Raw genomic sequence first — 139046 nt, forward strand, 5'->3', positions numbered from 1 at the left:
TAGCTACAGGTTACAAGGGTGCTCCCAAGAGTATGATCCAAATTCTTTATCTCATCCCCAAACAGATTTTGTAAAGGACTTGGACCCTTATGCTTACGGCACTGTGTGAGGGGTCAGGAGTAAATTCAGAAGCAATTTGAAGACATGAGAGCTATAGCCATATACTTTACAGCTTGAAAATAGCGAACAGTGATATGGATATAAATGCAGTAAGAGTGGTAAATATTGTGTCAAGAAATTATCTAGGTTCTCTTGAAAAATAAGTTTCAAAACAATACATCGAACATGAACCATTTAAACTGTGTGTTTCATTAAATCTAAGAACCTATCAAGTGTAAGTCAGCTCGGTTTCAGAAATGTTAATATGTGAGCACATACACATTTTAAAGTCAATAAAGGTTTTTATAAGTGCTTTTTATAATTGTTTTTAAATACATGTTTTTAAAGGCAGAAAGAGTGTCAGAACAATATATTCTAAAATGTTAACGGAGAAATATTATACTTTAAAATGTTCAAAATATACCTCTGAGGGAGGGGAGTGGGATGGGATAAAGGACCCTATATATTATTCTATACACTTTTACATTATTTGAACTTTTTATAATGAGTATGTATTGAGAGAATGTGTGTGTGTGTATAAATGACACTGATTCATATGGGTAAAGCTACATGTAAATTTGCCGGTCAAAAAATTTTGTGTGTGGAGCAAATAGGCTAATAGATCCTGATTTTATTAAGCATGGCAAATGCTCACATAATTCAGGGAAGGTCAAAGAAATTTTCTGTTTGTGCTGCAACTGCACATTCCTACCTGCTGTGAAATAAACCCAGCCTTCCTGCCAGGGTCTGTTGATTCAGCTTTGCCGTCTGGAGCAGTCTAGCATTCACAGCCTGAATGGAATAATGCTGCTTTGGTCAGAGGCTCTGCCGGGAGCAAAGTTTGCGGTAGGTGGTGTTAATTACATTCTTTCCATAAAATAGCAGGACTCTAAGCATGGAGCTGGGTAGACACTGTGGAGCACATGTGGCAGCCGAGATTTAGGATATAGGCAAAGGTTTGTGGGCGAGAACAGCAGGCAGGCAAGGCCATAAAGTCAGGGAAGTGGCTGCCTCATTATTCATGAGTCCTGTTGCTTCTGAGAACATTCTGTACCATGTGCACCGTAGGCTTAGGGCACATTCCAAAGCCATTTTTTATTATCGTTTAGAATCTCATTTTCAGAGTAGGTAGATAAATAAGCTGATAGTTAAACATTTGTAAAGCAATACATTCCAACAGAATCTACCCGTTGACCATGGGACCAAAGGACATCACAGTGCTTTAGAGTCAGTGCAGAAAGCAACCTTCTCAGGTCTACTGGAAAAGAATATTCATTCATTCATTCATTCATTCAAGAAATGACTTATTGAGTGCCTTCCATGTGCTGGAAATACACACTGATGAAAACAGAGAAGCTCTTGCCCTTGTAGAGTTTACATTCCGGTGAAGGTGACAGATAATGAACAAACAAGACAGAAATAATTACAGACAGAGGTGACAGTGCTATGAGGAGCATGAACAGAGTGACATGACAGAGAGTAAGTGGCAGTGAGAGTGGGTGAGGGGTTCTTCACACGGTTTAGGGTGCAAACGAGGCCCTGCTGGGGAGGCATCACTGGAATGTATTGCTGAAGGCTGCAAAGGCAGCAGCAGAAGCTTCAAGAAGAATCCCTCCCTGAGCATCAGGAGACCTGAGTCTAGGTGGGCAATATGTTCCTCCAGGAGCCGCCTGGCAGTGAATCTAAAAAATCACAAATCTGTTAACTGAAGAAGAAGAATTTTTATGTGAAAATACTTTATAAACTGTAAAGAATTTTATAGCATTACTTCCATTCAGTGTTCATAACAGCTCTTCTAAGTAGGTCAGATAAGGATTAAAATTATTTGGATGCTGGCAAGTCCAGCTACATAATTTGCAGTGCCTGGTGCAAAATAAAAAAGCAGGACCTCCTGTTCAAAAATGATTAAGAATTTCAAGGTGGCAACGGCAGAGCTTTAAACCATGAAACTTCTGAGCACAGGGCCCTGTGTGACTGAACAGGTTGCCTGCTAGTGAAGGGTTGCCCTGGACACTCTGCTATCATCAGATTTGGTGGTGGAGGGGAGGGGAGGGGGTAATTTTTTGCTACATTTATATCCAGGGTACATATGTTTGCAAAATACTAAATTGTCAAATACTAGTTTTTATTAATGTAACTGTACCATTGAGCTTATGCCAAGAAATCTGGTCTGTTTCTTCATTTGATATTTTCTACCCTTTTCTTTCAATAATTTAAATGTCTGAGAGAATGCTCAGAGAGCCAATATCTTTTCCAAAAATCTGTAGCAGCTGAGTTGTTTAGATGTAAGTTGTCTTGAGAAAAACGACTTTTGTGCCGTAAAGAGATCTTGGTTTGCAATAAGAATTCCTGACTGTGAGTCCTGCTTCTGCCATTTAATGTTTATGTGATCCTGAGTAAACTGCCTAGTCTCACTGAACTTTAGTTTCTTCTGCAAAATGGAAGAAATTTCCCTTTACAAATGAGTCCAAATTGCTGGTAAGGAGTCAGTGAGATCATGCTTGCTGACCTGCAATGCGTGGCTCATAGAGAAAATGATCCTTCAGTGGTTTTCTGCTTGAAGGCCAAAAAGGGCTGACAGTCAGCTGGCTAATTGTTAATGGGAGGTGTCATTTCTTTTTTTTTTCCTTCCTTTTTTTTTTTTTTTTTTTTTGCGGTACGCAGGCCTCTCACTGTCGTGGCCTCTCCCGTTGCGGAGCACAGCCTCCGGATATGCAGGCTCAGCGGCGATGGCTCACGGGCCTAGCCGCTCCGCGGCATGTGGGATCTTCCCGGACCGGGGCACGAACCCGTGTTCCTGCATCGGCAGGCGGACTCTCAACCACTGCGCCACCAGGGAAGCCCCATGGGAGGTGTCATTTCTGATTGGGGGCATGTGTTCCTTGCTGTTTATTAAATATTTTGAACATCATCCTTGTATGATAGGATGTGTGCCATACTGATTTGCAGAAGAATGGTAAGTTTATAATTTTATTTAGTGTATTAATAATATCTCAATGGGAAGACATGCAATTTTTGAAAATTGAGGTCAAATTCACATGACATAAAGTTAACTATTTTAAAGTGAACAACTCAGTGGCTGTTAGTACATTTATAATCTCATCTAATCGTCATCTTTATCTAGTTCCCAAGCATCTTCATCACCTTCAAAGGAAACCTGGTACTCATTAGCAGTCACTCCCCCATTTCTCCTTCCCCTTAGCCCCTGGCTACCATTAATATGTTTTCTGTTTCTATGGACTTACCTATTCTGGACGTTTTGTATAAATGGAGCCACACAGTATGTGGCCTTTTGTGTCTAGTTTCTTTCACTTAGCGTGTGTTTTCAAGGTTCACCGTATTGTAGTGTGTATCAGTATTCACTTCTTTTTATGACTGAATAACATTCGACTCTGCATATATGCCACGGTTTGCTTATCCATTTATCTGTTGTTGGACATTGGGCTTTTTCCATGTTTTAGTTACTGGGAATAGTGCTGCTATGAAAATGCAAGTGCATGTATTGATTTCAATACCTGTTTTCAGTTCTTTAGGTACCTACCTAGGAGTGAAAGTGCTGGGTCATATGGTAATTCTATGTTTAACTTTTTGAGGAACAAATCATGCAATTTAAAGCCAAATAGGTAATCAAACAGACTATTTATTATAAAATATAATAATAGAAAGAAAACACTTCCATTCCTTTTCTTGCTTTTCTATCCCAGATGCTGGTTCTTAAACTACTGCTACCATGAGACTGACCAAAATCGAGGACTTGGATTTCAGAGCCCCTGCTTTTGACCGAGAGACCTCCCAGCTAAGAGCTAGAATTCATAAGAATGTGTTAGATCTCAGTGCTAGAACATATGAGCCAAATTGCATTTCGTGTCTCCATCTTCCACTGTCTATTATGTAAGCCTGTTGCTTTTAACAACACCTGAGTCAGTCGAGTGACGAGAACTATTAGCCAAGGTTAATTATCTTCACTGAAATGTGAGTGAATGAAAGGAAGTGAGTCATATGCACTAAAGTGATTTTATGGCAGTCTACGAGAGAAGGGTAAATCAAATGTTCAAATCTAAACTACTGGGAACATGTGAGTGGGGCTCAATCATATGTCTGAGTGGATATGTATTTTATAGCACACGCCTGTAGATCCTTAAGGTGACTGTCCCACTGCTGTGGTCAGACTGTTCTCTTCCTGGAGACCTAGCGGTGACCTCTCCAAACCCATCAAGTGAAGCCCAGGACACCTCACATGGGGACCACCCATATTGGGCAAAAAGAAAACAGAAGGGGAAAAGAGAGAGCGGCAAAGTCACATTTCTTCTTCAGAGTTTCATCAAGAGCTAGCTCTCATCCTGCAATTGGTTATTTCCCCTAAAATTCATACATTTTAACAAATTTTAGCATAGCAGCCTAAGGAAAGTAGCACGCAGGGAGTACATGGGAATGAAATGATCAAAGAGAAAGGACGGTGTTTCTCCAGCCCCATCACCACCAATGTGTGTATCACAGATGCATTTTTGCTGTCTCAGCCTAGATGCTCTCATGCCTTCTTCACCTATTTGTTATTCATTTATTTAGTTAATGATTTGATTTCTAAGTCTGCCCCAGGCACTATTTTAAATGTTCTCTGCAATATATGCATGACTCAGAGTGAAATCTGCTCTCAGTAAGCTTGTGGGTAGAAGAAAATGTTGGGCGTGGAAGCCTCCAGCCTTAACATGGTAGAAGGGTTGTAGGGGAGGGGTTAGAACATGGACTGTGGTTCCAGCTCACCTTGATTTGAATCCTGTTCTACCTTGGCAGAGTGACCTCCTGTCTCTGTCCCTTAGATCCCCATCTATAAAGTGAGGATGATACTAAGACGTATCACACGGGCTTGTTTTGAGGAAAGCACTGGAACAGTGTTGGCACTAGGTAAATGCTACAAAAAAATAAGTGACAAATACACTAACAGAGAAATGACTGAAGTGCCCTGGGATTCAGAGGCAGACATGTGCTGGGAGACTAAGAAGGCTAAGGGCAGAGACTGCATTTGATCTGGGCCTTGAAGGCTCAGCTGAATTCTCTATCTGATGTTCTTGATTTACCTGTCTATCTGAGTCAGTGCTCTCAGCATTAGATAAGCAGAACTTTGCCCAAATTTCTCTGTGCATATCTATTAGCATGTAATATATACATGGCTCTTAAAACATGCTTTCTGAGGGCACTGAGAAAGCAAATTTTTTCTTACATAAGAGTTAGTTATTTGTCCTTCAAATAATCAGACCACTATTTGCTTGACTTTGAGTTAGTCATCTCACCTCTCTGGGACTCAGTTACCCCATTTGGAGTAGTAAAGGTCTAGACTCAGGAAGCACTATGGCTTTTAAAACAACTAACTCTAACTATTATGATTATTAACAATATTGTTGTGAGTTTTAGCCTTGTACCTCATTCGCATTTTTATGAAGAGTTCACTACAAATCTTGTAAGCCCTGGGCCTGAGTTTTTTAGTGATTGATTTCTCTATGAAGTTTTATATTACAGAATCTCCAAAGGAGCTTTCCAAAACCATAAGACTGCCAAAATTTTATTTGACCAACAAAATTGACAATGTTTATGCCCATATTTATAACTTCCATCCTTATCCACCCCACGCCTCTCTGTCTGTTTTCCCTCATTTTACCTAGTTAAGGAAAACCAGCTGCTTACTACTGCAACAAGGTCAGTGTTCTTCCTACAAATATGGAAATCTCTAGAAGGAATAGAGTTGTTTGTTTTTTGTTTAGTTTGTGATCTAATTTCAATTAGACCTACTACCTATTTTCACTCTGCTTTGGTTTATTCATACTTGTTATAGATCCACGTACTGTATTGCCCAAGAGAACATAGAATTTTGGTTTGTTTTCTGTGGGCTAGAATCTCTTTGGGGTGTAATGGTTTCCTATAGTCAAGATAGTTAACAGAATCCACTGAACCTAGTTTAAGAAAAAGGGACTTAATTCAAGAAATGGGAAGTCAGAAGCAGGTTCTAGACTGAACTTTCAGGAACCACCACTGAATTGGCCTACCTAAGTAGCTGCTGCCTTTAAAAGAAGAAGGAAGGAAATTTCAAAAACCTGAAGTTGTAACTGCTAGCTCTGGGAATAGTCCACTCTGCTGTAATGTGCATCATCAATATGGCTGCACCCCTCTCCCCATTCCCTGACTCTCAACACCCACAAAACTAGGAACCAGACCTGGGACCTGTACTAGTTTTCTACAGTTGCTGTAACAAAGTGTCACAAACTGTTTGGCTTGAGCAACAGAAAGGTATTGTGTCACAGTTCTGACAGCTAGGAGTCCAAGAGCAAGTTGTTAGCAGTGCTGGCTCCTCCTGAGAGCTGTGAGAGAGAATCTGTGCCACGTCTCTCTCCTAATTTTTGGTGATTCGCCAGCAACTTTTGACATTCCTTGGCTTGTAGATACATCAGTCTGATCTTTACTTTCATGTTCTCATGTGTCTGTCTCTGTGCCCAATTTCCCCCTTTTATAAGGGCACTAATCATATTGGATTGGATGCACCCTAATGACCTCATCTTAATTGATTATCTGCAAAAACCCTATTTCCATATAAAGGTCACATTCACAGGTACTGGCGGTTAGGATTTCCACATTTTTCAGGAACACAATTCAACCTATAACAAGACCTCTGCAACTATTGTTGTAGAAAAGACAAGAAAACCAAATGCCACCACTGCAATGATGCTACTAGAAGTAGCCCAGGTGGCAGAATGGCCTCTGCCTTCCAAATCCTGGGTGCTTAGGTTTGTTTGGTGGAAGTTCAACCTTGGAAGGAGCTAGAGCTGTAAGGGAATCTGGCAAATGACAAAAGGTCCGTAGCTCTTCAGCCTCTGGGATGCTAAGTGGGGTGAAATGGAGATGGATGGGCTACAGTAGAGTTGGATGAGCCGATCTGCATTACCTTCCACTTAGGGAAGTGGAGACCTGTAAGAGACGCTGTGTAGACTAATGAGGTAATGAGTGATGGAGCTAAACAATATCATCATTCGTTAGTAGTGAGTCACTACTTTCAGTCCCAGGACACGATTTATTAAATCTCTTTTTCAACTACTACAAGCTATTTATTCTTGGACTGGAAATTGTAAGTATTTAAAAAGGCAAGTGATTTATTTTCTTCTGACCAGCAGGATTATCTTTAGGCCCAATATCTTTGAAACCTGTCAGAGCCTAGGGGGCATGTAGTATATAAGTACAAAGGAAAGAACAAGGAACGAAGGAAAACTTTGACTTATGCTGGGCTGGTTAATGATGTCTACCCACCTGTTCTTCTCAGTTAGAAATCTTAGGGACATCTTCATGCTTCCCTTTCTCTCACATCCTAACCCAATTTTTTCACTGCCGAATCCTAGAAATTTTGCCCTAAAATGAATTTCAAATTTGACCGTCCCACTTCATTCCTGTGGCCACTCTCTGAATTGAGTCCCTCACCGCCTCCAGATGGATGTCTGCAGTAACCTAGTATTCCCACCTCTATATTCTTTTCCATTCCTTCTTTCATGGTATTGTCAGAGTTATTCTTCCTAAAAAGAATCTATGTCCAACCCATTTTTCAAGTCACTGCTCTCCTAATGATTGTTATTAATAACTATAGTAGAAGCAACAAACTTGTTCTTTTGATTTTGTAATTTTCTCAAACTTTTCCATGAGCTACTTTTTTTTTTTTTTGCGGTACGCGGGCCTCTCACTGTTGTGGCCTCTCCCATTGCGGAGCACAGGCTCCGGATGCGCAGGCTCAGCGGCCATGGCTCACGGGCCCAGCCGCTCTGCGGCATGTGGGATCTTCCCAGACCGGGGCATGAACCCGTGTCCCCTGCATCGGCAGGCAGACTCTCAACCACTGTGCCACCAGGGAAGCCCTACATTATATTTTTAACTGTTTGCTTGATAGCTCCTGCTGGATATCCTATGAGTGTCTCAAGCCCTGAAGTGACATGCTCTGAACTGAATTATCATCTACTAATCTCCTCCCTGGAGGTCAGGGTGCTAGCATGGTAGAGCTCTTGTGAAGGTCCTCTTCCGGGTTGCAGATGGCTGACTTCTCCCTTCTTCCTTCTTCCACCTAGCACATGGTGGAAGGTGCTAGGGAGCTCTGTGGGGTCTCTTTTATAAAAACACTGATCCCATTCATGAAAGCTCCACCCTTGTGACCTAATCACTTCCCAAATGCCCCACATCCTAATACCATAGTATTGGGCATAGGATTTCAATATGTGAGTTTTGGGGGGACACAAACATTCAGACCATAGCAATAACATTGTAAGCCTATCCCAAAGCCTGGAAGCTTGAGGAGACCACAGGAGCTCCAGTTCACCTTGACCTGGCATCCTGTCATCTAGCATCTTTTCTAAAATCTGTATTCTTGTGTGAATCTCAGTGTAACATGGCAAACACTCGTCCCCTTGTACTTGCTGGTCTAAATCTTTTTCTTCTTTTCTTCCAAAGCCCATACCCTCTCCCCCCTCTTCCAGATAACATTGTGAAAATTACCCCTTCAAACTAGACCAGCTTCTTTGCAATCTTGAGAGTTTCACTTTAGAATAAACTGATGACATTGGTCTGTGTTGATTATAAAAAAAAACACAGGTAGTAGATGCAGGGCCTTAAGTTTTATTTAGCCCAGAAGACCAAGGGAAGGATTCAGAATCTGCTTGTGTATATGTCCATAAGAATGCACATATCCTTGAGAAATGTGGAAAAACAAGCCCAGTTCCTATTAATTGCCCCTGGTTTGGTTTTATTGTTTGGAATAGCATCTATATGTAATTTTTCATAACGAAGAAATATGAATTATTTTATTACCTGGTTGCATAACATGCAGTAAAATAAGAAAAAAAAAAAAAAACTGCAGGCTAATCTCTTTGGTCTTTACTTTCAAGGCTTCATTATGCATGTATTCAAGGACTGAGTCCTCAAAGGATCATTATTCTGATCTCTTGCTCACAGCATGACCTTAAAAAGAAAAAGCTGAATTAAATTCTCTAGCTACTGAATGTGAGATGTCTTTTAAATTTTTTTTCCTTCCCTTTTCTTTTCTTTTCCCTCCCTCCCTCTCTTTCTCTCCCTCTCTCTCTCCCTCTTTTTTTTTTTTTTTTTTTTTTTTTTTTGCGGTACTCGGGCCTCTCACTGTTGTGGCCTCTCCTGTTGCGGAGCACAGGCTCCGGACACGCAGGCTCAGCGGCCATGGCTCACAGGCCCGGCCGCTCCGCGGCATGTGGGATCTTCCCGGACTGGGGCAGGAACCCGTGTCCCCTGCATCGGCAGGCGGACTCTCAACCACTGCGCCACTTTCTTTCTTTCTTCCTTTCTTTCTTCCTTCCTTCCTTCCTTCCTTTCTTTCTTTCTTTCCTTCCTTCCTTCCTTCTTTCTTTCTTTTTCTCTCTTTCTCTCTTTCTCTCTCTCTCTTTCTTTCTTCTTTTTTTCTTTTTTGTTTCTTTTCTTTTCTTTCCTTACTGGTGTCAGTGTCCAGACCACCATTCTTAAATTATAAGTCATGTGATATGAACTTAAAACCTTCCTTGTAATTCTAGTTCATTTTCTTTACATGGTATCAGTAAAGATGAAAAGCCTTTATACTCTCGTAAGATAATAAATCATAAGTTTAAAGAATGATAATAATTTTTATCTACCTAAAGTTAGAAGAAAGAACGGAATTTGCAGTCCAACATGCATTTCAGGCCATAGTTTAGAGGTTTTTATCATACTCCCCCCATCTCCACTTGCTGACATTCTACTTTTTTCAGCCTGTTTCAAATGCCACAGTCTTCACAAAGGCTTTCCTGGTCCCAGGTAACCAGCCACGATTGCTTTCTTTTCCCACCCTTTTCAGGTCTTTGTTTTGCTGTTATCACACTTTGATATTTTAGTCTGTATTGTAGTTACTGGGGGCACACATGGTATAAAAGGGACTCTGGAGGTGGGCAGATGGAAGCTCAACTCTGTTTATGTCTCCTGGGCTGTGTGGCTCAGATATGTTGCCTCCCTCGCCGAGTCTCAGTCTCCTCGTCTTTAAAATGAGGCTAAGAGTAGCTGTTTTGCAGAACTGCCGTGAGAGTTAGAGAGAATGCCCTGCTGGGAGCCCTCCCCGTGCCTGTGAGGGGTAGCGGTGGAGAGCCCGGCCTAACCTGAAGCGGCAGCACATTTGCCTCTCCTCTAAGGCACCGACTCTGTCCTCTTCTGTGGATACTTTGCAGAGGCTGGAAGCACCTGGAACACAGGTGCTGGAAGAATCTTTGTGGAACTGGGAAAAACTGGTCTTTTCTCCAAAAAAACATTATTCCAGCTTTTCCTAGAACTCCTTTTTTTCTTTTTTTAACTAGACATTTATTTATTATGGCTTTGTGTATTGAGCAGCATTGTTAATTATATTCTGAAATTTGGGATCATGAAATCAGATGATCAGTAGCTTTTATAAGACACTTAAAAGTAAATCAAATCTGCAGATAGTTAGAAGCAGAATGTGTATGGTATGGTATGTATGACTATGTGTGGGTAGTTACCCAGAATTGGGAGAAAGTTTGCTGTCCCTTAGTCCTCAGGGTCTGCGTCTGCAGGCCGATGGCCTCTGAAACAGCCATGCAGAAGAGAGTCTGTAAACAGACTCTCTGTAAACAAACTGTATAAAAGAATTTAAACTTTTCAGTGCTCGTCCTACATGAAGATGAAGCCTCATCTACATAAATATGGGTTTCCCTGACTGTATATTTTCCCTGGGTATCTTTTGGTCAAATTTCTCTATAGGAGAAAAAAACCCAAAAACATTTGCTATGCTATACTGTAAAGTATATGATTAGCTCTTTGTAAGTGGAAGGTCATGAATCCTCCCCTCATATACCTCCTTTCCTCTTGGGAACCTACAGGCTCACTCATGCTTCTCTTCTGCTGCTTGAGGTACAAAACTGTGACACGGGACAGAGCCTTGTTCCCACCCAGCCTTCCTGGGCTCCCGTGCTCAGCATCGGTGCTTCACGGGCTGCCCTTTTCTCCCACAAGCGTGTCAACAGAGAATAAGTACCAGCAGCAGATTTTTAGGAAGACACTGAGTACTATATTTAAGAATTCTTACTTGCCTTGAATTTTTCAAAACCAAAACCAGTAGAAATAAAAACAAAGACTATTTGGTCAAGGTCCTGAGGGCCAGAGTGCCAAAGGGCAGCATTAAGGGAGTTCAGAAATGGGGGGACCAGCCTTCTGAATAAAATCTAGGTCTCTGGAAGATTGTGGGTATTCTTTTATGAGCTCTGACTGTTACTAACACATTTTGGGGAAGGGGAATACGTCAGAAACCTGCACTGTGTCTTCAGCCGTTTGTTTGTTCGTTCATTCAGAACATCTTCCTTTTTCTCTGCTAAGAATGCGACATATTTTCTAACAAAGGCCACAGGCCGTTATAAAACATTCATCATGTGACAAAGACCCACTACTATCACAGTAGTTCTCCTTCCATCTCACTGTCAAAACCACATAGTGAGAATTTACTGCTGGCTCTCTCCTTGATCCTTTGTTTTGGGAGTGCAGTATTCGATCCGGCAGTCCCTCATAGAAGGTGGGACCTGTAGCTCTCATCACTAGTGCCCTTCTATGCAGACGCATGCAGTTATGCTTCATATAATCGAAGAATTTAGGACTGAAGGTCATGAGGTCCTTACCACCGAAGAAATTTTCAAATTTCTCAAAGCCACGAGGTCTAGGTTATTTCCTAGAACCTAAGTGTACCTTTTCACTGATCCCTATTAACATTTAAACCTATAATTTCAGCATTTCAAGATCTTTTTAAATCTTGATCTGTCTTTTGACATATTGTTTATTCTTCTTTGTCTCATGTGCAAATGTGATTAATCAATATCTATCAATTCTCTGTGAAGTATTCAATTTATTATGAATGCACTAACTGCACTATCATGTAGCTGATTCTATGAAGATATTAAAGAAAAAGTTGCCAAGTACCTTTAGGAATGAATATATACCACATTTATAGCATTTCTAAACTTATACTCTAATAAGTTCATCATGAAGCTAGTTGACCTTGACTTATTCTTGGTCAACCAGTGGGAGCTCTCTTTGGTTGGCGCTTCCTTTGGTAAGTCCTACGTATCGTCTGTTTAACCAACCTAACCTTTGTAGAACTTTGTTAAAGATTGATGTCAAACATTCATCAGTAATTCTTGGAAACCGCCTTTTAAAAAAGTTGGGACATTTGTCTATCTCTAGGTTTCCAGCATTTCTTTAGTTTCTATAAATGCTGAAATTATAGAAATAGGCCATTTGATCACGATATGGATCCTTTCAGAAACTTGAGGTAGTTCATCTGAGCCTGGGAACTTGACGCTGGATAAATAGGGCAGAGTTTTAAATGCATTTATTATTTCCTCCACTATTTTGATCTCAAAGCCTTACTATGTTCTATACTTTCCAGTTGAAAGATACTCTCTTTCTAAGGCAGAAAGAAAATAGGAGAGAATTCGTTCGTCCTTCCTTGTCTGTTAATTTTGTGCCATCTGTCAAGCAGCGGACCCACCTCTTCTTTGTTTTTAAAAAAAGTCTTTACTTGCCCTTGGCCATTTGTGAAAGTGCTTCTGGACTTTTAGCCTTTTATTTCAACCTGTGCTGTATTTTCTCCTCTCCAACCTCCCCACCACACCCCAACCCTTTCTATTTGACTTCCTTGCGCTTTTTTTCTTGTATATTACATACTTGTACTTTTAATACTAAACCTCTCAGCTCACTGTGAGGCTCGAGTGTGCGCAAAATTCCACTGCTAGCAAATCTTGTGACTGACTCGCTTGATCTCTCAGAGATTTAGTTCCTTCAACTGTAAAACTGCAGGATGAAAATATATGACTTACAAAGTAGTTGTGAAGGTCAAGTAGAATGGTAACTTCAAGAGCTTGCGGTAAACTCTAAAGCACTATCAAAAATGTAAGCTCTTATAATCTAGGGAGCCAAGTTGTATTATGTAGAAACATATGTACATAGACTAGTAGTACTGGAAAGGACCTGGGAGTTCATCTAGTCCAAACCTCTCAAGGAACAGATAAGGAAACAGATCAGGAGGGGCAAAGCTCCCAGCTGGAGGCATTATGGTAGAGAGTTTAGCACACTGTGGATGGTGACTCATGATCTCAGATGTTGCTGTCCAGATCTGATGACCCTGGTTCTAGTCCTGGCTCTGTTGCTAAACAGTTATGACTTCCTTAGAGCTGAACTTGAAATTACCCTGCCTTGTCCCCACTCCCCCTTGCATTCACTGTGCCCTCTTCCATCGCCTTACCTTCCATCTCAACACAGACAGTCAAGACCAACCTTCCCAAGACAGCCTTGCCTGCTTTAGATTCTTCTTTTATTTTCTGCTGAGGCTCATTTGTTGTTCTATGGTCAGAATGGTTTTTCTTGCTGTTTTGCTCTTTGCCATTTAGTGGCAAACTGCTTCCAAAGATGTCACTGAAATTAATAAATAAAGCAGGGGAAATGGAAGCTCTGGGGAAAAGCTGGCATAACTTCTTTGTTTTGAAGAAAATATATAATTAAACAAATTAACAAGTATTTATTTAGTGCCTGCTAGATATGAGGTCTGACAGTTTACACAAGACAGTATATTAGAACTCAAGCTCGAGGAGTTTAAAATATTCTAAAGGATATTTTATCTATCCATTATATAAATAATGCTGCTTTCCCCCAGGACTCCTGATAATAGCTACCACTTCTGGAGTATCTATAGGTTGTGTGTGGACTTGAGGACATATTTTGTCTTATTTAGCACTGCAAAGAAGCACTATTATTCCCATTTTATGGATGAGAAGACTGAGACTCTCAGAGAGTTTTAAGTTCCTTGCCCTGGGGCACATAGGCCAAATGACCTAATCAAAATTTGAACTTACATTGGCCTGACTTTGTTTGTGCTTTTTATGCAAGTTTCAGAGATGTACTTCCTGTTGTAAATTACATGTCTGACTACACCCAGTATTATGAAGTCTGAGATGACATGCTTATTTTCTCTCAAATTTGATTCATCCAAATAATTAGGGATAGAAGCAAGGAACACTTAATTTTAGAAAATCAGTCAATGGCCAGATGGAATTCTGCCAAGAACCATTTCTAGCCTGGCAGCTTCCTATCCCAGATCTGGGCCTTTCCGTCCTCAAAATACACAGATCAAACACTTGCTTTAAATTTACTTTTAAGGTACAAGAACAATAGAATAATTAACTAAATCAGAATCTATATAACTTTATTGAAAATTTACATATACAACTAGTTCCTACATTTCTTTTTTTTTCTTGCCAGTCAACAGATGGAATTTATTTTATATGGAATGCACTGACTTGGCCAGATTTTCTGAACTAGGCACTCTTTATTCTGTCCTGCTTTAGCTACTAGTTCTTTTTTGAATAAAGGCCTCTCCCCTTAGGCCTTTTCCAGAAGTATTCAGATTGCAGTATCATTGTAATTCTTTTAATGGGAACTGGAGCAGCAGTATAAACATTCATCCCAAAGCTTAGTCTTGAGGCTGTACTGTCCTGACTTGTGTCCTAAAGAGGAGAATGGGCCGGAAAACACTTAGAACATCCATCGTGTCCCTGAAGGCCAATAATGAAAGAAGATGTTAGTATGTGTGGGTGACCTGGGTTTAGTCTGAGAGGTTTGTTTGTTTACTTGGAGATAGTAGCATTCCATAGATGTTCTTTTACCATCAGAGGAATTAGCAGATTTCTTTTCTTTAAAGAACCAGTATCCATTCACTGTTTATAAAGATAAAATGATCTCTGATGCTGCTAAATCTAAACAGCTGCTCCGTAGGATCTCCTCCAGCATCACTGCCACTTAAATCCAACACGTGCAAATTCATATACCTTTGTTCAAACAAGTCAGGGGTTTTTAGCTGACTATGTCGATCGGGCAAGTGGTAATAAAACAAGACTGGGCATCCATTAGCCTCATCCTCTTTGTGGTTTTGTTCACAGACATACTGTGAGAATTTGACCTTTGGATCTATTTACCCGTCTGAAAAATAACAGTAATAGGCACTTTGGTACTACCTACTTGTCTCCTTTTTTGGTGTACTGAGGATTTAATAGTTAAGCTCCCTTAGTTATCCAAATGAAGGGTTTGGCATCATCACCAACTATGATTAAGGAAATGAGTAAAGTGACAAGCATTCTACCACCAGAAGGTATTTCTGGAGTCAACTAATCTTATCTCTTGGTTCTCCATCATCAAATCCATACTGGGATATGGTTAATATAAAGCAGGTGGAATAAATTGCTTACTGTTCAGGCTCTACTGACAAGCTTTACTTAAATAGGATTTAGTTTGGAACAAGGGGGTAAAGAGGTATTATCAGTGGTTACTCCTGACACTTTAAAATAGTTTTTAAGTTCTTAAAATGCACCTAATCCTGAATTTCAAGGGAGAGAAGGAATGATAGGGTAAAGGTAAATCAGAGGGGATTATGTTCTTCTTGTAATTGCAATGTATTGTGCTTGAACAAAACTCTTTACTCTTTCCCTGGCTCCTGAGTTAACTTTTCATCTTTTTATTGGAAAAAAAATGCAAGTAAGATTTGTTTAATTTTTTCCTACTTGTTCCTGGTATGTCAGAGGAGGGGTAATCCTAGGAAGTTTACACTAAAGTAAAACACAGTGGAAAATAAGGGGAAAAGATAGGGAGCACTTATAAATAAATGTTCCTTCACAACGTTTCCTATGGAAGAATTTTGCACTAAGATGTATATTTATGAAAAGCAACAATAATTGGTTCTTCAGCTCTAGTCCTCTGTAACTTTAATACAAGAAACATGCACCATCTACTTTGTGTAGACACTGAAAACACAGTGTAGACACTCAGGAAACACGGAAATGAATAAGCCATAGACATTGCCTTCAATGTTCCTTCTGTCTAATGGAGGAGACTGAGGTGTAAGCACTAAGTAGAAGATGGATTCAAGAGTCTGAACAGAAGTAGGACAAATGATACACATGGAGCAAATAGGGGAAGAAAATATTAAATGTGACCTGGGTGGTCAAGTCAGATTTCGAGACGGCTTTGCCTTTGGTTGGAGTTTTGGGCCGATTTGGGGAGACAGCATTTCATGCTGAGTACCAACAAAGAAATGGGGACACAGAAGAGCCTGTACGGGAAGTGATCAGAAGACTGATGGGCCTGGAGAGTAGGATGTAGTGGGAGAAGAATTTCGAATGGTAGTTTGGGGCTAGGTCCTGGGGGAAGATGAATGCTCTTCTCTGACTACCAATTCTTTTTGGAACAAAATCTCACATGAAACTGCAGAGACTCTTCTTCAATTGCCTTTCTTCAAAGGCACTTGCTGTTTTGAACAAGCAATACCTGTAAACTGTCTCGTCAAACAATGTTTTTATTAAAAAAAACAAACAAACACAAACAGAAAACAAGATCTGTTAAGGCACCCAAGTATTGCAACGTCTGGGTCACTTAGCAATGGGTCATAGCTATGAAGTAACAATTAAAGTTAGAAGCAGCCATAGAAGTCACCTAGTGCAACCTTGTATTCGTTTCTTATGGCTGCTGTAACAAATTACCACAAACTCAGTGGCTTCAAACAACACAAATTTACTCTCTTACAGCTCTGTAGGCCAGAAGTCCAAAATCAGTTTCACTGGGCTAAAGTCTAGGTGGCCGTAGAGTCGGTTCACTCTGGAGAACATGAGGGGAGATGTCATTTCCGCTTCTTTTCCAGCTTCTATTGGACACGTGTATTCATTGGCTTCTGACCACTTCCTTCATCTTCAAATCGCATCACTCCAATCCATGTTTCCATCGTCACCTTGGCTTCTCCTCTGACTGACTCCTTCTGGGTCCCTTTGATAAGGACAGTTGTGATTATGTCAGGTCCACTTGTATAATGCAAGATAATCTCCCCATCTCAAGTTCTTTAACCATCACATCTGCAAAGTCCCTTTTGCCATGTAAGGTAACACTCATAGGTTTCAGGGACTAAGATGTAGACATATTTTCAGGGGGGAGGGGGCATTATTTAGCCTGCCACAAACCTCCACAGTTTATAGATAAGAATGTTCAGACCCAGCTTGGTATAAGGCCATACAAGTAGCTGTTGACAGAGCTGGGCTTATAACTCATGGTGCCTGACTCCCAGTTCTTTCTATTGCACCATGATGTCAGTCTTTAATGCTCTCAGTGAGGAACTGGTGGTGCTTTTGGAAGGCAGAGACCCCAGCCAGCTGAGACTGGGACTGAACAGGAGTACCCAGAGTAGCCATTTAGGAGTGGAGAAGCCTCCTCATCCTGGGCAAGGACCAATTTGAGAAAAGAGTAAATGCTCTTTTTAGGACCAAAAAAGTCTGGGGAATTGTTCTTTCATTGAGTGGAGAAGAGATTGGGGGAAGGAAAAGAGAAATGTGCAAGGAAAGAGAAGGAAAGACAAGGCGGTATACAGAGAAAGAGAAGCTATAGTAGAAGTGGAGTCAAAAGGAAAAGAGAAGATGATCATGTGTATCCCATAATAAAGCCACCCTTCTGTGTATAGGGTCTCTGAAACCAAGGGTATCCTGCAACACTTTCTCTTCATTAATGCCTAGACTTTGTCTTCCATAACAACTGTATTATTTTGTTTGTGTATTTTTTGCTCACAAATTATATCCTTTACTGATTCATCCTCCTCAGTATTAGATTCTCTAGAGAATAGCAATAATTTCCATTTCTTTGTACACCACTGAGCACAAAAATGTGCTTTATAACAGTTTTAATCATATTAATGATGATATACAGAATGCATCACACTAGTGCTATCATAGCATTTTTCTTTGAAAAAGTTCTGGAAAAATTCCAAACTAATTTTGTACTTTAACTGAAAGAAGAGCTTGAGGCTAATATAAAGGGCTAATATAAATATTTGAAACTAATAAAGAAAGTGAAGATTACCAAGAAATAGCAAAGACATATTGCAATAAAATTGGAAAAGCAGTGCAAAGGATGAAATGGGACCTTTCAGAGGAAAGGGAAAGTTTAAAAATGATTTTTAACTATAAATGGGATAAGGAAAGGAGAGTATAAAATGTTTCCCTGTTATTACAAGAGGAAGCATTGCTGATTGATGATACTAAAATAAAAGCTTAAAAAATGTTCATCTTTATCCAAAAAGTGATCTACAAGAAGAGTCAGTCTACATGTTAATTAGCAGAGAAGTGCATCAAGTTGAAAGAATATGGAAGATTATCAATATATTTACTAATAAATATTGAGTATTTTTGAGTTAATGTTTCTATGTCTTATAATTTCCTAGCTTCCCCAAGGTAGACAACTTCTATGCTATTGTCGTAATTTGTCCTATATCAGTTAATAGATTTCAATAGACAATGGGTACTTAGTAAATATGTGATAATGATTACTAATATGAATTAAAGCTGTTGACAATATCCAAAAACTTAAATATTTGACTTGTAATATTTATTTATGCTCATCAACACAGAATATATAAAAATGAAAATAAATCTAGTATGACATAATTTTTATTTTGAGCACTTTTGGGAAAATGCCTGAAAAACCTACTCAAATGCTCTTCACTCCTGCCCATGGAAATCTCACCTATTCTTCAAAGCCCAACTGAGTGACCACCTCCTTACAAGATCTTCCCTGGTCCCCTCTAAGTCATTTATGACTCTTTCAAATGTCTACAATACTTTAGGTGATTCACATTGCCCTCATAATTGCACATTGACTTTAATTAAAATTCTTTCTGTTAAGTCTATATCATCTACTAAATAATAATTCTTCAAAGGCAAAGACTGTCTATTCATACTTATATGCCTAGTGCACTAGTTATCTGCAAATGAACAATATAGATAAGTATGAATAAATCAATGAAAGGACTGTTCTATAATAGTAACTCAGAATTACCTTCATGAAATCCTATGTACTCTACCTACTGAGTTGCTTCTTCCAGGCTTGGGGGTGGGATCTTCAATTTTATTATTTTTAACAGACTGCCAAAGTTATTCACATATAGCCAACTAGGCACCTGGCACCAGTAGCATTTAGGAATCATTCATCAATAATTCAGTCGGATAAAGTGCATCTTATTTTGTGCCTCTGAGGTATGGTCACCATGAGTATGGGTAATTACCAGAGAATGGGCAAACTTTTTTCGAGGGGAGATAAGAGTAATGGAAGGTATCCAAAAGCAAGTAATAGGGGGCTTCCCTGGTGGCTCAGTGGTTGAGAGTCCGCCTGCCGATGCAGCGGACACGGGTTCTTGCCCCAGTCCGGGAAGATCCCACATGCCGCGGAGCGGCTGGACCCGTGAGCCATGGCCGCTGAGCCTGCGCGTCCGGAGCCTGTGCTCCGCAATGGGAGAGGCCACAACAGTGAGAGGCCCGCGTACCGCCAAAAAAAATCAAAAACAAAACTTAATTTTTTATACTTCTTTCAGAAGTAAGCCTTCTATTTGATGAGCCTTTAAATACCCAATAAGAGAAATGCTCTTAAGGTGTAAATTGATATAGGGAAATCTTCTAAATTCACTTACATGTTTTCATTGTGCTTTCTTCCAAAGTCTTATTTAAGTGTAATTTGCTTTCTCATAAAATTGAGTTTCAGATTTTAGCTCCTGAATATTACCCACTTAGTCAAATATTATAAATCCTTCAAAAATGGTAAAGTATTGTCTTTAGCAAAATACTTTGTAATCATGCAAAACACATGATCATAAACCAGAAAACTTCTTTAAAAACTTTAATTTTAATCCACCAGTTAATTGTTTTAGTTATGGTTTTATTTCCCAAATGCAAGCTGGTGTCACTCATGGTATGGAGGTGATTTTCAGAGGGGCATAATAACAAGGAATAGTATTAAATGAATTATGTAGAGGGAAGGCTATGTATTCTTAAAATTCTTTTCAGTCCTTCTCCTTAGTCTGGCATTTTTTTTCAATTCTTTACTTTTGTTAATTGCCCATCTTTAAAAAAGAAAGCCTGCCTCGGGCACTGAGGCTTTCCTACATTCCAGGTAGAGTTACAATCACATTGTTATGTTTTATTGCTTTTTAAAGATAATTACCTCTTGTTTATGACAAATGATGTTGGTATTAAATTTATGATTGCTTTATTCCAAGAATTATTAATTTTACTGCAATGTAGGCAGTACACATATAAGGTACATGGGCAGTTGGTATGTGAACAATAGAATCTTAGGAAACATTGGTTTCTGGGAAGTTTGAGTGTTTCTCAAGCTTGATTAGTTGGTTGATTTTTTTTTCACTGAATCAACCAAGTCAGTTGGTTGTTTGATGTAAGACAGACATAATCACTGGTGACTACAAACTTGCCACATATTAATAAAATGCAACTGTGGTTACATCTAATGGTAGTTTTTAAAGGAGATCAATTCTTTCAACGCCCTCTGAAATAAACATCTGTTGGTAGCCCCGTCTACCTTTAACTTGAGAGAAGGCTCTGAAAATTGGAATAGATCTGTTGACCTCAACAAGATCGCAAACACAGTGCCATTGAGAGCAAGGAATCTTGTGATAAGACGTGGTTAAAAAAAAAAAAATCATAAACACCAAGGCTGTTTGTATATTTTCAAAAATTATTATCTAAAAAATATTTTCAAAAATTCTTATAGAACTTCTAGAGCTAACCACAGAATACATACAAGATCCCCCTTCACCTAGGATATTTGAGAAATATTTGGCTTCTCAAACACATTTGTTTAACTATTTTTTTCTAACTTCCTACTCTCTAAAGCTAAGAATCCACAAATAATATGACCCTAAAGCTGAAATGAAAGAGAAACAACTGATTATATATATATACGTACTAGCAAAGCACACTGGGAGTTGGTGCCACACTGTGAATTGGAACAGAGCCACAGAATATTGAAACACAGGCTTTACCAAAGGAGCTCACAGGCTAGTTGGGCAGAGAGGGGCGGGGAGGGCAACCGTAAGACAAGACAGGATATGAATGACTTAATTGCACAAATCAAAGTTACGGGGATTTGAATGAAGGAAACTTCTCATCAGTAGGGAATAACAACAAAGCCCTAGAAGAGATGGGTCCTGAAGAGTGAGCAGAATTCAGACAGAGTGGGTGTTCTAGATAGACCACCCTCCAACTTTTATTGAGAATATTCTCTGTACTAGGGGCTGAGGGCACAAAGAATAATATAATAATGATATTGATGATGATGATGATAATAATAATAATCTGTTATAGAAAAACACCTCAGTGGAAGACATGGGTGCAAATTTTTACCACGCAGTGTTTTAACTAATGTAATAGAACTCTTTAGAAGCAACCAGGGAGGAAGAAATTATTTCTACCTGGGGAATTGAGAAAGCATTTATAAAGGAAATGAACTTTGATCTGGGCTTTACCAGATGGAAAAAGATGAGAAATATATTCCAGACAATGAGCACAACCTATGATAAACCATGAAGGCATAAAAGAACATAATGTGTTTGGGAAGGGTGAGAACCTTCTATGTGGTTAGAGTGTCAGGGGAGGGGGTGAGGATGGACATAGTGATTAATAGAGAAAGTACCTGGAAAGACATGTAGAATCTAATTTGTGAAAGGTTATGTATGCCGTGCAATGGAATTTAAGCGTCATTAAGACACTGTTGTAAGTAAGACAGTGTAGTTCAGATCTCTGTTTTTAGAAGTATCATTTTGGGGACAGGATAGAGGTGATACAGGAGAAGTGGTGCAGGGGAGGTAAGAGGAGGTGCCCTGAACAGACAGAGTCTTGCATGGGAATATGGCCTAAGAGTAAGGGAGTTTGGAGTGAATTGTAGAGTGCCTTGGAGGTCATATTGAGGTGTTGGCATTGAGTTCTGCAACAACAGAAAACCACCAATGCTGTACTTTATGAAGACTGAGCTGGAAAGTGTCTATGGAACCTATTACCATGGAGAGACTTGAGGGCCCAGCTCGGGCATAAGATGTGGCACATACCACTGGTTGCTGATCCACCACCTGTTCTGTCCCTGCTTCTTCCTTCCTAACTGAATCCTGGTTTTGTTCCATTATCTTCTCTCCTCTTCCTAGCCATGGTCTTCAGAAGATGAGGCCCTATTCCCTGCCCAGAGGATGAATCTGTTCTAGGATAAGACTATGGAGTCCATTTCTAGCCAATGACATGTGAAGAAAATCCTCTAGGGGCCCCTAGGAAATGTCTTCTTTTTTCCAAAAAGGGAAACACAGGGAAAGACAGTCTCTTTTGCTGAAAGTTGTCTCCATGTGGCACTTGGAACTGCCAGGCCACCATTTTGCTGTGATAAGAGGATCTAGTCCAGGGACAAAGCAAATATTCAAGTAACCTGATTCCTTGATGATGTTAAAAGCCACTGATTTAAACAAACTTGGAACTGCCTTCCCTTCAGACATCTTAAAAGATGAGCTGGGGCTTCCCTGGTGGCACAGTGGTTGGAGTCCGCCTGCCGATGCAGGGGACACGGGTTCGTGCCCCGGTCCAGGAGGATCCCACATGCCGTGGAGCGGCTGGGCCCGTGAGCCATGGCCGCTGAGCCTGCACGTCCGGAGCCTGTGCTCCGCAACGGGAGAGGCCACAACAGCGAGTGGCCCACATACCGCAAAAAAAAAAAAAGATGAGCTGGTTTAAGAAAAAAGCTAATAAGCCAGATTTTATACATTCATATTGAGCGTGAGGTGAAGATGTCTACAGAGGAAGTTCAGGGTTGGCATGTCGGGGAATGAAACCAAAAGCCAAATACAGTTTTTTCCCTTGCCATAGGCCTGGAAGAATTACAAATACTTACTCCTTGCTACATTGTCTACTATTAATTATTTCTGTCTTCATAAGTATAATTAATGCAATTTATATCAATAGCAATAATGGATAACACATAATGTACTGAACAATTTCCTACTTGGGAAATTCCATTAGTGCTTTCACAACACTAATGTTGGTGAAAGGCTTCTGCTATTACTTCAGTTCACAGGAATATGTACGTGTGCAGTGTGGCAGAAAGGAAGGAACATGTATCTGGGCTCAAATAGCTGCCCCTCCACTAGGTTACCATTTGGCCCTGGCCAAATGGTTTAATTACCGTAAACCTCAATTTGATTTCATTTTAAATAGATTTCATAAAACTTACTTTGCAGGGTTCGTGCTTAGTAACGGTGATAGAGTATGCACCCACATTTTCAAAACAGCATTTTTAAAAACTTGAAGTACAGTTGTTTTAGAATGTTGTATTAAATTCTTCTATACAGCAAAGTGATTCAGTTATACATATAGATACGTTCTTTTTTAAATTGCATTTCCCTTTGTTCTTAAAGTTCTTAAAACTGTCAGTTATAGATTATGATCACCTTTTTTTTTTTTTGCGGTACACAGGCCTCACTGTTGTGGCCTCTCCCGTTGCGGAGCACAGGCTGCCGGACGCGCAGGCTCAGCGGACATGGCTCACGGGCCCAGCCGCTCCGCGGCATGTGTGATCTTCCCGGACCGGGGCACGAACCTGTGTTCCCTGCATCGGCAGGCGGACTCTCAACCACCGCGCCACCAGGGAAGCCCATATGATCACCCATTTTTGATTTCCATTTTAGTTTTCCCCCTATCAACGTCACTGCTAGCTCAAGAACCCTCAGGTCCCAGGAAGGAGGAGTTACATATCTGTTTGTGGAACTCAAGGACACGGATGCAGCCATGCCAGTTGCCTGGCAGGATCACTGCGTCAAAAGTGCAGGCTCAGTCATTTTGCTTCCTCTCTTATTGTAGCATGAACTTTCAGCACTCAGGAGAACTCATCCCCTTGGACTCCGCAGTCAGCCTGTGGAAATTAGACTGGGAATTAGAAGTGGAGCTGGGTTCATGGAGGGCTTGAGCCTACAACATGGGCTCCAGTTCAGCCGGACAGAGAGGCCATTAGTGGGATATGAGGATCTCTTGCAACTAATATTAAATATGTACTTTTATTGTTCACTTGTCCTTGTGCCTTGTACGCATAGCTTGCTCGGGAACCACAGTAAGAGTGGATCACGCCAACCCAGGATTTAGATATTTTTATTGTCGTCAGCCACTGGCAGGGTTTAATGCGTTTTGACTAAGCACCAATCTTGACAGTGTCCCTGGATAATCTGAACACTTGGGTTCATTCCTTTTTAATTTAATGACCAATTAGCCCTAGTTAGGACATGTTCTTCTGTAGCTTTTATTGTGTGTGTGAGAGTTACCTGATAACTATGGATGTCAGTTTCCCTTTGATAACTGGGAACAAAAATGTTTCCACTTCACTTGTGAAAGTCAAATGTTTGCTTTTATGGCAATGCGTTCATTATATAAACTCCAAAATCCCTCAGAAATATTTGGTCATTAAATGATTCACTACTTTTTTTTTAATAACCACTCCCCCAGGAGCAGGACTGGCGGAGGGGAGAACATAGTTTCTTTTCCTCTTCCTGGGAGTAGCCCAGCAGAAAAAATATACGTAGTGGACACACTCATGTATAATGAAGGAAAAAAAAACTTCAGTGTTTATCTCCCAACCTGCACTTTGTACTTTCTGGTGAAACTTGAGTTTGCCTGCCTTCCCTATTACACATTCAATCGGAGTTCTAACTTGAGTAAAGTAGAAGAAGGTGAAACTGAAATCAAATATTCATCTGATTTATATGAGTTCATTCTCTGTCCACCTGTGTTCCTCCTCCTCATAAAAAACCTATATATAAACACGGCAGCTACTATATGAAAGTAAACAAGCTTAATAAATGCATATCCCATTAGAACAGAGAGATTCTGAGCTGAGTGGGATTCTTTGCATTTTTTAAGCCAGGGTTTCATAATGAATGTTGATATTTTGGAGCAGGGCCTGGAAAACTGCACAGAAGCAAATCTGCTCCCACATTTTATAGAAAATTTGTATTTCTATAAAATCCTAACTTCTTCCTCTAGTCTACAAGGTCCTGTATGAGGCAGGCCTAGCATCTCCCACTCACTCTTCTCTCCAGGCACACTGGCTTTCTGCCTTTCTTTTCTAACTCACCAAACTGGTTTCCACCTCAGGTTCTCTGCATTCCCTTTGCCCCACCAGACCTTCACATGACCTGTCAACTGCTACGTGTATTATCACCTCCTCAGACAGCCTTCCCTGCCCACGCTGTTGACACGGGGCTGCCCAGTAGACACATCAGGTGAGATAAATGGGGGTCAGACGTGTAACTGTACAATTCCTAGTAGCTACATTAAACAAATTAAAAAGAGGTAAAATTAATTTTAATAATGTTTTTATTTAATCCAGCAGCTCTAACATATCATCATTTCAACATACAATTTGTATAAAAAGTTAATAAGATAGGGGCTTCCCTGGTGGCGCAGTGGTTGAGAGTCCGCCTGCCGATGCAGGGGACGCGGGTTCGTGCCCCGGTCCGGGAAGATCCCTATGTGCCGCGGAGCGGCAGGGCCCGTGAGCCATGGCCGCTGGGCCTGCACGTCCGGAGACTGTGCTCTGCAACGGGAGAGGCCACAACAGTGAGAGGCCCACGTACAGCAAAAAATAATAATAATAATAATAAAAAAATGAGATCTTTTATATTATTTTTCTCATACTAAGTCTTTGAAATCTGGCACGTTTCTTCAGGACATCTCAATTTGGACGAACTACATTGCGACCGGTGGCTACTGTATTGGACCACACAGACTTAAAATAACACCCCACCTCCAGCCACTCTCTATCACATTACTCTGATTTATCATTATTGGAAGATTTATTTGTGTTTGAAATCATCCTGTTTGTTTATTTACTTGTATATTATCTCTCCCTCCATCCCTTATGAACCCCCTGCCCTGAAATGAAAAGTCTAAAGGACGAGGGGCTTCTTTTTTTTCTTTGCTGTATCCACAGAGCTTAGTATATTGCCAGTTTTCAGTAACTATTTGTTGGAAGTTTGATGAATAAGAAACTGATGTGCTGTTAAAACAATGAGTCCGTGTGGCTTTTGCTTTTTGAGTCTTCCCTCCCTCGTGCTAGGTTTCAGGTCAGTGGAATAAATAATGACCACACTTTGCTGTCCCTTTTCCCCTTCCCCATCCATGTCCTCCTGTAACTATCCTGTGTTGTCTGTATCCTACCAATTTTCTGATACATGACTGTTTCCTTAAGAGAAAGCACTTTCCAGTCCACCGTTAAAGCTGCTCTCAAGTTAGCATTCAACTCATACTAAGCAGGAGAAAAAAAGAAAAAGCAAACATCTGGACTTTCTCCTCTTTCCCATACTAACCATTATAAGATTTTCTCAGAAGGTAGTCAGGCTGTAACTTGTATTTATTATAATTTTAGTCAATGGGAGGAAACCCTGGATCTGTGATTAGCTGTAGGCCTTGTGGAAACTGCCCTGAGCCCCGGAGTTCTGGAGGTTTCCTTCCACTGCTCCTCTAGATGTGACCAGTCTTGCCTGTGTGACAGTGGTCAAGGGCTCCAGGTTTGCCTGTGCTCATTTCCTCCATCTGTCAAAGGAAAGTCACAATCATTGCTTATTTCCAGTATAAGACCATGGAGAAAAATCAATTAAAAAATTTTTTTTAAAAAAAGGCTATAGAGAAAATAACCAGAAAGTATATTATGCCCAGTAATGAAAAGCACTGTTGCTGTTCATACAAAGCAATAGGCACTGACCTGGTACCTAGGATTCTGTTCTAAACTCAGGTATCACAATAAAAATGGTGAGAGTCTTAGAGACTGGGTCAGTATGTGAGGTAAATGGTAAAATGGAAGTGGGGTTTGAAAAGAATTCGTACCCTTTCTACAGTTAGAGAAGTTTGTGGAAAGAGAAAACTTTCTGCAAGCTTGTTTTGGCATTTAATTACCTTGGCATAAAACTACTCCTGGGTGAAACATAATGAAGAGAAAGTTGACCCAATTCAGCCCATCCTCTACATACCTTTTTCTCTCTCCCTCCTCTGACCTGTTGAAATTGTGCTCCAGAAAAAACTTGGCTATGGTTTAGTCACAAAACCTAAATAAGGGTTGTCACATTTAAGAATGTTGAGCTCTCAATTCAGAATTCACTCATTCATTTAAAAAAATATGTACCGTGCTCCTACTATGTATAAAAAGAGTTGAAATGCAAACATAAATAAGACCCTCAGGGGGCTTCCATTTTAGCAGAAAATACATTCATTAAACAGCAATTTCTGCGATTAATTATTCAATTACAATCATAATGAGTACCTTGAAGGTGGTGTGAGAAGATTTAATGGAGTCCTGATTTAGTCTTCCCCGCAAAGTGTCTGGTCGGATAAATCCTGAGAGGAGGGTTTAGTGGGCGAAGGGGGTTAGGGAGATTTTCAGGCGGAGGGAGCAGCAGGTGTCAATGTACTGAGGTAGGAGGAACCTGGCAGAGGCACCAGAATAAGCAATGGCCAGCTTATAAATAAGCAATGCTCCCCAAAGGGCTCCCCAATGGGAGCGAGCTAAGAGAGGAACAAGGGGCTAAGACAGCAACAAGGCCCAGAGCCCAGAGTCTCTTCTGTTCTCCCCAACAGGGCCAACTATAACCAATTGCGTGATCCTCTCTATTCATTGACTTAGCTTTTTAGCACCTACTTCTTATGTTAAGCCCTCAAAGGTTGTGGCTTTCCCATGCGCCATGAGCAGACGTACAAATCCCTCTATAGTCTTGTCTGGAGGATTCCTGTGCTGAGTCATCTGCTGCAGTAGCAGACGAGAAGAACCAGGGGACAGAAAGCCTTCTCCTCTGTTCGCTTTGGTAGAACACGACATGATGAAAATGTACGCTAATTTGATCTAAAGTGTGAATGAAGAATTAGCAAGTGTGGCTCCTACCGGGTTCTGAGCTCACTGCCTCTCTAATCCTGGCTGAGCACCACAAATACAAACAAGCAAAATGTTTAGTGAGTTTACTGAGTATGATTTAATGTGCTCAGAATTAAGCCAGGAAGCTTAACTAACATGTCTTAATGAAGCTGTGGCAGACACATGATGGTGGTGAGAAAAGCAATCAAGGGCCATTTGAGGGGACTTCTCCAAACCTGGTACCAGGAAGCAAAAAAGGTCAGTTTTCAGCTCTCTTTCAAGACTGCTTCTACATCGGAATTACGGTTGGCAGGAGACCTTAAAAGAGATGTAGAAGGTTTTAAATGTGCAATCGGTTGGGCCAATGCAATTCGAGAGCTGCTATGCTGTTAATAGGAAGACAATGCACCTTCCACTGGACGGAAGTTATATTCAGTCTCACCAGGTTTATGCTAAACTTCTGGCAGCTATGTTTCCAACACGTGATATCTATGGGGCAAACAGAAAAAAGACAAGGGTACTCATCACTACAAATAGGCCATGGACTGGGCAGCATTAGCCTCACACTGATCTCGTCTTCCTGATTGCTGCAGATGGAAGTCTCATGCCAGCCACGCATCAAACCAGATAATTAGCACATGTCACCAATGGTAATCTCCTGATGTTTAAAAATGGAACAAGTGGGGCTTCCCTGGTGGCGCAGTGGTTGAAAGTCCGCCTGCCAATGCAGGGGACACGGGTTCGTGCCCCGGTCCGGGAAGATCCCACATGCCGCGGAATGGCTAGGCCCGTGAGCTATGGCCGCTGAGCCTGCGCGTCCGGAGCCTGTGCTCTGCAACGGGAGAGGCCACAGCAGTGAGAGGCCCGCGTACCGCAAAAAAAAAAAAAAAGGAACAAGTGAATCAGCAAAATATTTAGGAAGGGAAGCCCAAGTCAACCATTCCATCATCAAAAGTCTTGTATACAGAGACAAAAGTCTCTGTATAATGAAGCCTCCTCACATGACCATGGAAAAGAAAATGGAAGCCTATAGCTCAAGCATAACTATAAACGCTGACTGTGTTATAAATAACATATTATGTAGATAGTAAAAAGAAAAACCCTCAAAACAATATTTAAAACTAATCACTAGGGCAATTCCTCCCTGTTATTAGTATCATTGCCAGTTATTCAAAAGCAAATGGCACTGTTGAAAGTGAGGCATGATCTCTTTTCTCTGGAAGAACACACTTTGATAATAGAATACTAATATACATGGATCTAAGAAACATACCACAAGTATGTTTATACATGCAACTAATATGGAAAAGCCTAACACCGGCACAATCGAAATTAGAAAGAATAGTACGATTTAGGGAAAGTTAATAGACATGCTTAGTATGTGACAGATATTGTCCTGGGCACCTGTTAAGCATTACAATATGTATACTTCAAACGAACCCTGTTGTGTCGGGTTTACTATTATCTCCATTCTTATAAGAGATTTGGGGGAGGGAAGAAGTTCTCTTCACAAGGAGCAGGGTCAGGTGTGGAAACAGCTCTGTCGACTCTGTGATGGACCTTTGATGATGGATTACCCAGCATCCATCCCCTCTTCCTATCAGCATCTCTGTTTCCTTTGGGGGATTTACTTCCCACCCATAGTGGGTCGTCTTGGTAGGTCAGAAAATGCAGATAAGCTCTTCTTTAATGGAAGCAAAGAGGTTCCAGAAATATCATTTGGCCACATTCTTCCTCTGGGAAGGATTTGAAGGGAAGGCCTTCTAAGATCTAAGCCTGGTCAGCTGGACTTCCTCTCTTTGATTTTTCTGTTAGCCTCACTTTGCGGCATGCAGAACTTCCCTGACCAGGGTTTGAACCCATGCCCCCTGCAGTGGAAGCACAAAGTCTTAAGCACTGGACCACCAGGGAAGTCCTCTCTCTTCGATTCTGATGCAAAGAGGGAAGAAACTGCCCCTGCCAGGATGCCCTCCTGACTTCTGTCCCATCTCTAAACCTGCTTCTTCAGACTTCCATCAACTTGGTACATCGTGCTCACCAGTATCCTTCTAATAAATTGAACCAGAGTTAGCGTTTGTTGCCTGTAACCAAAGAACCTAACTAATGCTTCAAGGAAAGTGCACTTGTATTTCCTCCAACCCCCAACTCTGTCAAGAAAACACAATTTTATCTTTATTTCAAGTACTGAAATAACTTCACAAATAAAAGATTAGGTAGAAGTTCTTATCATAAGTAGAATAATATGCAAATCAAAACAATGTTGACTTTTATTTTTATCTCAGTTGGTATTTATACATAAATTCAACATAGGGAACTCGCTATCTCTATGTAAACACAGCTCATCTTTTAGGTAGATTAGAATTATATTCTTTTTTAAAAAATTTATTTTATTTATTTATTTTTGGCTGCATTAGGTCTTCACTGCTGTGCGCGGGCTTTCTCTAGTTGCAGCGAGCGGGGGCTACTCTTCATTGTGGTGCTCAAGCTTCTCATTGCAGTGGCTTCTCTTGTTGTGGAGCACAGGCTCTAGGCACGCAGACTTCAGTAGTTGTGGCTCGTGGGCTCAGTAGTTGTGGCGTGCAGGCTTAGTTGCTCCGTGGTATGTGGGATCTTCCCGGACTAGGGCTCGAACCCGTGTCCCCTGCATTGGCAGGCGGATTCTTAACCACTGAGCCACCAGGGAAGCCCCTAGAGTTATATTCTTGCATTGCCATTTGAGCTCTTTTCTAGCAAGACCACTTCCCTTTGTCATATAAAAGTAAACTCCAGCTGATGTGCCCAGATCAGGTGAATTTTGAATTTGTGGATAATGCACAGTAATTATTCTTATTAACTGGATCCTTACCAAGTGCCGTGAACTCCGCTCAACTCTTTACAAAGAGTAATTGTGTGCCGTAAAGGTTATCATTCCCATCTCACACATGAAGAAGCCAAGGTGTAGAGAAATGAAGTTCAAACAGCAACATATGTAAGAAACCACAAAACCAGCCCTTAAACTTGGTCTGCCTGAGGCCAAAGCTTCACATCTTCCTGCTAGGGGAGCCTTCTCCACTGCTCAGCGGAGAGCCCGGGTTCCTCCTCCTCCCCCAAACCCTTCAAGGTGGCCTTCATTGTCACCAAGTCACAGAGGAGGAAACTGAGACTAAGAGAAATTAAGTGCCTGCCACAGTTCACAGAGAAGAGGGCTTTGTCATTCTAAAGCCATCACTGCCCTGAGCTACCCCACTGGGAGGCTTCATGGTGTATAACTTAAGGAAAAGCAGAGTCACCACATGTTTATAAAATGAGTACAATTCTCCCAGTGCACTGTGTGTTTCCAAGAATGCAAAGCACTTTTACCAACCACCTGGATTCTCTTAAACCAGTAGGACTTTAATAGCAGATAGTTTGAGGAATCCGTGCTGAGTCAGTGGAGCCAGCCTGTTAAAGCATTAGTCCTCATCCAGTGATTTTTGGCAAAACACAGAATCCTGGAGTGGAAAGGGAATTTAGAAGTGACTTAGTCTAATTTATTTTATCTCAGTGGGGAATCTGAGGGCTAAATAAGTTCGGAGACCTGCCCTCTGGCCAAAAGTTTCTGTGCCGCAAACTGGAAACTAGGGAGCTGGTCTCTAGGTGCCCAGGGGAGTGTTCTTTCCACCATGAGCTATTTCCTCCCCTGGGTACTATTTAAAGGTAAAGTACAAACTAGCTTAAGAGAACATCAAGAGCCTGATTAGATAGTCAAGTTTCCATTCTTTAAAAACCTTTTCCATGCCAGGGCATTTGCCTACAGAACAGATCCTAGCTAGATGGAACCAGATGCATTTTCGCTAGCCTAATTCGGAGCATGAATGCTTCACGGTGAAATAATGGACTTTTTGCAGGCAAGGAGATAGTGTGGTGGTAGGTGCAGAAGAAATGCAGGCTGCCCACTCACACTTCCGCCTCTCAACGTTCTCTAAAGCTGCAAGATATTCCCCTAGTGCTCAGCGCGCTAAGTGGTCGCCCCCTCTCCTCTCCCTCCCCCTGCTGAATCATCTGAAGGAGATTTCGATTGGCAGCTTGCTCCAGTCTTCCCACACAGTATGTGGGGCTCCCACTTCCAGCCCTAAAATACAGTCCCTCAGCTCTTGTGTTCAATATTTCTTATTTTTCATTGCTTGCTCCCATTGAGATAGTTTTGTCAATTCCGAAGACGCAATTCCGCGTCTTTGTTCTCTTCCTTGTACAACATCTAAACATTGTGACCATCAGAAGCTGAGGATGAAGGGAAAGCAGCAGGACACAGGCCCACACAACAGCCTAAGCATCAAAATTCAGTCTTCGCTTTTGAAAATGTGACTACCATTAAATATGTCAGGTAACATGGAAGGACTCCCTATTATTTTCTTTTTCCCTAGCATTTTTTTCCAAAGTGGGAGGCCCGTGAAATGAAGTCCATAACCCACTGCAGGATGGAGGGGGACTTGGACTGGCCAGGTACAGGCTGCGTGTGCCTTTAGACCTGGGACACGCACACAGCAGCTGGATGGGGAACTCCCTGGATGAGAGCCAGCTGGTTATTTCTGCTGATGCTGTCGGTAACACTGATCCTTGTGAGTGCCTGTCCTTGCGTTCTTCTGCCCTTTCTTCCCTGCCCATTTGGGAATTAAGATACAGTCTTTGGCTATTGTGGCTCTTCCTTCCTTCCTTTTCTCAACCATCACATAGGAGATAATGACAATCAGATGGCACTGGCTCGCCAGCTATGTAGAATTGCCTCTGGCTGTATGCCCAGACCAAAAGAACCTTAGAACTGGAATTTGGGGATGATGGCTTTTGTTCTGTGCTGCCCAATAGCACTCACTAGAGACTAGAGACAGATGGTTTGCAACTTAGCACTGCAAGCAAAAGTTGCCTGGTTTTGCATTTTGGCCATTGAATAGCAGGGCCTGGGTTGAGCCAAGAATTCTGAGCTGGCCGTTGGGGCTGATTTGGTTCTCAGAAGTCTCCTAATATCTGTGGAGCTATGGACTCAACTTCAAAGACTAAGTCCTGGAAAAGTGGTCCCCCAGTTCCCAAGTTCTGCAGTGGGAGAGGGGGAAATGCTTATCACACCAATCTTCGAGGCAATGTTAATTAATTGTTTTGTATCCAGATGTTTTCGTTCTCAATGCCAGAGGTGAAGAGTCTGAGAGACCGTGTTACAGATGTTAAGGAATTGTCCAAGTTCACATAGCAAGTGAGTAGCAGAGCGAGAGATTATTGCCACATCCAAGCTCTACTCACTATACCACTTTCATTCCACTCCTTTCAAAACCTAAATATCAATTAGCCAACTCTGTTCCCAGCATGAAAACACTAATCTCTTCATGTGATTAGATCTTATGTCCCCAGTTAGATTATTGGCCCTCTGGTAGGTAGTAAGCCTAATATTTTGTTCTTATTCTTGCAAACAATAAATACTGCAGGAATAATTGCTGATTAATAGTAGCAGTAAAGTGGTTTCAAAGATATGTTTTCAGCTCTGGCCACCTTGTAACTTTTTTCTTTATTTTTTTCTACTTAAAAAATGACTAAGGCAATACCTGCTCATGGTAAAAAGATACGGTATATAAAATAATCACTTCCCCATCTCAACTCCATTCCATTTATCTGAAATAATCAATATTGTTAGGTAGGTAGCTTTTCCCATCTATTTCCACGCACATATAAACACATGCAAACATATGGACAGACATACCGTTTTCCTCTTCCTTATTTTTAAAGCAAAATAGCATTGTTATCCTATATATTACTCTGCAGCCTTGTTTTTTTAATTAAGTGTATATCACAAATATCTTCCCAAATCAGTAAATATAAAGCTTACTCATTCATTCTAATAGCTCCACAATAGTCCCTCTAATGAGTGGATCATAATTTACTCAAACATCCCCACGTTCATGGTTATTCAAGTTCCCACTGTCTCCTAAATAGCTTCCAATCTGACCACTGTGCTGTGTGGCATCGCATGCACACACTCCTGATTTTATAGCTGAGGTCAATTCATGTCTAAAACTACGTCATTTACTGCTTGGGCAAATGCCTCCAAAGCTCTAGAGAATTGGTTTTCTATGAATTAAAATAACCATATTAAGGTATCCCTTCTGTTCCATAATTGAGGGGAGAGTATGCCTTTTCCATACACTATTATTTAGGTAATGTATATAGAGAATATATGATTCCCATTAGAAAATGGAATATTTTGAGTTTACAAAAGAATCTTACATCTTTTGTGATAGCTTCAAATATACAGGTGTTTGTAGCATGTAATTTCTACTCCACTTTAGTTGTAACAGCAACAACAAAAAGGCTTTGAGGCTGTTTTCTTGACTTGTAAAAATTGTTAGTCCATCGAAATGTAAGCTCCACAAGAAAGAAACTAAACAAAACATAGAGTCCAATGTAGCCGCAGTGTGTAGTGTGATGCCTGATGCACAGAGCAGGGACTGTTTCTGCACTAGTTGAATGAATGAAAATCTGTTTTAAATTTCATGCACTCTGAATCACACTCTGTTTGGTCAGAAAAAAAGTCATGTTCTAACTCATGCTTTAATTTTCCTTTTCCAAAGGACGACAGGGTACTTAGTTCCCTGAGCTCAATTAGTTTCTGACTCAATTAACTACCAGAAGTTGACTCCTGGAGACTGTGAGTTGGCCGGGGACAGAAGCACACATTCAGACACCAGCTGAGAATACAATTTCCAAGATGACTTAGAAGGAGAAAGGTGGTTTAAAAGCTCAAGCTCTAAAGGCATTATTTATCCTGTATATCCATACATATATGCCTCTATTGGTTAAATAAATCATAATACAGGGGAGTACTGTGCTGTCATTAGAAATAACGATGTAGGAGAACACTGAATGCCATGGGGAAATGGGATATATAACATCAAAGAGAGTATGATCCCATTTTAGCTAAAGAAAATATAGCCAGAAGGCACACAGCCACCCTGAGAGACCATTTCTGATAGCTGACATCCTGCTAGAGTGTCCCTAACTGCATCCTTTGGGCGTGGTATAAAGAACACTGGGGCCTGCACAGCCACACTGTGACGAACACCAGCACCAAGAAGAGAAAGAGTGACCACACGGACGCCAAGGTGACCACCAGAGGGCTATCGGTTACCAGGGTGTAGTAATTCTCTACAGATGACTTCAGGAGGAAGGGAGATCATCTTGGATGGAGCACATCACCTTTGCATTCTTCCCTGAATCTCTGTCTTGAATCCTAAAACAGCTTTGACTGTCTCAGATACATATAGATTTTTCCTTCTTCACTTTTTGTGAGTGTGTATGTGTATGCTTCTTTGTGTGATTTTTGCCTGTATAGCTTTGCTTTAACCATTTGTCCTAAGGTTCTGTGTGTCTGTTCTTTTTGTTTGTTTGTTTGTTTTTAGTATAGTTTTTAGCACTTGTTATCACTGGTGGATTTGTTTATTGGTTTGGTTGCTCTCTTCTTTCTTTCTTTTTTTATGACTTTTAAATTTTTTTATTTTTAATAATATATATATTTTACTTTAAAAACTTTATTTTATTATTTCTTTCTTTCTTTTTTTCCCTCCCTTTTCTTCTGAGCCATGTGACTGACAGGGTCTTGGTGCTCCGGCTGGTGTCAGGCCTGTGCCTCTGAGGTGGGAGAGCCGAGTTCAGGACACTGGTCCACCAGAGACCTCCCAGCTCTATATAATGTCATATAGCAAAAGCTCTCCCAGAGATCTCCATCTCAACACTAAGACCCAGCTCCACTCAACGACCAGCAAGCTACAGTGCTGGACACCCTATGCCAAACAACTAGCAAGACAGGAGCACAAACCCACCCATTAGCAGAGAGGCTGCCTAAAATCATAATAAGGTCACAGATACCCCAGAACACACCACTGGATGCGGTCCTGCCCACCAGAAAGACAATATCCAGCCTCATCCACCAGAACACAGGCACCAGTCCCCTCCACCAGGAAGCCTACACAACACACTAAAACAACCTTAGCCACTGGGGGCAGACACCAAAAACAACGGGAACTACGACCTGCAGCCTGAGAAAGGAGACCGCAAAAACAGTAAGTTAAGCGAAGTGAGAAGACAGAAAAACACACAGAAGATGAAGGAGCAAGGTAAAAACCCACCAGACTAAACAAATGAAGAGGAAATAGGCAGTCTACCTGAAAAAGAATTCAGAGTAATGAGAGTAAAGATGATCCAAAATCTTGGAAATAGAATGGAGAAAATACAAGAAATGTTTAACAAGGACCTAGAAGAACTAAAGAGCAAACAGTGATGAACAACACAATAAATGAAATTAAAAATTCTCTAGAAGGAATCAATAGCAGAATAACTGAGGCAGAAGAATGGATAAATGACCTGGAAGATAAAATAGTGGAAATAACTACCACAGAGCAGAATAAAGAAAAAAGAATGAGAAGAATTGAGGACAGTCTCAGAGATGTCTGGGGCAACATTAAACACAGCAACATTCGAATTATAGGGGTCCCAGAAGAAGAAAAGAAAAACAAGGGGACTGAGAAAATATTTGAAGAGATTACAATTGAAAACTTCCCTAATATGGGAAAGGAAATAGTCAATCAAGTACATGAAGCACAGAGAGTCCCATACAGGATAAATCCAAGGAGAAACACGCCAAGACATGTATTAATCAAACTATCAAAAATTAAATACAATGAAAAAATATTAAAAGCAGCAAGGGAAAAACAGCAAATAATATACAAGGGGATCCCCATGAGGTTAACAGCTGATCTTTCAGCAGAAACTCTGCAAGCCAGAAGGGAATGGCAGGACATATTTAAAGTGATGAAAGGGAAAAACCTACAACCAAGGTTAATCTAGCCAGCAAGGATCTCATTCAGATTCCACGGAGAAATTAAAACCTTTACAGACAAGCTAAAGCTAAGAGAATTCAGCACCACCAAACCAGCTTTACAACAAATGCTAAAGGAACTTCTCTAGGTAGGAAACACAAGAAAAGGAAAAGACCTACAATAACAAACCCAAATCAATTAAGAAAATGGTAATAGGAACATACATATCAGTAACTACCTTAAATGTAAATGGATTAAATGTTCCAACCAAAAATATAGACTGGCTGAATGGATACAAAAACAAGACCCATATATATGCTGTCTACAAGAGACCCACTTCACACCTAGGGACATATACAGACTGAAAGTGAGGGGATGGAAAAAGATATTCCATGCAAATGGAAATCAAAAGAAAGCTGGAGTAGCAATTCTCATATCAGACAAAATAGACTTTAAAATAAAGACTATTACAAGAGAAAAAGGAGGACACTACATAATGATCAAGGGATCAATCCAAGAAGATGATATAACAATTGTAAGTATTTATGCACCCAACATAGGAACACCTCAATACATTAGGCAAATGTTAACAGCTATAAAAGGGGAAATCAACAGTAACACAATCATAATAGGGGACTTTAACACCCCAATTTCAACAATGGACAGATCATCCAAAATGAAAATAAATAAGGAAACACAAGCTTTAAATGATACATTAAACAAGATGGACTTAATTGATATTTATAGGACATTCCATCCAAAAACAACAGAATACACTTTCTTCTCAAGTGCTCATGGAACATTCTCCAGGATAGATTATATCTTGGGTCACAAATCAAGCCTTGGTAAATTTCAGAAAATTGAAATCGTATCAAGTATCTTGTCTAAACACAACACTATGAGACTAGATATCAATTACAGGAAAATATCTGTAAAAAATATAAACACATGGAGGCTAAACAATAAACTACTAAATAACTAAGAGATCACTGAAGAAATCAAAGAGGAAATCAAAAGATACCTAGAAACAAATGACAATGAAAACACTATGACCCAAAACCTATGGGATGCAGCAAAAGCAGTTCTAAGAGGGAAGTTTATAGCAATACAGTCCTACCTCAAGAAGCAAGAAACATCTCAAATAAACAACCTAAACTTACACCTAAAGCAATTAGAGAAAGAAGAACAAAAAATCCCCAAAGTTAGCAGAAGGAAAGAAATCATAAAGATCAGATCAGAAGTAAAGGAAAAAGATATGAAGCAAACAATAGCAAAGATCAATAAAACTAAAAGCCGGTTCTTTGAGAAGATAAACAAAATTGATAAACCATTAACCAGACTCATCAAGAAAATAAGGGAGAAGACTCAAATCAAAAGAATTAGAAATGAAAAAGGAGAAGTGACAACTGACACTGCAGAAATACAAAGGACCATGAGAAATTACTACAAGCAACTCTATGCCAATAAAATGGACAACCTGGTAGAAATGGACAAATACTTAGAAAAGCACAACCTTCTGAGACTGAACCAAGAAGAAATAGAAAATATAAACAGACCAATCACAAGCACTGAAATTGAGACTGTGATTAAAAATCTTCCAACAAACAAAAGCCCAGGACCAGATGGCTTCACAGAAGAATTCTATCAAACATTTAGAGAAGAGCTAACACCTATCCTCCTCAAACTCTTCCAAATATAGCAGAGGGAAAACACTCCCAAACTCATTCTATGTGGCCACCATCACCCTGATACCAAAACCAGACAAAGATGTCACAAAAAAAGAAAACTACAGGCCAATAACACTGATAAACATAGATGCAAAAATCCTGAACAAAATACTAGCAAACAGAATCGAACAGCACATTAAAAGGATCATACACCATGATCGAGTGGGGTCTATCCCAGGAATGCAAGGATTCTTCAATATATGCAGATCAATCAATGTGATAAGCCATATTAACAAATTGAAGGAGAAAAACCATATGATCATCTCTGGATCTTAGCTGCAGAAGAACTTTTGACAAAATTCATACCCATTTATGATAAACACCCTCCAGAAAGTAGGCATAGAGGGAACTTACCTCAACATAATAAAGGCCATATATGACAAACCCACAGCCAACATTGTTCTCAAAGGTGAAAAACTGAAACCGTTTCCTCTAAGATCAGGAACAAGATGAGGTTGTCCACTCTCACTATTATTATTCAACATAGTTTTGGAAGTTTTAGCCACAGCAATCAGAGAAGAAAAAGAAATAAAAGGAATCCAAATTGGAAAAGAAGAAATAAAGCTGTCACTGTTTGCAGATGACATGATACTATACATAGAAAATCCTAAAGATACTACCAGAAACCTACTAGAGCTAATCAATGAATTTGGTAAAGTAGCAGGACAAAAAAATTAATGCACAGGAATCTCTTGCATTCCTATACACTAATGACAAAAAATCTGAAAGAGAAATTAAGGAAACACTCCCATTTACCATTGCAACAAAAGGAATAAAATATCTAGGGATAAACCTACCTAAGGAGACAAAAGGCCTGTATGCAGAAAACTATAAGACACTGATGAAAGAAATTAAAGATGATACGAACAGATGGAGAGATATATACCATGTTCTTGGATTGGAAGAATCAACATTGTGAAAATGACTATACTACCCAATGCAATCTACAGATTCAATGCAATCCTTATCAAACTACCAATGGCATTTTTCACAGAACTGGAACAAAAAATTGCACAAATTGTATGGAAACACAAAAGACCCTGAATAGCAAAAGCAATCTTGAGAAAGAAAAACAGAGCTGGAGGAATCAGACTTCCAGACTTCAGACTATACTACAAAGCTATGGTAATCAAGACAGTATGGTACTGCACAAATACAGAAATATAGAACAGTGGAACAGGATAGAAAGCCTAGAGATAAACTCACACACATATGGTCACCTTCTTTTTGATAAAGGAGGCAAGAATATACAATGGAGAAAAGACAACCTCTTCAATAAGTGGTGCTGGGAAAACAGGACAGGTACATGTAAAAGAATGAAATTAAAACACTCCCTAACACCATACACAAAAATAAGCTCAAAATGTATTAAAGACCTAAATGTAAGACCAGACAGTATAAAACTCTTAGAGGAAAACATAGGCAGAACACTCTATGACATAAATCATAGCAAGATTCTTTTTGACCCACCTCCTAGAGAAATGCAAATAAAAACAAAAATAAACAAATGGGACCTAATGAAACTTAAATGCTTTTGCACAGCAAAGGAATCCATAAAGAAGATGAAAAGACAACCCTTGGAATGGGAGAAAATATTTGCAAATGAAGCAACTGATAAAGGATTAATCTCCAAAATTTACCAGCAGCTCAATATCAGAAAAACAAACAACCCAATCCAACAATGGGCAGAAGACCTAAACAGACATTTCTCCAAAGAAGATATACAGATTGCCAACAAAAACATGAAAGGATGCTCCACATCATTAATCATTAGAGAAATGCAAATCAAAAGTACAATGAGGTATCACCTCACACCAGTCAGAATGGCCATCATCAAAAAATCTACAAACAATAAATGCTGGAGAGGGTATAGAGGAAAGGGAACTCTCTTGCACTGTTAGTGGGAATGTAAATTGTTACAGCCACTATGGAGAACAGTATGGAGATTCCTTAAAAAACTAAAAATAGAGCTACCATACGACCCAGTAATCCCACTACTGGGCATATACCCTGAGAAAACCATAATTCAAAAAGAGTCATGTACCACCATGTTCATTGCAGCTCTATTTACAATAGGCAGGACATGGAAGCAACCTAAGTGTTCATTGGCAGATTAATGGATAAAGATGATGTGGTACATATATACAATGGAATATTACTCCGCCATAAAAAAGAAACAAAATTGAGTTATTTGTAGTGAGGTGGATGGACCTAGAGTCTGTCATACAGAGTGAAGTAAGTCAGAAAGAGAAAAACAAATTCCGTAAGCTAACACATATATATGGAATCTAAAACAAACAAACAAACAAACAAAACATGGTTCTGAAGAACCTAGGGGCAGGACAGGAATAAAGACGCAAATGTAGAGAATGGTCTTGAGGACACGGGGAGGGGGAAGGGTAAGCTGGGACGAAGTAAGAGAGTGGCGTGGACATATATACACTACCAAATGTAAAATAGATAGCTACTGGGAAGCAGCAGCATAGCACAGGGAGATCAGCTCAGAGCTTTGTGTCCACCTACAGGGCTGGGGTAGGGAGGGTGGGAGGGAGAAGCAAGAGAGAGGGGATATGGGGATATATTTATACAAGTAGCTGATTCACTTTTTTATGAAGCAAAAACTAACACACCATTGTAAAGCAATTATACTCCAGTAAAGATGTTAAAAAAAAAGAGAAAATATATAGATGTCTATTTGTACATGTACAGAACCAGAAGATATACACTAAAGTGCTAGCAGTATCTCTAGGTGAAGTGATTATGAATACATTTTAAAATTTTTTCTTCTCTTTGCTTATTTTTCTGTCAAAAAATATGTAAAAGATAAACAAGAATTGGAAGAATTGTTTCTGTGAATATTACGTAACTCTTATTTGCCATCTTATCAAATCAAAGCAGTTGTTTTCCTTTAACTAAAACTTTTTTTACAACACAATGCTTTAAAAAAAAAGAGGGAAGGGGTAATCTATGTTCCCAAAGCCAGAGAACTAGCAAACAAAATACTCATTACCAAAGGAACTAGAAAAATAAACCAGGTAGATTTTCTCTCCATGAAAGTGTTGAAAACTGTGACCTACCTGGCTATTATGCTGACAAGCTCTAGTTGCAGAGAAATAGGTGTAATTAGAAGAATTTTTGACAATTGTAGTTTCCTTCACAGAACTGACCAGTTTTGTGTAGAGATATTTTACTTTGCTTCGAAATCTCCGGCTGTTATAGAGGAGTAGCTGCATATTGCATGAGCATTTAGATCAGAGACAAGCAACATGGGAAAGAATTTTGCAGCATTGAAATCACACATGTCTTAAGCTGGTCACGCGTACTTTAAGTGGCTTTCCTAGGAGCAGCAAAATACAGTTTGCTGAAGTGCTTCATGGTCTGCCATTCCTACTGCTTTTGTAAAAGTAACTAAACTTTTAGTTGTTACTTCTGGCTCCTGATCATTACAAATTATGCAGGATTATAGTCTGGAACTTCTGGTTTGGTGTAAAGGGTCGGATTTGCCCCAAATGGTGACATTTAATTGGAAATAGGAGAGCAGCTAGAAGATGACTGGGCTGTTGCAGCTCTAGCTTAGGAGACCACGTGCAATTAGTGATTTGAGAAAAATCCACGTCCCTAGCACAGAATTGGCAGCTGGACATAGCACAATCCCAGCACAAAAAAGTTCCCAGTAAATATTTGTTAAAAAGTGAATTTGTTGTATAGATGTCCAGACAGAGGACCACACTGCAAACTCACACTTTCAATCTCCCCTAGCCCATTTGCTTCATGTAAATTAACTAAAATTAAGCCATCTTTCCAGGTAGTTTCTATATAGTTCTGCCGAAGATAAGTCTCAAGTTTCTGTGGATCTCTAGAAAAATGCCTAAGAATTTAGTCTCCAGATATAATTTCCTTAATTCTAGTAGCAAAATAAAAACGAATACGTAACAGTCAACACACATGCACACAATCTTTTGCAGTTAAACAGCTTAAGAGCATAATTCTTGTAAAAAGGTGCACACACACACACACACTCACACACACACGGCATCTGAGCATAAATAGCAAACCACTAGAGTCTGTAATAACCTGTCATGTCTTTGGGGATTTTTAAATTATGTCTGAACTTACTAAAATAATTTTCTTTGTTCTCCTCCTCCTCTGCTTTCTCACTATTTTTAAGCAACTCCTAAATAAAACTTATACCTAGAGAAGGTGGTAAAAGAGGGCAAGTAGAAAGAACCTATTATTAAACAGCTATTGTGTGCCAGGCATTACCTTAGGCATTTTACATATAATATTTCTTTTAATCCTCAAAAAGCCCTTGCCAAGTAGATATCATTAACACCATTTTATGCGACAGGAAACATATTCAGAGAGAATAAGAGACTTGCACAAACGCAAGCAACTAATAAATGATTGAGCCAGACTGGAACTCAAGTCTTTCTGTCTGACAGGCTTAGAGTTTTCAATAGAAATAGAGTTTGCACCACTGTAAATAGTGTGGAAATATTACTGCTCCCTAACAGAAGATTACTGATGACTTGGAAGGGCAAAGGTAATAGTCATTTAACCTGTGATGTCTTCCCCAGCCTCCTCCTATTTGACTGTGGTGTCTGATTTTGAGCAAGTGACCCCTGGAGCTTGAACAGGAAAAGGACTGTGGTGTGGAAACTACACTGGTTGACTCAACCCTTGTCTGGGGCAGCATTCTTATTTAGTTCCCTTCCTCTTCTCAGTTTCAGGTTCCAGCCTGTGTCTGTGTCCTTTGCACAGGAACAGGTGGCCTTCCACGCTTTCACGAGATGACAGTCCACGATATTTATGGTGATTCATCTCACGCTGTCCAGTGCATTTTTTATTGCACCAAAGATCAACAGGAACTTGAGTTTTATACACAGAGGTGAAAGATCTCTCTGACAAGAGCTGGGCACAGTCTCAGCATTTCCTTTTACCTGGTTGCTTTTTTATTTGTGTTCCTAACAGATGTCCTGGATTTAAATAACTTGATTATTTTTCAGTTAAACTTCGCAATAGTTAATATTGTTCCTATGGTACAGAATTAATTTTGATGAGATGATGATATCAGGAGGACATCGAGCTCTTCTTTTATTGACTCCCTTTTGTAAAGTTCATAAAAATGAAATTTGATTCACCTATTTACTCTGGGAGTTAAGAAGGTGACACTTACTGATATATTTTGATATCTGTAAAAAATATATAGCCTTTCTGATACTTACATTTCTGGTTTTCAGGGCTCACAGTGTCAGAAAATGGAAATGGGATGCCTCTAATGGTTCCTTTTCATTGCCACATTTGTCCAGTTTAGCCAAACAAACTGTCTACTTCAGGGCCCATCCTTCAGGGGTATGTAGGACATAATCATATTTTCTCTATCATATCCAGGTTTATATATGGATGTTACAAAATTTACATTATTCAGTGTACCATTCTATATCTCACATTATTCTCTTAAATGTATTACATAACTATTTTCCCCAAGTCAACAAATATTTTCCTGAAGCATAATTTTTCTAGGATGTGTTCTATTCCTTTTCAGTATGTGACATAATTTATTTAACTAATCCCCTGTCATTAATTTTTTTGTTTGTTTCCAATTTGTCTTTGCTATGAAAAATGTTTTAAAAAGATTTTTCTGTGTGGATTTTTGAACATAGCCCATATCTTATTGTAAATTTCTATGAATGTGGAATTACTGAGTAAAGGTACAAACTCATTCTGAAAAAGTGTGGTGATGCCAGTTTTTATGTTCTCCACCAGTTTTACTTCCTCTCTTTCTCTCTTGCTTCATCATTTCTGTGCTGACCTTAAATCTCAGCACATGATTTGGGTTCCTTTAGAAGCTGGGAGCGTGTTGTGTTCATTTTCCCCACTTTGCTTACTCTGCTGAACACCTACTTTTGTAAGTTCCTTAAAATAAGCATTTGTGGAGTCGTAAAATGACTGTGTGTCTTTCATTTGACATAAGAAGTATCTGTGTCAAAAGTTAGACAATCCCTTTTTGAATTATAGTTTTCTCTGGATATATGCTCCAGAGTGGGATTACAGGATCACATATGATAGTTCTATTTTTAGTTTTTTAAGTTTTTATCCCACTCCTGGTCATATATCCAGAGAAAACCATAATTTGAAAAGATACAACACCCCAATGTTCATTGCAGCACTATTTACAATAGCCAAGACATGGAAGCAACCTAATGTCTATCGACAGATGAATGGATAAAGAAGATGTGGTACATATATACAATGGAATATTACTGAGCCATAAAAAAGAATGAAATAATGCCATTTGAAGCAACATGGATGGACCTAGAGATTATCATACTAAGTGAAGTAAGTCAGACAAAGACAAACGTCATATAATATTGTTTATATGTGGAATCTAAAAAAAAATGATACAAATGAACTTATATAGAAAACAGAAATAGACCCACAGACATAGAACACAAACTTATGGTTACCAAAGTGGAAAGGTGGGGAGGGGGAGGCATAAATTAGGAGTTTGGGAGTAACATATACACACTACTATACATAAAACAGATAACCAACAAGGACCTACAGTGTAGCAAACTATACTCAATATTTTGTAATAACCCATAAGAAAAAGAATCTGAAAAAAAATATATATATATGTATGTATAATTGAATCACTTTGCTGTACACCTGAAGCTAACACAATATTTTAAATCAACTATAGCTCAATTTTAAAAATGTTAGACAATCCCACATGTGTCACATTAGTTATTTATAGCTCTTTGCAAAGCTCAGTAATGTGCCAGAAAGATTCTGTGGCTGATCACAGATAAAATTTCTCTTCCAAGGAAATTTCTCATTCTTCTATAACATGAATGTTGTACTTTTCTTCAGATAAAATTGATTAAACAAAACATACGGAAGTATAATTTTGGATACGTGTTCAAGATTCATTAGTAATAGTTTTAAACTTGTTTTTTCACCTGAAAATGTCTTGGTCTTATATCCATTTATCAGCTGGGATAGCTGTGCATTTAAACACAATACTAGTTCATTTCTTTGTCTTGGAATTTCTGTATTTCTTGGGCAAGTTAAAGGAGTTCAGAGAGTATTTGTATTGGAAATATACAAGTGTGCCAGCCACCAAGTTAACTATAAACACATAGGTCTTGGCATTGGACTAAGAAAATAAGTCCTTTCATTTGGTGTATACACAATGTTCTGAACAACTATTATGATTAATTAACTTTTCCATGCTTATGTGTGGAGTTCTACTAGCTCTTAGAAAACTAGCTCCGACTAGCTTGTCATCTGATCACATACAGAGAACAAGTCAGGTGAAAATGGAAAAAGCCAAGCAACTAATCCTTTAAGAGGCAATGATGATTTTTCAAAAAGTCACCTCAGTCTAGTTAATAAATTGTTACCTCTCTCCCTGAAAGGAATCTTATTTTACAGTAGAATTATAAATATACATTTGAATATTAACTTTTAATATGCTGTGTTTTGCTACTGTCTGTTCATATGTTGCAATCTTGGCCTCAGACAACTGCTCTTTACAGAGGGTCTGACTTGGGAGCTATTTGCTTCTAGCCATGCCATTGTGTGAGAGCAAAACCTAATTAAACAGAACTTGTTTTTTCACTCAGTTAAAAACCTTGATACCTATTCAGTGATGATTGATGCTAGCAGATTGAGTTGGAGTTTCATAACTATAAACACTTCCATTTTTCAAGCAATTATTATGAGCTAATACTTTACATTTGCTATTTAATTCTTATGACAGTCCTGCAAACTATTTGACAGATGGTAAAACAGGCTTAAAGTTCCCAAGTCTTTTAGTCAGCGTCCTACAACTAGTAGGTGGCAGTTGGGATATTCAAACTCAGCTCCTTTTTACTCCGGAGCTGTGTCTTTTCCATTGTCAGACACTTCTGAATGTTTTCATGCATCTGTGTGTGCTACTGGCATGTGAGACACAACAGAAGAAATCTCAGGGGAGGAAGGGAATTTGAGGTTCATGTAGCAGCCACCTCACGCCATGCTTCTGGAAACACGCTCGCCAAGAAATGTCAGCCTCTAATAGCATAACTGATCCTCCCCTTCTCAAACCAACATCGAAGAAGGAGCAGAGCCTGAACGTAGGGAAATTCTGCTTTTTATTCCACACAGGTACCTTTTTGTCAGCATTCCTGAGATATAGAAAACTGAGAAACTACAGGGAAATTAAAAATAGCACAAACGCTAATTCTCACACGTGCACGCCTCACAAGCACACATGGAAAACACATTTGTTTTGTGTGACACAGTTAATGGGAGTAGGGACAATAAATAAGAATGGTCTTTTAAAAAATTCAGACACTAAAATTTACCTGTGGTTTCTTCAGAATGTTGGGAATGTGACGTGGCCTCATAGGTTGAATAATGGCAAAAACATATGGGCCTCCAGAAGAACATTCTTTTTAGCCACTGACTTTCTTTAACATTCCAGGGGAATTGCTCATTTCTATATATTTTATAATAGTTTGGTGAAGCATTGCAAAGACTATTTTTAAGTTAAATATTTAATATCAGTCATAATTTTTTGGTAACTGCTGGTTCTCAGTTGCCTGTCCCCAGCAAGAGCTAGTTTAGATACAGTATTGCCTAAAGAAGTCAGGATGGGCTAGACTATTCCAAGTTTCCCTAAGATGATAGCACAGGGCTAAGTACTTCTATTTTCACCCTCTTGAGGTAGGTAACATTATTGCACCCAGTTTTCAGATGAGGAAACTGAGACCCAAAGGATATTAACTAACTTGCCCACTAACGTGGTAGACAAATAGTAGAGTTAGGATTCAAACCCTGGTGGTTTTGTGCCAGCATCCGGGTACTTCATCTCCAGGCTCTACAGCTCAGAGAGAGCCAGGCTAGTCGTTGGGAAGTTAATCTTTCAATGATTACTGCTCTGTGTTCATTCAAGGTTGGAGAAAGGGCTCTAACCAAAGCTTTATCAGATCACCTTGAGCAATACGTTGGATAATAAACCAAAGAAAGAAAAGTAAGGGAACTGCTTAGGATTCAAGGCTGGGGATCTATGAACTCCTAAAGACCTTAGGGGCTTGAGTGCCCCTCGGAGGGCATCATTTCTGGCACAGAGCCAAGGAAGAAGATGAAAAACACATCTCTGGGTGGAAAGTTTATTTAGATGTCATGAAAGGGTCATCCTGTCCTAAGGGATGACTGGTGCTCATTGCTTGGTCTGGAACACATGCCTAGGGTTGGAAATGATTCTTGACTTCGGGTCCTGGCATATGCAGAGCAAAGCAGCAAATGCTCGTTACCCCCAGCATGGATCTAACTCACACGCTGTGCTGCCCCTGTGGGCACATCCACGTGGAGCTCCAGAGGTTTTTCTTTTAAAAACATGTAGGCCTTCACAATTCCTTTGCCTTTCTTGGCCCATCCCCTGGGTGGGGCTGTTTGCTTCTCAAAGCAAAATGGCTTCTATCTTTGGGAGGTGCATCTAAAGGCAAAGCTACTTTATTTATAGGCTAATCATAAGGCCATAATTGGATTGGGTCTATCTGCCAGTCACCCTGAGATATTTATGGCATGTGCTTTCTCCAAGTCTGTCTCTTTCCATTGTCCAGATCAGAGGGAAAGTAAGAGAGGAAGGAGGTTAAGTTACTGGGTATTGCTTAGAGGTGATTCACCAAGGGTGTATTTTAGCCCTGGGTTAGACACATAGAGTGTTTGCAAAAAGAAAAAAGAGAAAAGAAAAGAGTAGCATTTTGTGATGGGAATCAGGTACAATTAATCCTTCCTACCTCGCTATTTCTTCTGAGTATATTCAGACTAATTTAAGGATTCTCTGGATTATGTATTGCAGTTTTATAAAAATTTTGTTCTGTTTTAATTGGGCCTTTATTTGCTTTAGTTTATGGTGATATTATTGTTTATTTCATAGGCTTGTTTTTACTTAGAGGAACCACCTCGGACAAAGAAAAAACTTTAGAATAAGTGTTGTGTGTTGGGATAAGATAAAAAGAGAAAAGGTAACCTAAATCCAAGTCTTGGCTGTCAAGCAGGAGCCATATAACTTTTCCATTTGTAAAAGGTTTTGGGTCACATCAGTGATTCCCAAGCATGACTGTCCATCACAGTCACCTAAAGAGTGTTTTAGAATGAGATGACTGCTATAAAGTATGCGGGGACTTTTTGGGGTGAGAGAATCTTTCTATATCTTGATTATAATGGTAGTTGCATGCCTGAATACATTTGTCAAAATCTGAGAATTGTACAGTAAAAAGGATGAATTTCACTGTATGCAAATTATCTTAATTTTAAAATTTAAAAATATGTTTTAAGTCTCCCGAATATTAATATATTGAAAAAAAAATGTCTGGGTCCCATTCCAAACCAACTATCTACTGAAGGGTATCTATTCTTTTAACCATCTCTGTACTTGTGAATCTGATGGGAATCAACTCAAACGTTCTAAATTTTCATGATCCCAGGTTCAGGTGTTGGTCAGCCATGGCCATGAAGTCAAGAGTAGCATAGGTGGCAAAGAACAGCATGATGACTACAGTCTCAGCGTGTCCGGACAGACCATTTAAACCACATGGGGAATGGAGGAAAGATGTGTGGCTAAGCTCTTGAGTCCCATACTCAGAGCAACCTTCATGATCAATGAGCCAAAAAGGTGGGAGCAGCCCGGTACTGACTGATATTAGAAACCAGTGTGAAGATGGAGGATGTTGAACTTAGAACTGTATATTAATAAAAGCTATTATTTTCCCCCTAGCATTACAAAGGAAAGAAACAGTGCTTTGGGATGAGTCTGACACCAGTCACATGATGATAGCATGTAAGTGTCCAGCAGAAACAGGCTCGTTGATTTGGACCATGTGGATTTTAAGAAGGAAGAGAATGCATCCTCAGGTCTGACAGATATTTTGGGCCCAGCATCAACCTCTGAGATTCCACAGTAACACTAAAAAAGATACACGAGACCCTCAAAATTAAACGTGTTTACTGATAGCATTAACAATACACTGGGCTCCTAATAGGAAAATAGAATGTTGAAAATAGCTTTGTTTAAAGTTCCTGAAAGAATGTAGTAGGTAGGTTATGGGGTGTGTCTCTTTCAAAGTACACTTCCTTAGGATCATCCCTCCCCAAAACCCTTCTGAAGCTGGAGGATTAGGTGACTACACATCTACAGTGTAGCCACGATCTCTGGCTATAGCTGATGGGAGAGTAGCGGGCGCCAACGGCACCGCGATTGGGGATACTGCATATAGCAAGACCGAGATAGTTCTCTCTCAACCAGAATGAAAGGTCACTGAGGAAGTGGGTTGCAGTTGTGCATGGGAAGCCAAAGCCACAGGCAAGCTAGCATGAGAGGGAAGCAGTAACTGCAAGTAGTAACAACAATTACAACAACAAGAATAGTAGCTCACACTTATGAAATGCTTCCGTGTGCCAAGCACTAGGTGAGAATCCTATCAGGTGGGTAACATCACCATCTTGATTATAAAACGAGGGAACCAAGATTTGGATGTGATGACTTTCCTAAGGTCACACAGCTGGTAAGAGACAGAGCTGGGAGGCAACCCAGGTAAGGCCATTCTTCAGCGAGTTTACACAATCTCTGTAAGCATTGTTCTGCCTCTTAGGAAGCCCAGGAGGCAGCTGCCGTGAGGCAAATGGAGGGGATGTGCAGGTGGAAAGGGCAGAGCAGCGGCCCCGTTCCTGAGGGCTTCTGTGGTCCCAGCTCCAGTCTGCACATGATCTTGCTGTGCTTGGTGGAAGGTGTTCTGTTTTAGGACCTTTGCCCTGATTTCTTTAATGGAATTACTTGTCCATTTTTTAAAGGTTTTACCCACCACTTGATTCCTCACCCCACTTGTCACCCTTCTCTGATGAAAGGCACCATTTATAAGGACGCCCACAATCCTGAAGAATAACGAGTTGGCATCCTAAACAATGGGCTGGGGTCCTCAGTATATTTTCATGAGGAAGCTGTCCTATTGTGGAAACAAAATGAGCTGACAAGCTCCCTCAGTCCCTTGGGTTTACCAGGGAGGATCAGATTGAGGGATCGTCTAGGAGCCCAGGAGCAGGTGTGCTAGGAGAGTTTTTCTCTCAAAAGGCTCTGATGGAGGTCAGCAGGGCAGACACAGAAACTCCCAGGAAGAGAGGATGCTCAAACTAAATGACAAACTGGCCACTGTGCAAATTTCAGAGCTGTGGACTCATGGGGACCAGTCTTTAGTTTTCAGCATCTGGAGAGATGGCTCCATTTTTTCCAATTACACTGAAACACACCAGCAACGGAAAGATCTCCTCTGGCTCACCTGTTTGTTTATTCTGCTCTCCTGTGACTTCTCAAAGGGTTTTCTTAATACTGGATGACTTCAGCTCTTTGACCCCCTGAAGAGAAGTTGGGGAACTGATGACCTTTCTCTCTAATCTTACCTTAGCGTTCTTTCTGAACTGAGCCACTGAGGACTTCCTGTTTGCTGCTGAAAAATAGTTGAACAAGCAGCTCCAGCCAGTTTGACACAACATCAGAGCGGTTGCTAGGCAGCGCTGTTGCTAGGCAGCACATTTTAATCTCACGAGCACCAGCCTGGGTTGCCAGGTTGGCACAAAGTCACAGGTGACCTCACCTGTCTTCCTAGTTAATCTTGTTATCCTAATGGGGATGATTTCCCCGCTGTGGAGACTTGATGCTCTTGGCACCTGGACAGCGCCCAAGGCTTGACTCAGAGATGAACAAGAACTTGTCGAGGACTCAGAGATGAACAAGAACTTGTTGAGGACTTGCTGCCAGCAGAGGCTGCAGGTGCTGCCTGACCAGCGAGTGATCCTAGACTCACAGGAACGTGCACACTAGTATATCGTGAAAGACTTGCTCCAGGAAAGCAGCCTTGGACGAAAGGAAAGGACTTGGAATCCTTTGGTCCTCAGAACATACTTCACATTCTTTATGGCATTGTGGCCTCTTTTCCTTTCCCAGGGGAAGCGTGCACTTTCACATTTGTGTGGTGCCCTGCATGTGGCATCCTAGCTGAAGCATCATTACGTTCCTGTGTGTCTGAAGAAGCTTGCTCTGTGACAGGAACTTGCTTCGTAAAACACTTAGGGAACTCCTAGTCTCAGCAGTGCGTTATGGGAGAGGGCTGGAGAGCTAGATTTAGGTCACCCCTCAATCATGTGGATGGAGCAGCCCCCAGTTATCCCAAAAGACATTTATTAATTTTCCTGCTGCCTGGTTGGGTCATCTGTATCTTTAAAGAGTGGTGGGCCTCACCTGGCAACTCCACATTGCCTGGAAAACCTGAGGATTTGCCATTACCTTTTTGTAGAGGTGTTCTACCAAGTACAGGAAGAATCCATTATTATTATTATTATTGGCTTCATTTTTAATCCACAGAGTACCTAGGAGACAACTCACCTGTTAATAAAGTTTCATTTTCTGATTTAGGAAAACAAAACGAATCAAGAAGCTTTGAAGCACATTTTTGAATTGTGTTGACAAAGTCATTTCTAAACCTTTGAAAAGAGATTCTGCTAGACCAAAAAATAAAATAGAATAAAATAAAATAAAGTAAGCTAAAAGAAGCAGAGTTCTTTTTGTAAACTAGCTAAAGGATTTATTCCTTGAGAGGTGGGTTAGAATCCGAACTCCATCTCTTTCTAGCTGAGAGACCTTGGGTAATTTACTCAGGCTCAAAAAAGCTTCTTCACAGGATTGGGTGCAGACTAAATGAGACACATCTGTACACTGGCCAGCCCAGTCTGGCACATAGGAGGCCTACATAGAGCATACGGATTCCTGTCCGGGCTTTTGTGTTAGAAGTCATTAGCCTTTCTTCCAAAAGAGGCATCACAGAATCAGAGTGTGGATTGCTTTTCCATAAGAGCCACTTCAAACCATAAGAGAATAAGAGAGAGTCAAGAGAAGGCCTTCCAACCCTTTACATTAAGGATACTTTAAAAAAGCCAGCATACTAAAACCTCTTGTCACTTACTTTGCCCATTATGGGCTCTAATATCCAAAGCTTTGGGGGCTATATCAGTATAAAGACACATACTCAAAGTCCTGGAATTTGTTGCTCCCCTAAAACGTCTTTGAGGAGGGAAATTGTGGGAAGCCTGCATGGATGGCCATGGTCACGGACTCATGATGTCACTGAACGAGAATCATTGTCATTCTGAGCCATGCTCAAGTTAGGGGGAAGCATCCCTCCTGTCATATTTCTGGTAACAGCCACTTAACTAGGGCACAAATGATTAATATATTCACACAGATGGAAATGTGTACTTCTATTATTATAAAATGTTTGGGCCCACCTATTTTTGTTTAAAAAAATATATATTTTAAATAAAAGCAGCTCTCATACAAATGAAGCAGATGCAAAACAGAAATAGACTCACAGACATAGAAAACACACTTATGGTTACCAAAGGGGATAGTGTGTATGGTGGGGGGGAGGTGAGATAAATTAGGAGTTTGGGTTTAATGTATACCCACTACTATATATAAAATAGGTAAACAACAAGGACCTACTCTATAGCACAGGGTACTATACTCAGTATCTTATAATAACCTATAATAGAAAATAATCTAAAAAAGAATATATGTATTGTAAATTAACTACACTTCAATAAATTAATTAATAAAATAAAATAAAAGCAACTCATATCTGTGTTCCCTGGGCTACCTGAGCATGCCCTCGAAGTACCATGACTCACCCAGGACTCTCACCCTGTTTCTAATGTGTTTCCGTGCTAGACTCTGAGCTGATCAAGAACCCTGCGTTCAACTCTTAGTTATTTCTATTACTAGATGTCTGAGCTTGGGCGTTATTTACCCACCTTAGCCTCTGTTTCATCTCTGAAATGGTAGTAATAATAGTATTGATAGTCTGTGGTCTTTTTTGTTTGTTTGTTTGTTTTTCTCTGGTGAAGATTAAATGAGAGCAAAGACCTTAACCCAGTGCTTGACACATATTAAGAGTTCTATAATTGTTATTATTATTGTTATTGTTACTATTGTGATGCCACTTCCAGCACTCACTCACATGAGACTAGAAGAGTTTTAAAAAATTGATTTATTGTAGCTAAACCATAGTCCTGCTCATCTAGCTTTGGGCTTTGACCTACAGGGGCGGATGTGGTTGGAGAGGAACGGCAACAGCGTTGACTGGCTTCACGTTAAATTCCTGACTGTTGATCTCAAGTGAGCACTTAACACTGCCCAGTAATCACACAGTATTTCTCTGATCTAATCATCTTTTCACTCTCTAAGGTGAGGAGTTCATACTCTCTTCAGTCTCAAACCTCCCATTCTTACTCTTAGCTAACGATCATGCTTCTATTTCAATGACAAAAGGAAAAAGATGCAATCAGAGGAGATAGCTCCCATCACCTCCACATCTTCTCACCACCCCGTCTAGAAGTCTGTGTAACATTCTATATTCTTCCTGTAACCACGGGTGGACTGCTGTGCCCTTGGCTAAACCACGCCCTCCTCCCAAGCACTACAATCCGTCCCCTCTTGCCCACTCAAGGTCATTGCTGTAGCATTCTCCCCTCTCCGCATCCTTGATTTTTCTCTTTCTACGGATCATCCCCATTAGCATGCAAACATTGAACTTTCTCTCCCACCTTTAAAAATCTGATTTTGACCTTTTTCCTCCTTCAGTGATACCCCCATTTCTCTCCTTCCCTTTAGCATTAAGTTCTTTGAAAGAGTTGACCATCATATCATCCATCTCCAATATCTCTTCTCCCGTTCTCCCTTGAGTCCATTCTAATCAAGTGTGGCCCCTGTCACTCCACTGCAGCTGCTCTTGCCAAGTCACCAGTGACTTAGGCACTGCTAATTCCAATGGTCAGCTCTCAGTCCTCATCTTATGTGACCTGTCAGAAGCATTGGAGGAGTTGTTCACTTCCTCTTTCTTCCAGGACCACACAAATACCTAGTTTGTATTAATTTTCTTTATTTTTTCTTTATTTTTAATTTTTAAATATGTTTAATTTTTTTTTTCATACCTAGTTTTTAACTTACCTTCTGGCTGTTTCTCCTCAGTCTCCTTTGCCCCAACCTCTAAATATTGGAGAGACCCAGGATTCAGAGCACATATCTCTTTTCTTCATCCCTTATGTCCTTCCTACTCAGTGTTGGGAACCAGCAACTTGACTTGGTAGAGTGTTAGAAATGCCCCACACCCACATCCCCAGACTTGCTGAATCAGAATCTGTATGTTAGCAAAATCCCTAGTAATCCATTTGCCCATTAATATTTATGATCACCGTAAGTGATCCTATCTAATTCCAGGGCTTTAAGGCTACCTATTTGCTGAGTCGACTACCAAATTTATATTTCTAGCCAAGAATCTCCAGTGAAATATAAACTCATTCATCCAACCGCTAGCAGCTTTCCTACGTGGATGTTTTAGAGTCATTCCCAACTTAACCATACAAAACTGAGCTCCTGATGTCCCCACTCAACCTGCTTCTCCAGTGCCCTTCCCTCTCCTCATTAATAACAACTCCATCCTTCCATTGCTCAGGCCAAACCCTTGGCATCATTCTTGCCTCTTTCCCATATTTAGTCTGTCAACAACCCTGTCAGTTCTACATTTGTGATGTAGTTAGAATTTAATTGTTTTCATCACCCCCACTATCTAGGACCAACTCTGCTTCTGTTCTTTCCCCTATTCCATTCTCTAAATATCAGCCAGAATAAATTTTGATAGATCTTACCACTCCTTTGTTCAAAGTCTCCCAGCATTCCCACCTTACTTAAGATGTGACCCACAAGATCTCACCTGGCCTGTTTCCTTCTTCCATTACCTCTTTGATTCTTCTGCTGTTTCTTTATTCTTTCATTACTGTGCTCCAATCTCACTTCCTTTCTCACTGTTCCACAAACTCCCCCCCCTTCCCTCCACTTCATAATCCCCTTTCCCTTATTTCCCTTATTTATTCATTTATTTATTAGAAAATCTAACATTCTCTCCTTTTTCTCTCTCTCTGTATTAGTCAGTGTTCCCCAGAGAAACAGAACCAAAAAGATATATAGAAAGTGACTTATTATGAGAGATTGGCTCATGCTATTATGAAGACTGAAAAAGCCTGCGATCTGCCATCTGCAAGCTGGAAGCCCAAGAAAGATGGTGGGCTTGAACGTGTGGGCCTGAACGTGTCCGTAGCTCCCCACATTGTCTACTCAAACACTTAGCAGTTGCACTGTAACAGTCTATTCACTTGCCTAGGATCACAACTAGATTAGAATCTTGTTCACTGTTTAACTCTATAGAACAGGTGATTTGCTTACTATCAAGGAGTTTGTATATGTGCCAAATATCAAGTGTATTATACTAAATTGCCAGGACCCCAAAGATCCGTTTATAATAATAAGTAACCACATGCATTATTTGGATTAAAACCAATTGTCCCACCATGCTGCCTAATGGGATCTTTTATATTATGCATTACTTTTTAAGGCAGCATTTCTCTAATTGTGTAATGAAAAAAGACACAAGGGATTAATACGTGTACATGATCAAATTGTCCTGATCCTGTACCCTCATACTTAGCTTATCGGATCTAGTCTCTTGGTATCTGGAAACTTTCTTGTCCAGGCCCTTTTTTAAAATTATCTTACACATTTAAGAGTGTGGTGTAGAGCTGGCCAATTACCTGGCCAATATGTTCTGTCTTAAACAATCTAATAATTCGGACAAAAAGGTCTTTTTCCTTAAGACCAAGTATTTTTTTACCTCAGTATCTACATATTAAATTCTTTACTTAACAATGCTTATGTTATGATTGTTCAAAAGGATGTTATATAATATTGTTATGAGCTGAGTGTTTGCCCTCCCCTGAAGTTCATATGTTGAAGACCTAAACCCCCAAATGTGATAGTATTTGGAGTTGGGGTTTTTAGAAGGAAATTAGGTTTAGATGAGGTCGAGGGTGGGACCTTCATGATGGGATTAGTGCCCTTATAAGAAGAGGAATACAGAGCGCGCGCTCTCTCTCTCTCTCTCTCTCTCTCTCCACTCACAAGTACAGAAGAAAGGCCATATGAGCACAGCTAGAAGGTGGATGTCTACAAGCCAGGAAGAGAGCTCTTCAGAGAACCCAACCATGCCAGTACCTTGATCTTGGCCTTCCCAGCCTCTAGAACTGTGAGAAATAAAATCTATTGTTTTTAAGCCACCCAGTCTGTACTATTTTGTTATAGTAGCCTGAGATGACTATGACACATATATTCTTCAAAATGCTTAAAAATTCTATGTAATGTGCCCCCTAATATTGCTAGAAAAATGTACCTAATGTAGCTATTTGAGAAATTATATGGACATACTAAAGATCTCATCTGAAGAAGGTTTTATTCACTTGAGTGTTCCAGTACTTCCCATTTTGGCCACAAACATAATTTCCTTATATGGCAATAGGTCAAAAGGTGAAGTGTTGTAGTGATACAGATTGAGACTGATCTTATAGGGCTTTTATTTAACATAATATACATGTAATATCAGATGGAAACTCTTAGAAAAACCCATTTTAACATGAATTACTAGCATTCTACAAGCTTTTCAGGACTAGTATTGCCCAAAGTTACCTTGAATAATAAAAAATTGACAACAGCAACTTGTCATAAAAGGATGATATTTAATAAATATAGAGAGATAATGAATAAATATATTAAAATTATTTTCTTATAACTTTTCTTATACCTACTCCTACCACCACCAAGGAACCAAATGTTTCCTTTATCCTTCAAGCAATCTTGTACATTTAGGTGGTGTCTTGAAGACTTTATGTCCTATTGATAGCCCAAAGGATATTCAAAAGAGGTTTCAAGTATCCTGTATATTTGGCTTAAGTATTATAATTGAAATTGAAATAATTTTAAACTGATGAATGATCTCGCCTTCATTGAATGTGACAACAGGAAGACGAAGTCTTCAGCTTCCACTTCTGAGACTGATATGTAAGACACTGGGAAGTATATACATCAGCAGTGTTTAGTCAACTTAAGTGTTTGAGATCGTTAACTTTCAGATATTACTTATTAGACACAAGGGGCCTCAGAATTAGAGGAGACATACTCTTACACTCTCTGGAATTTTGTTGCAGTTGCATCAGGATGGGCTTAGTAATATGATAACAAGAAAAAAAATTCAATGACTCTACATAGTGAACATTTATTTCTCCCCCATATTCATGTCTAATGCACATCAGCAGAGAGTTCTGCTCCCTATGGTAATCCAGGGACTAGAACCAAAGTAAAAGAAAGGAAACTTGGTAAATGATTGTTCTTAATACTTTCCTGAAGAAGCTACACATGTCACTTCTCTTCACATTTCATTGGCCAAAGGTAGAAAAATGACCATACTTTACTTTAGTTTAAAGGATAAAGAGACATGGAAGTTCAATTCTACAATGTGTCCAGAAGGGCATGACATATATTTGCAAAAGTTCACGTATAGAATTACAACAGTGTTTAAGAAAAACTCTCCTGTTTTCCTTCATTATGCTCACAGCACTATGTACTGCAACTGTGTGGGAGTGTTCCCCACACCAAGCAATTCTCAGGTTTTACAGACACCAGCTGGGTATTCTATAATTTAACTCAATTCTGACGCTATATACCTAGAGATAGTGTCAGATCTCACAGACCCTACAGGTTAAGGGCTCAGTCCCATAAGACTGGAAGACCCCCTCCACTCCCACCAATTGCAAGTCCAGGTTGTTACCTGTGTTTCTGACCAATTGCAAGTCCAGGTTGTTACCTGTGTTTCTGACTAATCAGCTCTCAATTGGAGGTTCCCATGACCCTCTCCTGGGGTTTGATTAATTTGCTAGAGGGCCTCACAGAACTCAGGAAAACACTTTACTCACTAGATTACTTATTTATTATAAAAGGATAATAATCAGGAACGGCCAGATGGAAAAAATACATAGGGCAAGGTATGTGGGATGGAGTGAAGAGCTTCCATGCCCTCTCTGGGCACACTATTGTTCCAACATCTCCACATATTCACCAACCTGGAAGCTCTTTGAACGTGCAGTTCAGGGATTTTTATGGAGGATTCATTATGTAAGCATAACTGATTCAATCATTGGCCATTGGTGACTGATTCAAACTCTAACCCCTTTCTTTTTCCTGGAGGTGGGGAGGTGGGACTGACAGTTCCAACCCTCTAATCAGACCATTGGTTGGTTCCTGTTGTCACATTCAATGAAGGCGAGATCATTCATCAGTTTAAAATTATTTCAATTTTGAAAAGCCCCCATCCTTAGGGGCTTTTCAAAAGTCTCCTCATTAACATAAACTCAGATGTGATTGAAAAAGACTTCTTATGAATAACAACAACAAAAAAAACACCTGTTTCACTTTTATCACTCTGGAGCTATTTCAGGAATTGAGGACAAAACCAAATATTATAACAAAATGTGCCCCTGTTGCTCTAATTACTTAGGAAATCACAAGGGTTTGGGGAGCTCTGAGCCAGAAACACAAAAACCAGATATATATTTCTTATCATAAATCATAACGTCACAAACAGCAACAGAAAGTTAGAACCGACGTACAGAATACAACTATGTCAATTAGAAATTTGAATATGTAGCCATAAAAAGAGCCATAAATCAGGTTATTTGTTTTTAAAGCTTCATTCTGCTGAATTTGTAGAGGTAAGTCTTAGATTCCAGGGGACCCACAGCAGAGCATTTGGAAGAAGTTGAGTAGTAGGTGGAGGTGGAATCCTGTGGAACACTGATGTTTGGATGAGCAAAGAAGGTGATGAGAAAGACTGAGGAGAAAATGTAAGTGCTTGAGAAGAACCAGAAGAGTCTTAAGCCAAGAAAGTAGAAAATTTGAGGAGATAAGTAGTTAACCGTGTCAAGTGCAGCAAAGCCCTCCAGTAACAAACTGAAAAGAGACCACGGAAGTGGGCAGTGTGGAGATGTTAATGGCATATCCACATAGAACCCCAGTGCACCTCAAATTCCAAGTCACAATTCCCAGTTCATCATCCTTCTCTCCAATCACACTCTTCCTCCTGCATTTTCTATTTTAATTTTTGGCATCTAGCCACCAAAGCTAGAAAGCTGAGAATAATTATATGCTCCTAGAACACCCACATCCACTCAATTTCATGCAGATTTCTATTCCGGAATATTTCTCAGATCCTCCTCTCCTATCCATCTGTACCCCAAAGCTGTAATTTGGGCCCTTGTTAGCATTTGCCTTGAGTGTTTTATGACCTCCTGACCAGTCTCCTTGCCTCTGGTCTTGTTTCTGTAAATCTGTACTAGTTATCTATGTCTGCATAACAAATTATCTTATACTTGTAACTTAAAACAACAATAAAAACATATTATCTCTCACTGTTCCTGTGGGCCAGGAATTCAGGGAAAGCTCAGCTGTGTGGTTCTGTTGTGAAGTTGTCGTCAAGACGTTGGCTGGAGCTGCAGTTGACTGAACCCTTGACCAGGGCTGGAGAATCCACTTCCAAGATGGCTCCCATGCATGGTTTGTAAATTGCTGTAGTTGTTGGTGGAAGACCTCAGTTCCTCCTTGGGGGTCCTGCTTGGTAGCCCTCCTCACAGAGTGGCTTGAATCACCTCATGGCCTGGTAACCTAGCTTCCACCACAGCAAATGATCCAAGATGCCAAGACAGAGGCTGCAATTCTTTTTATGACTTAGCCTCAGGACTCATCTGCACCATACCCTGTTGATTATGCAAAGTCTGTTGGAGAGAGGAGACCATATAAGTGCATGAATAGCAGAAGGTGTCAAGAGTTGAGCCAAGCTACTCCATGGTGTTGCTGCCTTAGCATCCATTTTGTTTAGCCAAGTGGCCTGCAGGAACCTTAAACTGACACTAGCCCCCTCATGCAAGCACATATCCCAGATAGCAGCCTGCAGAGTCACAAGCAAACGTAAGTTCCTGACATGACTTGCCTAACAGCCCTCATGATCAAAGTCTCCCTTGCCTTCCAGCACCTGTATACTTTATGCACCCCTTAATAAGACTCCCGTGGGGCTTACCTGTGCTGCAGGTCCTGCCCCTTTCTTTCTGTCTGCACTCTGCCTTGACCTTCCCATGTGATCCCTTGAGGTGTGCCCTGTACTTCTTCTAGGACCTGTGAGTAATAAACTTTTCTATTTCAATTTCTTCTGTCATCTGTGGTTGAACTTCAGCTTACCATCCAGCATTCTATGCTCCACTTAACAGATGTTTATTTAACAAAGTTATAACGGAAGGCAGGATCACCCAGATCATCTCGGAGGCTGGCTACCTGGACATTCTCTTCACTGCTATCAGAGTACCCTTTTAAACTTGTACGTACCAATTTGAAGTGCAAGTGGTGAATGTACAGTGTGTACAGTGTGGGTAGGGAGACTGCACAGAATGATAAAAGTTTGGCCCAGTTGCAGAGAATGGGAGAGGAAGCCATAGATTACAGTGGACAAGAAAAGAGATGTGTTGAATGGCATTGAAGATCATGAATCTGTAATGGCACCAACCAGATTGTTCAGAACATTTTCTTTGCAGTGCTAAATATTCTAACCATAGAAAAATAGAGCACAGATTTTGGCTGTGATGCAGTGTTGGGACTTTAACAGGAACATGGAGTGCAGGAAGGGGAGTGCCTGGGAATTGTGTTGCTGGTGAAGAATTCTAGTCATTAACCATGACACCCACATTGAGTAGGAAAGTAAATGGGTTTAGAAAGAAGCTGATAAGTTGAGAGAAAATGGGGTTATCAGGAGAAAATGGAGTAATGGGGGACGTGAAAGAGACATAGAACAGTACGGGTAGATTTAAAGGCATCAATGGATGTGAAAAACTTCAAAATTCAGGAGAAAGATCAGAGTGGGTATTGGAGTTCAGGGTGTCACAGGCGGGAGTATTCTGGCTTATAGCATGTCTATGATGTGGCCATGGGTGTAGGAAGCTGGAGTTCAGAAGTTCAAGAAACTGGAAAGCTAGAGTTTTGGAAAAGTCAGTCACTTGGACGTTGAAAGGTGTCAGTGTTATTCAACATAATAGAAGGATGTGGGATAGAAAAGTGAGCTACGAGTGAGGTACCAAGGTCTAGGATAAATGTCAAGTGGCTGGTAGGGGACAGCAATCTGGAGGGGAGAAGGCAGAATAGACAGATGCCATGGGGGTCTTTATGCAAAGATGAAGGAACAAGAGTTTGGAAGAGGCATTGAGGAGCTGTGAGAATACTGATACTGCCTTCTGGCCTCACACTTGGTGGATGGTACTGTTATTTGTCTCGGTTCTGCTGATGGGCAACAGGGAAGAATTAACATCTTCCACTAAAGGTTTTCTAGGGAGATGGTGACTTTGTAAAGAAGTCGTCTTTTTAAAATTTATTTATTTATTTATTTAATTTTTATGGCTGTGTTGGGTCTTAGTTGTGGCGCATGGGATCTTCATTGAGCACGTGGGATCTTTTGTTGTGGCACATAGGCTCTACGTTGTGGTGCGCCAGCTTCTCTCTAGTTGTGGCGTGAGGGTTTTTCTCTGCTGTAGTTGTGGCATGCAGGCTCCAGAACGCGTGTGCTCTGTACTTTGTGGCAGACAGCCTCTCTAGTTGAGGCCCTCGGGCTCAGCAGTTGTGGCAGTTGGGATTAGTTGCCCCACAGCATGTGGGATCTTAGTTCTCTGACCAGGGATCGAAACCAAGTCCCCTGCATTGGAAGGTGGATTCTTTACCACTGGACCACCAGGGAAGTCCCAAGAAGTCTACTCTTATTTAAGATAAGAAGGTGAAGTTATCATTCTGTGAAGGCATGTTTAGGATGTGTGTGTGTGTGCATGTAAGGGATTTTAATTACCATGAAACAGGAATTTCAGAGAGTATACTTGAAAAATTTGGAGAAAGGAAGGAGTGGAAAGGTGGGCAGGTGAAAATGACACAACACGGAGGTATCTGAGGATGAGAGTATGGAAAAACAGATGAGAAAAAGTGTGTGTTTCAGACGGTAACATGTGGCAAGGTGGAAATAAGTGTCCTTGTGGTTTCAAATGAAATCTGGCAGGAAGTTTTGGCAGAGACCCAGCAGAACTGGCTTTGAGATGGTGAGTCTGTAACAGCAACATTTGAGTAAAATCTCCTTGATCAGGGGTCTCTGAAATGTTCCAGGTGAGTCTTAGGGGCGTTAGCTTTACGTTTCCAAAGAAGGAAAACTCTTTTCTACCTAGAAAGGGCCTGGAAGTTTAGGGAGCTAAGAACAATTTCAATCAATGGGCAAAAAGTGTGGGTTTACATATAAAATAGATAAACAACAAGGATTTACTGTATAGCACAGGGAACTATATTCAATATCTTTTTTTTTTGATGTGGACTATTTTTAAAATCTTTATTGAATTTGTTATAATATTGCTTCTGCTTTATGTTTTGGTTTTTTGGCCCTGACACATGTGGGATCTTAGCTCCCTGACCAGGGATTGAACCTGCACACCCTGCACTGGAAGGCAAAGTCTTAACCACTGGACTGCCAGGGAAGTCCCTTCAATATCTTATAATAAAGTATAATGGAAAAGAATAGAACAAAATATATCGATATCTACATATATATGTATATGTATAATCAAATCACTTTGCTGTAGACCTGAAACTAACACAATATTGTAAATCAACTATACTTAAAAAAAATTTTTTTTGAACTTTTTAAATGTGGGTTTAAATTTGAATCTGGTCTGTGGTCTAGTTAATGATATTGTACAATTTTAACTTCCTGGCTTTGGTATTGTACTATATTACATAAGATTTTACCATTGAAGGAAGCTGAGTGAAGGGGACACAGGACTCACTGTATTATTTTTGTAATTTTCTGTGAGTTGATAATGATTTCAAAATAAAAATTAAACAAAAAGGAAGGATATAAGGCATAATCTGAAGGGATCTAAGTCCCAAGAGGGAGGAAATGAAGAGTAATGCACATTGTGAGACATAATGGGAGGGTGTGTGTGGTTCAGGGAGATGGTCCATGACTATTTCCAAGTGACTGGGGTCTTGAGGGCTGTCCTTCAGATCTCTGTGGATGTAATGCATAGGAAGCTTACTCTGTGAAGCTCATTAAATGTAGAACCAAAGCTCCTTGTGTACAGCAACTTTTTGCCTGCTTGAGTGACTGCTGAATCTTCAGCATTTAGGACAGTCAATATTTGGTGCATATAGGTTCTCTTTGGTTGAATAAATGAATGAATGATATCTCAGGGACTAATACCGTGGATAGGTTCTAAAGGGTTATTTATCTATTTATTCCTCAGTTTATTTTTCAGGAACTCAAACTTACCCAATATGACCATTATTCTCTAAAGAAAGATGAATAAATGACTTCTGGAGACCATCTTCAATGTTTTAGAGAAAGAATAGAAAATAATTTTTGTGGGGGATAAGAGTTTGCTTAGGAAGTAAAAGAGATGTCCTGTTTTTAATGGGGCTCTAGTGTTCCTAAAAAGCTCTCTAATAAAATTTTTTTAAAAAAATTATTTATGTTTTTAATTTATGGCTGCATTGGGTCTTCATTGCTGTGCACGGGCTTTCTCTAGTTGCAGTGAGTGGGGGTTACTCTTCGTTGCAGCACATGGGCTTCTCATTGCAGTGGCTTCTCTTGTTGTGGAGCATGGGCTCTAGGCACATGGGCTTCAGTAGTTGTGGCACATGGGCTCAGTAGTTGTGGCTCGTGGGCTCAGTAGTTGTGGCTCATGGGCTCTGGAGCAGAGGCTCAGTAGTTGTGGCGCACGGGCTTAGTGGCTCTGTGGCATGTGGGATCTTCCCAGACCAGGGCTCGAACCCATGTCCCCTGCATTGGCAGGCAGATACTTAACCACTGCACCACCAGGGAAGTCCCTCTAATAAAACTTTGATTTCCTATTTAAAAGAGAAAGCCACACAACTCTATTTAGAAACATCTTAGCTCTTTACTGGGGGGGAGAAAATAAAGCTACCATTTATTTAGCACTTGTGTGGCCTGGCATTGTGATAAACAATTACATACATCATTTTATTTAATTTTCCCAACAACCCTCTGCAGTTATTAGCTCTGTTTTACAAAGTAAGAAAATTAGACACAGAAAGGTTATGCAAACTCTGCTCACATGGCTGAAATGTTGAGGAACCAAGTTCAGGTGCAGTCTGATTCCAAAGCCTGGACTGTAAAAAAAAATTTTTTTTCTATTAAAGAGTAATTTACATGCAGAATAATTCATCACTTTTAGTGCCAAGTTCTGTGAATTTGGACTAATACATGCAGTAGAATAACTACCACCACAATCAAAATGTAGAATATTTCCCTCATTCCAGAAAGTTCTCTCATGCCCCTTTGTAGTCAACCTCTCCTCACACTCCTAGCCTCTGGCAACCACTGATTTTGCCTCTATAATTTTGCCTTTTCCCGAATGTCATATAACTGGAATCATAGAGTATTTACCTTCTGAAGCCTGGCTTCTTTTACTTACTATAATGCATCTGTGAGCTTCGTCCATGTTGTCTCATGTGTCATAGTTCCTTCTATTGATGAATAGTACCCATTGTATAGATGTATCAGAGTTTGTGTGTCCATTCACTAGTTAAAGGACATTCGGGTTATTTCTATATTTTAACACTTATAAACAAAGCTGCTAAAAACACTCACATTTAGGTTTTTGTGTGAACATAGTTTTCGTTTTTCTAGGTCAGGTTTAGGAGTAGATTGCTGGCTCAAATGGTAAATGTACGTTTTATTTTATAAGAAATCCTGCACTTACGACCACTGTAGTGGTTCAAGTCATTCTCCTATAACCGTTTTGGAAGGAGCTAATCAGACCAGTAATTGACAAGTTGGAGGCAGATAGATTAAATGCTGAATTCCAGAAACCTGGATATAAATCTTATATCTTATTATATTGTGCCTTCTTCAAAGGAGTGATAATAAAAGAATGAGTCCCTGTGGGTGCTTTGTAGATGAGATTGAAAAATATATTGATGAAGTTTCCTAAATGATGCATCTCTATTGACCCCCAGCCCCCCAGGGCTGTTTTTTCTTTTAGAAATAAACATTTAATATTCTATAGACTGGTTTACATTAGAGTACATCAGCATGGGGAGAAAAATCATGTAGTCAGTTTAAAAGATTATCATGAATACTATAGAAACACGGAAAAATGCTTTTGACATGTTAACTGAAAAACAGCAGAACCCAAAGCAAGATGTGTACCATTATCTAGAGCTTGTTGTGAGAGAGAGCACAGGCTTGGAACACACAGTACCCAGTTCTAGCGCTGCCTGCAACTTAGGAGCTGTGAGACCACAGGCAGGCTTTACCTCTGTTTTGGGTTTGGGGTTTTTTTTTGTTTGTTTATTTGTTTGTTTGTTTGTTTTTGCGGTACGCGGTCCTCTCTCTGTTGCAGGCTCTCCCGTTGCGGAGCACAGGCTCCGGACGCGCAGGCTCAGCGGCCATGGCTCACGGGCCCAGCCGCTCCGCGGCATGTGGGATCTTCCCGGACCGGGGCATGAACCCGTGTCCCCTGCATCGGCAGACGGACCCCCAACCACTGCGCCACCAGGGAAGCCCTGGTTATCTATTTTATATATACTAGTGTGTATATGTTAATCCTCCTAAATTATCCCTCCCCTCCCCTTTCCCTTTGGTAGCCATAAATTTGTTTTCTACCTCTGGGGTCTATTTCTGTTTTGTAATTAAGTTCATTTGTATCTTTTTCTTTAGTTTCCACATATAAGTGACATACTAAGTGAAGTAAGCCAGATAGAAAAAGACAAATATCACATGATAACGCCATATTTTTTTTCTCCTTTGTCAAGTGACCAGTGGTGAATCGACGTGTTGTCACTCTAAACAGCTAACGGAAGTGTCTGTCAACTCCCCATGCCAAACAACTCAAAACTAGTCAAGGGCTTAGAACAGGCTCTAAACGCAGAGGCCTATATTCACATTCCAACTTTGTCTCCTTTTCTTTTTCCAACTTATTCAACACTATATTTTTCCTCTTTATTCAACACTACTGAACTCATGTTACAGACAAAGATCTCAGTGAGGCCCTATGAGTAACACAAAGATGGAGAAAGTAGGTGCAGTGCCCTAGGAACTCACCAACTGATATTTCTGAAAAGTTAAATAAAAATGCATCTTTTTCCACATCACTAAACCTGCTTTGGAAGCTGATGTATTCGAATGGACTAGAGTTTGAGGTCAACTATGAATCAAGCAAGTTCTTGAACACCCAAATTGATTTTCTATGAAGAAAGGGAAATCTTGGCACTACAAGGCCAACTGAACTACACAAAATAAATTTTAAGTTGTCTGATTTTTATTCATCTAAACATAGCAAAATGTTACCAGAATTTTGAAAGGGTGGAATAACCTGGAAACAGGAAAATATGCAAAGGACAAAAAATTAAAAGGGGAAAAGGGGTGCATGGGATTTTCAGGACTTCAATTCTCCTGTGATAAAGGTCTATTGACAAACAAATGAATCCTACCTACGTAAGGTAGGATTAACAGCTTAACAACAAAAACAAAAAAGATAAGTACGATGTTTAACTATAAAAACCCCAGTATATTATAGGACCCCTCACCCTGAAATGTTTTCCGTTTCAGACCACAGGCAGCGCCAAGCAGTCTGCCCTTCCACATCACACGTATCCCTGCTGTGCGCAACTTGGCTCACAGTCACCAAGCTGGATCGGAGCTGACTGATGTGACATTATCTGCTTCATCTCAGATTTTAGGGCTCTTACATTCTCTCTTGGGATGAGCAATGCTCTCTATGTGTTGATTTCAGTTTGCAAAGAAAGGAACCGCCTGTGTCTCCATGCTGGGCCTGACCTCACAGATGTGTACTCATGAGTTTACTCAAGAGGTCAGCAGGCCTCCAGCCTCTTCCTACTGCTTGTTTGTATGGAACCGTCCAGAATGTCCTGTTTTATTTTTTTAATTTAATTTAATTTTTTTATACAGCAGGTTCTTATTAGTTATCCATTTTATACATATTAGTGTATATATGTCAATCCCAATCTCCCAATTCATCCTACCCCCCCCCCCCCCCCCCCGAATGTCCTTTTTTGACGAGAACATCACTCATCGTGTTTCATCTTCCCATCGTAAATTCTGCCAATTTAGTGATCATGTGTATGAGTTGGTGCGGAACACTCCTACGCATTTCGGCACCACTCCCATAGTCTCCTGCGCCTGTTGCCACAGAACAGTCTTTAAATTAATGATGTATCTGCTGCCCCTCCTTTCTTTACCTGTAGCAAGACGAAACTTGAGCTAGTACTTTCGAAGTAAAATTCGGAAGAATAACAGGTCTCATTTAATTGTGTTTGATTTAAACACACACACACACACACACATACGCAGAAGCCAGGTGTGTCTAGCATTTATCTCTCTGGAGTCGACGGGTTTCAGTAATGCTCTCAGTCTGAGGACATCTCACAAATAACACATTACCTCCACCTTCCGGATACCCTGCAGCTTTGTGATTTATTATCTAGCCTTGCCTTTCTCACCTGTTCCAATCCCTCTTTTGAGTCCTGTCCATGAAGAGATATCATTGTTAGGATATGTGATGCATAAAATTAAGAGCAGCAACTCTCATTTTCTCTGTTATGAGCAGGTTTGGTGGTACTTAAATGCCCAAGGCCAGATACCTTTGATTTTAGAGGGAGGCATAGTGATAACTAGAAAGGGAAAGAGGAGGCCTAGCGGAGTGCCTGGAGCTGCAGGGTTTCTGCTCTGCACCCTGAAGACTGCTGATCTGGGCTCTGTACACCTCCTCCCTGGGCCCCAGCAGGAGGCTCAGGTCAAGAGTTCAGACACTGCATGTTTTTCCCAAGGACTAAATACACCACAGTCATCATCTCAACTTTCAGCTGAAGGATAGGGGGAGTTGATTTTTCCATGGTGGAAATGGTTCTTTGAAATGTCAGCCGTGGGGAATTGATCGACTAAATATTGGTATATCCACCTGATGGACTACTATGCAGGCTTTGAAAATGAAAATTTTAAGACTATGAAGTCACCTGGGAAATGTTTATGATAAAACATTAGTATAAAAATCAGAATGCCCAATTTCATCAACACTGTGATTGCAGCAAGCAGGAAGGAATATGGAAAAGACATTTTTTTAATGGGCAATTTGTTATATGGGTGGAACTGGGGATTTGTTTCTTTTTTTTTTTTTTAAACATCTTTATTGGGGTATAATTGCTTTACAATGGTGTGTTAGTTTCTGCTTTATAACAAAGTGAATCAGTTATACATATACATATGTTCCCATATCTCTTCCCTCTTGTGTCTCCCTCCCTCCCACCCTCCCTATCCCACCCCTCTAGGTGGTCACAAAGCACTGAGCTGATCTCCCTGTGCTATGCAGCTGCTTCCCACTAGCTATCTACCTTACGTTTGGTAGTGTATATATGTCCATGCCTCTCTCTCGCTTTGTCACAGCTCACCCTTCCTCCTCCCTGTTTCTTTTAATATATTTGCAATTTTTGTTATAATACGATTGCATTGCTTTTAAAAATGGAACCTAGTCATGAATGATTTTGAGCCTAGTCTTTAATGATTATATCATTAAATACTTCTTTTTTCCAAAAATGTTGTGTATTGGATGGAAGGGTAAGATCCCTGAGTAATGTAACTCCTTTCCACTCCCTGTTTCTCTCTCTTCTTTTTAATCTCCAGAACCTTTAAGCAAGATGAGTTAATGTAGTATCACAACTCCAGAGAGTTTACAAGAGAATCTTTGAAGTGCAAGCATAGCGGATCAGAATTATCATATTAAAATTTCTTGTAAAAGTAAACAAAAAGAACTTTTTTGTGTTCTTTTAAGTAGTGTTGACTTTTTAAATAAATTTTATTTGTTTAGAACAGCATCAGATTTATAGAAAAATTGGAAAAATAGGATATAGAGTTCTAATATACTCTGTAACCAGTTTTCCCTGTTACTAACATCTTACATTAGCATGGTATATTTGAATTATTGAACCAATATTGATAGATTATTATTAACAAAAGTCCATACTTTATTCGTATTTCCTTAGTTTTTACCTGTTGTCCTTTTTCTGTTCCAGGATTCCATCCAGGACACCACATTACATTTAGTTATCATGTCTCCTTAGGCTCTCATGGCTGTGACAGTTTCTCAGACTTCCCTTGTTTTTGATGACCTTGGCTGTTTTGAGAAATATTGGTTAGGTATTTCCTAGAATGTTCCTCCATGGTGATGAATTGTCTGTTGTCTCTCTTGTCATTAGTCTAGGGTGATGAGTTTTGGGGAAAGACCACAAAGATAAAGTGTCATTTTCACCATATCATCATATCAAGGGTACAGACTATTAACATGACTTATTCTGTTGATGTTGACCTTGACCACCTGGCTGAGAAAGTGAAAGATGTTTTTAAAGCATTTACCAACTTGAGTATCTGCCAAGGAAAAGAGTTAAAGTAAACATGGCAAAAAAACCCAGAACAAAACCATAAACAACAAACAAACGTTTTGTTGACTACCAGGATTTATTAAGAAAACATCACTCTTCACATGAGCCTGTCTTCTCTTCCCCAACTGCTCCAGCCCTCCCTGCCTTGGCACCTATATGTGATTTTATTTATATCTTAGTGAGATATTCATATTTATATCATTTCAGAAATTAAAATGCCACAGACCCTACAGAAGGCTCTAGTGTAGAGCTTTGTGCCATGAAGACATAAGCCTACTTTTACGTAAAGGGGGAGATTGTACACATAAAGACATCTTTCTTTCATGCTGAAAAAATGACTACATTTCATAGAGTTGTCAAATCAAAAATGTGCTACTGTGTTGAGGGCCAACCTCCTGAACCTCTGTAGATCTGGGGCAGGCGAGGGGGGTAGGGGTAAGATTTGCAGTGAAGGGAGCTACTGGGGATCAAGGGCTTTTAAATAGCCTCACTTTCCACCTCACATTGCGATTTTCCCCTATAGCTGACTCACTGAAGTTACTTAATAAAGATGGTGAATGAATAACTGAATATTTGAATAAAGAGCTGAGAGGATGTAAAAAGTGAAGCGTCCTAGAGACATGGGTCACTGGCAGCACGACTGCAGCCCTTTCTAAGGAATGGATTCCATGCATGGCCTTTGCTCCATGGAGTCTTTGCTCATTCTGTCGACTGCACCCACGCCTCCACTCCAGCACACACACGCAGATTGGACAAGCCTGACCCAAGAGTCTTTTCCTTGGAAATTCGGAATAAGAGAAAAAGGAGTGGACTGCCAGCAAGAGATTCTCCTGGAGTTGTCAAATCGCCACAGGCTTGAGAAAGCCAAAGCCATGTGCAAGATGAAATTATGAAGTGGCCTGAAGAAGAGCAAATAAGCTGGTCGGGAAAGGATGACCTTGAGAGAATCTGAGTCAGAGAGAGGCCAGGAAAGGGGACATGAAAGGGACCAAGGGAAAAAGATCAGTGCTTAAAACCAGGTAACATCCAGGGCCTTGTGGCTGCGATCCATTTTAATTTGTGTGAAAACTTCAAATAATACCCACGTCTCTTCCCTAAAGTCAAGTGAGTCTCTGTTCCTTAGGGTTCAAAGAGCATTGATGAAAACAGTACGATTCTGTAGGCCCCTCGTCCAGTAACAACCTATTAGGAGAATTTTCAAATTTGTACAATTTTCCTTGCCAACCCCCCCGATTTTTAATGTCATAACTGTGTATCTTACAGACAAAATTCACAGTTTACTGTTTCCTAAAATGTTTATTTAGACATAGTGTAGGAAAGAGGAAGAAGATGGAAAGCAAACAATGGCCACACCCCACCTCTCCCAAAGCTAACCTAGAGCTCTTTTCCCAGGTCACACCCACATTCTTCCACCTCCTTCTGGATGCAGCCCATTGCAAAGCTTTGAAGTCCAATTTGCAAATACACCTGGGTGATGCAAAAATCTGCTTGCTCCGGGAAGTTACTGGGCTGCTACCTTTAGTCATAGTAAAGGCATGTATCTTTCCCATTGCTGATGATGTTTTTATGAGATTGGTTATGTTATGCATTTGTTGAGTAATAATAACACTGCATTTGTTATTTTATAACATGACCGAAGAGTGTATTAAAACATGCCACGAGTATTATGTACAGCAACAGATTCATGAAACATTAGTTAAAAGATGATTGTTATTTAGACCAACAAAATCTTTAAATAAAAATATTTGAATAATTATGTTTCCCTTGAACGTAGTCTCTGCTTCTTTTCCTTAGTAATTTATTTGTTCCCTTTAAAGTACATTTATTGATACTCTCTTGGAGTTCAACTTTCTAATTTAGGAACCATTTTTTAAAAAGCAACATTTAAAAGTATAATTGTGATGTCTTCAATTAACTTTTAAAAAACAACTGTTCTTTTTAGTAATGGACAAAATTTGATACTTTCTGTGCTTCATGAATTTGCTGCGTATGAAAATTTGAAAAGATTTTATTACTACAGTTGATCCTCGAAAAACAGGGGGGTTTAATCTGAATATAACTTATAGTCACCCTCCTTATGCAAGATTCTTTCACATACACAGATTCAATACTAAGTATTTACCATTGAAAAATAGCCATGTATAAGTGGAACCCCGCAGTTCAAATGCCTATTGTTCAAAGGTCAACTGTACATCTAAAAGAACAGAACATCTACATGTCTTATCAAGATGACTCCTGGAATGGTCCGTAGTGTTGAATAGGACATTCACTCAATATTGCATGTGGATTTGAAAATGTAGGGGGAGTAGGGTAATAGCAAAAGAAAATAGGGCCAGGTTTGTGAACTTTGCAAACCATCAAAGTCAACAGCCACTTTGGTTTTTTTTCTTTCTTTTTTTTTTAATTAATTTTTTAAATTGGAGTATACTTGATTTACAATGTTGTGTTAGTTTCTGCTGTACAACAAAGAGAGTCAGTTATACACATACATATATCCACTCTTTTTTGATTCTATTCCCATATAGGTCATTACAGAGTATTGAACAGAGTTCCCTGTGCTATACAGTAGGTTCTTATTAGCTATCTATTTTATATATAGTAGTGTGTATGAGTCAGTCCCAATCTCCCAGTTTATCCCCCCCTTTTTCCCCCTTGGTAACCATAAGTTTGTTTTCTACATCTGTGACTCAATTTCTGTTTTGTAAATAAGTTCATTTGTACCCTTTTTATAGATTCCACATATAAGCAAAATCATATGATATTTGTCTTTCTCGGTCTGACTTACTTCACTCAGTATGACAATCTCTAGATCCAACCATGTCACTGCAAATGGCATTATTTTGTTCTTTTTTATGGCTGAGTAATATTCCATTGTATATATGTACCACATCTTCTTTATCCATTCCTCCATCAATGGACATTTAGGTTGCTTCCATGTCCTGGTTATTGTAAATAGTGCTACAGTGAACATTGGGGTCCATGTAACCTTTTGAATTATGGTCTTCTCTGGATATATGACCAGGAGTGGGATTGCTGGATCATATGGTAGCTCTATTTTTAGTTTTTTAAGGAACCTCCATACTGTTCTCCATAGTGGTTGTACCAATTTACATTTCTACCAACAGTGTAGGAGGGTTCCCTATTCTCCACACCCTCTCCAGCATTTATTGTTTGTAGATTTTTTGATGATAACCATTCTGACCAGTGTGAGGTGATATCTCTTTGTAGTTTTGATTTGCATTTCTCTAATAATTGGTGATGTTGAGCATCTTTTCATGTGCCTCTTGGACATCTGTATGTCTTCTTTGGAGAAATGTCTATTTAGGTCTTCTATCCATTTTTTGATTGGGTTGTTTTTCTTTTTTTTTTTTGATATTGAGCTGCATGAACTATTTGTATATTTTGGAGATTAATGCCTTGTCGGTTGCTTCGTTTGCAAATTTTTTCTCCCATTCTGTAGATTTTCTTTTCATTTTTTGATGGTGTCCTTTGCTGTGCAACAGCTTTTAAGTTTAATTTGGTCCTATTTGTTTATTTTTGTTTTTATTTTCGTTACCCTCAGAGGTGGATCAAAAAAGATCTTGCTGCGATTTATGTCAGAAAATGTTCTGCCTATGTTTTCCCCTAAGAGTTTAATAGTGTCCAGTCTTACATTTAGGTCTTTAATCCATTTTGAGTTTATTTTTGTCTATAGTGTTAAAGGATGTCCTAATTTCATTTTTTTACGTGTAGCTGCCCAGTTTTCCCAGCACCACTTATTGAAGAGCCTGTCTTTTCTCCATTGTATATCCTTGCCTCCTTTGTCATGGATTAGGTGACCATAGGTGCGTGGGTTTATCTCTGGGTTTTCTATCCTCAACAGCCACTTTGTATTAAATACTTTGATTATGTATTCAATGGTTCCCTTACAGGGGGATTGTGAAAATTGAACTTGAGTTATTCCTGTGACCTATAACAGTAGTTCCAACTCCTTTCATCCAGAGAATGTCTTAGTCTGTACTTGCTTGGCTACACAAAGATTGACAGACTCTCTATCTACAGGGAGCATGCATAACCTACCTATTTGAATTGGTGAGGGTTACACATATTGGGCGAAGTCCTAAATGAATAGACCCAGACCCTATAGCTCCTTTCTTAGACACACACACATACACACACACACACACGTATGTGTATGTGTGTATATATATATATGTGAGAAAAAAATATACACACATTTTCTTGGAAGATGCTAATGGGTTAAAAGCATGTCTTCTCCTTTCCTTGGAAGCTACCCACAGTGCCCGAGATAATGTTGTATCTACAGGGATGCTTCAATGAACACTGTGGTCCCCAAGAGATGATTACACTATTTCTACCCCTATAAGAATATGGAAAGAATAACCAACTTTCTTTTATTTGTTTCAAATCAAGAGGTTGTGTGTTTGTTTCTGTTCCAACTTTTTATAAAATGCACATTTATGGCTCTCACATCAGCAGCTCCTTCTTTTATTTTCACCTTTTAATTCTTCTGACCATTGCCCTCAAATTACAAAAGTAATGAAGAGTGCTATGAATATTTCTGTGGAAAACAAGATTAAAAAGTCTTGTGGGGCTTCCCTGGTGGCACAGTGGTTGAGAGTCCGCCTGCCGATGCAGGGGACGCGGGTTCGTGCCCCAGTCCGGGAAGATCCCACATGCCGCGGAGCGGCTGGGCCCGTGAGCCATGGCCGCTGAGCCTGAGCGTCCGGAGCCTGTGCTCCGCAACGGGAGAGGCCACAACAGTGAGAGGCCCGCATACCACAAAAAAAAAAAAAAAGTCTTGTGAAGCTTTACTTTCACACAAATGGCACTTGTGTTTTCTTCTTTGTTGCTTCGTAGAATTTTCCACCAAAGTAGCTCCAAATGGCAGAAGGTCATGAACACAAACCCAGAAATCCCCAGTCTTCAGCTAGAACTTGAAGCAAGCACCTATAAACTCAATATTTCTTGGATGTCTCCTATTTTTTCTTATTCATTTTTCTTTTTGCCTTATAATAGATATTCACATTTGAGTTACTGTATCAATAATTTCCTCCAAATCTGTATATAAAAGTAGATAATCCCGAGAGATATATCTTGTACTTCCTGTGAGTTGGCTACACATTCACATTGGTGTGTACACTCAAGTTTAAGTATGTGCTAAGAATAGAAGATGAATTCTTTTGCTATGATTTAAAGAATAAGCTACCTCATTTATGATTTAAAGCATTAATTACATGTGATATAAATATACAAGCAGAATTATCAAGTTTATGGCATCCTATAATGAAAGATTATGACTGAATTTTTGTTAAGAAATATGTGATGATTTGTTTTTGTAAGCTTTGCCTAAAAGTTTATTGGAAATAATAATAATAAGGTTTTTTTTAAAGTAGCTGTCTTGATTTTCCTCCTTGACAGGAAAGAAACGGCTAACAACATTTTATAGGCCTCAACTGGCTGTCTGATAAAGTCACCTCTGGCAAGTCCAGCAGTATTTTGTGTATCTTTCAAAGGCTGCCTGGTGAACTTTGCTAAGTAACCTGGAAGTAGTAAATATATCCATTAACCACAAATGTCTCTAGTTGGCCACTCAGGGTTCTTCGCTTTTTCTGGAATCAAGGAATCCATCTCTGGAAAGATGCCCTCTTCACTTTATAAGAATGCAAATCCGATTTGTTCTCTGCGGAACCATGGTCCAAGCCTCCCTTTTCCAGGACCCAAACCAGAAATAATAATTTTTAAATCATCATAAAGGCAGTACTATGAGTAGTGAAGGGCAGTCTCTGGGGTCAGGTTTGAGTCCTGGCTTTACTCGCCTATCATGTGACCTGTGCATGTCACTTCACCTCCTGTGCTCAGTTTCCTCACCTATAAAATGGAAACATTACTACTTACAATGGCAGGTTGCAAGAATAATTAAATTAGTAAATATATGTAAAGCGCTGTGAACGTCAACTGGTGTTACAAAACAATTGGATAAAATTTATATACATAAATAAACTTGATCATATATTGAGATTTATTTTATTAAAGGAGTGGCATCAATGCAGGGTTAATTTTAGAGGGTGGAACTCAGACCCTGCACTCCTATGTGAGTTAGAACAGCAAACATTGACCTGTCATCTGCCACCCCCATCCCCATCTAACTGTGACAACAGTTCACAGCCTGCTATCTCCCCTAACTCTCTGTCCCAAAAGATAAGCCATGAAGCCATTGGAAAGTGGCCATCCATCATGACATCACTTGATATAATTATTCTTTAGAAACTCGGTTGTTGGCCTGAGGTGGAAGTGTGCTGGGCAGGGCTGTCAGGAAACAGCTGAACAGGCTTTGTCTTTCTGGTGCTGTCTTGTCTCTGCAGAGTATTGTTCCAGGGTATACATTCTTTTGTTTGTTCCCACATCTGGACTGGCAAACTTTAACCTTTATTAAAGACAATGATGAAGATGCTTATTGACATTGACCTCAGAGACCACCTCTTAATGGAACCACTGGCAATTAATTTTTTTTCCATCACCTTGGTCCCTTATTATCTTTTGGTGATAAACCCAATGTGGATATTTTTCTTTGTGCTGATAGCTTAGCAACCAGACTTTGGGAACCCATGTTTATATTGTTTACAATAAACCCAGTTTTCAGTTGAATCTACTCTCACTATGGCACTGAGATAATACTTCGGAATGAAAAGGGCCTCATTGTGGTTGTAAGAACATGCAACAGAAATAGGTTTCATAAACAAGAACAAAATATAGGTATTGTATATGTAAAAGAAGAATGAGAACAAAGCTCTCCTGATGATGTTTACACACATTGAACCTCTAAATAGTGAGAAGAATCAGGAACTTTCCGAGTTCAAAGAGCCTATCTGGCACAAGAATGGGATTCCCATCTGAGCAGGAGGTCACCATGTGACTGTTTCTGTCCACTGGCTGATTACCTGTCCAAGGTCTGGAAACTGTAAGCCTAGAGAGGTCTTCTCTTAGAGTACTTAAAGCACTTGTTCTTTTCCCTTTGAGCTCAGACAGGTAGAAGTGTAACAGAGAATTTAAGAAATGGTGGCTGAATGACCCATCTGTTAAAAAGAGAGATGAATGTGCAGTCTTTACAGCAAAGGATCAATGGTTATTAACATTATCAAACACAAATTTATATTGAGCTCCTTGAAGCGTTAGGTCTCTATTATCAAAAGTTAAAGCACATTGGGGGCAATGAGAGGGAAAGGAGTTGCTGAAATCTACATATTGGAACTTAGGGACTGAGGAGGCAGGTATTTCAAGAGTGTTCAAACCAGTATGTGGCAATGAGTGCAACTATGGGCTTCATTTCCAGACAGACCAGGGTTCAAATCCTAGCTCTGCTACTTCATGTGTAAGATTTTTCTAGCTTCTTCCAGTCTTGATGTTCTCCTGCATAAAATGAAAAACTTTAGACAGTTGTAATGTTTTAAAAAATAACGTATGCAAGGTTCTTGCATGATAGAGTTTGAATAAATGACGGTTATTATTTAACTGTTAATTGAAGAGGATGTAAGAATAATATACTTTGTGATTTGATTTAATAGCTGTAGATATAGGTTACATTTGGTACAACTCTCCTGAATCAATCAGTTAAGAAAGCACTTCTAAATCTTCTACTATGTGCCATATCCTTCGTGGGTATTGCAGCAGAGAAAGGAAGAAGCAACAACAAGCAAAGTTAAAACTTATTAGCCTGTGTTCTCATGGGGTTGTATCTGATTTATTTTCAAACTTAAAGATCCTAACATGTAGTGGATATTTATGAATATTTATGGATAAGTAAATGAGCCAATGAATTTATAATTTAAGATATGGTTTCTGCTCTGAAAGCAGCATACAGTTCAGGAGAAGGAGATACATGTACACGAGTAACAGTAGGGAGAAGGACAGGGAAGGCCATTGTACCCCATCTCCAAGATTTCAACCAAAATGTTGTTTTAAAAGCCTAACCCAGTGGAGTGATAATGCTTGTGAATCCTTCAGGGAAAGCCTGCTAAAATATCAAACCAACATACCTTTATTGATGCCTGCTACAGCCTAAGCCTAGAGCTAGGCTAAGAAGCACAGAAATGGATAATGCTTAATTGGGGCTCTTGAGAAACTCATAATGTACTAGAGCTGATACTGCTAAAGTCTTCATATTGTTACACTGAGCTAGGCCTAAGCTTTACTGGACAGAGGGCTTGCTTTGTATATTTCCAAGTGTAAACAAAATCATGTCATATACCAAAATATGCTTAATGAGTGTGGTTGATAAAAACTAATTTTAGGAAGGTACCATATCAGGATAATACCCAGATAAATATATGCTAATAAAGTTATATTTAATAACATTGAAATTGCATCTTTTCACATTTTTAATTATAATGAAGTCTATATGTTCGAGATTAAATAAAAAGAGACACTTTCAATCTTTTTCCCCCTGAAAATTCTTTTCTTTTCTAACTTGTTAGCTACTAACACAACCCATTCACCATGATTCAGAACTCATCCAGCTACCATCTTCCTTTTGGTTATTTTGTGGGGTTCCAGCATCTTAAGTACAAGTTTATAATAAAAGGAAGCAGAAGAAAAACTCAAATCAGTGATTTGTCATGTCAATTTTCTGTTATCCTGAAAGGTTATATACAGATAGAAAAATGAAATTGTTAATTATTTTGATTGTAGTTTGAATAATCAGAATTTTAACTTCCTTGACCATTTGGGGATCTACATATTCCCACTGTCGGCCATGTGACTCCACACTCCCCTTAAACAGTGACAGCAAGCCTAAACCAATCCATGCAGCTCAACCTCCCTGAACTCGGTTTTTATTTCAGGGATTGGCACATAACCCAGTTAAAGCCAATGAGATTTTTCTAGGTCTTCTGGGAAAGGTGTCCTAGACCTTCTTCGCTGAATGGATGTAAGAGGATAAAGCAAAAGATTCCACTGCTGCTGTTTTGTAATTTAGCTGAGACCACAGTAATACAGCTGAAGGCAGAGCTGAGGTTTCTCTGGTGTCATTTTGGGCCTGAATGCAGACATGCTGCAGCCATCCTCTAATCCTGAAAATCACAGTAATAAGAACAGTATCTTTTCTCCAAAGCCATTTTAGCTGGATTCTGTGTCACTTTCAAAGAAGAGTCTGCACACAATCTGATTTTCCAGAACAGTTCTAATTTTAGGTAACTTTCTTCTTTTCAATTAAGACAATTAGTTCTAATTTTAGGTAACTTTCTTCTTTTCAATTAAGACAATTAGTTCTAATTTTAGGTAACTTTCTTCTTTTCAATTAAGACAATTAGTTAAGTGTTAGTTAACTGTCAAACCCAGCATGCCTTCATTTTAATACTATTGTAAGAATTTTCATATAAAGGACTGCAACAAAGCCCCCTGCCTTTTTGCAAATTTTTGCTTTCTTTTTTTTTTTTTTCTTGCGGTACGCAGGGCTCTCATTGCTGTGGCCTCTCCCACTGAGGAGCACAGGCTCTGGATGCGCAGGCTCAGCGGCCATGGCTCACGGGCCCAGCCGCTCCGCGGCACGTGGGATCTTCCCGGACCGGGGCACGAACCCGTGTCCCCTGCATTGGCAGGCGGACTCTCAACCACTGCGCCACCAGGGAAGCCCATTTGGGTACAGAAAATATTTCTTTATCTGTGGCTATCAAAGACAATTGTTACAATCTTGTTATTTTCCGAAGTTGGAATTATCAAAGTAAGACATTCAAGAAAAACAGAACATCAGATAGGAATTCCCTGAATGTCTCCCTACCAAACCACCAATCCAATTACATCTGTATGCATCACCTCTGTTTTTCCTGTTGAGAAAAGACACAACCCTTTCTATGAAAGGCCAATTTCTCTGCCCATGCGTTGATTTTCAACCTTTCTTTCCTTCAACAAAAAGGCTTTCTCCTCTAAAAAAAGGAAACAGAAAAGAAAACCACCCTCCTATAACTGTATCTAATCAATAAATGAATGAATGAATGAGTGGATGGATGAATAAAACGTCTCTTTCAGTTCTACTTACCCTCATCATCCTGCTTTTCTTTCAAACTTCTCAAAGAAAAATATCTTTACTTATCTCCATGTCTTAATTTTTTCATTCATTATCCATTCCAAGCTGACTTCTACCCTCTTCCTTCCACCAAATTCCACTCATCAAGATTATTAAGATCTCATCATCAAGAAATCCTGTGGTCATTTTTCAGTTCTAGTCTTCCTTGTCTTTTCTGTAGCATTCACTTTTGGATACCCATTCTTTTTGCAATACCCTATGCCCTTAATCTTCACTACAGCACAAGTACTTGGGTTTTTTCTAACATATTTGATCACTTCTCCATTTTCCTTTCTCAGGCTGATCTTTCTCTACACAGACATCAAATGCCAGAATTCCTCAAAGCTCGAGCCTACAACTAAAATGTATCCTTGTCCAAAGCCATTACATAAATTTGCTCTTTCATTTTGAATACAGGAATAATTTGCTATGGCAGGGAGTAATATTATGATAGTTAATGAAAAAAAAGGAATATTTTGAGTTCCCAAGATAAATTTGTTTTCCAAAGAACTTGGAGTACTTTCCAGATATTTCTACCTTTCATGACTTATGTAGGGGGGAAAAAAGCTGATGGAGTTTGTATAAGGTCAAGGAATAAACTAGTAAGAAGGAAAAAAAGAAAAAGAGAAGAGAGAAGAGAGGTGGGAGAAGAGAAATGATGGAAATGAGAGTGAAAAAAATTTTTCTGATAAATGTCCAAATTTCTAAAACATTTGACCGGGTCTTACAAAACAGATCCAAATGAGTGAGCTTTTCATTTCTCTCCTTTTTCGATTAGGTAGTGGGTATACTGAGGACTTGAGAATGGTCATATTCTAAAAGGTTCCTGATAAGGAAGCTTCTGCTGAATGTGTAAATCAAACCCCTGCAACAATCCAGACAGTCTCTCTCCAGTGTCTCCCATTAATGCCATTTCTATAGGTCAATGCAGAAAACCTCAATGCTTGAATGAGAGGAAAAAAAATGATCTCAATCCCTTAATATATTCCTAGTAGATCACTATCATTATCTGCAAAAGTTTTATGTATAATTAGAGGGTTTATTTTTGCATTACAAAACTATCCCTGATTATGTGTTATTTGCAAATTGCTGCAGATCTGTATTCATCTTCATGATGAAATGAGGGTCTTGCTCCTCACTGTATTAATATCATTTCTACATTCTTTTTTCTCCTACCCCAAATCTTCTGATTTAGTGACAGGTCATGTTTAAAATCTTTTTTAAAAGCATTCACCTATCTTTCTATACGTGTGCTGTGTCAAAACATCTATTCATCACTTGTCTGTCCTCTAGCAGAAGCAGGTGGAGATAAGTCATGATAGACAAAAGCAGAAACTAGAACAGGCTTTTATACAAATGTTGTGTTTGCTATGTCGAAGTTCTGATACAGATGCTTACTCTAAGTATTTTCTTGTTTCTTTGTTTAAAAGTGTCCAGCAAAGTTATAGTAAGGGATATCCTTTTGGGGTGGGCCTCCTGCTAAGGAAAAGAGATTCTTTTTACACTAAACAAATTGGTCAAGGCTATCCTGTGACTGAGTAGAGACAGGATAATGGAAAAGAAGTTAATAGTTTCTTCAGACTTTTAGCACACCTAAGGATTCATGAACCCAGAAGGCGAAAGACAATTTTTTCAAACAAGAGAAAACAGTTTAGAAAGCCAAGGAATATGCAGTTAGAGCAAATGATTTCACAGTCTTCAAAATTTATTTCAATAATTGACTAAGTTATTGACAGAAAATTGTTCTATAGGCTAAGCTGAAGTCCTTTATTTTATATCTCCTAACATATAAATCTACAAAATTCTACCAGCACTGCTAGACTCTGCTCACTAGCAAATGAAAGGAAATTCAAGGGGTTAAAAATGTGTCCTTATGATTATACAAGGATTATGGACACCAAGAATTAGTAAGTTCCAAACATTTGAAAATAGTAAGAGAACCATTTTCATTTTCAACTTTAAGGTCAGTTTGAACATTGAGGATGAGTTGTGCAGAAAAGACCAGAATTTAAATTTCCATTCTGATGCTTATTTTCATTAGAAATAAATATCTCAATAGCAATAAAATCAGCTCTTCATGCTAGTCTCCATCATTTAACATTTACTTGTAAAATATGTTTATTAGAACAATAATGTAGATTATCTTGTCTCTAGATTATTTCTACCATCTTCAGCAATGTAAAAAATCCAGTGTAGTTGAAAATATTACAACGAAACATCACAGTATGACATTAAATGATGACTTAGTGAAGAAGTCCATCAGGATACCTGAGGACACAAGTTTGCATCCTCAATATTATTACCAAAAATATTTATTAAGGGCTTCTCTGCACTTCTACTCTCTGTGTTAGGAAATCTAGTACTCCTTAAAGAACACAAATATTTTTCAACCTCTTCTAATCCGTTACCTTAATCTGCCACTCATATTTGGGATTCTCCAGGATTTAGTATTTGGCCCATATACGTGACACCTTCTTAAGCAATCTCACTCCCTTTGTCACTATTAATTAGTCTCAACAAGTATTATAGTAATCTGAGAGCTAGAATAGCATAATGGTTAAGAACACATACTCTGGCCATGAACTTAGGCTGCCTAAGTTCAAATCTCATCTCTCACACTCACAAATCTATTTGAGTCTCAGTTTTTCAATCTGCAAAATGCAAGGAATAACAATACCTACTTGATAGAGGTGTGAAGTTCGTATGTGTTAATATTATCAAGTGCTTAGAACAGTTTTTCACATTGCAAATAGTTGGTGTTGGTTGTTATTATCTTTATGTCATTGATTCCCAAATCTCTATCTCTAACCAGTAACCAAAACTCTAGATCTAAACAAATTCCCTAAAAAAAGAAAGTCTTAATAGCCTGCGCTAGTATCACCTGGGATGCATATTCAAAATGCAGGTTCTCAGCTCTCATCCCGTATTTCATCAATTAGAATATCTGGGGATGAGACTCAGGAATCTGTATTTTAACAAATGTCCAGACATTCTGATACAAAATATCATTTGTAACCACTTTTTTAGGTTTATATTGATTGTATCTGAGTTATCTCTACTGGGCTGACCCTCAATCACCTAGAGCTGAACTCATCCCAAACTGGCTTCATCATCTCACCCTCAGAAGACATCCCTTCGTAGTCATTGACATCACCTGCCCAACACTCAACATGACATCCCGGAGGTATCCTTGACCTCTGACCCTGTCAGTGCCCATTTGATCCCTATGATTTCCATGTTTTCTAAATATATCCTCCCTCTCTCCATTCCTATTGTTACCGACTTTATTCATTCATTCAAAAATTAATTATTGTTTTGTTTTTTCCTTTTTTTTAACATCTTTATTGGAGTATAATTGCTTTACAATGGTGTGTTAGCTTCTACTTTATAACAAGGTGAATCAGTTATACATATACATATGTTCCCATATCTCTTCCCTCTTGCGTCTCCCTCCCTCCGACCCTCCCTATCCCACCCCTCTAGGTGGTCACAAAGCACTGATCTGATCTCCCTGTGCTATGCGGCTGCTTCCCACTAGCTCTTTATTTTATTGAACACCTACTGTGTGTCAAGCAAGGGATACAGACATGTATATGTTGACATTTCAATTTAGTGTAGCTCAGGCCCTTACCATCTCTCTCCTGGACTATAATAACTGCACACTGACTGGTTTTTTGTGTCTTTAGTCTTGAGTGCTTTTTGAATAAGCACTTCATTTTAGTTAGCAGTGCTTCACACTGCTAACTAAAATGAAGTCTAACCATGTCAGTCTCATGTTTAAAACTCTCACTTCTAAAATAAGGTTAATCTCCATGGTGTTGGAAACCACCTCTACCAAGATGTGCTGACAGCTCTACCGCTCTTCATGTTACTCTTTCCATCTAGGACCTTTGCTCCAAGAACACTAAGAAATTTGAAGGTCCCTCTCCTACACCACAACTGTGTCAATTAAACACACTTGTATTCAGCTGCTGCTCTTTCCCAGTTGTGTGTGCAGAACTTTTTTCGATATATGACAACAGAGATGGAGGGCCTTTAGCCCAGCCTCGCAGGGTAAGAAAGTTTCCTGTTTCATGTCTCAGTACCTTTCCTAGTAGTGTTCTTTCTCGAAACCTCTGCAATCCCCCTGTCACCCTCACCCTCATTCCCTCTTTTCTAGTTTACCTTATTCATCCTTCAAATTCATCCTTCCCAGTTAATCCCTACACTTAGGCCAGGCTGGCCTAAGTGACCCTCCTCTGGTATCTCAAAGAATTCTAAATATTATGTTCACCATGTTGGACTAACATTATTGATTTATGTATCCGTCTTTCTGACCAGACTGAAAACTCCTTGAGAGTAAAAATCTTTATCATCCTTGAATTCTTGGCAGCCCAGGGTTAAGGCAACCATAGGAATAGAAGCATGGTCCCAACCTGACCCTCTCCCCTTCTCTTCTTACCCCCAGTTCCCTCATTCTTTATGGCAAAATTCCTCCTCCTCTCCCTCTCACTCTGCAGTCACTCCTTGGCTGTCCTTTGGACCTAAGAGCCAGCATTTCCCGAGTGGCTTCCATTCTATGGAAGACAGACCTGGGAGAGTCTGCAGCATCTCTGGGAGGGGGGTCAGGTCATTAGGGCAGGTAATTCTGGGTCCCAAGTAATTGGAGCATGGTCTGGTTTGGATGTGGGACCGGGGCAGACATGTTCCCTTTATCTCATGGGGAGGGATGAGGCGGGAGGAGGGTGTCTCTAAGGCGAAGGACCCTGGCTATCTGGATCTAAAGGCAGGACCAACCTGGGTCTAAAAGCTGAACACAGAGTAATGCCAGGTACACAAGTGTGGCTCAAAATGGAACCTTGAATAATTGTCTGACTCAGCATTTCCCAATCTGCCAAACACAATGTCATGACAAACTCCCATGCTGCCATCAACTGTAACCTGGGTGCCAAGAAAATTTGGGAATTCTCTTCTTTAATAAACAAATGAACACAAATTTAGAGTTGTCACTCTCATGATATCACTCCCACTGGTAACCTGAGTTGCTTTATGGTAGGAGAGGAAACGGTGGTGTGAGGGTGGAGTGCTGCTGGGGTGCTGTTCAGCCCATGCAGCCTTTTCATAACTACTCAGGAGAGATTTCACTTGTAAGGGTTATAAATTGTACTTTTACTTTCCCACACTTTTATTTTGGTGGGGGGCTTATCCAAAATTTTACTTCTCACATGAACTAGACCCCCTAAAATATAAAAGCACTTAAAAATACTGATGGCTTCAAGTTTTAAACACTTTAAAGATAGCAGATGCAAACTAGTATGTATAGGAGGGATAAACAACAAGGTCCTACTGAATAGCACAGGGAACTATATTCAGTTCCTGTGATAAACCGTAACAGAAAAGAATACAACAAAGAATATATATATGTATAACTGAATCACTTTGCAGTACAGCAGAAATTAACACAACATTGTAAATCAACTACACTTCAATAAAATATTTTGAAAAACAGTTTCTAGAGAGATGAATTTCTCTTTTTATTTTAATTTAATTTTATTCTTTTATACAGCAGGTTCTTATTAGTCATCCATTTTATACACACCAGTGTATACATGTCAATCCCAATCTCCCAATTAAAGAGAGATGAATTGCTCTTAATTGGAGATATAAATAGTGAAATGTCATGGACGTTGAAGTTTCAGATGTCGATTCCAATCCGAACTCAAACACATAAGTGGTGTTTCCTTGAAAAAATAACTTCAGCTTTCTGGAATTTAGTCTTTCCACAAAATAAAGGGCTAGGGCTTCCCTGGTGGCACAGTGGTTGAGAGTCCACCAGCCAATGCAGGGGACACAGGTTCGAGTCCTGGTCCAGGAAGATCTCACATGCTGCAGAGAAACGAAGCCCATGTGCCACAACTACCGAGCCTGTGCTCTAGTGCCCACGAGCCACAACTCCTGAAGCCCATGCGCCTAGAGCCCGTGCTCTGCAACGAGAGAAGCCACCGCAGTGAGAAGCCCGTGCACCACAACGAAGAGTAGCCTCCACTTGCCACAACTAGAGAAAGCCCGCACGCAGCAACGAAGACCCAACACAGCCAATAAATAAATAAATAATTAATTAAATAAAGGGCTAATGATGCCTCCTCCACAAGTCTGTGGTGGCATATAAAAGAGCTGATATAGAACTTCCCTGGCGGCGCAGTGGTTAAGAATCCCCCTGCCAATGCAGGGGATATGGGTTCGAGCCCTGGTCTGGGAAGATCCCACATGCTGCGGAGCAACTAAGCCCATGTGCCACAACTACTGAGCTTGTGCTCTAGAGCCCACAAGCCACAACTACTGAGCCCATGTGTCACAACTACTGAAGCCTTGAGCGCCTAGAGCCCATGCTGCAACAGAGAAGCCACCGCAATGAGAAGCCTGCACACTGCAACTAAGAGTAGCCCTCACTGCCGTAACTAGAGAAAAGTCCACGTGCAGCAACGAAAACCCAATGCAGCCAAAAATAAATAAATAAATTTAAATAAAAATACTATTAAAAAAAAAGAGCTGATATGTAAATTGCTGGGGCTCTGCCTGACGTGGGCTCTGATCAGCATGGGAAGGGTGACATGTGATAGACTTTATTTTCATCTGGTGTATCTGTATCAGGATATGGGATGAAGAAGCAGTAAAACCGAACACAGACAGAACTAGGTGAAAAAAAGAGAAAGTTGGTCTGCAACAGAACCCAAATCAGAGACATTCTTTTGATCATTCCTGATAGATAAAACTAAACAGTTTTTATAAAAAGCCAAAACAACGAGTAAACTCTTCTTCTATCTGTCTTTTTCAGAATTCTTCAGTGAATCAGAGAAAAGGCAGAAGGAGAGCCATTACCTGCACCCAAGGGAAGGGGGTGGCCAGGTAAGGAGGAACAACTTGGGCATAATCGCTGGGACACAGCCAGGCCAGACATTCCCGGGTGAGGGAGGAGGTGTCATGGACCTCTGGGAGCCCAGTCACAAAGACAGAGCCAGGTCTCAGGAAGAAGGAGGGCTTGTCAGGAATTTGAGAAAGTAACTCCAAATGGACCCAGCCATATAAAGGTGCCTATAGGATGGGAGATCTGCTGTGAAGGAGCCCAGCGGTCAGCAGCGTCCCAGGTCAAGGTCAGCCTGGCAGATAGGGGAGCTGAGACTGCAAATAAGAGCTGAAATTCACTTCCGAGGTCTAAGGGAGTCATTTACGAGTAAGACCTAGGAGTGTAGGTGGAATGGAAGATTCTCCTGGGAGACTGAAGAGGCAGAGAAGCAAAGGAGTGAAGCAGAAGTGCCAGCTGGTAGCTGATGTGCGTATATTCTGATGTACATCAGTTTGCTGAATTATTTTCCCTTAACTAAGCTTACTAAACTCAGCCTCCTTCATTTCTTGTGGAGTTAGTTTTCCTAAACTCACTGTTTTGCTGTTCTTCCAGAATCCTTTGGAGATTGGTAAGTAAAAGTACCAGTCATCTCTGCAGACTCTTTCCTTCTGCCCTTATAGGTTAATATCTCCGTTACAATATGGTGTCCAAACAGAAACTGTTTCGATTCTGGTGGATAAATATCAGAACGGAAGTGCAGTTAAAGACCATCCTGTCCACTGATTTGGAAACTTTTGTTAGCCATAGACAAACACAGTTTATACAGAGGTACAATATATTAAAAAAAGACACAAGCAAGCTGCTTTGGGTGAAGAAAGAGGATGTTTGCTGGGCATGGGAGCTGAGAATCTGGAGCTCTGCTAGACTGCTTCTCTTCCTCACCAGCATCCATTCTCTGCTCAGAGAGCCGAGTTTGAAAAATGCCAATCTGGTCCAGGTACCAATTCCTTATCCTCTTCTTTCAGATTCATGTCACATAGCTGCTCACCTGCAAGGGGAAAAAAATGCTCACTCTCTGAAGCAGCACATTCTGCAATATCTTTGGTCAGTTCTTCGTTTTTTTTGTACCACCAAGTTTGGTCTTTCTGGAATGTCCATACATCAGCACGCTTTGGTACCATGTTAAGAAATTTTATCCTGAAATTTTGTGATTTAAATCAAAGGATTTCACAAAACTCCTAACTTATATCTTTAGAATATATCTATGCTTCCTTCCTTACTGCCAACAGCATCATACAGAAAACAGAAAAAAGAATACTATTTTTAGAAAAGGGAAGGTCTGCCAGGAAGCAATCTCAACAAGATTTGGGAAATAAAAAACATGTAAATTAACCATGTGTATATATAAACAAAAGCACAATCCCTAATATGAAGTATCTAATCAATGTTTCAATGTCAAAATGAAAACAACTGACTAATAAAATTGTCTTAGTAATAAAATCTTCTTGATTAGAGGGGGAAAAGCAAACCAAATTCAAGTCACAAAAGCACAATGAAGGCATATTTATAAAAAAAGAAGTAATACATTGCTGACCTACAAAATAGTGTAAACAGCAGGCAACATTTTGACTTATCATTTCAAGGTAATATGCATTATTTAACCTCAAAAATAAGGTAACAACTAAAGTGAATGGTGTGATTTTCCTTTGCATGTCGTGAATTATATGTAGCACAGTTTCTATATTCAGAATCTGTCAATATTTAACTTATTATTGAAAATAACTATATCAGGTTGGCAAGTTTCCTTGTTATAAACAAATGAACTTTCTGGTTGTAGCTGATAAGTTCATTAAGCACCACAGAGTGAATGTAGCCACCAAAAAGGTTAACATGATTTTAAACTGTAAATAGAAATATAGCTCTGGACAGCTAAATTGAGGTTTGATATTTAAGAGTAAGGATTGGAATCCCAATCACACAGCTGGGATATCTTAAAATGGTGTGTATTCTAAGACGAGTGGACAGAATAGAAACTATATCATACAAAGAATAAAGAATGTGGGAATATCCAATTTAGAGAAGAGATGACTCATGAGAGATTTGATAATCATTCCCAGGATCTAGAAGGCTGTCTTAGAAATAGCAGAAACACAGACCTACTTCCACACACAAAAATATTCGGAAATAAAATAGACACTTACAGAAGAATTTAGATTCCTATAATATGGGCCTTCAAGCAAGGACATTTGGTGGAGACGTTGTAGTTAAGTGTTTTTCAAATGTGATTCAAGACCTATTTGAGAGTTATAAAATGAAACCAGCTTAGTGGATCATTACAGTTTCTTGCGAATTGCAGTCCAAAAAAGTGTGAAAGGCAGTGTTCTAGTTATCATCTTCCTAATTCCCAGAAGAAAGTCAGGAGCCAGACTCATCTGAACTAGGATCTCAGTCACAAAACTTTGATTTAACCTCTTTGTGACTCAGTTCCCCATTTGAAAAGTGGAGAAAATCATGACAGCTACCTCTGGAGTTTCTTATACATATATTACATTTAAAAAAGATATATCTAAATGCTTAATGCTTTTTAAAGATTAAGTTATCATTTCTGCCCTTAACTTTTTCGAAATTACTTCAAAGAAAATCAGAGGTTCTTGTGTGTGTGTTTTTTTTTTAAACCTCATTCCTTATTTTCTTCCATCATTGACACTGACATGTACAGATACAGGTGGTTCTAATAAGATAAATCAATAGGGCAACATCCGTTGGAACAGGTTATAGGGGCGGAAAAGGGTAACAGAGCATGTGCCCAGCAATTCAATACAATAACATGATTCATTCCCAGACACCCAGATGTAGCTCTGTTGCTTTCTGCAAAGACTTTGGAGGGAAAGGGAACCCTTCCATTTTTTTTCAATGGCTCTTTTGCAACTGTTAACTTTGGCTGTTGGTGTCTCCCCAGCTGGGACATTCATGTTATCAGAGAACTGGTCCCTCGTGTGTAAGCCCCATTGTGTGACCAAGGCTTCTGTGCTGGATACTGTACCATTGGTATTTATTGCTGCTTGGGTAACAGGAAGAAACCTGGTACTTTTGTACTGTTCAAACACTCATTCTATTCATGGCCACTGTTTATGCCAGAGAAAAATGTTCTCACAGAGAGACCAATAATTTAGAAAATATTTGAATGGGAGGTTGAATAGTTTCTACTGGTGTCTTTATTAGTAATCTCGATTTCTGAATACAACGGAACTGTGTTAGAAAGTGTTCTCTATCACAGATTCGGTTTATTGGAAGCCAAATCTCTTCCCCATGTACAGAGTAAAACTATAGCCACAAGACAATAAGCCATTAATATGCATAATTCTTATTCCAGACTTCTGGGATAATAGGAAGATTTGTAATCAAATATATGTATGTATGCAGTGCTCATTTTAGAAGATGAACACAGTAAATAAAATAAAACATGAGATGTCATTGCAGATATTTTAGAAAGTACCAAGCTGCTACTATTCATTTAAACATTTAAAAGTTTTCCAAATTAGAGTACTGAACTGGGTAGATGTAAGAGAGATTTAGACTCTGAGGAATATCTAGAGGTTTGTGAGCTGCTGACTTGTCTCTCCCACTTTTTTTTTTTTTGCGGTACACGGGCCTCTCACTGCTGTGGCCTCTCCCGTTGCGGAGCACAGGCTCCGGACGCGCAGGCTCAGCGGCCATGGCTCACGGGCCCAGCCGCTCTGCGGCATGTGGGATCTTCCTGGAATGGGACACGAACCCCCGTCCCCTGCATCAGCAGGTGGACTCTCAACCACTGCGCCACCAGGGAAGCCCCTCTCTCCCACTTCTGATTAAACTAGTACAACTGAGGAAGACCCAATTCTTTGAAATGTTTTTTATGGTGTATAATGGGTTATAAGTCCTCAAAGTCAATTGTGCAGAGATAACTTTATTTATCTATAAGTTAATCTAATGTCTGGAAGTTCGTACCTCTTAATCCCCTTCATCTATTTCACTCTTCCCTACCCCCCACCCTGGCAACTAGTTTGTTCTCTGTATCTATGACTCTATTTCTGTTTTATGTTTATTTATTCTCTGTCTGACTTATTTCACTTATCATAATACCCTCTAGGTCCAACCATGTTGTTGCAAATGGCAAGATTTAATTCTTTTTTACAGTTGAGTAATATTCCTTTGTGTTTATGTATGTGTGTATATATATATATATATATATATATACACACACACACATACCACATATTCTTTATCCATTCATCTATTGATGGACACTTAGATTGCTTTTACATTCTTGGCTTTTGTAAATAATACTGCAATGAACATTAGGGTGTATGCATCTAGTGTTTTTGTTTTCTTAAATATTTGCATGTGGAATTACTGGATTGTATGGTAGTTCTATTTTTAATCTTTTGAGAAATCTCCGTATGGCTTCCATAGTGGCTGCACAAACTTACATTCCCACCAAGAGTGCACGAGAATTCCCTTTTCTCCACATTCTCACCAACACCTGTTATTTGTTGTCTTTTTGATGATAGCCATTCTGACAGGTGTGAGGTGATATCTCATTGTGGTTTTGATTTGCATTTCCTGATGATTAGTGATGCTGAACATCTTTTCATGTGTCTGTTGGCCATTTGTATGTCTTCTTTGGAAAAATGTCTATGTCCTCTGCCCATTTTTAATAGGATTTTTTGCTTTTTTGATATTGAGTTGTATGAGTTATTTCTGTATTTTGGAAATTAATCCCTTATCGAACATACCATTTGCAAATATCTTCTCCAATTCAGTAGGTTGCCTTTTTATTTTGTTGATGGTTTCCTTTGCTGTGCAAAAGATTTCTAGTTTAGTGTAATCCCATTTGTTTATTTTTGCTTCTGCTTTCCTTGCCTGAGTAGACAGATCCAATCCAAAAAAATTATTGTTAAGACCAATGTCAAAGAGTTTACTGTCTATGTTTTCCTCTAGAAGTTTTATGGTTTCATGTCTTACATTAAAGCCTTTAATTTATTTTGAGTTTGCTTTTGTATATGGTGTAAGGAAGTGGTCTAGTTTCATTCTTTTGCATGCAGCTGTCCAGTTTTTCCAACACCATTTACTGAAGAGGCTGTCTTTTCCCCACTGTGTATTCTTGCTCTTTTGTCATAGATTGATTGACCTTCTAAACCTGGGTTTATTTCTGGGTTCTTTATTCTGTTCCATTGATCTATGTGTCTGTTTTTGTGCCAATTCCATGCTGTTTTGATCAGTATAGTTTTATAGCATAGTTTGAAACCAGGGAGGCTGATACTTTCAGCTTTGTTCTCTTTCTCAAGATTGCTTTGGCTATTCAAGGTCTTTTGTGTATCCATAACATTTTAGCATTATTTATTCTAGTTCTGTGAAAAACACCATTGGTATTTTAATAGGGATTGCATGAAATCTATAGATGGCTTTGGGTAGTATGGACATTTTAACAGTATCAGTTCCTCCAGTCCATGAGCACAGTGTATCTTTCCATTTATTTGTGTCATCTTCAATTTCTTTCATCAGTGTCTTATAGTTTTCAGAGCACAAGTCTTTCACCTCTGTGGTTAAGTTTATTCCTAGGTATTTTATTCTTTTTGATGCAATTGTAAGTGGTATTGTTTTCCAAATTTTTCTTTTTGATAATTTGTTAGTAGTGTATAGAAATGCAACAGATTTCTATATATTAACTTTGTATACTGCAATTTTACTGAATTCATTTATTAGTTCTAATAGTTTTTGGTGGAATCTTTAGGGTTTTCTATACATAGAATCATGTCATCTGCAAACAGTGACGGTTTTACTTCTTCCTTTCCAATTTGGATTTCTTTCATTTCTTTCTTTTTTCTTTTTTTTCTTTCCTGATTGCTGTGGGTAGGGCTTCCAAGATTATGCTGAATTAAAGACAAGGATCCTTGTCTTGTTCTTGACCTTAGAGGAAAAGCTTTCAGCTTTTTACCATTGAGTATGATGTTAGCTGTGAGTTTGTCATATATGGCCTTTACTATGTTGAAGTATATGTTCCCTCTATACCTACTTTTTTGAGGGTTTTTAATCATAAATAGATGCTGAATTTTGTCAAATACTTTTTCTGCATCTATGAAGATGATCATATAATTTTTAGCTTTCTTGTTGTTAATGTGGTATATCACATTGATTGATTTGCAGATGTTGAGCCATTCTTGCATTCCTGGAATAAAGTCTATTTAACCATGATGTATGAAACTTTTAATGTGTTGTTGAATTTGGTTTGTAATATCTTTTGTTGAAGATTTATGTTCATCAGGGATATTGGCCTATAATTTTCTCTCTCTGTCTCTTTTTTTTTGTGTGTGTGTGTCTGCCTGGTTTTGGTACTAGGGTCATGCTAGCCTGATAGAACGAGCTTGGAAGCATTCCTTCCTTTTCAATTTTTGGAATAGTTTGAGAAAGATAGGTATTATCTCTTTACATGTTTGGTAGAATTCACCTGTGAAGCCGTCTGGTCCTGAACTTTTTTTTGTTGGGAGTTTTTTGATTATCAATTTATTACTAGTAATTGATCTGTTCAGATTTTCTGTTTCTTCCTGATTCAGTTTTGGAAGACTGTATATTTCCAGGAGTGTATCCATTTCTTCTAGGTTGTTCAATTTGTTGGTATATGTTTGTAGTAGTCTCTTATGATTGTATTTCTGTGGTATCAGTTGTAACTTCTCTTCCATTTCTTTTTATTTATTTGTGCCCTCTTTTTTCTTGATGAGTCTGGCCAAAGCTTTATCAATATCTTTTCAAAGAACCAGCTCATGGTTTCATTGATCTTTTCTTTTCTTTTCTCTTTTGTTTATATTTCATTTATTTCTATTCCGATTTTTATTATTTCCTTCCTTCTACCACCTTTGGGCTTTGTTTGTTCCTCTTTTTCTAGTTCCTTTAGGTGTAAAGTTACATTGTTTATTTGAGGTTCTTCTTGTTTATTGAGGTAGACCTGTATCACTATGAACTTTCCTCTTAGAACAGTTTTTGCTGTGGCCCAGAGATTTTGGAAAGTTATGTTTCCATTTTCATTTGTTTCCAGCTATTTCAAAATTTCCTCTTTTGTTTCTTCATTGGCCCATTGGTTGTTTAGCAGCATGTTGTTTCATCTCCATGTGTTTGTGTGTTTTTTCCAATTTTTTTTCAGTTAACTTCTATTTTCATTTGTGGTTGGAGAAGATACTTGATATGATTTCAGTCTTCTTAAATTTATTGAGACTAGTTTTGTGGCCTAACTTGTGATGTATTCTGGAGAATGTTCCATATGTGCTTAAAAAGAATGTATATTCTTCAGCTTTTGGATAGAATATTCTGTATATATCTTTTATATGTCTTATTTACCTATTATTCTAAGCTAATATATTCCAAATTCTTATTATTATGTAAAGTAGAATCTTAATTCAATTCTAATCGCTTCAAGAATTACCTCTGATATGAAGGAATTAAGGAAATAAGCCCCTACTTATATCTGTAGAAACTAATCATCCTCTTGCCCACTTTTGTGATTTGGATCTTTTAAAGTTCTGTTATATTTTTATGGAAGTATAAGGAAGAGAATTCCACACAGCAAAATTCTAGGTATGGATGCAATATAATTTTATAACAAGTAGACTTTCCAGTATCCTTCCTAATGAAGCCAGAATGGATAGATCATTTTTGTTGTTGTTTCCAGAAGGATATAGGGCTGTATACACAAACAGTTTGTGTTATTTCTAAGATACTTTCCTGCATATAACTGAGTCTACCTGTTCAGAGAACCACTTGGATAATGTTTGTCACAATCTTAACTTAGAAGTTTGAAATACATCTGTGGCTTTCTTGTTTACTTACAAAACTCTGAGATTAGGTAGGGCACTATAGAAGAAAGATGTTGAGATTTGGAGCCAGAGGTCTGAGTTCTAATAACATCTTGATCCTTACTAACTGTATTATTTGTAAAATATTTCACTTCTCTGAGTCTTAATTTTCTCAGGTATTAAAAACAATTAATAATACTTAGGTCTCATTTTGAAGGTAAAGAATTCTCCTGCAATGAGTGAAATGTAAAGATTTATTGTTATATATGTCATCTGGAAGCTATTGACTCTTTGAGATAGCCAGGGAAAACCAATCCATTCACCCTTGCTCTAAATGAAGTCTCTTTAAGCCCAGGTAATATCAAATGGGTTTGTGTTTAATGACACATACTAGAGGTACAGAGCAGTATCCTCTGTGCAGAGGTCAGGGTGGGCAGTTGAAAGATTTTCACAAGAACCTGTGTATGACTATGCAGACTCACAGGAATTCTACTAATTCATTCATTCACCTGTACATCCAGTAAGTTTTTACTGAGCACTTACTATGTACCAAGCATTGTGCTCAGCGTTGAGGACACGTTTGAATAAGATATGATCCTTAGTTTCATAGTCTAGTTGGAAGTGAAGGTGGACAGAAATATAAATTGATAATTATAATTTAAAAATGTAAGTTCCATTTTAGAGGTATGTCTGAAGAACTAAGAAAGCACAGAGGAGGGAATTACAAAGTCTGACTGTGGCAGTGAGGCAAGGTTTCACAAACAGTGATCTCAGCTTTTTGCCAAGGAAGATTGAAAAAATGGGATGTGTGTGTATGGGTGTGTGTGCGCACGCAAGCGTGTGGTGGAGAGGGACGTGAAGCTTCAGTGTATCTTAATTTGTTAGAGTAAAATTGGCCATAAATGATCCTATTTCTATAAAATGCAATAAGCACCTCTGACTCCCTAAATCCCTTATACCTTCTCTATTCAGATGTAGTCATTCTCTTAATGGACATTATATTCTCACAAGGGATTCATCAAGTTGATTAATGGAAGGCTACTTAACATATCCAGAGATCTATTTCAATAACTTTAGTCCTGTTTTTGACACGAATTAATCATTTTTCCCCTGAGGTTCTCTCTCACACAGTTCAGTTCTCTCTACTAATTCTGATAAGGGTTTTTATAGTGGTAATTATCTGAGATTGGGACAGATTTTCTCTGAGCTAGCTTGCCTCTCCAAAGTGGTCCAAATGGAATGCAAAAAATTCAAAAAGCAATATTCTCATGTGAGAAAGTGAAGAGGGAGACAAAATGAGATGAACTGAAAAACTTCACTTTGTGGTGCTGAAAAATTCATGGTTACTCAGTGGCTTTGGAACTAGTACTAAATATGTTTCACCCCTCTATTTCCCAATGTTCTCTAAAATGAAACCTACCAAAGCAGGTTTCATAGCAGTTAACTGTTTCCAGAATCTATATGAACAACCAAAGAAGGGTTCTAAGAAGAATATTGGGAATCAAATAAAAACATCTAAATTCATCAATATATTTTGATAAGGATTTTAAAAAATATTTATCCCCTTAAAGTTCAGGGGGATGTAGTAAGCTAAGAATTGCATTCTAAATGCCACAAGCCAGTCTATTTTTTTAAGAGCATAAAAAAAGTAGGGCTTCCCTGGTGGTGCAGTGGTTGAGAGTCCGCCTGCCGATGCAGGGGACACGGGTTCGTGCCCCGGTCCGAGAAGATCCCACATGCCGCGGAGCGGCTGGGCCCGTGAGCCATGGCCGCCGAGCCTGTGCGTCCGGAGCCTGTGCTCCGCAGCGGGAGAGGCCACAGCAGTGAGAGGCCCGCGTACCACAAAAAAAAAAAAAAAAAAGTAGACACATACAGATATTCCGAAACAGATGAAACAAAAAGGAGGCTAATGACTCAATGTTTTTGACACTTACCAGTGGGTTGACTTGGTTTTAGTTCCAGGCACAGGCAAAGGTTCAAGTTGGAACTCATTTTATTCAAACTGGCTTTCCCACCATCTTTAGTTACATCGTGACAGAACTCCCACCTCTGTGCCTCAAATACCAAACACTTTGCCAACACTTTTATTGGATTAAAGAAAGAGCTCAAGTAAACATGCTGTGATACCCCCCAAGAGCACATATCTTTTTTTCACTAGCTCCCCTCGTTCCCTGTTTTTGCTAGACACTTTCACTGATGTGAGGCTGAACTCAGGCAAGACCACACCTCTTTGCTGCCAGATATTTTTGTAGAGAAGTAATCTGTAAAGCACAAATGCCCTCAGTTCATTACCCAGCCAGCTTCTAACTAGACCCAAACCCTTTTAGCTGCAAATCCAATATCATTATTTGGTACAAAATTTCTAGCCACTGTCCTTTAGAGTGGACTGTAATCCTTAAAATTTACACAATCCAAGGAATGCCTGTTTATCTGTCATATAAAGGAAGAAAAGTGGCTTCGTCCTGTCTGAGAGCCCTAAGATATCCTATAAAGCCTTCTAGATCTACCAGGCAGTGATGCTGATAGATTAAAGCCATGAACTGCTCTTACCTCCCACAGTAACATGTATGTCATCCTATAAGGTTTATGCAAACCACATAAAACAAACTAAGTTTGTTCCCATGATCTCAGGTCTCTGGGCTTAGTTTTTGATTTGCAAAAGCCCACTTGAACAGGAAAATACAAAATGTGCCTGTTACCAAAATACTTTGGAGAATATTAATTTTTACCTCAAGAGTGTCTTAAAGTTTCACTTCACTCCCCACCACTGTTAGCCACTTCTATGCTTAGTGTGAACCGCTCCTTCAAAATGTAAGGACTTATATTCTCTTTTCCATCTCTTTTCCATAGCATCAATTGACTTGAACAAACCATGGTTCTTTTTTTTAAAATTGAAGTGTAGTTGATTTACAATGTTTCAGGTGTACAGCAAAGTGATTCAGTTATACATACATATATATTCAGTTATTTATATATATATATTCTTTTTCAGATTCTTTTCCATTATAGGTTATTACAAAATATTGAATATGGTTCCCTGGGCTATACAGTAGGTCCTTGTTGTTTATCTATTTTATATATAATTGTGTGTATCTGTTATTCCCAAACTCGTTATTTATCCCTTTCCCTACCTTTCTTTCTTTGGTAATCATAAGTTTGTTTTCTATGTCTATGAATCTGTTTCTCTTTTGTAAACAAGTTCATTTGTATCATTTTTTTAGATTCCACATATAAGTGATATGATATTTGTCTTTATCTGTCTTACTTCACTTAGTATGATAATGTCTAGGTCCATCTGTGTTGCTGCAAATGGCATTATTTCATTCTTTTTTATGGCTGAGTAATATTCCACTGTGAATATATACCATATCTTCTTTATCCATTCATCAGTCAATGGACATTTAGGTTGCTTCCATGTCTTGGCTATTGTATTTAAATAGTGCTGCAGTAAACGTTGGGGTACATGTATCTTTTTGAATTAGTATTTTCATCTTTTCCAGATATATGCCCAGGAGTGGGATTGCTGGATTATATAGTAACTCTATTTTTCGTTTTTTAAGGAACCTCCATACCCATGGTTCTTTCTTCTCTCAATAGTAGCTTACTTCCCCAAGGATGCCTTCACACAGTTACTTAAAAGTTTGCCATGTTTGAACTGTTCTCAGGCTAGAATAATTTAAGGGTCATTGGTAAAGGGCAGGAACAAAGAGATCCCAGGACAATTGGTACACTTGATGGAAAAGAAGGAGTCCTACTCTGGGCCAGAAATGATTGTTTATGCTTGGAACACAATAAGTACTATGACAAGTTATTAGCAATGCATCTCAGTTAAGACCAAAGGCCTGACTATAATTACAAAAAGTGCAGAGATTTGAAAAAAAGGACGCACAATACTTTAGATAATTCTGATAGTTTATTACCAAATACTACTCTGAACAAAATTAATCCAGTAAAGCAAATGTGACACAGAGGGTTCAATCCGTGATCAGTTATAATTATATTCTGTGTATGGTCTAAGAAGGCAAGAAATAGGATTCTGCCAGTAGCATGTCATTTCCTGCTCAGTTATGCCCAAAAGGCCAAATGCGTTTATGTGTTCGTAGAAGAGTATGTTTGGTCTGATGATGGGCTTTAGTTTAAGAATGAGGATCAATTACGTAAAGCTGTTCCCTTCTAAATAAGCATTCTAGAGATTATTACATTACTTAAAAGTGAAGTGTTGCAATAGGCTAGTTTCACGGTATTGAATGTTGCCAAAATCTGGAAAGGTTGTACAAACAATGTTCTTATTGGCCTGTTTATGACCCATAGCTTGTCCGACTTCAGTCCTCATCTGTATCATGACCACGGTGTTACATAGATACTAGTTGTCTCTGTATGCAAGACACAGGGCTATACCTTTGGTTAAATTAAAATACCAGAGAAGAGATTATGGAAAGGCTATATATACATGAAGGTAGAGGTGGGTGGGAGGTGGAGGGGTGGGAGGAAGGGAGTGTTCCCTAGTAAAGTCAATTCACACTTTAAGTACATAAGAAAACCATCTAAGAAATATTCTGATCATTGCTTTAATTAGCCCTTGGTTCAAGAGTTTCTGTCTTCAAGACAATGCATTTGCTATGGACCACTTACATGGCAATAAGAGTGACAGAAACATCATTATGTCTATCAGTCAAACACATTACCTTCCAGTGTATCCTTTGCTGACCAGATTGTGAAAAGTCTTATTCAAAGTAGTAATTCTGGAACAGTTCTTATCTCACAAAAGGGGATATAAACAAAATGCTATAATGTTGATGAATCTTCAAGGAAATATTAGAGCTGTTCTACTGACATTTTCATAAAAGGGACAAAGACTGTATTACAGTTGAAATGTCCCAAGAAGACAGGTATTCTAACAAGAAATGTCAATGAAAATACTGCAAAGAAAATTCAACAATATATTACCTAAATTAGCTATAAAATGTCTGTTCTAATCACTGTCTCCCTAGCCCCCAAAACATTTTTTCTGGTATAGGAATATAATAAACAATAAAGCAGTATAATTATTCAATGAGGTAAAAGCATAAAATAATATACAAAGCAATTATCAAAAATCTTTAGTAAATAAAAATCTATTTGAAAGATTTTTAAATTTATTTCATTGCAGCACAGAATACTGTTGGAAAGGGAAGGAGTAAATACCAATAATGAGACACAATATGTGGGGAGGTCAAGATAGGCACATTGCATGTTCTTTCCCAGTATGAAAGAATCAAAGCAAATGGAATAATTTACCAACAATACAAAGCATTGAAATTCAAGTTGCTCTCAAATCCAGAGACATTCTTTCCATATTATCTGGATGAAAGGTTGAAAATTGAGTTGGTTATTTGAAATGATTTAGCTACTTGACACCAAATATCTAGGACCGGGTGCACAGACAAGAAGTAAAATTCAGTCAGGGACCCACAGGAAAGGTGATTCCAAGGCTCCTTCACCTGCTACTGTGTATATTCAGGTTATCTTATTTCTAGATAATTAAATATAAAAAGAAGTTTCTACTTCCTACTTTTCAAGTAGAAGAAAAAAGGAACCCAGGAATATGGACAGATTATTAGTGTTATCCTTGCTAGATATCACCCTTCTTTTCATTCAGCCAAGAAGTTTTAAATCATTTGGAAATTATTCCACTAAGATGATCTGAAATAAGAACACTCCCACATAAATGGCTAAAACTTAAGGGCTCAGCTGACAAATATATTTGGGAAGAGAACATTCCAACAAAATCAAGGGCAAAGGTTAACAAGACCAAAAGTCAAATCAACCTTTCTGGAAACATGGAGGCTTCTTAACTGATTTGGAGGACAATAATTATATTTACTTGTCTTGTGTAGGAACCATTCCTAACCCCTTCTAGAGGGGTAAATTTAACATTGTCAAAGAAAGGAAACTCAGCACCTTTCTTAGGGACCTGCTCCAAAATTACTTCGCATTCTACATAGTGGCCTATTAGTGATAGCCTTTGAATATTCTTTATGCTGAGAACCATGGTGAGGATTACTGTGTCCAAAGTATTGATTGCGACCTTAGAGTGATGAGAAAAATACCTGAAGACCCTCATCTGTGCCAAGTGAGAATGTACTTCTCTGTCTGCTTTCTGGATACAAATTCTCAGCTACAGTACAAACACTGGGAAAATGTGAAATCTTTCTAGAGGGAATCCTTAATATCACATTCTAGAACATTAAATCAGCATGTTAAAAGCCAGATATTTTTGTTTCTTCATGTAAATAAAAGATAATCCAAGCCATGGTTGATAGATTTTCTGACATTCCTTGTTGTATGTGACACAGGCCCCCCCCAAATGAATTGGAAATGTTTTCTTTAGTTCTATACCTGTGCTGTCTGATATGGTAGCCACTAGCTACATGTGGCTATTTAAATTTAAATTATTTTAAAATCTATAAAATTAAAAATTCTGTTCCTCAGTTGTGCTAACCATATTTCAAATGCTTGATAGCCCCACGTGGTAGTGGCCATCATGCTGAATAGCAAAACTATAAAACATTTCTATCATTGAAAAAGTTCTATTGGACAGTGCTGCTCTATAGCATACACTACTATTTCTGATATATTACATTTGCATTGAGCAATCCCATCAGTAGGTTGGTATCAGTATTCATATTTTATAAACAAAAAAAAATGTGATTCAAAAAGGTTAAGTGACTTGTCAAGGTGACATAGTGAGTGGGGACTTGCAAAAAGCTGAGACGCTCACCTAGTTTTAAGCCTTGTCATCTGAATTCTATCAAGTGCACTTTAATAGAAACTTCACAGTGATGAACGTTTAAAACAGATCACCAATAAGTTGGTCCTTAACCTCAGTCCCTAAAATAATCTAAATTTCCCATTTAGGATTTCTTAAATGAGATTTTCAGGCTTAAAAAGAGACTATCATGTGGTTATAAGGATCCATCAAATTCCCTTCTCCTTGCTTCTAAATTGTGTTGCACCTTATCCTCTGTTTCTTATTTCTTATTTTGGATCCTTCTAATTGTGTCACAACTCTACCAAACCTATATCTTTTATTTTAATTTATCTTAATTAATATTTTACCCAGATGCTCTAGGCCTTTTTCTGTATCTGACTTGTGTTCATAAACTATGACCTACAAAACTTGAATATTTCTCTCAGTCCCAGACTCTAAAGGTAATAGATTACCATGGCGGGGGAAAACAGTTGCTAATGTCCAGGATCACTTGATTCAGATTGTTTTTTTAATTGAAGTATACTTGATTTATATTGGCTCAGATTCTGATCTTGCAAACACTATAGGCAAAGAGATGGTCATAAAGTTATAAAATAGCCTATGTGCGAGGTCACTGCTGGTTCAATAAGCTTTGGATTTCTGATCATCAATATGGTCACAAAATTTCATGCTAATTTAAAAAAGATGTGCAGTAACAAATAGTATAAACGGTTTGAACACATCTCTATTTTGCTAACTTCTTCATGGACACAGTTAACATATGTATATTTAATAAGAACCTCATCCTAAAAAATATGCGATTTTAGCTATTTTATTCAATAACCTAAACTTCTTTATTCTTCCTGACTTTCTGTCTACTTGTTCTATCAATTATCGAGAGGTTGGTGTTGAAATCTCTTACTATATCATGGATTTGTCTATTTCTCTTTACAGATCTATCAGTTTGCTTCATGTATTTTGAAGCTCTGTTATTGGGTGCATAAATATTTACAATTGATATGTCCTTCTGATTAATTGATGCCTTTACCATAATAAAATGACCTCCATTATTTCCGGTAACATTATTTGCTCTCAAACTTATTTTTTCTGATATTAAAATCAGCTCCAGGTTTCTTTGGACAAGTTTTAGCGGGCATATCTTTTTTTATCTTTTTACTTTGAACCTATTTGTTTCTTTATACTTAAAGTAGATTTTTTTGAGCACCTTGGGTCTTGGTTTTTACCCAGTATGACACTCTGACTTTTAATTGGTTTGTTTGCTCTATTTATATTAAATGTTATTACTGATATGACTGAATTTAAATATACCATCTTGTTCTTTGTTTTGTTTCTTATCAAAACTTTTTATTTTTCACAAGTATTTTCTCAAATGAATTTTTTACATCCAAAGTAACTACTATTAAAAGGTCCTTGGAAGCTTTGTCTGGCTTTCTGAATATTCCAGAATGTAAATGTATTCTTTTAAAAACTTTTTTTGTACAGACTTTCAGTTAAGCATAGTAGTGATTTCTCTCTGTTCTCTGCTGAAATCCTTTGGAAATGACACAAAGTTTTTTTAAAACTTTTTATTTTGAAGTAATTCTAGATTCACATCCATTTGTAAGACATAATACAGAAATCTCAAGCAGTTTCTCCCTATGATAACATCTTACACAACTGAAATTGACATTGATGTAATGCACTGACCTTTTCCATGTTCACCAGTTTCAGATACACTCATTTGTGTGTGTGTATTTAGCTCGATGCAATTTTGTCACGTGTGAAGATTTGTGTGACTACCACCACAGTGAAGATCAGAAAATTTTCATTACAAGGATTCCCCGTGTTATCCTCCTTTAGTCACCCCTGCCTGCTGACCCCCAATCTCTGACAACCATTGATCTATTCTCCATCTCTATAATTTTGTCATTTCAAGAATGTCATTATAAATGAAATTATAGTCTTTAACTTTTTTAGATTGGCTTTTTCACCCACCATAATTCTCTTGCGATCCATTCCAGTCTTTACGTGTATCAATAGTTCATTTTTTTTAATGCTGAGTAGAATTCATGGCATATATGTACCACAGTTGGTTTAACTGTTCTTCCAATGGAAAATATTTGGGTTATTTCCAGAAGAACAAAAGCAATAACAAAAAATTTTCTCTGCTAAAGACTCTATGAAAAGAATAAAGAGACAAACTACAGACCTACAGAAAATATTTGCAAACCACATAACCCACAAAAGACTTGTATCTAAAACATATGAAAAAAAAATAAAACATATGAAGAACTCTCAAAACTCAACAGTAAAAAGCAAAGAATGCAATTAAAACATGGGCAAAAGACATGAACAGACATTTCACTGAAGAAGATATACAGATAGCAAATGAATATATAAAAAGATGTTCAACATCATTAGTCATTAGGGAAATGCAAATTAAAGCCATAATGAGATACTACATATCTTACAGAAGGGCTAAAATTTAAAAAACGGTAATAATAGCAAATGCTGGTGAGGATGTGGAGAAACTGGACCACCCATTCATCACTGATGGGAATGCAAAACGGTATAGTTACTCTGGAAAAGATATGGCTGTTACTTCCAAAACTAAACATGTGCTTGCCATATGATGTAGCAATTGTACCCTTGGGCATTTATCCCAGAGAAATAAAAACTTAAGTTCACACAAAATCCAGTACATGACTGTTTATGGCAGGTTTATTTATAATAGCCAAAAATAAAGGGATTTTTAAAGGGCATAAGCCCAAAGGACAAAAAGCACTGGTGGATTTACTGTGAAGCTAATGAAGCATACGCTTCAGGGCTTCTCTCTGCTTGCATGGGTGCCTTCCCAGGCTCTGGGAGGTACTCTGGCAATGTGTTCACATTTTCATATATTTTTGCAAGATTTGCAAAGGTAAGCCTTTTGCTTTTGTTTAATTAATTAAAATTGCTGTGTATCTCTACTCTGACTTTTCCTTCACCAGAGTGTGCCTTGCATTAGATGGTGACTATGATCATTTTTAAGATCTGCCAAGGAAGTTTATTTCGTTATACATTGAACTTTGGTTTAGAAAGATATATTTATGCTGCGTGCAATCACTTCTGTGTATAGATATGTTATTGCAAGTAATCTTATTGTGGGTCTGGTTCCAGAAATACTTCTGCTACCCAGTTTATCTACACAGTAGACATCACAATGCAAATACTCAGGGTCAGAGATGTTTTGTGGTATGATTGTTTCCTGTGGCACCAGGCATCAGTGTATCCAAGTAGAGCAGGAGAAGTAAGAGTTAAAATATGCAAAGCCAGAAACTGATGTCTGAAAATTGTTCTAAATACCAGGTAAATAATAAGTAAATAATTTGGTGTCACAAACCATATATTTTTTCCTTCCTGATGAGAATTTTACCAACTAGGATTTATAAGACTTCTGTGTTTGTAGAACACAGCCCAATATTTTCATGCCTATAGTATAAAATGTCAATTATACCTATGTGTTTAGTCACATCCCAACTCTTGTGGGGGGGGGTGGGAAACAACTTAGCCATGCTAGAGAAAAGATTGAAACACTTTCCCACTTTCTCCAAAGAAAGTGATGTTAAAAAATTGTTCTTATATGGAGGTAATCAAAGTATATGTAGCCAGAAAAATTATGGGAAAAACTATTATAGAGTCACGTTAGGCCATTAATCAATAAAAATATTAGGCTTTTTAAAATTTTGTGGTATTTGTAAACCTTTTTTGGTTGTTATTTTATGACTTATTTTCTTATTCCAAATAAGTATTTGTTTTTGCATCAAATTTTGTATTCATAATTTTTTCCTCATTTTCCTAAAGAGAGAACTCAAAATTGCATAAACTTTAGTCCTCATTTAACTTAGATCTGTCCTCAGACAAGAGAACAGAATCAGGAATAAACTTTGGAAGTTGGAATGCAGGAGGATAAGTGGTTGCTAAGTTAGCAAACCAGAAGGTGCCCAAGCAAACAGTAACGGGTCCAAAAGTTTAAGCTAAAACCGAAGATGGCGGTGAAGCAAAGAAGCATATATAGAACCCCAGAAAGGCTAAGGTCATCCGAAAACAGGAGCATATCAAGCTAAAGCCAGAGAGACTGATTAAAGTCTGTTTAAGACCAACTAAGTGTTCATAATATTATATAACCATTGAATGTTAATTTTATGAACAATTGTCACATTCCCTCAATTCATTGAGGAAACGAAGGAAATGAAGTTATGCATGAAGAGTGGGATAAGGGTGTAAGAAAGTTAAATTCTCATCATCCATAGTATGAAATTAATGAAAATATCTAAAACTGAAAAATCAAGAAAGAGAAGCATAACATGTTATTTTTTTAATAGAGGGAAATAGCAAAAAAAGCTATAAAAAAGTTAGAAATTGTTGTGTCTCAGGGACAGAGTAAGTGATAACATGGAACTGTTATTGTTTGCAATAAGCCTTGTCCAATATTTAAATTTAAAATTAAAGAATTTAAATGTACTCAAATGGGATCTTAACAATGCATTTTGTTCTTCACCTTGCCTTTTCACTTACTATGACTTGGCGTTCTTCCTAAAGCAGTACATATAGAACTACTTCTTTCTCTTTTTCTTAATGACTGCATAGTCATCTGTTTTATTGATATAATGCAATTTATTTAACCAAGCTTATACTAATGAACATTCAGTTCGGTGTCAGATTTTTTTAAAATAAAAAGCCTTAGTGGCAAATCTCTCATGGCATATTTTTGCTTGTATATGTTTAGTATAAACTGCTAGCAGTGCATTTTTTAATAGGTTATTTGAAAAAGAGTTTTGTTTTATGTTTTGCATTTTTTAAAAATAAACATTTTATTTTGGACAAGTTGATTTTTTTAATAAAAAATGTGAAGGTAGTACAGAAAGTTCTCATCTACTGCACATTGAGTTTCCCATTTTAGTGTGGCCCATTTTACATTAATGCACCAATATTGATAAATTATAAATAACTAAAGTGCAAACTATTCAGATTTCCTTAGTTGTTTTTTTTTTTTTTTTTTTTTTTTTGTGGTACGCGGGCCTCTCACTGTTGTGGCCTCTCCCGTTGCGAAGCACAGGCTCCGGACGTGCAGGCTCAGCCACCATGGCTCACGGGCCCAGCCGCTCTGCGACATGTGGGATCCTCCCAGACCGGGGCACGAACCCATGTCCCTTAGCATCGGCAGGCGGACTTTCAACCACTGCGCCACCAGGGAAGCCCCCAGATTTCCTTAGTTTTTAACTAATGTCCTTCTTCTATTCCAAGATATGTGTTTTTTCGTATTCATCTTGCTTTTTTTTAATTTTTTTAGTTTTTTTATTTTATCATGTTCCTGGATCTGAGGCTTGGTGTTAGTCATTAATTTTGGAAAATCCTTCGCCATTATTATTTCAAATATTTCTTCTGATCCATTCTCTTTTTCTTCACCTTCTGATATTTTAATTACATGTATGTTACACTTTTTAAAAAATTATATTACAGTTCTTAGATATTATGCTCAGCTGTTTTTTTGTGTGTGGGGGGGGGGAAGTTTCTATTGATCTAACATTAAGCTAATCGATTCTTTTCTCAGTCATGTCCAGTCTACTAATAAGCCTCTCAAAGTCATTCTTTATTTTCTATCACAGTGGTTTTTGTTTTCAGCATTTCATTTTTAGCCTTTCTTAGAGAGTTTACACTCTCCACTTACGTTACCCATCTCTCCTTGTATGACAGTTCCTTTCAACATCTGTGTCATATCTGAACCTGCTTCTGATGTTTGCTTTGTCTTTTCAGAGTGTGTTTTTCCTGCATTTGCCCTGCCTTATAATTTTTTGTTGAAAACCAGACATGCTATATTGGGTAATAAATAGGAACTGGGGTATATTGGCCTCTAGTGTGAGCTTTTATGTTAATTTGCTAGGAGTTGGGCTGTGTTTAATGTTTGAAGTAGCAATAGGTGCCAGTGACTTTGAATTTCTCTGGTTTTCTTGTTTCTGACTTCCCTCCTGAGTGATGGCCCCCTGCAAATACTTCCCACTCAGAGAGAGTTTGCAAATTTCAGCTCTAACTCTGCAGCTCGCAGCACTTTCTCTATTTCAGGCTAGACCACACTCAGACTCCAGCAATGTGTCAAAATTGCTCTGTAAGTGTTGCTACCAGAGTGGCACCTGCTTCTGATAAGCAGATGTGACTCTCTGGGTTCTAGATTTTGGGGTGCCAATTTGTTCTGTGACCTCAGTTCTCCAGTGAGTCTAAGAAAAGTCATTGATTTTCAGTTTGTTCAGCTTTATGTTGCTGTAAGAAGGGGAGTGACCATTTTCAAGGTCTTTACACATCAGAGCTGAAACTGGAAATCTCCTAGCACAGGAGGTACTTGGATAGATATTGGCAAGTTGCTCTCCAAAAAAATTTTACCAATTTACATTTTCATCAACGCAGCTTAAACTTATTTTTAAATAGCTTGACATCCACACTTGCTTGTATTTGACCTTGAGACTGTGAGACAAACCCTATGAGAGTAGATATTGGAGAAAGTCTTAAAAATAACTTACATCAAAATGCAAATGTATTTTTGTTATGCATTCACATATCTTATTAAATTTTAGTACAATGGTTGTTGTTGTCTATTTTGATTTCCAAAGGGACTCATTACTTTGACCTAAAGAAGGATAAAGTAGGGTGAGGTGGGTTGTATTCAAATGTATTATAAGTTAAGAATTCCTCCAGTTATGCTCCTTCTTAATAGGTAATAGGCAAGTAATAGGCAAAAACATTGATTCTGCTAACAAATTAATAGGTTTACATGTATCTGGACTTCCACATACAAAATGTGTCTCAATTTTCCATAAGTTAGGAATCAAAACTGAAATTTCTGACCTTGGTCTGGCTTCAGGAAAGAGCATAGCTCAGCTATGTGTATGCAGCTGACTTTTACACATGAATTAATCCTCTATAGTTTCAAACCCTATCTCTTCTTTCTCTTTTAAAACAGAAATATCCTTCACTAGAATTTCTGTTTCCTTGATTATTTGCCAGGAAATAATGAGTGCTTTTTCCCTATCTATCCTTCTGTGCAGAGATGATGAAGCAGCAATGAGTGGATTTTTCTCTTTTCCCACATGAATGTTATTTTTCCATAAATATTTTTTTCTGTAAGTGGAAAATATACTTCAAAATCCAGTAAATGCTTTTTCAGTCAGCAAATGGCAAAATTCTAGCAAACCAATGATGTTTTTTTCTGTTGAACACAACCTTTCAACAATGATTTCACCTCACTGAATATTTTATCCTGAAAATAGATATTCTTTGCTGTAAGGGAAAATGGATGAAAGAAAGTTGTAATATATATTTCAGAGTCAAAATGAAAAAAATTGAGTCAAATAGTTTTGAATAACCAAGCCGTCTTAACTCAAGCTTAATTTACTCCAAAAGTGAAAGAAGTGAAGACAATAAAAGGGCTACTTAATTATTGTTAAGAATCACAGTGTCATTTGTTCACTCACTTTAGTATCAATGTCTACAAATAATAAATTAATTCTATATTCCAAGGAATGTCAAAAGGCTCTCCATCCTTGTAAATAATAAGTTATGGAAAAGAAATGAAATATGAAGCAAAGCCAGTTTTTACTGCAGCTTTGTTTTGTTAAGCTCTATACTCACAAGAAATTGAGCCACAGTGAAATGTGACTTTACAAAATGTTATCATTTAATGTCATAAAAAATGAAAAAATAAAACAAGTCATACTAGATGCTGAGGGTGGGACAAACTGAAGAAGTTTCCGCATTTATATGGTAATGCTACTATAAACAGTGTTGAAAACTGTCCAATATTCAAGTTTTCAAAAAATAATTCAGGTTCAAAACCCTCTAACCATGGGAGTATATCTATTTTGTAGTTTAATCCATCACCCATCTGGATACCTATCTAATTCTTTTAGACATTCACCATCTTTTACTAAAACCAATTTTAGGACCTAAAGATTTGAGGTAAATATGAATTATGTTTTTTAAAAGAGATCATGCTGCCAGTAAAAGTGAACTTACCAAAATGAAAGCTTACTATCTGAACATAAGGCTTTTCACTCCCAAATCCCTCTGCTTCTGTTTTAACAGAGTTTCTGAGTGGGAGAATGTACCGAAATCGCCCACTTTACAGCTCACTTTCTAAACCAGCAGCCTAGAATTAGAGGAATTTTATCCATGTACAGATAGGCAACAATAGTTAGAATATCTTCTACATTCAGGCATCAGGAATTTCCCTTGCTCTATTATTTTTCTTCAAGTAAAAAAAACTTTCTCAAAAGATTCTCATGCTACTAAATTATGCTTCAATGTTTGTTTATGTCATCAAAATTGTGGCACCTATAATTTATGTGTCTTTTCTTTTCCTTGGTTTGGATAGAAAATATCATTCCAGAGAAAGCGCTCAATCCTAAAAACTTTTTTATCACGAGAGAAACAATGCCAGGAATGATGATTTAGATGTGTAGCCCTGCCAAATAAACACTAACCCTAAGCTTCTGACAAGAGTCTTGCTGATGAGACTGATCAATTTCATGATGGTTTGGGGGTTAAAATTTAGTTTATGAACTTATAGAGTGGAGATTAACTACTTTCAATAAGTGGAATGTCAACTCTTTATCTGTGGGCTAGATCAGAGATTCATTTTATTCTGAGCAGGCTAGGAACAATGGTAGGAAATGAGAAAGAATGGAGAGAGAGAAGTGGGAAATACAGTTGACTTTTTACTGTTGGAAAATCGGGCATTTCATATAGGTGATCTACTCTCAGATGCAAGAGTGAGAAAGTGCCTGCAGTAACAACCAGCCCATGTGCCAGTAAAAGTCATGCTAGTGCCATGTCAAGCACATGTGTAGTAAGCTACCAACTCTTTTGGGAGACCCATGACCTCCTCTCTTTTTTCTCCATCAATCTAACAATGTTTCACCTTCTCCAAAAATATGTCATTGTTCAGAACCAATGGTTTGGGTTTTTTGCCCTCTTTTTACTGGTGTTGCCTTTTTGAGCTCTGATAGCATCCTGCAACAATTTGGACCTAAAAAAGTCTTTACAGTTCAGTAATCTGTTTGTTGAAAATGTATTATTCCTAGCTTGTATGACGCTACCAAATACAGCATCTTCTGGTGCAATGAAGTAGGAGTCAATGTAGAATAATGAGTAAGAGCTCAAGCCCCAATGTGAGAAAGTGTGGGGCTGTGTCCAACTTCCATCACTTTATAGATGAGTGTTCTTAGCAAAGTACATTTATTCACTGAGTCCTTGTTTCCTCATTGGCAAGTGAGTGTGAAAATAAAAACTTGCTTCGTGGGTTTTGAGTCAATATTAAATGAGCTCCTCGCTGAACATCACTTAGCATAGAGCATGGGATATAATAGACACTCAGGAAATGTTACCATACAAAAAAGTTTCAGCAAATGACATCAATCTACTCTAACTGGGAAGAAATTGAATACAGTATCCATACCTTGTTTAAAGCGATTCCTTGGATATGTGGTGAGGAGTTTCAGGTCGATGGATATGCATCGTAGAATCCTGTGCTGAGTGTGCAGCTTTCTGGATTCAAGACACAACTTAGAGGGCATAGAACAGTAGCCGACTGATCCTGATAGGCGACAGAGCCTAAACGTAATCCGTTACGCCTAAGGCGTCAGATCTGTGGTATTCTTAACATCAGTCATTCCTAATTCATGTAGATATTAAAGCAAGATTGCATCACAGGGAGAGTTCCTGCCACTCAAGTAAGGTCCAAAGGCTTTTATCAGACAAGGTCCAAAAATAGTCCATTTAATGAGGCTGTTCCTTACAGGATGACTTAAAACACAGTGTAGACCTTTAAGAAGCTTCCCTTCTAGAATCATTGAGACTTGGCCTTTTAGTTACACATCATGATTCAGACACAGACATGATACATGGTAGGGACACAGACGTAGAGAACAAATGTATGGACACCAAGGGGGGAAAGGGGGGGGTGGGATGAATTGGGAGATTGGGACTGACATATATACACTGATATGTATAAAATAGATAACTAATGAGAACCCGCTGTATAGCACAGGGAACTCTACTTAGTGCTCTGTGGTGATCTAAATGGGAAAGAAATCCAAAAAAGAGGGGCTATATGTATACATATGGCTGATTCACTTTGCTGTACAGTAGAAACTAACACAGCATTGTAAAACAACTATACCCCAATAAAAATTAAAAAAAAAGAATCTCCGATTATTTCCTAGCCAATTACTTCTTGCTAACTTTGAGTGAATTCACATTTCTATACTAATGTATGACTTGGAATTTAAAAGCTATGTGCTAAGTGATGCAAGTGTTCCTCCAAACAATAGGCTCAGCGCTCCAGTTTTGTTCTCTGTGAGCTCCTATAGTTGTATGATATAGTCATGTAAAGTCCAAGTAAATTCGTCATTTATTTCATAGCAATGTGCAATAGTCATTCGCTTGTTATCCTTTGTTTGTTTATGGCTACCCAACAATGCTCTGATCCAGTCTTTGACATTTATTCCTGCAGGTCAGCAGATGACATAAAAAGAAATTAAACACTGAGTTGTCAATTGACTCTTTGTTAGTAAGTCTGGTGGAAATTTTGATAGAAAAGTGACAGTCAAAAACAACTGTTTAAAATAAAGTTTGTGAATGATGCATGGTTTCCAATAATCTATTCTTTCCTTTTTCTCTTTTACCACTGATAATCAAGATTTGGCTATAAATACCTCTCCAGATGCAGAGGCTAAAACAGCCAATCAACATTCTCTGCAGTGTCTTTTATGAGTTCCTGGATGAGTGCCTTCCCATTTTTTTTTCTGGTAAGAAGATGTGTCCAGCATGCCTTATGCTGGGTACTTCAATATTAGCTCTTTTTCCTCAGGACATTCTAGTTTAACATACACAAAGTCATAGATGCTAGCTGACATATACAAAAAAGCCATGTCAGATACTGACGTTATCACCAAGAAATTTCTTTAAAGTGAGCCACATTCTGAGGCAGTGTTCCTCAAAATGATACCACTGCAACTCAAAGGAGGCAAAAGAAGCAATCTTTACGTACCTTTATGATCTCCTAGGAAAAGCCCTGCAGTGTCCTGGTGTCTTATACCCCATATTGAGGAATCCTAAGGTAACATTTTGCCTATTTCCTCTTGCTTCCTGTTTGACGAGGGAGCCCTATGGGCTCGGACTTCCTCTGCCCAAGATGAAAAACAGACAATGGTCTAGCTACAAGGGTCATTGTTGCAGGATCTTGAGTGAGTGAGATTAAAATTGGTAATAGTCATTAAGATATTAGAGCAAATTATTGCAATCTTCATCTCTAATTTAATAAAAAGTCTTTGACTCAGGTAAGTAAAGTATTTCTCCACGTGTGTTTCCCTGCAATTGGTTTGTCTTACTGCCTAGTTTCTATGAGGTTGAGTTATAGATTGCACTGCTGTTAGTCTTGTTGCCTTGTCTCTGTGGAGCAGGGTTATAAACTGGAGGAGACTTTGCAGATCCCAAAAGATTTTCTGAAATAGCTCTGTGGTCAAAATAAGAAACAATTATTGGGAAGAAGCAGTTTCTCTAGACAATAGTTTAAAAAGCTTGAGGAGTATTTGTCCGCTGCCCCCAGGGCTGGCTTCATGGGCATGCAAAGTGCTCAGGAGAGCCTTGGGCTTGGTTTAATGCTCTGCTATTGCCAATTTAAGATTCTTAACATTATTCTTGAACTTGTGTTTTTTAAGTGAAACCAACAGAACAATGGAGCACGTGCATGAGCAGAGAAGATACACACGCTATGCATGATTGCTATGATTCCTCTGGCTCATTCTCGAGTGTTCATGATGACCCCTGAGCACAGCAAAGGAACTCACAGCATAGGAATTCATTGAGACTTGAAGCAAGCACAAGCAAGCGAGCTAGGTCTATGACTAAGTAAGAGCAGGTGGGGGGGGCAGTCTGGCAGCCATGAGAGGCCATGTTTTCCTTTTGAATGAGAACTTGCTTCAAACGTAGATAGAAAACAATGGAGTTCTAAGAAACCTGAACAACTAAGGAACTCTATCATATCCTTTCTTATTCATGTTTACTTCCCTGTTTTAGCCGATCGCATGTGCTAGAAATCATGACATAAAGGAAAGAGAAAGATAGTGAGCCATTATTACCTTTCCTTTGAGTCCTTCCTTACCCATCTGTAAGTTCAAGGTAGAGAGTGTTAGTAGAATATAATGAATATTGAGAAGTGAAATAAAAATAGTTGAGTTTGTATACTGTAGCATTTCTACTCTTCCACAAAATATATATTCATGTATGGGCTACAAAATATGTAATTTTGATGATTCTACATGAGTTAAGTGCTTTTATATTTGTTTTTAAGACTGGCATGCACAACATAAAGATGAATGGTAAAATTCATGATAAGAATTTTAAATTTTATCTTTTCTCTATTTATAATGGCATTAAATTAAAAATTAATAAAACACCATAAATCAAGAGAAAGACTGTGGAAGAAAGGAAAAAGCTTTATATCTAATATTTCTGATAGTACATTGTTTTCTGCTTTTTGAATAAGGGGTTCTGCATTTTCATTATGTTCTAGGTCTGCAAATTATATAGCTGGCCCTGGTTGCTCCAGAGCTGCCTCTTCTTGAGAGGGGGTTTGGGAGGAATGGAAGGGGAGGTGAGGCACTGAGGAATCCCTCAAACCTCTTCTCTCCTGAGGTCCTGTGGACTCTATTGTTTTAATGAAGGTCTTTCTTGCCTTATTCTGAAATTAGTTTAATAGTAGTAGTTTCTATCAGTTTCCCAACCAAAGAGTGTTCTCAATATTCCTCGTTTCTGACTTTCTAAACACACACAAACTTAAGTCATCTTTGCTTTCATTACTTCCCATAGGGCAAGTTCAAGAGGCTGTATTCAATCATCTACCTTCAAAACCGTTTCCTTTTCATTCCATTTTTAATCTCATAATTTGAGGCCACTAAAAATATGCTGTACATATCCTGCAGAGTTTGATCCTCTCCTTTCCCCTTTTTGTTTGTGTTCCAATTTCTTTCTCATTTATTCTTAGGTGCAAAGAACTGCAGTCAGGACCTAGGCCTTTGTAGATGCCTTGTTGGTTTCTAAGGAAGAAAAAAAATGAGTCACGTTGCTAAAGCTCTTTAAAGTTCTCCTAAGAGATCATAACCAACTGACTAAGATGTCAGTAACGTTTTAACCCTGGCTTCAATTCTAGTTGCCTTTCATAACCTTAAAGTAAATTTTTTGATCTTAGCATAGGCTCAGTCTTGCCTTTTCAGTTGCTTTGTTTTTTGTTTGTTTGTTTGTTTGTTTTTGCGGTACGCGGGCCTCTCATTGTTGTGGCCTCTCGCGCTGCGGAGCACAGGCTCCAGACGCGCAGTCTCAGCGGCCATGGCTCACGGGCCCAGCCGCTCCGCGGCACGTGGGATCCTCCCGGACTGGGGCACGAGCCAGCGTCCTCTGCATCGGCAGACGGACCCCCAACCACTGTGCCACCAGGGAAGCCCTTTTCAGTTGCTTTGATCCCAAACCTCACACTAATTCCTAGAGTGTTAGTATCAGAAAGTGCTAAGAACTAAATCGTCTTCTGATTTCTCTTATCCATATCCTAACAGAAACTTTAAAATCTCAGAACAGTCTTCATACCTGGCCCGTACAGATGTACCCTGCCCCATTTCTGCCTTACTGTCAACATTCCAGAAGTACCGTTATGATAGTTTTTCAAATGTGCCTAGCGTGTCAGGTCCCCTTACTTTCCTCATATTAGTCCTTCTATTTAGAATCTCCTTCCCTATCTTCTTCACCTAGATAATTACTTTTCAAGCCCTGAGTGTCATCTCAGGCATTACCTCCTTTAGAAGAATTTCCTGTCCCTTAGTGAGGTGAATTTGGGCCCCAGTTAAGGCCCATGCTAACCTGGGTATCACTCCACTCGGCACATGCTATATTACACCAAAATCATCTGTTTATATGATGGCTTTTGGACCCCACTGTGATGTCCTTGAGGGCAGAGATTTATCTTTTTATTTTCTAAAAGTTATAGAGTCCTGGGCACACAGCAGGTATTTAGCACATATTTTTTGCCTGAATTAAAATGAACCGATGAATCACTACGTTGTATACCAGGAACTAACACAGTGTTGAAGATCAGTTATATTTCAAAAACAAACAGACCAACTCATTTAAAAGCATATCAGATTTGTGGTAACCAGAGGCAGGGGATAGGGGTAGGAAGAATTGGATGAAGGTAGTCAAAAGTTAAAAACTTCCAGTTATGGGCTTCCCTGGTGGCGCAGTGGTTGAGAGTCCGCCTGCCGATGCAGGGGACACGGGATCATGCCCCAGTCCGGGAAGATCCCACATGCCGCGGTGCGGCTGGGCCCGTGAGCCATGGCCGCTGAGCCTGCGCGTCCGGAGCCTGTGCTCCGCAACAGGAGAGCCTGCAACACTGAGAGGCCCACGTACAGCAAAAAAACACAAAAAAACCTTCCAGTATAAGATAAATAAGTACTAGGAATGTAATGTATGGCATGATAAATCTAATGAACACTGCTGTATGTTCTATATGAAAGTTGTTGAGAGAGTAAATCCTACCAGTTCTCATTACAAGGAAAAATATATTTTTCTATTTCTTTAATTTTGTGTCTATATGAGACGATGGATGTTCACTAAACTTATTATGGTTATCATTTCATGATGTATGTAGGCAAAATTATTATGCTGTACACCTTAACTTATATAGTGCTGTATGTCAATTGTGTCTCAAAAAACTTGAAGAAATAAATAAATAAAATAAACTGAATTACATGTGCTCTAATCTACCATGTGATATCTCTTCTGGATATTATTTATGTGGTCCTAACCCAAAGAACACTGATATACGTATAGAAATTATATGCACCAGCATTATTCTCCTAGGATTTTTAAAGCTATAAAATCTTAAAATTAGGAAGAATCCCAGAATATCCTACTCAATGCAGGAATCCCTTTTACAAAGTTTTGATCACTAGTTATCCATTTTTTTAAATTTAATTTTATTTATCTTTTTATACAGCAGGTCCTTATTAGTCATCAATTTTATACACATCAGTGTAGTCATCCATTTTATTTTGTCATTTAATTTTATTTTATTCTTTTAACCAGGGTTGAGGGAAAAGGATGATTGAGGAAGTGATAGTCTCATGTGTGCTTTCTATCCAAAGACAACTGGTAGTATGAATTCTCTTTTCCAGAAGCCTACTGCAATCAGGAATGAACTCTTCAAGTCAGATGTAGGGGAAAGGTCACCAGAAACTTTTGCTATACCTAGATTCGGGCAAATCCTTTCCCAAGAATATCCCAGAGAATACTCCACAAAATTTCCAGGTATTCAAGAGTTTTGGGGACTTCCCTGGTGGTGCAGTGGTTAAGAATCCACCTGCCAATGCAAGGGACGTGGGTTTGACCCCTAGTCCGGGAAGATCCCACATGCCATGGAGCAACTAAGCCCATGCACCACAACTACTGAGCCCGTGTGCTACAACTACTGAAGTTCGTGCACCTAGAGCCCACACTCCACAGCAACAGAAGCCACCACAATGAGAAGCCTGCACGCCACAACGAAGAGTAGCCCCGTTTGCTGCAACTAGAGAAAACCGTCGCGCAGCAACGAAGACCCAGCGCAGCCAAAAAGAAATAAATAAATAAATTTATGAAAAAAAATGAATTCTGTTGTTAGCTCAGCTAAAGATCAGCCATTTAGAGAGCAGTTTTGGGTCCTCCTCATGGGGTTTAGCTAGAAATTTGATTTCTTGGGACTCTTTCGATTCTTTCCTTCTTGGGAAAGTTAACTGCCTGGGTTTTCATTTTCTTGTGTCCTGCGCCACTTACAAAATTGACGTCTGTTCTTTTCAGACTAGAATAAGTACACTGGATTCCAAGAAATAACTTACAGGTTTTTCAAGTTTTCCAGTATCAGTATCTCCTTGTATATCTGTCACATCTACCTTCACATAAACGCATAGACATATGTAGGACTTTAGCCCTCTGGTGGTGATGAAAGCCAGGCTTGATGGTCAGATTGAAGACTGATCACCTGTCCACATGTCTAGGGGACCCAATCTGATGAACAGGGCCTGGGCCAGGAACCCCACACATGAGTTTTCCTTCATTACTGCTTTCCAGTTCTTTATGAGATTTAAGCGTCTCTGACCCTGTTCTGTCTCTCTGCCGATTCCCACTATCGCTGAAATAGGCAATGCCTGCCTAACTTCTCCAGCTTATTTTGAGAGTCAAGGGAAAAAAAAATATATGCAGAGTTAAGTGCCATGGAAGAGGGAAAGTATCATGTCCACTCTTCTATCCATATTGAAAGTTAATTGTTTAGCTTACTTTGCATTATAAGTTGGTTAGTCTAGGTGGAGTGGAGCAGAGAAGGAAGGGCAGTGATATATGGGAGGAGGTGTCTAGAAGGAAGGAAAAATGGACTACATAGCGTTGGCTTATTTCTCCATGTATTGATTTAGACCTCTTTATTAATCCAGAATGTTTTTCTCTGAAAAGAAGATGAATTGTTAATAACTCAGGACAATAGGATGGAGAAACTTCTTACCTATGATTTGACACTGTGGATTACTTCCTCTCCCCCATTTTTGTCTTTTGAGAGCCAGAATCATCCCACAATGAATAATGGAGAACAACATGCTACTGGGCAGGTCCTCTGAGTGTCCATAGCACTCAGACCATAGTTAAGTACCACTATTTGTGGCCTGTGGCATCGTGCTCACTGCAATAGCTAAAGCAACAAATACTTCCTGCTCCAAAAGTCACCAAGCATACATGTGCTGCCCAAGAGTCATCCGGGCAGCTTTATGTTCCTCCCCTGACAGAGCTAGTGCTTCATCAGTGAGCCAGGATGGCGGAGGCTTTGACTGTTTTTCTAAATTTTATTTTTAATGTTCCTTCTAGGCTCCAGACTCACTGGAGACATCCTGACACAGTATGCTTTGCCTAGCACAATGTGATGCCCTTTACCTAGTAAGAGTGAGTCTCATAAAGGTGCTGCCTTCCCCCGCAGAACAAACAGCGGAAATGCATCAGGAGAGCTCAGCTGCAGACAGAATGCACATCGTGAAGCAGGAGCCACCACGGGATTGCTTAGATGAAAGCCGATTTCAATGAACATTGTGTTTCAAAGCCTGCTTCCTCTTGCGCCGTAAGAGCTGCAGAAGGAACATCCCACTTGCGTCTGCTGACACAAAAGAATGCTGTGGTTGGGAGATCTTATCAAGCCTTCCTGTGCCACAGTAACAGAGCTCCACTTGTGTCTTGTAAGAATTGCTCATTGTTTCATGGGGACGACTGGCTCCTTTGGGTGGGATCTGACGGCATCTCATGGAATGGAGGTAGGTGGTGTTGGGAGATCAGCCAGCCACATGACCCAGCTTGCTGGCTTTGGGGAAGTCAGAGAGAGGAACAGACTTCACCCAGGTCTGTTGAATAGCTAAGCATTTAAGGTTAAACGATTAAAATAGGCATTTTTGTTTACTACTATCTTCAACTGTGTATGTTAAGAACAAAAAATAAAAATGATGGTCAGAGTTTCTCTGTTGGTATAAGCTGTTTCTTCTCTTTTAATCAACTCACCTAAAGCTGTCTCATTCTGATAAAATTGAAAAGAATAAAGGAGAATTTTTTTGAAAACAGAAATGTACTGATTTAAAGCCATCTCTGGAAAAGTTAGATGCTAATAAGTACATACATTAGCATTTATCACATAAACCTCAAAAACATATATGTTTTACAAGGATGAACCTAGGGTTTAAAATTATTGACTTTATATTTAAAAGTGTAAGTTAATAATATTGGATTAATTAAATTTGGCCAATTCTAGATGATGTATCCTTTGCTTAGAAAGTTTGTGGCTTCCCAGTTTAGGCCTCTTCTAATAGCGAAAATTGATGATTACCTGTTTAGCTATATGGAGAGTAGAATTAGAATTTTTTTCTCTTTTCTCTTCCTTTCTAAAGGTTTGCTGAGTAATTAGTACATATAAGAAATATATAACTAGATATGATATGATATGGTATGATATGCCAAGGAAAAAGGGTGACCATGAGTTTCCTAAAGGGACAATGCTTGAGATTAACATTTTTAATCTCTCCCCCCTGTATCCCCATGTAGTACTTTCTGAAGTGCCCTTTGCCCTAAATGTACTCATATTCAGTTATTTCAATAACAAAAATTATCTTCCTCTTACTCTGTATAAGGTCCTAAAATCAAAATATTACCAAAACACCATCTTTGTTCTTAATGCATTTATTAAAATTATCAAATGTTGTAATTTGTTTTCTCTTAGTGAACTGTGAGCCTCTTGAAGAAAGACATTGGGTCACATTCATCTTCTTGTCTCCACTGCTGAGCACAATGTCTTGTTCATATTGGTGTTGACTAAATATTTACTGAATGGATGAATAGATGGATGGATGGATGGATGGATGAATGGATGGACGGGTGAATGGCTGGCTCTGCTGTAGTGCCTACAGTTACACAGGGGGAATTGATTCAGGTTGTCTACATGGTTCTTGGCATGACAACACCTGTTCCTTCTCTAGGCCTTTATTATCCCACTCTTAGATGCATAGACTGAAGAGATTCTCAAGATCCCATAATCCAGCTCCTTCAGTTTACAGTTGAGGAAATGAGACTCAGAAACAGAATCTGATTTATTCACAGTCCCACAGCTGACAGGTGCCAGATCCGGGTTAAACCCAGTTCTCCTGCTTCTGGTCAAATGTCCACTGCGTTATGTTGCTTTCCATGACTCATAGTTGGAGGCTTTAAGGGACCCTTTGTGGCTGCTGAATTCATGTGCTGATGGTGCTGAAGCAAGGTAAGAACAAGAACGACTCATCTCTATTCAGGCTGACATCTATTCAGGCCACACTCAAACTTCAGTGGGTGGTGTCTGGTCCCTCCCTAGTCTCCTAGATAACCTTTGGAGATGGCGCAGTCCAGCCCTATTCCACTGGTCAAGATTTCTCTTTTACACAGAGTCCAGCCTTTCAAAGCCCTTTCCAAAGAAGCTCGTGCTCCTGCCATCTCTAGGTCCTCCTGCCATCAGGAAGTGCTCCCAGTGTATCACCTCTGATTGCCTGGACTCCTGTTTCTCTGAATTATGCCTAGTCACGCTGCATCTAAATGCTTGCGTTTGACCTATATTTAAATAAAATGTTGTTCATTAAGAATTTAACCTTTTATTTTTTAATAACCTATAAGGGAAAAGAATCTGAAAAAGAATAGGTAGATAGATAGATGTCTAACTGAAATACTTTGCTGTACACTTGAAATTAACACATTATAAGCCAATTATACTTAGATTTTAAAAAAAAGAGAATTTAACCTTTTAGATTCAACTATTTTAGAACAAACACATAACAACAGAGATGAATCTCAAAATAATTATGCTGAGTGAAATAAGAGAGACAAAAAAGACCATGTACTGTATGATTCCATGTATATAAAGCTCTAGAGGGAATTCCTTGGCAGTCCAGTGGTTAGGACTTGGCACTTTCACTGCCAGGGCCTGGGTTCAAAACCTGGTTGGGGAACTAAGATCCCACAAGCCGCGTGGTATGACCAAAAACAAAAAACAAAAAAAGAACTAAAAAATAAAATAAAACTCTAGGAAATGCAAACTAATCTAGAATAGGAGAAAGCACACCAGCGGTTGCCTGGAGAGGTGGGGAGGGAGAAGCAGTGAGGGGTGGGGGGAGGTTAGAAAGAGGACGAAGTAGATTTTTGAGGCTGATGAGTATTTTCACTCTCTTGATTATAATGATGGTTTCATGGGTGTATGCAAGTGTCAAAACTTATCAAATTGTACAATTTAAATATATGTATTTTATTGTATGTCAATTATCTCTTTAAAAAATTGAGTTTTTTTGTTTTGTTTTTTAAAGAATGTAACCTTTTAAAATTCCACCAAAATACTGTGTTAGTCAGGGTTCAATTACAGAAGCAGAAAAATAAGGAATACTTATATAATATAGTTACAGGTATTTGACCCCATATAATTGTTGTATGTGGTTAATTCATGTCTGTAAGGTTGTTGTGTTCACATCTGATGTTGGAGCTTGAAGTCCAAGGAAGAAGGTGTCAGGAAAAGAAGGTGTATGTAAAATGGGGAAGAGCCTATTTTAGAACAAGTTGGAATCCAGAGGCACAAGCTGTAGCTCAAAGGGAGAGATTGAAACTTGTATCAGTTCTTAATGCCTCTGACCTTGATTGCATGGATGTCCTGCAAAAGCAGGGCCCTTCATCACAGAGCTAAACACACACACCAGGCCCAGGAATTGGAGGAGCTGCAGGAGGATCCAGGGAAGGCAGAGCAGTGACAGGCCCAGCTACTGTCTCTTGCAGGAGGTGAGACGGCAGAGAAAAGGCAACTTGTACGAGCTATGGAATGGCTGTAACCTCACACACCCCCTCCAAATTTTTCACAAGAATGTCCCTCTGCCCACTCTAACCAGAAATATACAGGAGAGAGATTCTGGGAAATATAGTTCAGCCTCCTCAAGTTCACTCATTACAAAGTTAGTTCTTGACAACTTGGCACTTGAACACATTTCTTTACATCATACTTACTCTCCAAATAAAGATAATAACACAGCCATGTCTCTACCTAACATGATGCATCTATCCCAAGTACAACCCAAACACATTAACCTTTCCCCAGAAGAGGATCCAAAAATTTTTTTTTGACTTTGGGTGATGTTTGATTTTAGTGTGCCCCTTGCTAATTCACATTTCCCCTCTGCTATCCTATAATTTATATATTGAGATATTAAGTCTACTACTATTAACACATCTTATGTTAGATAAGGGCATGAGAAAGAGGATAAATGCAAAAATAATTGGGTAAATAATATTTATATGAATATATGTATATAAACTATATATAATTATACATACATATACATGGTCATATCATAATAAGGAAGAAATACTAATAACTATTCCAGTACTTATATCTGCAACTGGTTGTGTGATCATAGCTAGTATTTATAACTACTTCCTTCCACCCATTCCATATTCCCTTCATCTTCAGCAAACACTTCAGCTAGTTGTGCATCTTTGCCTGGTGGGGTGAACCAAGTTTTCAGTCCTGAAGGGTCTGGGTCATTAGGAGTCCTGTTAATTGAGTTGATGTAGCTTAATCACAGAGTATGGGAATACTGAGAGGCAACCTAGAGGATCTTTAACATTGGAGACACTCCCCTTTACCTCTTTGTGTAGAAGCAGCGCAGGTTCTGTCACTCCCTTCTGTGCCTGTTCATTCAATGGCATGAGTCAAGGGGCACTCCAGTTCAACAGAGTCATCACTGAGCCCTGGTGGAAGCACTCCTTCCTTTGGAACTCTAGACAAGCATATCCTAACATCATAGGGACTGGAAGCAGCAGTTTAGTGGATCACCAGGGACAATAGTGAAAGGAGCCTTTCTCATCATCACCCCTTGTTCCCAGGCCCATGAAAACTGGCTGTGGGAGAAACAAAAATAAATATAGGATGATGATTTAGAGCATATTTGCATCCTGGATAGCTGACCATAACTGAGTCTTCAAAAGGCCATTCCATCATTCTATCAAGCCAGCTGCTTCAGGGTGATGGGGAACATGGTAAGACCAGTGAGCTGCATGAGGCAATTGCTGTACCTCATTTGCTGTGAAATAAGTTTCTTGGTCAGAAGTGATACTTTGTGAAATACCATGGTAGTGAATAAGTCATTCTGTATATGGTTTTGGTGGTGGTTTGGGCGAAAGCATTGTGAGCAGGGAGGACAAATCTGTATCTAGCGTAAGTGCCTATTCCAGTAAGAACAAAGCACCACCCCTTCTATGAGGGAAGATCTGATCTAATGTAATCAATCTGCCAACAGGTTGGCTAGTTAGTAGCTGGGAATGGTGCCATGAGAGGGGCTCACTGCTGACCTCTGCTATTAGCAGATTGGGCTCTCTGCAGCAGTCATAGTCAGGTGGTCCCTGGCAAGTAGACATCTACGTTGCTGTGTCCTTGCAAAACTTTCATCTCTGCCACCATGGTCACTTTACTCATGAGCCATTTGGGCAGTGACAACAGTTGCTGGAGAAAGAGGCTGACTGATGTCCACAGAATGGCTCATCTTCTCCATCTGATTTTTAAAATATTTCTCTGTTGAGTTCACCCTTTGCTGAGCATTCACATAGAACACAAATATCTTCACAGACCAGCCTGTTTGGAGAGATCTGTCAACCTATGTTTCCTCCAGATCTCTCTGACACCAATTTTTCAATCACATTTCTTCCAATTCTTTTGACCTTCCAGCCAAGTATTAGCCATGGCCCATAAATTAGTGTAGACTTGTACTTCTGGACATCTCTCCTTCCAAGCAAAATGGACAACCAGGGGCAGTGCTCAAAATTCTGGCACTGGGAGGATTTCCCTTTACCACTGTCCTTCAGTGGTAAAGGGAAATCCTTCAGGGACCATTGTCCCTACCATTAGACAGCTCAGGTCACACAGTACCTTAGTGACCCATGGCCAAGCATTCAATTTCTACTAAGACTCAGTAGCAAAATGTAACCTATTTCTTAAAAGAAGAATAGTTATCCACAGAGGAGGGCTTTATTCTAAAATCCTAAGGATTTGCACTGTGATCCACCTATAGGAATCTGAAAGAGGCTCTAAATAGCATCCCTATCTGGCAGTGACATTTCAAGCACCATTGGATCTTCTGGATTAGATAGTCCGAGTGTAACTGATCAGGACCCTATGGGGCCTTCCTGGGACAGACCCGTCCTCTGCTGTAGCTCCTCCCTGAAGTACCTAGATAATAGTATGTGAGGCACACTTCCTGAGTCGTTTTACAGATGCTAAAACCACCACCAAATGGAAGAAATTAACTACTTGATGATCATAAACCCCTAGACCTCCTGGGGCCTAAGGATTGATAACGTTAACCCCTGCGACACTGCCCTGTTACCTCAACATCAACCAATCAGAGAATTGTGCACAAACTGATCATAGATGCTGCGACTGCCCCCCGCCCTCACCTGGCCTTTAAAAATGTTTTGCTGAAACCCTTCAGGGAGTTCAGGGTTTTGGGAAGCATGAGCCATCTCGCCTCTTTGCATGGCCCTGCAATAAACCTTTCTTTGCTCCAAACTCCAACGTTCATTTGGCCTCACTGTGTCTTGGGCACATGAATTTGCATTTGGTAACAACCAGTGGCGGTCTGGGCTTCTTATAGAGCTTGCTTTTGTTCTGGGCCCCTGCTCACACCCATAGCTTTTGGGGTCACTCAGTAAAGGGGTCAGAAAGGGTACCTTAACATGCCACAGACTGGACACCTAGACATTTCACTGGGGTTGCAGGTCCCTGATTTTTCATGGGATTTATTCCCTACCCTCTGGCAAGCAAATGTCTTATTACTGTGTGGAGAGCAGTTGCTCCTTTCTGGTCACCTGGTGCAGGAATCAGAGAAGCTGAAGGAGGATCCAGGGATGATGAGATAGTTGTAAGGCTGGCCACAGCCTCACACCGATGAGATGAACCAGCAGGTAAGCAACAGTGTGGATGAGCGAGAATAGGGCTGCTGCTTCCCTTCCTGCCTCTGCATCTCCCACAGCAGCTTTCTTATAGCCCACCTGCACTTGAAACATACAGGAACAGAAATTGGGGAAATGTAGTTCATCCTCGCCAAGTTGACACATTACAAAGCTACCAGAAATACAATTTATAGTAGATTATTATAGGGTGGAGAATCTAAATAAAAAAAAAATAGTAGATGCCTATCCTGGCATGATCTTCTTTCCTGAGGAATTCATACGACAGAAATAATTTCTCTTACCTACAAGGCCTTGATTCCACAGACTATATGTACGTGATCTGACCCTGGGGAGATTTTCAAAAGAGAGCTTTTTCCAGAAACATATATTATTTTTTAATAAGTAAATGCTTAACAGTGTGAAAATATATTCACAGTTTGAGTGTATTTATCAACTGCTTTTCCAGAGAGACTGAAATTTGTTGAGGTTTAAGGGTGGTTTGGGTTTTTTTTAATGTTTAGTCTTCAAAAAATAAGAATTTGCTTTTAAGTTAAAAAGTGTGCTGCAGGCCAATGGCAGTGCGATGGGCTTTTGCCTTGTAATGAAAAGAAAGCCTCAGAATTTGCTCACCAGGCTGCCTGGCATGCAGCTCATCCTGGTGCTGGTGAAAGACCAGTGTCATTTCAGAACGGATTGCTTGTGCATCTTGACGTGTAGAATCTTTTTCTATTGTTTCTGAAGTCTATTGTCTAAGAGAGAGCTGACACCAACTTTTGTTTCTTACTATATGAATCTACAACTTTCCCTTAGAAAGTGGTAAGATGTTTACAAGGAAGGCATGTGTATGTCAGAGAGTGCCAGCAAGACAGGCTTTGCAGAGACTTAAAGGGCAGAATTCTCAACAGAGAGCAACAAAAGAAAGAGAAAGTCCAAATGAGACCAAGGGGAAGACGGTTTTCAAATCGACCTTTCCTTATCACAAGCCAATTCATGACTTCCTGACGAAGACATTTGTCCACCCAACTGTGCGGGTGTTTCTGAATATTCCCATCACACAATAACAATTGTCAACACCTGTCTCAGACACAGGAATTGGGAAAAACCACAAGTGGAAAAGAGACACAAGTGCACAACCAATGTGACCATTTTAGTGACGAAATCGGTCACCTCAGTTAATTTGCTGAATTGAAGGATTAAAAGAAAAGGGCATATGGTGCCTTTGACATAGTATTGGCTGAATAACCATTTAAAAATATAATCGAAAAAAAAAAAAAAATATATAATCGGATGGTTGACTAAGTAAGAAAAGAGTCATATCTGCTCTTCATACAGACATTTGGCAAATGTTTGACCCTATTCCCCAAAGAGCTCTGATTTCTTTTTTCCCCACCATTTTGGTCCTTGAAGCTTTAAAATCTCAAAATTAATCCTTAGGATTAGAGCGTGTTAGGATCACAAGAGAGACTCTGAACCACTGAACAAAGGAGGGAGGGACATAGAACAGAATGATGGAAATTTTCCACCCATGAACTGGACACACCCTCATGCAAACAAGGCTCTTAGGCTAAGGCTATATTTTATAAAAATGTGATAAAACACTTGATAAGCCCAGAGAGGATAAGCAGTAGTTTTGTTTGTTTTTTAATCCTCCAAAATCCAGTACCACAAGCTGAGCAGTTGGAGGGAAAAGCCTTTTGTCATCTCTGTTTCCACGTGTCTATTTCCTTTCTGGAGCCCCAGCAGTTTGAGGGGCTGTCAAAGGCGAGAGGTCAGTGTGTCAGCAGCTCTGATCCTGCATTCGCCCTGGTGCTCACTGCATCTGTCTCTGCCCCTGGCTGGCTGGCTCTGACAGGAGGCACTGGGCTGGGAGGTCGCAGGAGGATCTGTCAGGCTCATTTCTCTCCAGCTCTGCAGTTGGCTCTGCGTCCCTCAGGAGAGGGCAGAGAGGCAGATGCAAGCCCCTTGGGAGCTTTCACCCTTTGCAGGCATCTCCCAGTGCTCTGGAAAGGGCGCCAAGTGACCCAGTCCCCTGAGAACACTTCTCAGTCCTGAATACATTGCTTCCCTTCTCCCAACACCTCTTTGAACCACTATTTTTATAACCACAATGCTAAAATAAAATTGCTTATGCTCTGTAGCTTAATAGTAAACACGCACATGATGTCAAAGGTGGTTTTAAAACCCTGGCTATGGGATAACTGCCTTCTTCTTAAAAAGGAGGTGATCTGTCTTCTCCATTTTCTTTGGCATTTGACTTTCAACTGCCAGGCCCATGAACAGCCTGCAGCTTCCTTGTGGTTGGCTACATATTATATGTTACTTGGGTGCTTTGCAGCTTTCAAAGAGCTTTTACACAAAAGTGATCTCATTGGGTCCTCAGATAACCCGATGGTGGGTAGGGTTGGTGGATATTCTATCACCATTTCTCACAGGTGGAAAGAAAAGTAAATAAGTTATGTAACTCGACCAAGGTCACTCTGCACTTCAGTGGTGGAAATAGATTCCAACAGAGGCATCTCTCTGGAAGTTTTCTTTCTTTTCTTTTCTTTCTTTCTTTCTTTCTTTCTTTCTTTCTTTCTTTCTTTCTTTCTTTCTTTCTTTCTTTCTTTCTTTCTTTCTCTCTCTCTCTCTCTCCCCCCCTTTCTTTCTTTCTTTCTTTTTCTTTCTTTCTTTTTTTCTTTCTTTCTTTCTTTCTTAAATCTATTTCATCACACCAAGCCACCTCTGTGAAGGCAAGGTGCATACATCTTCCTAATTCAACAATCGGGTTAAATAGCTACAAAATTATAGCCACAGTAGCTAAGCTCATTAGGTGACAACTTTTTCCTTATTTCCATATTCTTTTGTCCCTACCACCATCATCATTTTCCTCCCTACCCAGCATCCTCTATTTAACACTCATAAAAGTAATATCATCTTCTTCTACTCTCTCCTCTCTTCTTTTCTCTCTCCCTTTCTTTTTCTCCCTATGTCTCTCTATCTCCTTTTTCTATCTCCATTTCACTCCCCCCACACACACTTTTGTCTTTTTTGTTTTTGGTCATTGATTGAGTACTGAAAGTAACACATGACTGGGGTGTAAGAGAACTAAGTTCGAGATATTACAATTTCACATAACCTCTCTGGATCTCTGTTGCTTTATTTGCAAAATTGTTTCTCCTAAAATAATGATTTTTCTACAGGAGTGAAGAACAGAAAAGGAAAAATGTGACTTTTGTGCTCATCAAAAAAAAAGTTAACAGTTAAAAAAAATGTGAGAGCTACTTTGTAGCTTTTCTTATTTTAAGCTACAGATGAAGTGATCAAACCCACATCTTCTGTCTATAAGTCAAATATATAGTGATTTTATTTTATAGAGATTTTCACTAGCCTCACCAATAAGCCCTTTTCTTAAAAAAATTTTTATTTATTTTTTGGCTGTGTTGGGTCTTCGTTGCTGCACGTGGGCTTTCTGACTTTCTCTAGTTGCGGTGAGCAGGGGCTACTCTTCCGGGGACTACTGTTCGTTGCGATGTGAGGGCTTCTCATTGGGTGGCTTCTCTTGTTGTAGACCATGGGCTCTAGGCACCCAGGCTTCAGTAGTTGTGGCGCGCAGGCTCAGAAGTTGTGGCGCACGGGCTTAGTCGCTCCACGGCATGTGGGATCTTCCCAGGCCAGGGATTGAACCTGTGTCCCCTGCATTGGCAGGCAGATTCTTAACCACTGTGCCACCAGGGAAGTCCCAGCCATTTTTAATATGAAACGCCAGGACAGATTATCCAAAATTTAGGAAAGAAAGAAGTGAGAATTGCCTCTTCACTATTATTAATACCTGATAATTTCTCACATTGATGGTGCTTTTTAAACACAAATTAACAGTCAACAAAACAACTCGGGAAGAAGAATGAGATGGTCATTTTAGTGTTCTATTTTTCTGGTTTTCTTTGTTAAGTGAAGTGATGGCAGGTGATGGGGGTGATTAAGTACAGACTAGAAATGAGCTACATTTAGACACTGTCTACAATGGTTTTTCCTAGGATGAAGCCCTTATTTAACTTTAAATCCATGGTTCTATAGACTTGTGTTCTCTGAATGCAGCTGTGTAATTAGTAATCATCATTAATCATTTCTACTTCTGTACTTCTATCACCAACAAAATTATAGCAACCTATATTTTTAGTAAACTCTAACTGCAAGTTTAATTTGTTATTTATTTATTACTTTAAGAAGCAGTTTGCTGAACTGATTACACAAATCTAAAATAATGTATCTGAAGATAGAAATAAAACTTCCCATCAGGAATAAATAGGATTTTCAAAAGAAGAGTATCTGCCTCTTGGCAAAAGGAAAAAAGAAAAAAAACCCCAGAAAATTAGGCTTCCAGGCTTTTTCTACCTTTAATGTGAAAATGAATATTCACGTGGGATGGCTTTAGACTATTAGAAAATGCATATCAGGTAACAGATGTATAATTTATGGACCTGATTGCTTTAAGCAGAGAAGATTAAAAATGAGTTTTGCAACTCAGGTTGTTCTCATGAGGCAAACATATGCTAATTATTCAGAATTGAAACCTGACTGTGAAACATAAAACCAAAAGGAAAAGAAACTTAAAGAAACGTTTGAGAAGTAAACTGTCCCACCACTCAGAAAGATTTTCTTGTCTCTTTCTATGGGAAGAAATTAGGTGGTTTTATATATATATATATATATATATATATATATATTTTTTTTTTTGGCGGTACACGGGCCTCTCACTGTTGTGGTCTCTCCCATTGCAGATCACAGGCTCCGGATGTGCAGGCTCAGCGGCCATGGCCCACGGGCTCAGCCGCTCCACGACATATGCGATCTTCCCGGACCGGGGCACGAACCCGTGTCCCCTGCATCGGCAGGCGGACTCTCAACCACTGGGCCACCAGGGAAGCCCGGTTGTTTATATTCTTGAAAACTCCATTAGACAGTGAGAACTGAGCAGCTGAGATTCTCTTATGGGACTGTATGTAGACATTCCCCGGGTTCCGATTCAGGATTTCCAAGCTTTCTGGGGTGGATGGGTAAATAGATGTATCAGCTGGAGCTTAGAAGCATTCTCTGAGCCAGCCTCAAGATGTGAAGGAGACAGGGCTTATTTCATTTATGAAATTGAATCATTCGTAGACTCAAGGACAAAAGTCTAACAATGAAGATGACTAACATAAAATTATCACTGTCAGACTTACATTATATCTGGAAGAACTGGATTATAAAAGCCAAGTCACGTGTTGTCAAAGGCCTGAGGTTTGCAAGGAAATTCTCTCAAAAAGGCCCATGCAAAAAATGTCCTGAAGTAGAATCTGAGACCTGGTAGCACAAAAGTGCCTTGAATGTCCTTAACTGGCAGGGTGAAGACCAGGGGACAGAGGCAGTTTTAAAGTAGCCACAGCCCTTCAATCACATTCAGGAACTGGTGCTTCGAAAAAACAAACCACCAAAAAGAGTACAGATAAATGTCACAGCAAATCAAGTTAAAACATGGTAAGCCAAACTTTATACTCTTGTAAGAAAAAGGAGTCCCAAGGAGAGATACACTGGACTTTTCAAATGTTCTACAAACAAAGAGCAATGCATCCTTCACTAGCATCTTATTTCCTGATTTTTGTTTTATTTTGTTCTGTTTTGTTAGTATTCATTTTAATGTCTTCTTTGGAAGAGATAGATTTTTCTCCAATTTAAAAAGAAACAGGAATGACCATCTAGGGTAGAATGGATAACATACAGTAGAATCTTGCATGAATCTTAAAAATGTAATATTAAGAAAAACAAGTCACAGAAGAATATGTTTAATATGATTCCATCTGTACAAAGGTCAAAAATAGGTAAAATTAAATAATTTATTTATAGAGATCCATATGTAAGTGGTAAAACTATAAAGAATAGCAAGGAACAACTAATATAAAATGCAGAATTATTGTTTCTTGGAAGGGGGCAATAGAGAGAGGGAGATGTGATCAAGGAGGCATGGGGGGGTAAGGGGGGGTGTCCCAAATATGGACAATATTCTGTTATTACTTATGTTGATGGTGCATGCCTGAGTGTTAATTTTATTATTATTCTTTAAACTGACCATAAATGTTATCATATACTCTTATAAATGTATAATTTACAAATTTGACTTTTTTTAAAGAGATGGGTCAATTTTTATCATTTCATTTTGTTTCTTGAAATCCCAGCACTCCTATCTTCTGAAGGTAGCCTTCACCTAGAGAAATCTGTGAAGAAACTCAAGATGCAGCGTTTCCAGACTCGTAGACAATGCAGCCATAGAGCAAAAATAAACAAATAAATTAAAAATCAGGAAAAAAAAATCACTGGTTGGATGATTTTTAAAAGTCGGCCCCCATATATACTGCCTGCCATGGCCTGACACTCAAGGCCTTTTGCCAGTGGAACCCAGTCTTTCTAAAGAGTATTTCCTAGAACTTCCCTGTGAAGCTTCTTTCCTTGTGAAATATGATTCCCTGTGCAAGCCTTACATTTTCCACCCTTGTGCTTTGATGATCTCTTTCCAGTTACCTATATTTCCCACCCTCTTGATGATTGGCCATCACAGTTTGACCTCTTCTGGGAAACCACCATGATAACCTCATAACCTCGGTCTGAAGTGTTCTAGCCTTTTCCTAAACTCTTCAACAACTGCCTATTTAATTTTTCAAGCAGTTAATCTTGTGTGCCTTGTAACACTGGCATTTTCACCAACCAGACTTATTTTCCTCTTTGGCAAGGAGCTGGACTGTATTTCCTGCCCTCCTTTGCAGGTAGCTGTAGCCACGTGATTGAGTTCTGCCCAAAGGATTGCAGATACCAGGTGCGTAGTTCTTCTCCAGGCCCTGTTCTAACACCTCCCACAAAATCCTCCACACCCTCTTTCTTCTCATGAGTGGTTACTTACAGGAACCCGAAGAAGCACTTAAAGCTCTAGGGAATTGTAGGCTTACGTCAGGGGTCATCAAACTTCTTCTGTAAAGGGTCAGATAATAAATATTCTAGGGCTTTGAGGATATATAAGGTTCCTGTTGCTGCTGCTACTGCTTCTACAACCCTTTAAAAATGTAAAAGCTCTTCTTAGCTTCTAGAATTGGGCTGGGTTTGACTTGGGGGCTGTAGTTTGTCAGCCCCTTCACAGATAAAAAGGTCTTAGATTTCGGAATGCCTATGTAAAGCACAGCCCTCTCCCCCCTACTGCCCCCGCCTCCTGAGTCTGCAACTGACTTACTTGGATTATGATGGGAATGATAACTCTTACTGTGTTTCGCTTTCTCTGAACTATAGCTATGAGACTTTCTATCTCAAATGCAATAAAGAGATAACTATTTGGGGAACTTGAACAAAGTGGAGCTCCAATTTCAAGAAGTCGAGGTCCATTCACCCCCAAATAGTCTTCTTTACTAAAAATGTTGCTTATTCTGGAAGTATCTTGTTTTCTACGCTGCTTTGTCTAGTCCTTGCCTAGGGAACCATCGTGATCAAACAAATCTGCCTAGGCCAGAGCAGACTGCTTTAAAATCACAGCTTTAAAATCCAGCAGAAGAAGTTTCCAAGTTGGAGGAGGATCAAGAGGAGAATCTGGAAGAGTAAACAAAGAAAGAAGATGTGCGCTTCACCACATAAATTGAATCTGCAAAGCATATGGAAACCTCAGGTGTATCTGACTCATAATATTAATATTTTCTCTAAGATCTACAATCTCCCTCCTTCTCTTCTCCACTTTTCTGAAATAACCCACATCTGTGAAGTTTCTTCTTTTTTTATATTTCTCAGTCCCTACTGATGCACAGAACTCACTAGTATCGACAAGCCCAGGCAACCTTTGGTAGCAAGTCAGGGTGGCGTAATGAAATGTTTGGGGAAAAAACTCCCCACCGCAGTCTGGTTCACTCAAACAGCTTGCCAAGATGATGTGGTTCTCACGCAAAGAAAAAGTGCTCCTTCACCTGTACCAGCAAGTTGCTCCCCCTAAGACAGCAGACTGCATTTGTTTTGACACTGAGTGAGTCGCTCTTTTCTTTCATAGGCTGACACTTGTTCTGTCCCTTGAAGCTGCAAACTACCTCAAGGGCAAGTTTTTCTTTCTACATGTACTGTCTTCACTTACTTACTAATGTGCAAAACTTGAGAGGCACAAAAGGAACAGGAATACCAAGCAAAAAGCCAACAGACTCTGATACCTGTTCTTGTAATGCACTTCCATTACCAAAGGAAGACGGTCTCTTTTCGATTGTGATGTGAAAAGTAGACAAGTGATAGCTTCCTACATCTGGCTTAGTCAAAGGAAGTTCAAAGCCTTCTCTATATTCTGGATTCCCACCTTTCTATCTCTGAAATTATATTTATAGAGACTATAGAGTAGATCTTAATTCTCAGCAACTACAAACAATGGACTCTGAATAGTTATTTATATGTGAGCTTTGAATCTACCAGCCTCCGTTCATTATTTGATGAGCTAGTATTAATAAAATATTCATAGCTCATGTGTTAACTCTTCCAGGGAACCAGCATTTCACTCAGACCTCTGAAAATCATCATTGTGTGCTTTAAGAAGCAACAGAAAACCCAACTGAATAAGAACTGACCTCCTTTCTGGCTGCCCTGGTAGATCACGCTTAGTAGCTGCAGTCTTCATGGTGCCTGTCCCCTGGGCCAGGACACCAGATGCCCCATGACTAAGTCTAACGCATCTAGGAACATAGATGGAGGTGGGGCAGGATGGGGAGAGAGATGACTGACTTTTGCATCCCATCAACGAATGAATGCTGGTCTAATTTGTTTAGACTAATCTAGAAGAACCCAAAGGGATAGAGCAGAATTAACCTTGTGTTGAATCTCCTAATGTCTTTCTTCTAATGCAATTATTTAAAATATAACTCAATAGAAAAGAGCAACTCTCCTATAAATTTCTTGAAATGTTTATTCATAGGAAGGGTGTTGCTAATTTGATTAATTTTTAAGGATTTGTTAGATACTTTTCCCCCCCGAAATGAATGAAAAGATGAGCAGTTTTAAATTTTGAGTATCTTAAGAGCAACATTGGCCCTAGTGAAATTTTGTTTGAGAAAATTCATAGGAAGTTACTGTGAAGCAACCATATTCTTAGAAAGCTTCTATCCAAGACTCAGTTGGGTCAATTCTGAGGTTATTCTGGGAGTTGGATACATTTGTTCTCTCTCCGAATCACAGTTTCTGACGTGTTATTTTACAAGTTCTTGGTCTTTTTCTAAAAACTGACAGGCTTTTGGAAAAGTTAATAATTCAGTGAGTAAAATATGCTTATGTCTGCAAACAACAGAGATGAAACAATGTGCCCCACTTTTACTGTGAATCTTCCTAACGGTATTAAAAATGCAAACCCAAATCTGAAATAGAAAATGTGCAAAAGACTTTAGCCTTTAAATCTTCTCTGCAGGTTTTCCTTATCATACAATGTTTTCAATTTTCCTTGAGGTGAAACAATTTAGAGCCCAGCTTTAGACCACTCTATTCTATGCTGCAGAATTTAAAAAGGTTCTTAGAAAAATGTGGCTTCTATGAAAAATAGCTGTATTACACCAAAATGACTATTTCTACATTTTTTCAAACTAATGGAAAGATAAATTTGAGGATGATTCTCTTATAAGTGATACTAATGTCTTTTATGAATGCATCAGTGCAAATCAGATTTGACATCTTGTAAGGAGATATGAGTAGGACTTACCAGGTTTTGCAATGATATTTCAGTTATATCTGGGATGTAGCTGTCAAACAATAAGAATAGCCTCCTAGTCCATAAAACAATATGCCATCTTCAGACTAAAGATGAATACTGTATTTTAGAACACAAAAAGTTCCATTTCTTGGGTTGCTATTCCACCTGTCCATAACTTCACAGAAAATTACCTATTAGAAGCTCAAACTCAAGTAAATAATTTGTGAAGTAATACATAAATTCATGGAAAGAAAGGAAATCCTTTCTGCTGGCAGACTTTTCTGTGAGCAGTGCAAGAAGGACTAGCTCTTCTCCCCTGGAACCCTTGGTTTCCTTTGCCTGGAACCCTCTTTCTCCATCTTTGCATGGCTACCTCTGTCTTGCCTTGGGATCTCAGCTTAAAGGTCACCCTACAACGATCTTTCTGATCACCCAGTCTAAGTAGGTGCCTATTATATAATTGTCCATGTAGCCCTTATAACTAACTGATATTCTTGGGTTTTGTTTAATGTCCATTTCCTTGCACTTGGAGAGCATGAACTTTGTGATATTCATGCTGTAATCCTAGCATCTAGAACACCTGCGAAGGCAAGTGTTATGGGTTGAACTGTACCCCCAGGGCCCCCAAAATATGTGTTGACATCCTAAACCCCAACACCTCAGAATGACCTTATCTGGAATACAGTTGTTGCAGATGTAATTAGTTAAGATGAGGTCATGTGAAGTAGGGTGGGCACTTAGTCCAAAAAGACTCTCTTCTGAGAAAAGGGAAAGGCATACAGACAGAGAACACTACGTGAAGACACAGAAACATGGAGAAGATGGTGATGTAAAGACAGAGGCAGAGATTGGAGTTATACTGTACAAGCCAAGGGACACCTGGGGCTACTAAAAGCCGGAAGAGGCGAGGAAAGGTCCTTCTTTAAAGCCTTCGGAAAGAGCATGGCCCTTCCAACACCTCAATTCCCTTTTCAAATGCTGACGGCTCTCATTCCACCCCCTCACACGATGGCCAGATACATGCCTTAAAAATGATACTAAAGAAAAATGGGATTTTAGCAATAAAGACTTGTTGTATAGCAAATGGGCTGAAACATATTCTATTGCAGTTTTCTGGTTCAGCTTGAAATAATATTGCTATAATTTCATCAGAAGTACTTATAGGAGGAAAGATTTTTACCATAACTTTGTACTAATGTTACTGTAAATTTGCATGTTTCAGCTAGCATTATTTAATAATTTTAAAATGCATTATGTATATATTTTCTTTTTTGCAGCAATAAGAGCATGCCTTTGGGACAATGGGTGGAATCAGAGTTGAACTGAAGCCAACTCCAGTTTTTTAAGGAAAAATTTTCATGACACTTCCAGGTGGGCAGATTCAAAAACAGCATGAATCAGTGTCAAAATGATAAAGGAAATATTCTGGGTTATTAATTCCCAAAGTCTGCATGACCAAAATAGTAATAGCTCAGGAACACAAATTCAACATGTACTCATTGTTAAAACTGATGTTTAGTGATTCCTTTTTTAAAAATCTGAAATCACTTGAAAACCAATCATACGTGTGTGTGTGTATATATATATATAGAGAGAGAGATAGATATAGGTAGATACACACACACACACACACACACGTGTGTGTGTGTGTTTGAAATCACTAGCATTTGGGAACTGAAAAAGTTTATGATGAAATCCTTAGAAAGGCTACTATAGCCAGTGACTCCATTTATATCAAGTATATCTTCCTAAATCAGTGGGAAGTGTGTTCACTTATTCCTCAGTGCCATAAGAGCAATTTCTTTAGCAGGCATATTATCCTATAATTGCAGTTTTCTCTCTGTCTCATCTGGACACAATACATAGAATTAAGTAAAAAGAAGCAAAGGGATGTACTGAAAACAAAGATCAGACTTTGTTGGGGGTCATGTGCAGGGTCTGAGAGCATTTCCTGTCTCATAGGAAGCATTCACATCATGACTTGTCATCTATACTGTCTAGCCCACTGTCTCCTAATTTCCTGGAATAAAACCAAACTAAGCAAAACAATAAAAATGACAATTTTTCTATGTTTTGGAATTCCAAACTCTTATTACTGGAATGCTAAATCTTTCAACCCTAGTGGCTATTGTGCCGTCCAAAATTAACAGTGGTTTTTAATGGTTTGTTTTTTAAAATGTTATGCTTCTATGTATATCCCATAAATTATAACAACTTATTATAAATATTACTCTAAAATTCTGCAAAATGTTGGTTTAGTACTCAAATCAACCTTTTTACTTCCGCAAATGGTTTGAACAAAACTCATTCTCCCTTAAATACTAATTGGGTTTTAGATGTAGGCAAATGACCGGAAAGTGAGTAATAGGAAAACAATCCTTAGTTTTGTCTGTGAATTTGCCATTCTTCCCCTCTACATGTTCTTGCTGGTCTAATGGTTTCCAAATCTGGTCCATATTTTATCTTTTTCTTATAAAAGAAACCATCCCATATGGAAACAGGGTTATATTTTATCAGTACCATCACCACCAACTACATCACCATCACCACTTTTCAATTTGCAGAAAATTCAGCGTTATCTGCCAAGTTGGCAAGATGTCAAAAGTGCATAGATTGTTTTAATGAGAATAATTTCTTCCATTGTAGATGAATTTTAGGGACCCGTGTCAGGTGTGGGAGAGCTTCTGTGTCATAAGCTTTCACATCGCACAAATTAGTAGGATGGTCCAGGTACAGAGGCTTGAAGAAATCAACAAAAAACTCTGCTTTTCAAACCAAGTTGAGAGTTAATTTTAGGATACCCTTGGGAATGTGCAACCATGAGTGAGGTGTCCCTGGAGTAAAGGGTCAAACAGGAGCTGCAGGATGGGTTGAGGTGAGTGTGGGTCAGTACGTGTGTGGTAGAGGTTTGGCTAGTACACAATTTAATATCTATTTTTAAAAGAAACTCAGATTATGGAGGCAAAATTTTCATAAAATTTTAGGACAAAAATGTTCTGTCCTATTTTCTGTTTGGAGCAAACATTCGTAGAGAGTACAAATTCATTTAGCTTAAGGAGAAGCATTTCAGGTTTATCCAATCCAGTGTTGTTATTATATTGGTAAGGAAATAAAAGTGACTTACCAAGCCACTAGAAGCTAGATTTTCTGACTGTTAAGCCTCAGCTCTGATTCATAGCTCTCTGAGGAAAAAGGAAATGCAGAATTAACATCTATTGAATATCATACATGGGCCGGACACAGTGAAAGCTGCCAGGCACTGTCTTCTTCCCAAGCAGAGGTTAAGGGCTAGGCTCCCAGTTAGATTTCTTCAGCAGGAAATTGGTTCCATCTCTTACTATCTGTGTGACCTTAGACAGGTCACTTAAGTTCTCTGATTCCTAGTTTCTTCATGTATAAAATGTGGTTCATGAATGAACCTTCCTTACTGACAAGGATTAAGTGAGATAATCCTTAAGCCTTCATAGTGTTTGACACGTAAATGTTGGCTCAATGAATATTGAATACAAAAAGAGGAAAAGAAACTTGGCAGGTCATAGGGGTGCGGGGGATGAAGTAAGTGGGAGGAGATTTTATGCCTATTTTTACAAATGAGAAAAATTAGAGTTGGGTAAAATTCAGTAATTTGCCAACAAATTGCAAAACCAGAATGTGAAGTTTTGTCTGTTTCAACCCAAACTTCAGGTTGTGTCCGCTATACCACAATGCCTTATAGAAAGGTTAAGAGGCTCAGGGAACTAGAAAGAATGCTGGGATCATCCGCTTGGAGAGCCGGCTACTGCACTCATGCTGAGCTCTGAAAGCCTCCTGGCAGCTTCCCAGTAACTCTAGAAATCTACGAAGCTCTGAACTGGGTGCTGCCCAAGTGGCAGAAGCCAATGAGAATATTCAGGTGATAGTGCACATATGACTCTAGGTTAAAGTCTGGAATGTAAAGTTGGCTTCCTTTAGCTAATTACCAGTCCATTCTCAAGGGCAGGTGCTGTGTGTGCTCTCTTTCTGCACAGCTGACTTACTCCACGCCCAGAACTCTAAGAACTTGCTCTGTAAGACCTTGCTCTGTAAGAAATTGCTCTGTGTCAGCTCTGCCAATACTGTGACCTTGGGGAGGTCACTTAAGTCTTCAAGGCTGGTTTAGGACAAACGCTCAGGCCACACCTCCAACCAACTAATGCAGATTCTTACAGAATGAGACCCTGAAATATGTAATTTTTATGTAAACTTTTCACTGAAGTCAAGCTTACATCAGAAAAAAGAAAAAAAGTACAAAGCCTGTAAGTGTACAGTTCCACTAATTTTCACAAAGTGAATACAGTCTCAAATCAAGTAATAGATCAAACCAGACCAGAAGACACCCTTCTAGGCCCCCTATTAGTCACTCTTTCCCAAGATACCCACTATATATTCTTACTTCTAACA

General features: G+C 39.1%; 3 long non-coding RNA genes across 6 annotated transcripts; 2 read left to right on the forward strand and 1 right to left on the reverse strand.

Annotated features, from left to right (window-relative positions):
- Nucleotides 1-16475: 16475 nt before the first annotated feature.
- LOC113608913 (uncharacterized) lies at nt 16476-28657 on the reverse strand. Of its 3 annotated transcripts, XR_003428451.1 has the most exons (4): nt 27310-28657; nt 26360-26585; nt 23753-23913; nt 16476-16959 (listed from the first exon to the last, which is right to left on the reverse strand). It is a non-coding gene; the product is annotated as an uncharacterized LOC113608913 (long non-coding RNA). The 3 variants fall into 3 exon arrangements; XR_003428450.1 differs by lacking the exon at nt 23753-23913; XR_003428448.1 differs by lacking the exon at nt 16476-16959 and having other exon boundaries at nt 23631-23913.
- Nucleotides 28658-58587: 29930 nt separating this feature from the next.
- On the forward strand, nt 58588-120435 carry LOC113608916 (uncharacterized). Of its 2 annotated transcripts, none has more exons than XR_003428455.1 (2): nt 58588-59966; nt 118310-120435. It is a non-coding gene; the product is annotated as an uncharacterized LOC113608916 (long non-coding RNA). The 2 variants fall into 2 exon arrangements; XR_003428452.1 differs by lacking the exon at nt 58588-59966 and adding an exon at nt 111477-112176.
- Nucleotides 120436-129741: 9306 nt separating this feature from the next.
- On the forward strand, nt 129742-136012 carry LOC113608921 (uncharacterized). The gene is made up of 3 exons (XR_003428456.1): nt 129742-130423; nt 131704-132935; nt 135905-136012. It is a non-coding gene; the product is annotated as an uncharacterized LOC113608921 (long non-coding RNA).
- The last annotated feature ends 3034 nt before the right edge of the window (nt 136013-139046 follow it).

The sequence above is a fragment of the Aethalodelphis obliquidens genome, unplaced genomic scaffold (assembly GCF_003676395.1).
Source record: "Aethalodelphis obliquidens isolate GAN/ISIS:26980383/991018 unplaced genomic scaffold, ASM367639v1 scaffold3, whole genome shotgun sequence".
Classification (NCBI taxonomy): domain Eukaryota; kingdom Metazoa; phylum Chordata; class Mammalia; order Artiodactyla; family Delphinidae; genus Aethalodelphis; species Aethalodelphis obliquidens.